This window comes from Hyalella azteca, unplaced genomic scaffold, assembly GCF_000764305.2.
Source record: "Hyalella azteca isolate HAZT.00-mixed unplaced genomic scaffold, Hazt_2.0.2 contig8602, whole genome shotgun sequence".
Lineage (NCBI taxonomy): Eukaryota > Metazoa > Arthropoda > Malacostraca > Amphipoda > Hyalellidae > Hyalella > Hyalella azteca.
Genome location: NW_025938691.1, coordinates 161,057 through 305,235, shown reverse-complemented (window position 1 = coordinate 305,235; position 144,179 = coordinate 161,057). Strand labels below are relative to the sequence as shown.

Genomic DNA, 144,179 nt, shown 5'->3' with positions numbered 1-144,179 from the left:
CTCTTCGTTTCGATTCTTCTTCCCCCATCAGTAATATATTCCTTCCCTCATCTTTACTATTTTCCTTCCCTCATCAATACTATTTCCCTTCCCTCATCAATACTATTTCCCTTCCCTTTTCAATAATATTTTCCTTCTCTCTTTCATGCTATCTTTCTTCCTTTTTCCTTACTATCTTCCTCCCCACTTACTTATTAGTTTCCTTCCCTCTTCTTTACTATTTTCATTCTCTGTCCCATGCTATTTTACTTTTATCTTCCACACTATTTTCCTTCCCACTTCCATGCTATTTATTCACAGGAATATATCACAGGATTATATCCATTCATTCATCCGCCTCTTAATCCGTTCGATGTTCCAGAAACGGAGCGGCGTCTTCGGATGAACGACGACGTTTACAACGCCGCTTTTAAATACGCGGTGAGTTAAGAACGTTGTGTGGATAGCGTGTACGTGACATATTACTAAATATTATTATCAATATGGTTATATTTTATTAAATACATGACGATATATATTATATATTAATAAGAACTTGGTTCATGCTCTTAAAAAGTCTTACGAATTAGTCTTCGTACTTCAACCAAATGTCACTGATTGGATAAATTCCGCTTTGGTTGATTTTTTTTTCTTGTTAATGTTGATAACAATTTTTTTCGACTAGGTACTAATTTCAGTAGATTAGTACACAAATGCTACATAAAAAATCTTATATATGTTTTTTATCACATGGATTAAAGTTTTTTTTTAACTTTGAGACTCAGTTTTACAGTTTTTTAATACTACGAATATACTCCGGAAGTGCACTTATCATATTTTTTCTCAGAATATACCTCACTAGTCCCTCAAATTGCAATTACCTGTACTGAATGTACGAGTAATAATAAAAAAAGCGATATCAATTTTAATCTATTGAATGATAACGAAATTTCTGATAAACTAAATTAACTGTCAAATTTTAAATGCAGCGCGTTTGATTTTAACGTCATTTGCAGAACAACTTCATCAAGACGTCGAAGTACAACATCGTGACGTTCCTACCCATCAACCTGTACGAGCAGTTCACGCGTCTTGCAAACTTCTACTTCCTGTGTCTGCTGATCCTGCAGCTCATTCCTGTGGTGTCCTCCCTCAACCCCATCACTACCATCCTACCCTTGCTCGGAGTCCTGTCTCTCTCGGCTCTCAAAGACGCTTATGATGACATCGTGAGTTATAAAATTTGAAACTTAAAATCGGTTAAAAACTAGGTTATCAAAGACGCTTATGATGACATCGTGAGTTATAATATTTGAAACTTAAAATCGGTTAAAAACTAGGTTATCAAAGACGCTTATGATGACATCGTGAGTTAAAAAATTTGAAACTTAAAATCGGTTAAAAACTAGGTTATCAAAGACGCTTATGATGACATCGTGAGTTATAATATTTGAATCTTAAGATATCGCCTAAAAATTTAATGCTGATTTCACTTAAAAATTAAATGCTGAATTTGCCACTTTAAACGACGNAATTATTTCGCATACCAACCACCCCAATTTCACGAAAAAATTCTTCAATGTCACCATTTCTACAATGGATTACAATATATCTTAGAAACGAGTCTTGCTAGTTGATAGTGATGTGAACTGTTGCAAGTAGAAGTTGGAAACTCATATTGCTACGTTAATACATTACACTGATCTGCGTCAATGTCATTCATTTTTTAAACCCTGTTCACAAATTGCGGTCAGTAGACCCTCGTTTAAGATCGTAATCGAATAGGTACATTGGAAATGAAAAATCTTAGGATGAGTATAACATTGAGAAATAATCTCAATTCCATGTTTTTCCGACATGAAATTATGTGAAAGAACAACTCTGGGAGAGTTTGAGTGCCGAATTTCATTTTACCGGGAACATCAGTTGGCAATTTTGGAGACATGCTAACTCAAATCGCATCCTAATGTAATTTGCCTTCCGTGGTGAATTGTTGACAATGCAAAAGATGCAAGCATTACAATACAGATCAATTTCAAGTAATATGCAATTTGGCCTTGTTTTTTACGAAACTGGTCGTACCGTTGGTACATAAAGCCTAAATGCATTTGATGTTGATTCTAAACGTGTGGAACTAAATAGTGTATATATTGCGAGTAATTATGCAGGAATTCTAGGAGCTTGAATTTAATTACAGGTTACTAATAATTTCTACAAACTTTTTTGCAGTTGGCGCAGTAACCTCAGTCCCCATTCAGTAGAGCTCCGACAGTAGAAGATGTTTTCGCAGGAGGCACAGGAAACCTTAACAATTGCGTTAAAATCATCTTACGGGAAAACAAATTTTAGTAAAACATTTTTCAATGCACTTTACTGTACTTATTACGATTTAGCTCTACTAAGTTATATTTTCAGTTTCTCCAATGGCTTCAAGCGTATGTGGGAACTTCATAATAGTTACTTTAGGACGATCTTCATAACGGAAACTTTAAATTATTTTGATTATAAAAGAATCGATAAAAAAATTGTTTATATTCCAAAAATCTGTCAAGCTGTGCCCAGCCATTCTTAACGAACTTTTCGTCAGGGAGAATCTTGTGGAGGAGATGAAGAGGTCGCTTCTTCCCCGTCTTCAAATCAAGTAGGGTTCCTTGAAGAATTTCGTAAAGACGTCGGGTAAAAACTGTTGCGCGTTTCAGTACTTTTCCACTGAGTTCCATGGTCCGAGTGTTGCTGTTCTCAAAGAATATGTCTACAACGGACACTTCTGATCATAGAAATCCTGAATGAGACTGATTTTAAGATCACCTCAGCTCAAACAAATTAAGAAAATAGAAAAAAATAGAAGAAAAAAACAAGGAAAATGAATGTATACTGTAATATTTTTCAAAAGAGTGATTTCAGTGCTGAATGCCACCGAAATTTTTTTTTCATTAATCAGATATATAAGCCAGTTTTCATATTTTTCTTATGTTTAAGATTAGCATGGGTAAGAAAGTCAGAAACAAAATCAATGCTATAGCTAGGTAGCCTCGCGAATTTCAAGCAGTTACAAATGATTCGCATTTATAAAGGCCAGTTACATTGCCGAATATTCTTTCTCTCGAAACTGAGAAGTAGGCCCCTAGAAAAGTTGAAAAGACTACGAAGATAACCCGTATCCGTCACGCATATAAATAAGATACATTAATCGGGAAGGATGGATGGACAGAAGGATAGATTGACGGAACGCTTGTTAGATAAGGGATTTTTTTGCAACGTATGCATGAATTTCTCAACTATATATTGTAAGAGCCGCAAAATAGCAAACACATTCAGGTGATCAATTCGCCCGGTCAGTGAGGAAATGAGAAAAATAATCTCAGCATTGAGATGTCGCTCAATGTACATGTTTATTGGCCGGTTGTTCGTCGCAAGTATGCTGGTGCAAAAGAAAACTTATAGGAGCTTCGTTAAATCTAATGACACTGAGAAATTATCACAGTTAGGCTGACTTATTTTAATGCAAGATTTCAATTCAAAGAAATCGAAGTTTAAAAATCACATATTCATAAAAATGTTAAAATAATATTTATGCTCACTGACATTAATTAATTAATGTTAGATCATTAATTCCTGTTAGATTAAATGAATGGCTGATGAATTCCCATCTAAATTTCTATGGATTTGGAAACAAAAAATAATCTGCAATAATCAATTTTCACCAACAATCAATTATTCTAAACCTCTATTTGAAACTTAAAATCGGTTAAAAACTAGGTTATCAAAGACGCTTATGATGACATCGTGAGTTATAATATTTGAATCTTAAGATATCGCCTAAAAATTTAATGCTGATTTCACTTAAAAATTAAATGCTGAATTTGCCACTTTAAACGACGACAGTTAACTTTGATTCTCATGTCTTTCATCACGATTTTTTCAATGATGGTCTAGTTTTTAGATTCCAATTAATAAAGTCCATTATTTAGACATCATATCAATTGCAAATTTAAGGACAGAATAAAAATATTTGTCATCTTTTAAAGCTATTGATGCTCGCATACTGTGCTGCAATAAATCTTTACAAACTATTTTATTGTAATATTACGAGACACATCCAATATTTTCATGTTTACGATCCGTCTTGCAAGTTATTTCGGTTTACCAGAGCTAAAAACACTATATATGTGACGTGAGTGAGTCAGGGATTTATTCAAATATTAAATTTAATATTTGAATATTAAATTCAAAGCTAAGCAGAGTTCCTGTTGAAAAAGATCAATAAATTATTTACTTCTGTACACTGAAAGGTTTTTTATGGGCCTCTAATTCCGTCAAGTTAATGCATTTTTTAGATACTTCTGTCCATGAATTGACCTGGATGAACCTATTGATTTGGAAACTGTAAATAAACGATAAGTATCGTTAATGTTCATTTCTGAATAAACTTTAGTTCCAGCGAAAAACTTATATATTGCTTCCTGTCCTTTAAAATTAGTGCTGAAATTAGCTCACTATTTTGTGATTCAAGTGTAACTATTGTTAGTATTCAACAAGAGTTTCTCAGATATCATGTTTGTATCAAATGTTCCTTGTTGTGCACGACATTTTAATTCATTAATTTGTTCAGACATTCTTTAAATTAAATATTTTCAATCACATGAGCAGTAGTAATTTTAAGGACATTTTAACTGGTGTAAATGAAAAAATATTCTAAGGTTTTCATACGACTATCTTTTAATAGTATTTTAGACAATTCAGTTTATTTTAGTTTTAGCCAGTCAAGTTTATTCTCGTTCGACGATAGCGTCACGCGTAGTCAAGTTTGCTTGTTCAAGTTTAGAATTTCAGGTAGCGTGTCATCGCGCTATTCTTCTTCCAGCAATGTTCAGAGCCTGATATTTTAAGTTTTTAACCAGGAAAATTTTAAGAAACTGTGCCTGGAAAGTAATGATAAAAACTTGTTGAACAGCTGATGGGAGTTTCTATCTAGACACAATCATTATTAAATGTTCTAAGTGTATATAGCTGAACATTGCCTAAATACCGAATTGAATGACATTGAAATTATCGAGACTTTGTGCTAGTTTGAAGCATATTTTGCGCGTAGTACTGACTCATATTAGAAACTAAGTCTATGCAATATATGAAAATTCCTTCTATCCGTGCCCACAACTTTTATCGAATACTTTTAAACTAAAACTCAAACCTCTGAATAGCCCCGAATCTCCGTCTAGAAAGTTGACATTTATCGGTTGGAGTTACTGATGGGTCAACTTAAGTTCACGAATTACCGACAGTTAATGAGTAATAAGGCACCAATTAATAAGGAAGTGTTTATATCTCGGCCAACAAGTGGCTGGTAAGTTTAATTTTTCTAATTTAGCTCTCGATTTATGGTTTTAGATGAATCATCAGTTAGTAGCAGTTATTTCGGGCTGTATGTTCGAGGTTGCAAGCACTGGACGCTTAGGGTCCAATTTCCGTAACTTGTATATTGTTTTAAAAAACATATTTTTAAAAGCATATTAAAAGTTTACATCGCAAACTTTTTAATAGAAATTACAAAAAATGCAAAATCAGAACGAAATAATTTTAAAATTGTTTTCACTCAATTTCAAATTTACGGCTATTGCCTCGGGTGATATTTTTATAGTTTATGATTATTTCCGCGATTGAGTCGAATTTTTTTGAAGTTTTTCTGTGCACACTTGCTTAACGGCAAAAAATGAATTTATTCATTCGTGCATTCTAAATATCGTTAAATTCTTCGACAGAGAAACCTGCATGATCTAAACATTTTTTTCATGGGGCTGATATTTTTCAACAATATCAGGAATAAAATTGAACCGAGGCATTTGCGCTGTTGTTAAGGACTGCTTTGCGTACTGACCTTTATCGTTGTGTATTGTTCATGGTAGCACAAAGTTAAAAATGTTTTTAGAGGGTACGAGAAAAGCATTGAGATTTTTTTCTTTCAGCAAAGACATCGCAGCGACAAACAAGTGAACAACCGAGTCTCGCAGGTGCTCAGGAATGGCGTCATGGAAGAAGTCTTATGGAAAAATGTAAATAATAAATTAAGTACCTCCAGGATTCGATTTAGAATGTAAAAATATCTCTTTGTAAGTTTAAAATGAGTGTAGTATTGATTTTGACTTTAATTATCGAAAAGTTTTTCTAAACTCCTTAGCAAACTACGTTGCTCTTGTTTTCGAATTTATAGAACTTTTTCATATAGTCTCTTACTTTATATTTTCTTTGAGGTTAATGTAAAGACAAGTCACGTCATGTCAAGATTCATAAATCCATATTGTTTTTTCGTTTGTGAAATTCATCTTACATCTTTTATATTTATTTAACTGCAAATTTTACGACATCTATGTATTATATGTATGTGTATACCGTATATATTTAAGGTTGTGGGTGGCGACATAATATTTCACTAAAAATTTATATTGTATTTTGCCGATTGCATCTATCTAGCCACTTCCAATTATATGTATATATATTTAAGGTTGTGGTGGGCGACACAATATTTCCCCACAAATTTTGAGTGCATCTATCTAGCCACTTACAATAATTATATGTATTTGTATTTAAGGTTGTGGTGGGCGACATAATACGTATGACGAGCAACGAGTTCGTGGCCGCAGACCTGCTACTCCTGAGCACGTCGGACGCTAACGGCCTCTGCTTTGTTGAGACGTCCGAGCTCGATGGGTGAGTCATGGGTTACCCGATGTCTAATTTTTGTGACATTGAAATTCACTTGCAACACGTAACGGCAAGTTTTGAATTTATCCCCCACTTAGGTGAACAAACCTAAAATATTGCAAAATATTTTTTCGAAATTCTAAAACAAACAAGCGACTTTAACTCATGTTATTTTTCTGGAAGTGTTTTCATAGGAATTTGAAAATTTTTATATTCTAAGGTAGCTAAGAAAAAACAGAATAATTCGATTCTATGAAAAATATATCTTTTCGCTTTTGGATTTTTCTCCCCTTTCGAAAAACATAAAAGTGCATTTTATCTCCTGACTTAACACCCATTATTCGTTATTAAACGTGTTAAATTATTACACAATTTTTGAACAAAAATTTTTTTGCCAGTGAGACAAACCTGAAGTGCAAGCAGTGTCAGCCTGACCTCACCGAGCTCCATGACAACGTGGAGCTCATCAGCGCTCTGGACGGGGAGGTTGTGTGTGAGCCTCCCAACAACAACCTGTCCAAGTTCCAAGGCACGCTTACATGGCGTGGAAAAAAGTGAGATATGATGCCAATGTCAATAATAATATAAACATGGACTTTATTGATCTCACTCTATCAATCTTACTAATATCTGCAATACTAACATTCAACACTACACACTCTCTGGATCTGAAGAAAATGATTTAACTTATTTCCAACTTGGCAATAATTTCAGCCGCGTAAATAATTTTGTTCCAACTTGTTCAAGTCGTGCTTCTATTATATTGCTTAGGCTAAAAGTATTAAAAGTATTGCATCTGTATTCAGGTACTCTTTAGACAATGAGAACGTGTTGCTTCGAGGTTGCATTTTACGCAACACGGAGTGGTGTTACTGCGTCGTGCTTTTCGCTGGAGCTGAAACCAAGCTCATGCAGAACGCTGGAGAATCTTTCTTCAAACGCACCAGCATGGACAGACTTCTGAACACCATCATTCTCGGGGTATGTCTTGCTTACAGACAAATGCTTTGAAAGCGTTTACGCTTTCTGACACCCAAGCTAGTTGCGCGCTAGTTCATATTTTTCATTTACTCGTTCAAATTGATTTTGAGTACACTCATTCTTGAGTGTTTGATACATATGATCATCGTTACATCAAGGGAAATAATTTTTGCCCCAAATTTTGAGAGATCTCGTGCTTGAAGCTTTCGATTCTTCATGTCTGCTATTGAATTCAATCTAATTTCGTTACATTCTGAAGCCATGCCAATGTTAAGTAATGGAATGCTAATATTAATAACTCGGAACCATTATACTGTTTTAAATAACTGTTTTCTGCTTTTTACCGATACCTGTAGGGAAAATGTAAGTTTATTTTTGTCGGCTTTCATAGGTAGTAATAATGACAAGCGTTCAAGTAGCCTGAAATGTAAGTAGCCATTTTTTTAAGAAATTAAATATATTCAATAGCTTCGCGCAAATAATGGGAAATTGATCGCTTGTGTCTTTCGTGCAAATTGTGTAGCATATATACGTACGAATGGAATGTAACGAAGTAAAGTGGAAAGCTAGGGACGAAGAATTTTGCGCTTACGCCTGTCTGCTTCTTACGGTAAGTTTAGATCAAACGTAAACTATCGGGGTTTGCGAGAGGCAAGTCAGAAAGAGTCTATTAGACGTACCTATAAAATCTTCACCTTGGCCTCTGAATACTGTTATTTTGCTTCTATTAATTCGAATTACAAAAAACTGTTGGTTTAGATCTCTTTCCTTCGAGAGCGCTTTAAACGAACGGTTAAAATATATAATCAACTTCTTCTAAAACGCAAATAAATTCATCACGCAATCGTCGATTCACGTGACATTATCAATGATGAAATGGTGATTTTATTTGGCGTTTTATTGCTTATAAATTATTATTAGGTAACTTAGGATGTGAGTAGACCAATGAATCAAGTATTTATATGCCTAATTGGCTCCCGTTTCCTGGCAATGACTATAAACTGAAGAAAATGTTAATTTTTACGGACCGTCAATTTAAAAGCAAAGAAAATACTTTATTAGGTATTTGTATTAAAAATAGGTACTTTATACTTTATTATTTTAAATACTTTATTGGTGTTTTCTTTGCTTTTAAATTCCTGGTTAACTTGCGATTCAAGTAAACAAGTGATTTTAATATTTACGGACCGTGTTTCATTCTTAAATCGAACTCGCTACACCAGATCCTGCTGTTCCTTCTGGTGATGTGTCTCTTCTGTGCCCTCGGCAGTGGCATATGGGAAAGCATTGTTGGTGAGATATTTTCTATCGGTAAACTTATTTAATTAAAAACTCTCATGAAAATGTGAAATACAAAAATTAATTTTGGGTGCCCGAATTTTAACTTGGTATGACTAATTGTTGTAAGTAATTTTGGTCCATATGAGAATTTTCAGTGGTCACCCGTCAAATAAGCCTGAAGATAATGAAAATTTTCCCAGCGATACGAAATTATTTGTTTTCTCAAAGATGCACAAACTTGTAAAGTCCTACAAAAATTTCATTATCTGCAAAATCAGCCCAAATTGAATCTAAATAATATTATTTTCTCTCGCACCAGGCTTTAAGTTTCAAGTATTCCTGCCATGGACTGATGTTATTCCTCAAGAGAAGAATCGGGGAGCCGCAGTCACGGCATCGCTGGTCTTCTTCTCGTACATCATTTTGCTCAACACCTTCGTGCCTATCTCGCTCTATGTCAGGTACGTCGTCTTGCTCCATATTTAAATAAATATAACTCAGTACTCACTGCAGTGAGTTACAGAGAGCGCATTTTCTCGTCGACGAAAACTTGAAGTCACGGACGGACAGACAGACAGACGGACATGGAGAGCACAATAGTGCATTTTTCCCATAAATGAGAAAATGCGCAAATGCGCTAAAAATAATAAAATGAGCTTAAAATTTTAAATAATAAAATAAAATGCGCGGTAAAATTGTACAAAAACGTACAAAAAGCTCCCGGAGAAAGACTTTTTTTTTTTTAAATACAAACTATCAACCTGATCATAAATCTAAATCTATGTCAGGTACGTCATCGTGTCTTGCTTTATATTTAATGTAAAATTACTGTACACTATAATTCCCAATGAACACTTTTGTGTACAATAATAATAATTAAAAAGCATTGAGAATGCCACGAAAATTCATGGCACTTTCATAGAATGGGAATATCGAGGATTTCGTGGCCTTTTCTCTGCTTGTGAATTCATGCTTACTTTTCCATGAAAGCTTATTAATGATATGAATACATGTGTACATCAATAAGGGCATATGGCTACTAATTCGTCGATTTGCGTTGTCAGAGTTTTCCATACTCTCTGTGTATTCCATTCAAACTCATTAATACCTAACATTTTTTTTGCTGCTAAATCTTGACAATATCCATTTGCATCACTTGAATAACTTTTGAGATCAACTGTGAAATTTATGTGTGATTTATAGACCGACTGTGATATTTATTTAAGATTTAATGACTAACTGCGATATTTATGTATCATTTAGAGACAAACGTCGGTATTTATACATGATTTAAAAACTGAATGCGATATTTACATTTGATTAATACCGTTATTTAATCCCGATATTACTATTATTATGGCATTCATATTTACATATGATATAAAGATCAACCGTTATTATTTGGATTTAGCGTGGAGATGATCCGTCTCTTCCAAAGTCTGCTCATTAACTGGGATTTAAATTTGATTTAATACCGTTATTTAATCCCGATATTACTATATTATGGCATTTAGCGTGGAGATGATCCGTCTCTTCCAAAGTCTGCTCATTAACTGGGATAAGAAGATGTGTTATTTGCCTTCAAAAACTTACGCCAAAGCCCTTATTCCATTCAATCTCATTAATACCTAAAATTTTTTTGCTGCGAAATTTGCATCACTTGAATAACCTCTAAGATCAACTGCGATATTTATGTGTGATTTAAAGACCGACTGTGATATTTATTTCTATGATTTAATGACTAAATGCGATATTTATGTATCATTTGCAGACAAACATCGGTATTTATACATGATTTAAAACTAAATGCGATATTTTAATTTGATTTAATACCGTTATTTAATCCCGATACTACTATTATTATGGCATTCTTATTTACATATGATATAAAGATCAACCGTTATTATTTGGATTTAGCGTGGAGATGATCCGTCTCTTCCAAAGTCTGCTCATTAACTGGGATAAGAAGATGTGTTATATGCCTTCAAAAACCTACGCCAAAGCCCGCACCACAACACTGAACGAGGAACTCGGACAAGTTCAGTACATATTCTCTGATAAAACTGGTACTCTAACACAGGTGAGACATCAACATTATTCGCGTCAATATTTAGTATGTTTTTTTTTTAATTTCTATTTGATGAAAATAAGCAATTGCTTGAAAGAATGCATATGTGTTTCCTAATTTGTAACGTTATTCAAAATATTTAAAAATCTTTTAAGTCAAAAAATTTACTTTTTTACTCATTATTTCTAGTTGCTTTTGTGTCTCTGAATCGATAATGAAAATTCACCACCTCTTTAATGCTTATAAATACAAATAAATGATTGTTTCTTATTCTAATATTTTATTATTATTCGTTACATATTATCATGTATGATAGTTTTTCATCCGAAATAATATCCCGCAGAACGTGATGACATTCAACAAATGCTCCATCAACGGAGTGTCCTATGGCGACGTGGACGACGATCTCGAGGTTTGGGGCAGCGAAATTTTAATTTTCTTTTAAGTTTTTAAGTAAAATTTTATTTCCATATTATTTTAATTATTCTATATTATGCCTTCATTATACAGAATGAAAAATATTTGGTTACTTTTGATGCTCTGATGAGATTTTTTAGCTACAAATTTCTTTCGTAATTCTTAAGCTGTGGCATTTTCCCATCCCATATCTACTTTTACGCTTGATCAAAATTACGAAAAGTTCAGTGTTCATCGTTGATCGCTTAAAATTTCAACCCCAATCTTAAATTATTTTGCGATCCTTTATAGGAAATTTTGCGTTCAGGGTTATGACTAACCCATTGATTTTTTTACAACGTTTATGGTGGATTTTGTATTCAGGGTTACGGCCAACCCTATGACTTTTAATGATTTTTTTTTGACGACGTTTACGGTGAAATTTGTATGCAAGGTTACTACTAACCAATTGATTTTTTAAAAAACAAGTATTCTGGCTTATGTGTTCAGGGGTACGACCAGCCCATTGACTTCTAAGGTTTTTTTTTTGACGACTTTTACAGTAAATTTTGTACGCGCGGTTACTACTAACCCATTGATTTTCAAAAACATTTATTTCGGCTTATGTATTCAGGGTTATGACCAGCCCAATAACTTCTAAGGGTTTTTTTGTAGACTTTTACAGTGAATTATGTAGGCAGGGTTACTACTATCCCATTGATTTTTTAAAAACATTTATGATGGATTTTGTATACAGGGTTACGACGAACCCAATGACTTCTATTTTTTTGACGACTTTTACAGTAAATTATGTATGCAGGGTTACGATAACCCATTGATAATTTAAAACATTTATTCTGGCTTATGTATTCAGGGTTACGACGAACCCAATGACTTCTAAGGGTTTTTTGACGCCTTTTACAGTGAATTATGTATGCAGAGTTACGACTAACCGATTCGTTTAAAAAAACTTTTATTCTGCCTTATGTATTCAGGGTTACGACCAGCCCATTGACTTCTCCGGCAACCCATACTCGGAACCATCGTTCGTGTTCTACGACCGCAAACTCACCGTGGACCTGCGCACTCACGACCCGCACGTCGAGACGTTCTTCCTGCTACTGGCGCTCTGCCATACCGTCATGCCGCAGGAGGAGGACGGTCTGTTCTCAGCAGAAAAAAATAATAAATTGCATATGTTTTCTGTTTAATAATTTTATTGATGAATATCTTGTTTTGATTGGGATTAACCTCTACCTGAATTTATGGTTCACTCTGACTTTCATTTGTGTAAATGGCTCATGATGCAGTTGCTTTCGAAGTTTTTTTTTTTTGCTGTAAAATTTTTCATCGGAGCTTATCTCTTGGAAAGAGATTGGTTACTGCCTTTCCTTAATTTTTGATCATAACTTAATTCAAGAATTATTATCTGGTTTCGGTATGCAATAGATTTTTTTCGTTCTTTGTTTCGTGATTTGTTTTCTGTCACTTTCGTTGTCTGACGCGTTCGATTACGTGGTTCAGGTAAGCTGGTGTATCAAGCGCAGTCGCCGGACGAGAGCGCTCTTGTTTCCGCGGCCAGGAACTTCGGCTTCGTTTTCAAGTCCCGGACTCCTAACAGCATCACTGCTGTGGTGAATACGACTAGTTCAAATTGAATTTACAGTGAAAATACGCAGTGCAATATGCTCGCTCTAAGTGTTAATGAATAAAATCATTAGTATTCATTTTATGATATTAATGATATTAATATGATGATATTATCAGTACTTGCGAAAATAATCGAGCTCTTTTCTTAATTTCAACTCAATTACCTACAATGCTATTTTTGCGCTGTACATCGATATCGGATAATTTTAATGCGAAAATCAAGTCTAATACATAATTCCCTTTCGATGATTTTTTTTCTCGATGATTTTTTGATTGAACATTTCTTTAAGATCAACGGCGAAGAACAGACTCACGAGTTGCTGTGCATCCTTGACTTCAACAACGTTCGCAAAAGAATGTCCGTGGTGATCCGGTATGACGGAAAGCTTCGTCTTTTCTGCAAAGGCGCCGACTCGATCATCTTTGAGCGCCTGAGAGCTGACCAAGAAGAGATCAAGAGTATTACTTGCGAGCATATTGATGTGAGTTTGTTTAGCGTTGCGAGCATATTGATGTGAGTTTGTTTAGCGTTGCGAGCATATTGATGTGAGTTTGTTTAGCGTTGCGAGCATATTGATGTGAGTTTGTTCAGCGTTGCGAGCATATTGATGTGAGTTTGTTTAGCGAGCCGACATTTTATTTGCTCCATCTGATGGTCCAAGCATTCGCCTTGTTTATTCAGTATAAAAATTTGCTCGTAATGTTTTTAAAATTATAGTGGCTTCAATTTCATACTTTTTATAATTTGAAACATGCGGGTGAGACTTAATATCGTACTTATTCGATTGTTTGGTGTTGTTAGTTTGTTAGTTAGCTGATTTATTGGGTGTGTACGTCTGACTGCAATAAAAAATAATTTGCATGACTTACGCTTAAACGTATATTTTTTTCCATATCAGAGTTACGCAGGCGAAGGTCTGCGCACGCTCTGCCTCGCTTATAAGGATCTCAGCGAGCAATATTACGCGGTAAGTATGAGTTTTTTTAAGCATGCTCAATTATGTATGTATTTATTTTTCCGCACGGTAGCCGGAATGATGTTGCCTGAGAAACTTGTGAAGGCTCCGTTTCAACATCACATCTGATCTGGATAATTTTTATATTTTTTTGACCACACTGTTTAAATTTTTTAAAATAAAAATGTACGTTCTACTTGTTATTTAATTTTTTTGAGCCATACATACAATTTCTATTTATCAATTGGAAGCAGATGCAGATTGGAAACAGATATTAATCAAATTAACAACACCTCCAATTAAAAAAAAACATTTTATTTAAATTTCAGGACTGGTGGAACAGATACCAAGATGCTGCCACATCTCTCGAAAACCGTGAAGAAAAAGTAGACGCAATCTTTGAGGAAATCGTTATCAGAGTTACGCAGGCGAAGGTCTGCGCACGCTCTGTCTCGCTTATAAGGATCTCAGCGAGCAGTATTACGCGGTAAGTATGATATTTTTTGAAGCATGCTCAATTATGTTTGTATTTATTTTTCCGCACTGTAGCCGGAATGATGATGCCAAAGATACTTGTGAAGACACCGTTTCAACATCACATCTGAAAATTTTTATATTTTTTGACTTCATTGTTTAAATTTTATAAATAAAATTTTACGGTCTACTTGTTATACAATCTTTTGAGCCATACATACAATTTCTATTTATCAATTGGAAGCAGATGCAGATTGGAAACAGATATTAATCAAATTAATTAACAACTACTCCAATTTAAAAAAAAACATTTCATTTAAATTTCAGGACTGGTGGAACAGATACCAGGATGCTGCCACATCTCTCGAAAACCGTGAAGAAAAAGTAGACGCAATCTTTGAGGAAATCGAGAAGGATCTCATTCTGATAGGTAATTTTTAATCGTTTGATATCTATGAAATTTTTCCCTTTTTTGACTGCTTTGATTGTTTTTGAAATGAAAAACGAGTCAACGAATTTCATTTACTAAATGAAATAAAGTTAGAAGGTTTTTCTTTGAACAAGCTCGATAACTATGATAGTTAATCAGTAAGTAAAATGATTGCGATTGTGATATTCACACAATTTCACCGATACACTTAGTTATTGTGTTTTTTTGCTTAATTATTGGTTGAGATAACGATGGTCATAGTAAGCTTGATTATTTACGACAGTGGCATACTAAAAATTTAAAAGCAACGAACAGTCCACAAAAATTCATATCTTTATAGAAAACGTTTCGGAGTCCAGCTCCATCGTCAATTCTTAGAATCTAGAATTTACATAGAAAGTCACATGTAAATAAAACTGAAAGCATACAATTACATGCAATTGAGAGCCTACAATACAATTGCTTTCAATTGTATTAACATGTGACGTTCTATGTAAATTCAAGATTCTACGAACTGATAATGGAGCAGGACTCCGAAACGTCTTCTATAAAGGTATGAATTTTTGTGGACTGTTCTTTGCTTTTAAATTTTTAGGTAACTTGCGATTTAAGCAAATAAGTGACTGTAATCTTTAATATCTTTAATACTATTAAATTGTAATTATTGTAATCTTTAATATTATTGTAATATTTAATAATTTTTAATATAATCTGTTCTCTTTATTACGACTGTAGCATAATTGAAGAATTTTGATTATTCCAGGAGCTTCAGCCATCGAAGACAAGCTCCAGGAAGGTGTGCCTGAAGCCATCGCTAATTTGTCTCTTGCTGGCATCAAAATTTGGGTCCTGACCGGAGACAAGCAAGAGACCGCCATCAACATCGGCTACTCCTGCCATGTGATAAATTATATAATATTGCTATACTTTGTTGCTTTTTTTCTTATTCGAATACGTATTTGAATTTTAAAACTGTTGGACAATTTTTGCTGGTTTTAAAACAGGCGGATTTATTTTCACGTTAGCTATTCAAACAACGATATTTGATCATAATCATGTTCCAACCGTTGTGAATATGATTGTGATTGCACACTTTAATTTAACTGTGCGAAACAATAATTTTCCTAGAGAAAATTGGATTTTTTCTCACTGATAGAAATGACAACAAAATCAAAATCATTTGATTCTGGTGAAAAATTCTGGATTTCACGTGGATCCACGATACATCCTGACAAATGAACGGCACACCTTGTCCAAATGGTGACTCCTGCATCGCTATTTGGACAATAACTCTCATTTCTCTGAGTGTATGGACACGATATCACTATTTGGACAATAATTTCTCTGAGTGTATAGGCACGATATAAAATAAACAATCCTTGTTATTCGTCAGCTGCTGACGGATGAGATGCACGAGCCGATCATCGTGGACGGCGAGACGGAGGAAGACCTGTCTCTTATACACATCTAGATGTGTATAAGAGACACGCCCTGCCCTCTCCCTCGCCCTGCCCTCTCCCTCGCCGTGCCCTCTCCCCCGCCGTGCCCACTCCCTCGCCCTGCCCTCTCCCTCGCCGTGCCCACTCCCTCACCATGCCCTCTCCCTCGTCGTGCCCTCTCCCTCGCCCTGCCCTCTCCCTCGCCGTGCCCACTCCCTCACCATGCCCTCTCCCTCGCCGTGCCCTCTCCTTCGCCCCTGCCCTCTCCCTCGCCCTGCCCTCTCCCTCGCCCTGCCCTCTCCCTCGCCGTGCCCTCTCTCTCGCCCTGCCCACTCTCTCACCGTGCCCACTCCCCACAGAGAGGGAGAGACCGGCCACTCGCTGGTAGTGAACGGCCACTCGCTGGTCTTCGCGCTGCAAGACGACATGGAGGAACTGCTGCTAGCCGTCGCCTCGCAGTGTTAGTTGGTCTTGGAAATTTATTATGTTTTCCTACAAATAATGTTTTTAGGTGAATTATATTCTATTATGAATACTCCATTCTCATTGTATGCATTATATTCATTGTGGTTTAATTTTTGAATAATTGTGGCTACACATTGCGGCTGAATGATTTTGAATCAATTGGTGTATGATTTGCGTTTGTACGTTTAAATTTTTTAGGTAGAAAGGTGATGTAAATGAGTTCGAAATTATAACATGATTTCATGTTTTTCATGGCCGAGTTCTATAAATTTACGACCAAAATTAAATAACGGAAAGAGAAGCATGAAAATTAAATGCAGGATTTCTATTATGAGGTAGTTTTTTCGTTCACTTCGAACATTCTAACAATTATGCACAATCTAATTATTTAATTAGGTATATCGATTTATAATGTTCTGTGGATCCCTCATGATGAATATTGAAAGGAAACTACAACTTAGTTTAGATTGTAAAGTCATTATTTCCCGTAAATTTATCGCTCCTAATTTAAGATATCGTAGTCTTTTTTTGAAAATCTGAAAAACTTTTGAAATTTTCTCTACGAACGCAAGATTACGATGACCATTGAATTATTATCATCTTCATTTTTTCCACTAAAAACATAACTTAATGTCATATTATAAGTTTGTGATTGGCACGATAAGTCCATGGATGAAAATGACTGCATTTTCAAAACGATAAGTTGCGCAGTAACGATCGTTTATTATCTAGTCTTCGTCACGTGACATAATAACAATCGTGACCGTTGCACCGGTTGGTCTGTGTCTCCATCACATATGTCCGATAATACAACTAGATACGATACAGCAACTAGTCATGAAATACGGCAACCAGATGTAGTTCTTGTAACTAGTAACGAAATAGAAATTGGTTGCGATATGGCAACTATATGCGGTTTTATAACTAGTTGCGATGTTGAAACTACTTGCGATTTTTGTACTTAGTTAGGATTTGGAAATTAGTAGTGATTTTTGTACTTAGTTACGATTCGGAAACTAGTTGCGTTATTTGTTATTAGCTACGATATGGAAACTATTTGCGGTTTTTGTACTAGGTTACGGCATTGAAATTTATTGCGATTTTTGGACTAGGTTACAGTATGGAAACTAGTTACGATTTTTGTCGTGAGTTACGATATGGAAATTAGTTACGATTTTTTACTAAGTTACAGAATGGAAACTAGTTACTATTATTGTACTGCGTTACGGTATGGAAATTAGTTGCGATTATTGTACGTAGTTACGACATGGAAACTAGTTGCCATTTTTGTAGTTGGTCACGACATGAATGCTAGTTGCCATTTTTGTAGTTGGTCACGACATGAAAGCTAGTTGCGTTATTTATATATAGTTGCGACATGGAAACTAGCTTCGATCGTTTATGTTGGGCCAGGTCGCGCCGTGATCTGTTGCCGGGTGACGCCTCTACAGAAGGCCAAGGTGGTCGACCTCGTCAAGCGCTACAAGAAGGCAGTGACGCTCTCCATCGGCGACGGAGCCAACGACGTCTCCATGATTAAAAGTAATTAAGAATAATTAAGTTAACGTTAATAAAAATAGTACGCGGGAATATTTAACGTGGCGTTACAACGCGATGAATGACAGGCACGTTTTCGGCTTAAATTATTTTAGAAGAAATCATTGTCTCCCTTACACTTACGAAAATAATCTTCGAAATGAAGTTTTTTAGCACAATCGACCGATAGTGATTTTATTCAAACTCCTAATAAATATTGATTACTTTGGGACATGATAATAATTGTATATTCCGAGGTGTATATTGAAGAATAAAATACTTTAGTTTGTTGAGCTCATGTGATTATTATTTTGTGCCATTTTTACTTATTCTAAATTTCTATAATGAATTTTGAAAGTGTATAACTCATAATATACCTAATAAATAAACCGATCTCAACATCAGCAATAAAATTAAATCGTTGATACACATTAAAATATACATTAATAATAAAAATGTCACTCACATATATTTCAGTTGCCCACATCGGCGTAGGCATCTCAGGCCACGAAGGCATGCAAGCCGTGCTTGCGTCGGACTTCGCTGTAGCGCAGTTCAAGTACTTGGAACGACTGCTGCTGGTGCATGGACGCTGGTCTTACTACCGCATGTGCAAGTTCCTTACGTGAGTTCAGTGAAAATTTTAAGGCACTCTTCTTTTAATTAACGCTCTCTTCTTTTAATTAACGCTCTTAATTAATAAAAAGAATATTAACGCTCTTTTAACGCTTTAAAGTTTTATAAGCTTAGTCGTTTCTGAATTATGTGACTAATCGATAACTGCCGCAAATGATTTTGGATCTCCACCAAAGTTGAGATATATGTATATGTTACATTCGCACCTGCGCAGTGACTAATAATTTCCGGCATGTGGGTTTCGCCTTTTTAGCGCATTTTATCATTTATTGAAAAAATGTCCTATTGTGCTCGTCATGTCCGTCTGTCCGTCCGTCCGTGACTTCACGTTTTCGTTGACGAGAAAATGCGCTCTCTGTCACTCACTGAAGTGATTACTGAGTTATATTTTTGAATTAGGTTTTAACAGATGATTATCGCTAATATACGTGGGTCTCTGCCCAAATCGAGGAATATTGTCAACTTCACACCCGCGCAGTAGCTGAGACTATCCCTATGTGTTGGTTCACTCAGAAAAAATGTATCCCTATATGTTGGTATTCCAAAAAAATACTTAAATTATTACAAACAGATAATTAAAATTATACGTTTTTCTGAAAAAATGTGCTTCTTTTTTCAGGTATTTCTTCTACAAAAACTTCGCCTTCGCATTCTGTCACTTCTGGTATGCCTTCTTCGTGGGGTTCTCGGCGCAGGTAAGTTGAGCATTTTTTCAGCAATTAACTGAAACTAGTTAACAACTACGTTCTTTTAATTGATGCCCTGTTATTTCAAGTCGAGTAACAAAGCCAGTGATCTTTAAAATCAAACTTGTCGTTTGCCAATCTCCATACTACTGAATGCGCTTGTCCAACTGTCAGTGTTCGACACGCTGTTCATCTTCATATAACGCGATGCAATTGTTCAACATACAGTGTTCGATACGCTGTTCATCCCCATATAACTCAATGCAATTGTTCAACAGACTGTGTTCGATACGCTGTTCATCCCCATATAACTCAATATAATTGTTCAACAGACAGTGTTCGACTCACTGTTCATATCCATATAACTCAATGCAATTGTTCAACAGACAGTGTTCGACTCACTACTGTTCATGTCCATATAACTCTATGCAATTGTTCAGCAGACAGTGTTCGACTCACTGTTCATATCCATATAACTCAATGCAATTTTTCAACAGACTGTGTTCGACACGCTGTTCATCTCAGCGTACAATTTGTTCTACACTGCGTTACCGGTTCTCGCACTCGGCAGCTTCGATCAAGACGTCAACGAGGACTACAGTCTGCGGTTCCCAAAGCTGTATACGCCAGGCCTCGAGAATCGCTGGTTCAACAAGAAAATTTTCGTTCGCTCTGCGGGTCACGGTGTTTTGACATCTGGCGTCCTTTTCTTTGTAGTTTATGGTGAGTGTTGTCGTATTGAAACGTTTGCATTTTTATTAACAGCAAAAAAAATATTTAATTTTAAAAAACGTTGGCTTGTGTTGGATTGATTCTGTATTTCATTCACTTGTTCAATGTCGATATTTTCGGTTAGAAGTCATGTGAATCACTGCGATATTTTTTCGTGGGTTTAGTACCTGTCAAAAATTTGCATTTGTTTAAATGAAATGTGCTGAAGATGTTGACTATTAAAATTTAAAAGTTGAGTTTACTAATGATGGTTTAAAATTCGTATATTTAGGGTAGAGCCCTTAATTTCGACAAGTTTGGTTTGAACGAATGTTATTTTCATCTAAAACTTCTTTAGAGTTTTATTTATCTAGCAGTCCAATCAAGGGTCCGATAGTAGGGTTATGAAGTCTTACAATTTCTCCAAATGAAAGGTTTTGAGAAGTTTTAAGACTTGTTGACCCTTCTATCGGACCTATTATTAGATAGTCAGTGAAACTAAACTCTAAAGAAGTTCAAGATACAAATGGTATTCGTTCTAACCAAACTTGTCTAGTGATGATAGTTATACATCCAATCAATTGTAGTAAATGAATCATTCTATAAAATATAGAAGGATATTTCTTTATAATATAAAAAGAAATTATGCAATTCCAGCAAAATTCGCAATTTCTTCAATTTTAAATTTATGAAATTTAATAACGGATAGACATGCAAATATATTAATTTTAGCTGGTATTAAATAAAAAATCCTTCGCCTTTTCGCGGTCAAGCATAGAAATGTGTAGAAATTTGAATTTCTGGAGCCACTATGAAAAAGTATGTAGTCATAAGATAGATTTACTAGTATGGATTTTCCAAAATTTTGCATCATTTTGGAGAAAATCGCAGATGAAAATTTTATATTAACGCGATCACTATGGTAAAAGGAATAGAATTTTTTAAATTTATTAAATCTGATGTAAAGGAAACTATCAAGCTGCAATTTGATTTACTTTTATCGAGCTACTTTTAATTAATTAAATTAATATTGCTTCTTTCGACTTCCTAAAAAATGCGGAAAGAGCATCAAATTCACTGTCCGAGTCAAAACTTTCATTTAAACGCTCATATTTTAATTCCTGGGCATTGCAGCGGGTAAAGTATATGTATGGATAGATGGGCAGATGATTAGAGATTGACGGATGCATGATAACGTAGCCTCAAACATAAACAAGGGGTCGAGCTGGGCTTTTTGGAAACGCATTTTTAGTGACCATTTATGGTAACTAGTCCGCGAAAAGGTTAACCATGCTACGCCTCTGCGCAGGCCACTTCTACAACTCGATCACGCCTGAAGGGCTGACGCTCTCTGATTTCTACTCCTTCGGCAGCGTCTTGTCCTCCATCCTCGTCATCGTGTCACTTCTACAACTCGATCACGCCGGAAGGGCTGACGCTCTCTGATTTCTACTCCTTCGGCAGCGTCTTGTCCTCCATCCTCGTCATCGTGGTCACCGCACAGGTCAGGATTTATCTTCAAATTTTTATTTTTTCATCTCGATGGATAGATCAATTGTATTGTTAAAAGAATTTCAGTCGGATTAACATAAATAATCGGTTGATCGTAAATCGTTACTTGTATTTAAAAATTCAAGAGGATAAAAATATAACGAACGATGACTACACTGATAGGGAACCTAATGATAGACTTGCGTAAATATGGATATCACAGAATATATTAGTGTTCAATGAACTTCAACGTGTTATTACTATGACGTGCAAGGAAACATTGATTTAAAACACAGAATAAAATTAAAATATATGAATGATTTTGACTTAATGGACGCACTTACATAAATAATTTCCTCTATTCTTCTTTAGATCTGCCTGGACACCGGCTACTGGACTATATTCAATCACATCACGATCTGGGGCTCGCTGATTTTCACTTACCTGCTTCAGTATGCGGTGAACCACGGCTTCAAGGGCGCCTACGTTAATTCTCTTGCGATGGTGAGAAAACTAAGCAGAATGAGCTGCTCATAATCTGCATTGAGAGATGAATAAGATTCGTTATAATAAATTTGGAAGTAAATTTTACGCGTACATTTCATCTATTATATAAGTTCTTTGTTCATAAATGAGATGTATTAAATAATGAAATGTATTAGTGTTTTTATTTAAACATGTTATTAGTTAATTTAAAATTTAAAAATATAAATAATGTCTAAAATTTGAGTTCGTAGCTCATTTCTTTGTACGACTTGAACGTAATAATCTGCCAATGATGGAGATAAGTTAATTGAATCTTGGGTTCAAAGTCCGTAGACTAATATCTCACGTTGTAAGTCACATGCGTGTATTAAGTTCCATAGACTTTCGTAACACTCTTCACCACTCGTTCCTAAATCTACACGAGTCTTATTATAATGAAGAGTCTTATTATAATGAATTTATTATTATTATTAAAGAGCCTTACTATAATGAAAACTCTTTCAGTTTACTGCGATCAGTTCAAAAATTAATGATACCCATGTTCACATGGTTATATTATGAAGTTTAATGAACTAACATTTGAATGGTAATAACATTTTTCCTCTCATCAGCCAATGGGCGAACCGGGATATTACTTGTGTTCGCTGCTGGTAGTCGTCATGGTCATCTTGCCAGTGCTAGCTTGGCGGTTCTGGAATGCGGACGTGCACCCGACTCTCTCCGACAAAGTGCGCTACAAGCAGCAATATGAGAAGAAAGGCGTTAAACCTGCCAAACCTCGACCCATGCCTCGACTCTTCCGGCGACAATCAACCATGCGCAGACGAGCGTATGTTTCAGAGTTTTGTTTGTATTCATTTATGTTTCCTGTATAATTCTTGCTTTGTTAATGTTTTTTTTATGGTTTTAAAGTTGTGAAAATAGGTTTGAATCTCATACATGAGTTTCAGAAGTTTGGAAAGCGACTGAAAATCTTTAAGCTGTGCAGTTCCATAATTTTGCTGCTTAGTGTCATTGTTTTCAGTTGTTCAAGTTTTGAGCTAAGCATTTGTTTAACACTTATCAGAGAATTTTTATAAAAAATAATTTTATATATCTATCGTCAATGTTTATCAAGATTACTTCACAAGAATTTTCAGTATTTCTCCTCTAATTGTAGCGTCAGTAATATCTGTGCTGCGAATCGTTAAAATTGGGTATTCATTTTGATTTCTGAATTAGTGCAACACCGATGACTCGTCTTTATATAAAATAATAATATAAAATAATGGTGCCAGCTTTCAATTAGGCCATGTTGGCCTGCCGAGTCTTAACCACCCGGCCACCTTGCCAATCTCGACCAGAATTTTACAACTAGTTGAGTTTCCGAACCCCCAACTCGCTACTCCAATCTTGCCATTTTCAACTAGTCGTCCGTCTCTAGCTCAGGCCACCCATTAATTTTACAACTAGTTGCCGTTTCCGAACCCACAACTCACTATTCCAATCTTGCTGTTTTGAACTAGTCGCCAGTTTCTAGCTCAGGCCACCCATTATTAAAGCGTTGCATCATCGCTTGTGTTGCATTACAGGCTGGGCAAGTCAATGCGGTCGGGCTACGCTTTCTCCCACCAAGAAGGTTACGGCCGCCTCATCACGGAGGGAAAACTGCTTGGTGTGCGACGCTTGTGATTCTGGCCACTGCTTCTCTACACGAGGTCACTTCTACTGGCATTTATAACATCTTGTTGACATTGATAATTCATCTCTTGAGATTGAAGTATTCGGATTATTGCCGTGAACATAATTCATGTGCATGAAAGGAAATTTTTAAACATGACAACGAAAGTACTGTTGGGGAACATATTTTAGGAAAGATGTGATGATGCCGAATGCCATTAGAAATAATTATTCAAAATAGTGAAAGTCATCGATTAGGATGTGGTTGTAGCTCATTGTTAAAGCCGATTGAATAGAGTTCGAGAAATGTTGTTAGCTGATAGTCATGTTTGAAGTTTGAGGTCCTATTAGTATTTTTATCTGAAAAAACGAAAATTAGCAATTTAATGTGATACTTGTTGGAGAAAACTCTTACAAATGAAGTTATGAAATGAAATACTTCTGCCAAGATAAAGTTATTACTGAACAAAGTGCGCAAGTTTTACCAATACAAGACTTACGGATAGCGTCTTCTGCTAAGTGTATTAGTGTGAAACTTTAACAGCGTTTAATCGTACAATCTTTGCTTATCATATAGATAAGCCTTTTCTGTGCCTTTTATAGCGTAAGTTTCCATTAAAGTATCCAATATTTGTTTACCTATTTATCTAGAAACATAACGATAAGAGTTATTTAAAACGTGAATTAATTTGTGACGTGATTTTGTGAATATCCCTCCAGGTGTTAGAATGACTTAATTAAGAGCAAATCAATCTAGTGGCGCAACTTGATGCTGTATAAGCGTTTAAAGAACATTATTTTATATACTAATAGAAAATTTCAAACTAATATTTTTCAAGCTGGATAATATTTTTATACATTCTTCACTTAAATTCGAGAGTTTATACCACGATTTGCCTGTGACTAGATGTATATTTCAATGTGAATGGGAAGATTGTGTGGTAGTTTTGTCGTTATAAGTCTATTTAATTATGCGTAGTTGGAAGCATAGGTTAGTGCTTTATTGCTTGAGGAATTATTTGCCTAGTATTATTTCGCGATTTTATATTTTTAACAACCAATCTATGCATATAAATACAATTGTATAGTTTTTTCCTAGTCAAATGTTAATTGCTCTACAATTTTAGATGAAACGATTGAAAATCAAGAAAACTGCCAATGTACGAGACAAATGTGTTATTTTAATTCGTCATGTAATAGTCTTATCAATTAATCATTACAACTGGTCTCTAATTTGAAGTATGCAAAATAGGAATGTACGGTAAACCAAATAGAAATTATACGGATACTGATCAAGTTGAAATACAGTGGTTGGAAATTTATCTTATTTACTCACTTCTATTTCTTCCTCGCAACACACAAGACGTTAACGTCAGAATGAAGTATTCCATTTAGTCCATGCATTCTCCTGGGTTGAAATGTCAATTTTTGATAGGGCAATGACGAAGACCGAGAAAACAATCATAGATATTATTTATGTCACTCATCAGTAATGACAAAATAAGACTCGCAGACAAGACTTTCTCGGACAGAGGTGACCGCATGAAGTAATTGTCGCAAGCCTTACATACAGAGAGCATTTCAGGAAGTAGTAGTACACGAGGTGTGCATTCACATATACAGGAAAATTACTCCGAATAGCGCGCTCCCACCGGAGTTTTAACGCTGGTACTTCAAATAACTAGAATATGCAATAATTTAATTTATTCTGTGCTGGATTGAAATATAACGGGTGAAAGTTATTTTTTGGTCAAAACAGAAATTTTTCATGTTCAAGTCATATAGTCCGTCTCCATAATGGTTGAATTCAAATGCTGAAGTATGGACGTGTTCTTAATGTATGGACGTATGTGTTCCTGAATAACAGAATATAAGCGTTATTTTCAATGGATTTAATAATGTGATTAGCAGCATATCCTGCTTACATGTAGAAGAAATAGGAAATTTTATATTTTTTCAGAGCCTCCTCAAAAGCTAAAAGAGATGTACATCACTTGTTTTATGAAACATGAAATGGTGACACTAAATGTACACAAATTGATACATTAAATTGTTAAGGTTTGCTAATGTGAGGAAAAATAGCGTTTCGAAAACGTTACTGTAGTAAATTGAAAGTTTACATGCTGCGGTATACGAGTCGGCAAAGAAAACGTTCAAGTATACAGATAGCCGAAGAGGTTCGTTCCTACTTCAACCTGTTTAAGTCATTCAGCGTCTGGGGGAAAAAGTTTCCAAATGTGCTGAATTAAATATAAAAATTGTAAGTATAATTTGAGTGAATCCTCTTCTTATATAAAATAGAACTTACGGCCTTTCCGATGATGCATTATGATGTTAATGTTGTCGGTAGGAGTACTACTTTTGAGATACGCATCAAAGACAGCCTAAAACGGGTAAAATGTTCAATGCAAATTAATACATAAGTGAAATTTATAAATTAAAAAATTCACCTTTAAAAATTCACAATTTTATATATTAGAAAAAATCTTACAGCCTGATCATATCCTAAACATGGTAAAAACTTTCTATTCGGGAATTTTTAATTTTAATTCAACTTAATTGGTGGAAATGAGTATAAACCAATACTTGTCACACGTTGGTAAACAAAACCCTTATTCAACTCTGACCTCTCGTTGGCAGTGAGGTAAAAAGATATAAACATGAGTGATCGTAATTTGAAAGTTTAAATTGCGCCCCAAAATGTATGATACATGCATTACATATAATTTGATAAATATTGTCACACAAATTACGATGTAAGAAATAATCAACAAGTAGTGTAAAATTAACGAGGGAATACTTTTCAATTACCTACTTACCTGTTAAATATTATAACAAAATTCGGCAACATTACTTTGTCTTCACAGCTCTCGAGCGGCAACTAAATGAACATTTCCTCTCCGGATGCATTAACAATCATAAATTAATATTTAAATTTTGTAATGGCTCTAGACAATATTCCAAAAAAGTTGTTGTTTGTCTGTTTTCTGTTAGTTTTGAAAAATATATAGGTAGGTTGAGCGAGAGGGAAGCAGAGAACCAGACTGAGGGTAAAGACACTTTTTAACTCGATAAATAACCCACCCTCGGAAAGTTTTAGCCGACTTGTCGTCTGCAAATTCTCTGCAGAAATCCGGTCAACCATAATTAGTTAATACATTCAACACAATAGGTTGCTGAAGAACACACCATTTGTAGAAGGCTGAAGAATGTTGATGCAGGATCTTCTACGTACCAGACCAGCTTGCTCTACGTAGATATTCTACTGCTACACTGCTGAGAGGGCCCACAAATGCTACACCAGCTACACAGATTCTAAATGAGAATATTGATACATGGAACGTGCTCTCGAATATATATATATATTCAATTTAAAAACGGCTCCGTTTTAGAATCGCAATCTAATAGATCGCACACGGGAGATTTGGAGCGAAGATAAAGTAAATTTAGTAAGTTAGTTCACGTTAGTTTTTTAACCCACAATGTAAGAAGGTATACCAATAAGTTAGTTAGTTTAGTGGCCAAATGTTTACTAGCGCTTCAGCTATTTAGCTATCTCGCACCGAAAGTCAAGATGAACANAGGGAATTTTATTATTATTCATAGGACGAATGCGTGTACTAAACCAAGCGTTTCCGATAGTTTTATTCGGTCCCATCGTATGCCTGTGATGGGGGTCGTATAATATATATATGATTATTTATATTTTAACATTAATTTGATGGTAAAAACAAACATAAATCTTTAAAATCTATATGTATTCTCTTATGAAAAACCTTTCGAACATGCGTCAGTAACGCCAGCTCGAAATTATCTATAAATGTCAACTTTTCCTTAAATTGAGATAGAATTTGCATTCGACACAACATAGTATATATCTGAAGTGAAATTTCCGAAGATAACATGCAAATATAGAATCTAATTAGGGAAATTCGCCTTTAATTATCAACTGTTAAATAGTAATTAATTCATAAAGAATACAATAATAGTTTTCCAGGTAAATGGCAGGCGGGCATGCAAAATTACAGCAACAACTTCCCTCTCTGCCCAACACGGTGCTGGTCCGATTGCGTGCAAGTGCATTTCAAACCCGAATTTGTTTCATAATTTTCAAGAAAGAATACAAAGCTCTAAAATCAATTTATAAATGTCATCATTGTAATAAAAGGCAACTAATTGTATACCGGTACTCTAGAATTAAATTTAAATTAAATGCTACATTTACCAACGTTCACCAATCAGTCCGCAACAAATTGAATAAATTAATGTTTTTTTTTCAGAGATTTGCACTCAGCTTCCATTTTCCTACTTAGTAAATGAAATTATATAAATATTGTTTATTCTTTTCAGACTTTTCTTTGCCATAACAACTTCCCAACTCGCATCGAAGAGAAGATGAACATTTTATTATACTTACATATAATTCACCAGTTTAATCCTAATATACTTTTCTTAACCTGACCACTGAAAAGCTCATTGGAAAATTGACGATAGGTGCGGCCATGAGGGTAGCAGCACAAGCGCAGGTTTTAGAAGCTCTAAACATTGATGGTGAATGTGCAGAGGGGATGTGAGCTACAGGATTGGTCGTGTCAGGCGCTGTTATGGCACATTCATCACAAAGTAACTTTTATTAACTGCAATAATCTGGAGCAAATCAGTTAGGGCCTTATTTTTTCATAACCACGATGATAGATATAATCTGTGTGCACTTTCTAGATAGATATAGTCCGTGTACACTTTGTATTGAACACTTTCATTTTATACTGCTGATTTTACAAGAATGACAGATAAACACCAAAGTATTTCTCATAAAACTGTCATTGAGTAAAGGTACTATAATGCAACAGATAGGGAGTTAAATGTATGAAAATGAAAATGCATTTTTCAAAGAAAGAAGGTGCGCATACATGCCTTCTCGCACAACCAAGCCGGAGCTCACGGTGCTCACACGACAATGACATACAACAACCAACCTCTCCAACTTGGCTCGAATCCTATTCCATGTTCCATGTACGTTTTACATACGCACGTGCAGCTCATCGTCATCCTTTTTCTAGCATTACTACATGCATGGTACGATGAACAGTTGCGTGTGATGGTATTTAGCCTGCGAATCCTATTCCTATTCCATGTTCCATGTACNCTCTTATACACATCTAGATGTGTATAAGAGACAGCCCACGTGCAGCTCCATCCTTTTCTAGCATTACTACATGCATGGTACGATGAACAGTTGCGTGTGATGGTATTTAGCCTGCATGTTGCGGCAGTCTAAGTAGCATTGTTTGCAGCAGGCACAGAAGCTTCAGGAAGCATCGTTCCATGAATGGTGATATGCTCAAGATGATATCATTCGATACAAGGAACTATTCTAATAATGACATCATTCTGCTAGTGGTACCTTTCTTTTGACTGGTTTATCAAGATAACAAATTCTTCTTACCGAAAATTCCACGATAACATACGGCTTTTTAATACACGATAATAACCCTACATAGTAAGTAATTCATGAATAGATTATTTCCTTTAGTGCCTCCAAGTTCAATGCTAACATTAATTGACTGACAATAATTTGCCTGAACTGCATTAGCTTTCCCATAGAACGAAGTTTCACACATAAATCTCATTGTTACTGCGTTTACTTTCAGCATTAAAATCAAACCAAATAAATTGAATCATTTATACCTGTGCTTTTCTACACAGGAATTTGAAAATCCTCCAGGAATAACAATTCTAGGTGTGCAAAATGTAATTCATCGTTAAAACTCATTCTAAATCGATATGTTTCTCTCAGCTAAACTGATATCCATTTTTAACATTTCCGATGCATCGTTAGCTTTTCCTTACGCTTAAAGATAACCTTACCACATGCCAACTCTGCCTGACAAGTCAAAGAAATAGATTACGATTAACATCATTAGATGAAAGTATCACACTCATGAGACAGCATAGGACAATAATTACTAGATTATTAATATTATATCTACATGCTGGCCGATTATGCAGAGATAAATTACCGCTACGTATAATATTAAACTTTTATGAAAGCCGTCTCAGAAACGCAAAGAGTTTCTACTGACTCGACCTAAAACTTAATGCTGACATCTTCCTACTGAAAATTTTACCGAGTTTCCCTGAAATTCCCGATTAATATTCAAATTTTTGTATGGTAAAAATCGCAAAACTTTTCGATTAATCAGACTTGTAAAATTTATTTTATTATATGTAATAATTAAGTTAGATAATATACGGTAAGCGCGAACTTTACCTCGCATCTCAAGAGAAGCGATCCAAGCACGGATAAAATACAATGGCACAGAAAAGTAAAGTGATCACATATAAAAATAAATATAGTAAATCATGGTATCCTTCACTCGTATTAAGAGATATAAACATTTTTAGGATAGAAGAGGCTAATGTATGTACAGACAATACTTATACGTAGTACGATTTTAAGTCTACACAATATTTTCTTAAAGTAATACTAAACTTAAAATAAGCATACATTGGTTTTATTTTTATCACTTTCTCCGAATGTCACGTCCGATTCCAACAAGATTTTTTAATTTCATAATGGCAATATTTACAGTCAATTTGCCTGCACTCTAGTACAATAAGCAAAATAAATTGCCACTTAAACCCTTACGTTTTATCAGCAGCACATAAATGAAAAAAATCAATATCTATTCATTTTCTATAAGAACAATACAAAGGTACAATGTAAATGCCTGTATGGTTTCCCAAGTACAATCTGTATTTTGGTATTTCCCTGCTAACTCATAAAATTCATTGATGAAGTATAAAATTCCCATTATTTTCAAAGCGGAAAAGAAATATTAAATTTTCCCCCGAAAAAGACCCTTTTAGATTTTCAGCACCAGGATACTTAAAAGTATTACTAGAATTTTATGCTAGACATTTTCTTGGTAAGTTTTTTGCCTGCGCTTGAGAGCCAAGGAGCCATATTTAAACAATTGGTTGGGGTACACAAGTTTCTTATACACGCTTCGCAGTCACGTAGAGAGCCCACAGCTCTCATGCACCATATCATCGTCTTTTAACACTCGACTAATGACGTTGCAACAGCGTCGATTGCGATCAGATTTGTTGAAATAAGCATTAATCAACGTTGATTCAACGTCAGATGCCTCGTGGCTCTTGCCTATCATTACTTGTGCGCGATTGGAAAAAAATCTATTCAGAACCGCAACTCATTCCAAAAAACACTGATCATACAAGTCTTCAAAATTTTATGTTACTAGGAATTGGTACAATAAAAGTTCCAAGGGATGCAGTTTTATCAAACGATTGTGTACTAAATATTCAAACTTAAATACCAACTTTATTAGGAAAAATTTAACAGAAAAAAACAATGAACAAAGGAAAATAGAGGCCAAGAGAATTTTTTCCAATCAGTAAAGAGATGCTATCACGCAAAAAAGCCATGTTAGATTTCATTTTGAATTCAAAATTAAATCAGTTAAGTGCAATTCATAGCAGATTTTATGAAACAGCAAATGCGAATGCATCCGATTTCCAAACGAAAAAGACTGCGTGACGAGCTAATATAGCCTGCGATTTAGATAAGACCAGCCGTAAATGCCGCGCGTCACATCAAGTCTTCACATGAAGAAGCCGGCGTCAGCGTGCGACACAGCCCATGACCAGTAAAGACTGGCAGAGACTGGCACGGTTGCGATGGCGGTGATAATGGCACCTGTCATGGCCGCCATGCGGACAGTGAAGGACAGACCCGAGGCATGCGCCTCTGATATATTAACGTGGACTTCGGCCAGGATGAACATCGACAAGTAGGCTTCTGGGTGCAGGTTGTCGTTGCGTGGCTGCTCGTTGATCCACTTAGCGAGCTCCTCTAGCGGCCGCGTGCATTCGTCCTGAACACAAATGTATTTTTTATAATATACAAAATATTTTTGTATATTTTAATATATATTTAATAATATTTTGTATAATTTTGTATAATGTAATAAAATTTTGTATTTTATATAATTTGTATATAATTTTGCATAATGAATATACAAATGCATTTTGTATAATATTATTCATTATAATTTACAACCTTTTCACTGGTGTCCCATGGACAAGTAGTCTTTGGGCAAAGGCAATACGATAATATTTGTTAATTGTGTGTTTATAAAATATTTACTAATGTCCGCCTTCACGGACATTAATTAGTTTGTAAGGAAAATTCTATCAAGACTCGGATCACTCGTCAAAAAATTAAATTGGATTTCTTGTACAAGTTTCAATTATAAAATGCACGTGTGTTGTTATCACCACAACTTTGACAATTGAAATATTTAATGAAAAAGCATTCGCTACGAAATATTGCTGGGAAAAAGATACTCAGCCTTGACACCAGTAAAACCGAAATTAATCGAGTTCAATACATTTAAATTTCTCCATGCAAGGTCTGTCCCTAGATTTAGTATTAATGTTCATTGATCTTCACTGAATCACATTAAAAAACTACTAATAAATGCGTTACCAGTTCTCGTCGGTGCTTCTGGTAGGAGTCGGAATATTCTTCCTGATCATCGTCCTCCAGTTCTGGCATCAGGATCAGGTTCTGGTCGATCTGTTTCTTCAGGGTCAGTTTGCACTGCAGGAAAAAAAACATGTAAATTGCAAAAAAATATAACTCAGTACTCACTGCAGTGAGTGACAGAGAGCGCATTTTCTCGTCGACAAAAAACTTGAGGTCACGGACAGACGGACGGACAGACGGACAGACAGACAGACGGACATGGCGAGCACATTAGGGCATTTTTTCCATAAATGAGAAAATGCACTAAAAAGAGATAAATAACAAATTGCATGCATGTAAGTGAACTTTAACGAAGTGATTCGGTGCATTATTGTCTTGAATTACTAATAAAGAACAAATAACTACACGCGCTAAGCAAGGTTATACGATTATTTAGCGTTACTTGGACTAAAATACATAATTTATGTAGGTAAGCAAGAGAAATTTGTTTTATGAAGTGACGTACTTCTTATTTAATGTTTCATACAAAATTTATACAATTCCACAAGCGTTCATGACAATGGATAAGTTGTGCACTTTAAACTAATATCAAAGATTTAAATTTATTTTCTTTCCAAACCATACGTTTATACGGTCATCTGTACACAATCCACACATCCATGAAATCCTCCGTTGAAATTTCCATCTTTACAAATCTGTATATTACTACATTTAAATTATCTTCTTCACATATCCAGAAAAATCCTACATTCACATTATTAAAATGATAGTGGAAGTCTGAAAGACTTTATCTCAATCATACGTAGCTATCAAGTTCATCCATGCACTATCTTCGTTTTTGAAAATAACATAAGAAATATTCCCGTGCAATGGTTTGCATTTACCTTAAAGCCATACTTCCTTTTGAGGAGTTTCTCGATCTCGTGTATCGCCTCTAGCTCATTCAATAAAGTGTATGGTTTCAGGATGTCCATTTCGTCTCGACTGTACCCCAAGAAGAGGTACACTCCCAGGCCGGGCTTGAACTGGTCTGAAGAGTCAACGAGAATATGAGTTTCTGTTAAATTTTACACTCACCAAGATCACGTGTAGAGCAAAATGATTTGGTAAATATCATCTAAATACTATAATTTTAGATCGTCGGGTCTCGGTCACAGCAAGGGGAAAAACTTTCAGATAAAACACATCATTTTTGCTGCCACGGTTGAATAATCAAATTTCCTGGCACGTTCGAATTGATGCATTTTTTTAGAATAAAGTTTCATCCCGTACAACAAGAACCTGGAACAGAACTTCTATCAGTGAGTTTACATAATTAGAAGAAAATTTCTAGCTATGACAGAAAATCCTGCAACGGTATCATAAGTTTAAATGATGTATCAAGGTTAAATATATTTTATAAATCAATTCATGCTGTCATTAATCGAATTGCGTACAATGATAGTAAATGTTTTCATTTTGTATACGAACTCGAAGCGTCGCAGAGACGCTGGGTTCGCACGTGTATTAAATAGCGAAGAAGGTCAAACAATTCGATGGTCTAGCATGCCCGCTCTCTCTCTCTCTCTCTCTCTCTCTCTCTCTCTCTCAGATAAGTAAAAATAAACTCAAATACATTTTAAACTATGGAAACATAATTTCTGCTTAGCATTTACTGTGTCCAAAAACAAAAATCAGGGAATGGGCAAGTGCTGTAAGGGAGCGCTTCAGCGTACATTTCATACTAATATTTTAAAGCCAGAGCTAGTTAATAATACAGGTAAGGAAAGAATTGCTTTGAAGTATCTTTTAAGCGTTTAAGGGTTGAAAAGAATGAGGTTATGAGAGCAGGACCAAAAAATGTGCACATTCACTATAGGAAATAATAACGTGATTATTACCTGGGGCGGGTCGCTGGCAGATGAATTTTCCAGAATAGCAGACGCAATTGCCTCTGAATGCTTGAATGTAGGGAGCCTTGTGGTGGTACACCGCCGAGGTCGTGTTGCAGCCTGTTTAAAAAAATATTTTTTGGCCCACTTTTGCGCTCATACCGGAAAAAAAATCAAGAAAATGTCGGATATTTTGGACTACTTCACTGTACTACCGAATGGAATGAAAAATTGCAAAAATCGTCCCATTTGTTGAATTTTTGTACGACAATATAAGTAATCAAATACTTCATTAGAACGGCTTCTTTGATCTTCATGCTGAAATCGAATAAAAAATAAGAGATTACATCGCCTGGTTGCTTTTTTCACACACATTGCAAATAAAATGTTTAAATCATCCTATAACATTTTATTAATCCGGCCGTACTAAAAAATTTGAAACTTACGATCGTTTTTCCTACGATTGTTTTTCTTGCGATTGTTTTTTCAGGAATGCTCATGCATTCATGCTATATTCAATAGACGAGCCTTTAACGAACTTAAACCTGTTTCTCATAAATAAAGCAAAAAGAAGCTAGCCGATGGTTCGAAACCAGTAACTGTAGGAAAAATTTCCAGCCAATTATTTTCCCTTCTGTTATTATTTTCATCATCGGCTTGCACTTAACCTGGGGTCCGGAAAGATAAAATTAATTCATTAAACCCATTATTTCACTAAATTCAACAATTTATTGCATTCATTAATTCTTTGAATTATTACATTAATTCATCCAGCTGCTCCGACCGAGAAAAGACCGAAATCTAAAAATATACTGAGATTCAAAATGATATTATACAAGGAGCTTCAAAATTTAACATAGGATTTTACAGAAATAGAGTTTCTGTATAATTCCACCATAAAAACTCAATTCCTCAAAACTCCTGAATATTCCGACTTCCAAAATTGGTTTCTGCACGATCTCAGTATGATTCTAGTAATTCTACAAATTTAAACAATTTAGCTTCACACTGTTTGCAAAACGGTCCCACTGGCGTTCTAGTGGCCGGTCGCTCCGTCAAATAAACTGTTTCGCCGTTTTTATCAGATGTTTTACGGATTTCTAGTGTTAATAAAAACGGTGACACGGTGTTTCTTGTCGCGTACCGACCGGCCACTGAAACGCCGGTAATACCGTTAACGTTAATTTTTCTAACAGTGCAGCATAATCCCAAGATACAAAAAATTTCGGAGTCTCAATCATTACTAAATTGACGATTGTAGTTCTCGTAGCTCCCTCAATTCTCGACACACGACTGACAGGAGTATTTACAATTACCATGCATGTGTACAAGTGCGTCTAGGGCATGCGGGAGCATAGGTACAAAAGTGTACTAAATATTTTTTGACCCAAGTGCATTTTAGTAGAAAAATTCGATGAGTCATCGACTTGATTCAACGATCTGAGAAGATCGAAAACTATTGTGAACTTTTGATCATTAGACAATGAAAAGAAGATTTATAAACAAATCTGACAAAAATTTCGTACTTCGAAATTTTTGAAGTTTATTTAAGTTGTTCAATTCGTTGGAAAGTTTACGATATTTGATTCCGTGATTAGTAGAGTATAGGTTAACACTTTCGAAATGAGGAAGCAGAGTAAGATTAAGTGATGAGAAGCATAGGGCAGTATATACAGCAAAGAAGGATACAACAAAATATAAAATGTATAGATCTATATGGCCCCTTCTACAATTGAATTCTCTATGAGCCATTTCATGATTCGGCGGATTTATGAATTTTATTCAAGACACCTTCCAATTGTTTGACCTTCTTTGAACCTCCAAACCGAGTGTAGAAAACTATTAAAGAATGAAACAAGATTTTTAATATACACGAAATCAGTTACGTCACGAATCGAACTTTGGCTAAGAAATAAAAAAAAAACAGGTGCATCATTTAGCATAAACACGATAATAAAATTCTGAGTATTTGATATACTTTTTTGTGACGATTCAGATCTTATGGGAATGTCGTATTTGCTGTGTTTTGTTTTTTTACATGCCAAGTAGGTTTTATGACAGAGATTGCAGCTATTAATATTGCAATGACAAGATGTATGAAAACTTGCTCGTTTCACTAATAATAACAACAATAATAATAACGATGTATTAAAAATTACTCGTTTCACTAATAATTAACTCGAGTTATATATTTTCATGATAATGGTTACTGAAGATAGTGTGGTTTAATGCTTGCTATTAATAATGCAGAATATTTTTAAATTAACATCCACGGTCGCTCTAGCAATTTTGTAAGGGATACGTAACGACATACGTAACGACTCATTTCGATAGAGCTTATATAACCTCCTCCTGACATTAATAGATTACGCCAGTATAGCAAAATTAAAGGCTGTGGTCTCACTATCATTACAGGGCACGCGCAGGATTGGAATTAATATCAGATCAACCGTTTGATGCTCATTTTAGCAAATTCAAATATTATTAAAAGAGATAAATTGCGAGCAAAAAATAATTAGGCCATTAGACGTTTCATTTTACACTAGGGCCAAAAGACGTTTCATTTCAGAAAGGACTATTAGACGTTTAATATATGTAAGTCTTCTATTCCGCAGTAAACTTTTCAGTACATTTCTAGGTTTTCAAACCAACGGATCAATTCAAGTTCAGAGTGAAAATAAACATTCTCATTCAGAGAAACACCGCCTCCTCACTCTATGACACTTTTCGCCTCATCGCTACGCAGGGAACAGTAGAAATTACATGGGGGAAAAAATTACCGCACACAGTTACTGAACCTCATAGCAATGAAAGATTTTAAAAGGGAAAATAATATTCTAATTTGAATTCAGCTTCCAGTTTTTTTTCATATTGAAATAATATTAGCATTAGCAACGCTGGACGTGATAATTATACATGCATATGCTCACACAACTATTTATATGATCCTTGTCAGTCTGCTTATTTTGAACGATACCTATACAGTCCAGTGATTGAAAAAACCAAGTCATAATTATACTGATCTAATTATACTACAATACTCTAATTTTACACATAACACATCTATCTACTCACTCTTCGGGATGTGTTGACAGGAATTACGAAGGTCTTGCCAGGTTTACCCCCATCTTCTTCCATGTAGCAGCTTTCCACTGTAACATATACCGTTATTAAATGTTGCTCAGGGACTCCATTAAACACGTTAATGTCGACAGTGGGACTTTATTGTGAACTCCGTAAGCCTTCAATGGCATAACTTGGAACGGCGCAGCCCTCAAACGAGCTCTAGTGCTGAGGCGGGTGAAACTCGAGTCTCATTGACATATGCGCGAAAATAGGGCAGTACCATAATCTTTTTATCTCCTAACGAATAGCAACAGCAGCACGGGCATCAGCAGCACGGGCATCAGCAGTACGGGCATTAGCAGTACGGGCATCAGCAGTCAGCAGCAGCAGCAGCACCAGCAGCAGCGTTGGCTAGCGAGGCACCTTTAAGGGTTGCACGGTGCGGCCGCAATTTCTGTCGTCGCGGCAGCTAATTACTTGTGTAGCAGGTGCAGCTGATTTGTACCATGATGATGCATTTGTGTTACAGCTAACATAAACATAAGGTACGTACTGCTGTGCAGTACCATACAGATGCAGTACATGCTAAACTGGCATACGCGCTGCTATAAAAAAAAAACAAATGAAGAAAAAAATGAACAATGATATAAGAGTAGACTACAATAAGGCAAATTGGTCTAAATTTATTAAATTTAATCACGAAATAATAGTTTCCTCATGTACGTATAGAATGTTTATATTTTTTTTAGGCATAGGAACACATAACTCGCAACAATAGGATAAATCAACCATTCCATTAAAGACATAAGAAAATACATTGGTGGCGTACAGGTAGAAAGACGCAGAAATAGAATGGATACAATGAGGATTGGTGTCGTTAATCCACAGAAGAGAAGCAGTGGCTTTCATCCCAATCCATACATCACAATCTCATCATCATCCAGACCATAGTTATATCGTTATATGTTACATCGTTATATAATTATAACGTTATATAATTATAATTATATACCATAGTTACATCGTTATATAATTATAACGTTATATGACAAACCTTGGGCCAAATCTGACAGGTTGCCGCCAGGTCCCAGGAGGTCGTCGCCACCGTTGCCATTAAGTCGGTCGTAGATGGGCACATTGGGTGCGGTGTCGATTGCTCCAAGAGAAGGGTTCATGCGTCGTGGGTCTCCTGCAATGTCAGCCCCGGGCTTCAAAATACCATTCTGTCGACGGCCGTGTTCCCTGCGGGAAGGTCCATGGTTTCCCAAAGGCTTCCCATCGGCTGGAGGAACGATGAGGCCTCCTGTTCCTGTACGTCCAAAAATCTGACCGGGACCGACGTGCCTGTAGCCTCCGCTGCTACCGCCGACACCAACTACGGTCCCGCCTCCCGGGAGCCTTCCAGCCGGGGACATGTCTAATCCCGGAGCTCGGTTCCGATTCCCCACGACTCCAACTCCTCGGCCTAAAGGAATTCATTCAGGTTAAAGAATATTAAATCGCAAAGTTAGCTTCATGAACCACTACTGACTAATCTTAATGAGGTTAAAAATTCCATAGAGATTGAAAACGAGTTATAGATTAATTAACTGCTCGAGGAACCTCGATATGGGTCCATGCCCATTGGATCCGGGCCTCCAGGGTACATGTAGCCATTTTCAACGTAGCCGCTGTCCATCTCGGCGGCCATGGTGGAGGTGGACGTGGAGTAAGGAGTGGACGTGGTCTGTGGAGCACGCGTGAACACTTCGTCCAAGTCTTCTCCATTTCTGATCTCCTCCCTCAACTTCAGATGAGACTCGACTGTAGGTAGAGTAACGTTGTTGTTGAATAATTTATATCAGGCACTTCACTCAAACAAACAATTTTTCATCAAAATAAATTTCCGAACAGATCTTAATGGCACGATTCCATTTCTTCTCTCGGAAATGCAAACGGAATTGTAGTGCTACATCATGCCTTAATGATTTCTGATAATGATATCAGTGCAGTGTATATTAGAGTCCAGTGTTTCAGTTGATTTCTCTTCACCCGATTCTCTTATAGCCAAGCCAGAGTTGTCAAAGTGATGAATATAAAAATTAAAGAAACGTGGATGGCAAATCAAGTCTTATTTTAAAAATTGTATTAAAATACTTAGATTAAACGAAAAAATGGAGATTTTACAAAGTTTTTATAACTAGCTAGTCAAAAAATTAGTTCCATCATTTGTGACCAGCCTAAGAGCCTTTCGTCCTCTTGTCACCCAATGCGCAAAGTTAACGCGGCCGTCACTTACTGACACACGGGTTGGACCAAAGAAGTTTATGCCAAGTAACGCTGCCGTCACTTACTGACACACGGGTTGGACCAAAGAAGTTTATGCCAAGCAACGCTGCCGTCACTTACTGACACACGGGTTGGACCAAAGAAGTTTATGCCAAGAGTCGCAGTCTTGTTGCTGCTGCAGAAAGTCGGTGCCTTTACAGACACACGAAGCATGAAGTTCCGTGCCGAGGATTTTGATGACGGCGTGTTGGCAGTCGCGGAGAGATCCCGCACACTGGCCTGTGATAGCGTCCACTGCGCAGTCCCGTTCGTACGTCTCAAGTTTATGCCTGAAATAAACACAGATGCAGCGTCTCAAGTTTGTGCCTGGAATGAAACAAAGATGGAGCGTCTCTATTGTGTGCCTGGAATAAAACACAGATGGAGTGTCTCAAGTTTATGTCTGGAATAAACACAGATGGAGTGTCTCATGTGTGTGCCTGGAATAAAACACAGATGGAGTGTCTCGAGTTTGCGCCTGGAATGAAACAAAGATGGAGCGTCTCAAGTTTGTGCCTGGAATGAAACAAAGATGGAGCGTCTCTTGTGTGTGCCTGGAATAAAACACAGATGGAGTGTTTCAAGTTTATGTCTGAAATAAACACAGATGAAGCGTCTCGTGTTTGCATGGTTATTATTATATAGGCAAGTAAGGCCATCTTGAGCATTAAAACAAAAAAGAATTAATAAAATTTTGACTAATTACTAATACTGTGATGTTAGCTTGTCTTCGCGAAAACATGAAAATCTGATACCGATTTGTGAATTCAGCTTCAATCGTCTTTTTGTAATTATTTAATATTCTATGGCAATTCCACACCCAGTGCTGTATATACTATGATGCCGGTTGACAACCATATTTCTCATACGGGACCTCTTTTTCAAAGCAGAACAATAGACAAGCAAGAAGGTCAATGGGCCAATAAATTATCCACAAGGAGGATAACAAAGAAATCAAATTGCGCTCAATAGCCACCGATTTGTGGAGATACAAAGAGAAATCTACGATCTTATTGGCACAGTTAGTTTCTGTGAACTGAATAAGAACGAACACGATGGCAAAAAATTGAATTATTTGAAGTTCACATACTGCAAAGAAGTCACTAACTATATTTGATTAGAAAATCTATAGAATAATGGCAGACATTAGAGTACGTTTCATTTGATGTGAATTATCAATTTAAGTCGGATGGTTTTCTTGTTTATACATGCCTAACTTACGGTCGGAGGCAATATAAGATTTGTTTCCATCTCACTTAAATTTCGATCATGAGAGTTGTAAACTGATTTTTGTTGACATTGCATGATTTATGCGTTTCTGATCATGAATGATGACCGATTGTTGTAGTACACGCGTTAATTGTTCAAAAATTGTGAAATTCGATTGTATTAAAAGTTCAAGTTCCCAGGGTTACAATAGACGTTTATTAATTAATACGATACGTGAGTTTTTCGTGAGCCAAGAGAATGGAAGCTCATAGCGTGGTGTGCTGGAGGCGTCAGTGGAACACGACCGCTTGGCAAGCTTATGGATACATGACGAAGAAAATACCATTGTTATATACCATTTAATATTAAATGATTTGTAACTGTTATTAAAGTGAAATTCATCTATAATATTTGCAATAATTTTACCTGCAAGTGTCACTGGTGCGACACTGCTTGGCAATCTCATGGCACTGCTGAGGGTCGGTGCCAGTGTGACGCTCAGCGCAGCTCGGGTGCAGCTTACGCATCGCAGTCAAGCACTGGCCATCGTTGTCGCTCTTCCTGTTCAAGAAATAATTTTGTTGATGCGTTAATTTTGTGACTTGAATAATGTGAGAGGCGAGTTAGATAATTATATTTTTGAATCATATTCGTGTAAGGAATGAGTTGAAAATTGTTTTTGTGTAGAGCATTTGAGTTATTAATCGGTACATGACCAGAGAGATCATATTTTTTTGTGTGAAATTTAGAACACATCTGCAATTCAGAGTGTCTGTTTTCATTTTTATGAATATTTTATGTTCAAAGGATGTTATGACAAAGAAGTTTTTTGAGAAAATGTTGCACAGCCCGTGCAAACCCCAGCGAAGGACCCGCACTCTAAAAATCTTGAATGTTGAAAAAAAAAAATTATTCTGTTCTTCTTTCCAAAAAATTCGTCTTTTCCTTGCTCACGGTATACAAAGATTTCTTTTAAACATTTGTTCTACATTATAAATCGTCGCTGGCTCACTTCGAGCACAAGATTGACACCACCAAAGAGTAGAAAGAGTGTTGTCCTCTTTTGTTCCTCTCAGAGTTCCATTTCAAAAAATCCCCCAGCCCAGGCAGCGGTAATTTTGAGAAATTCCCAAGACTTCCGCCTTGCGAATATCCGCGGAACCGGAAGCCAAAGTGGGTCACGTATCGAGCAAACTAAACTCAAGTGATTTCCGCCAGAAATTTTGCCTCACAAAAACAATTTCGGCGAGTAACAGGAAATATACAGAGTACACGAAAGTAAGTTGATTCTGCTCAGTCATTTAATTTTTCAAGCTTCTATTATATCGTCTTGAGTCTTGATTGTTATTTCTCTCCAGTTGGGCAATAGAAATGTTTCAAACCGGCACGAAGGAACTGAAGGAACGTAACTATAGCAGGAGTCCAAATTATGGCGTTGTAAATAATAAAGTCAAATCCCGAAAAATAACTGCTAATGCCTATTGTTTTACCCGGATTTTTTCAGTTCATCATTGATCATCATCACTCATTGCTAGGGAGACAGATACGATTCCGAATGGAAACTATAATGTCGTGAAAATATTGGTGGAAAATTCCACCATAAACCTGTATAATATCCCCGAAGTCGATAAAATTTCCCAAACAATTATCACCAATCTGAACACCACAAGTATAATAGGTAATTTTTTATAATAGCGGAACTTTAGCAAAAAAAAATTATTTAGGCTAGAGAGGCAACCTTTCATGACCAGGAAGTGCTTCGCGACTACCGCATCAATTCACGTCCAGGAAAAATTGCTGGGGAAAGCTTCGACGGGAAGAATAATACGGTAACCTCGCTACGCAGACGACAAGCATGAGAGAAAAACTCCCATGAAGAGAAACCTTGGGTGTAGAACAATCGTTTGAAGGAGTCATTTTGATTATTTTTAGATTTAGATAATTTGCAAAAAAAATTAAAAATTACCAGAAAAAATTAAGACTAGATTGATCGAATTTGCCACCACGTATTTTCATAATATTTGCTTAAGATCGAATTCGAAGCTTTTGAAAATTCTTCAACCCGATAATATGATTACTAGATTTTTCATCGGAACAAGCCAATGAGGTTCTTGCGTCATATGATGGTCCTTTAATGTAGAGTTGTAGACGTTCGATACTTTTTCACTGCTAGATTCAAGAAGTTATGCGTCATCTACCGGACCTTCAGGGTAGATATCATATACTTTTTTCGTCGTAGGTTCAACAATTCTCACCTCATCCACTAATCTTCAAGGTGGACGTTCGATATTTTGATATTTTTCCGTGTTAAGGTTCAAGAAGTCTCGCGTCATCTAATCGGAGCGCTATCTCAATCAATCGTCAGCTATGGAAAGATCGGGTTCCAAAGGCCGGATCCCTTGTGAATCAAGTCACGAAAAGTTCAAGAATCGGCAACAGGCCATGGGCCTAGTTCTTCAACGCCGACACTTCTATTCTATTCTACTAGACCTCCACGGTAGGCATCCGTTACTCTGGCCATCGGGCAACGTGCCCTGCGTCGTCTCTCACTAGCTACGTGTCTTATCGTAAATCGATAAGGGGGCTCAGCAAAGGGGGGCCCAACCTTTGCAGACCACAACACCTGTTGCGCGCATCCCTGCCATACACTGACTAGGCTACGCCTCTCATTATCCATAAACCAAAGACTATTTATTCTATAGTGAAAGATTTTTATGTACATTTCTCTCAGTGATGCCAACAATTAATAACAAAAAAATCATGCGCACATTGCAAATAAATGAAAAATTGCTCTGCTGGGACACACTGGAGCAAGTACTCTTGAGATGGGTGAGGTTCCCTAATTTAGGACACAAGTAGCGATTTTGATTTTATTTGTTCACTAAAACGATCGATGCGTCTTGAGTTTGTTGAATCTACAACGTCGATAAATGATGAAGTAAGGACTTACGCAGGAAAATTTAAAATAAGAGTAATAAAGTTTAGTTTTAGGAAACAAACGCAGTTCCTGAGAAATCGCTAAAATAATAATATTTTGGAGCCGAAGTAAGAGACATTAACGGCAGAAAACAAGATAAGGAATACGCATAGCTGTACCATGTTGATAAATTCAAGCTCAAGAATTTCATTTCCAAATAGAATTTCAGTTTCCAATAACGTGTGAGACGCGCCCTGCCACTTTTTACCGGCACAGCTCTCGGTGGGAAGGATTTTGATTTGTAGGATAACTTCGGAACTTAGAAAGCCACCAAAGCCTTGGAATTTCGATGCTTAAATGGCATTGGAAAACCAATTCAAGTAGTAGTAGAACCAAACCACCTGTAGTTGGAAAACCAATTCAAGTGCTACGTCAAATCTATTCTGCGGCAGTTATGCAACCTATTCAACCGCAGTTAAAAATCTTTTAACTGCAGCTTAAAATCAATTAAACTAAAACGAACTAATCTTTTCAACAGCAGTTAGGAAACTGATTAACTGCAGCTAGCAAACTGATTAACTGCAGCTAGGAAACTTATTTACCTGCAGCTAGGAAACCTATTTAACTGCAGTTAGGAAACTTATAAACTGCAGCTAGGAAACTGATTAACTGCAGCTAGGAAATTTATAAACTGCAGCTAGGATACTTATTAACTGCAACTAGGAAACTCAATAACTGCAGCACTAAAACTTTTTAGCTGCAGCTGGGAAACTTATTAACTGCAGCAAGGATCCAAATTCTGCAGCGGCTATTAAACCAAGAAAATGAAATCTTACATTAAAGAAAATGAAATCTTACCCGACAGGTTATCTAAACTCAACATCAATTTGTTGAGTGTTGTTTGCTGTACGTGCGCCGACTGCGCGAGGTTGGATGACGGCAGCCAATGGTGACCGCTCATCACAAACTGTCGCGCCGAATATATGCAAGCAGTCCAATTTCACTCCTAACGCAATAATGTACAAAAGAGACGGTAAGTTCATACCCACAAATACGATTTCGCATTCCATTGTCACACACACACACACACACGCAAAAGAATAAAATACGCTTTGCACAGATTTGTTCGAAATTCGAACAAACTACATGAATATATAAATTAGAAACATATGCGAGCAAGCGATCAATGTTAGCAGGAATGATCCTGAAAGTTAATTAGAATTTAACTTAAAATTTAATCAATCTGATAAGTTCGTAGTTTTGGACGCATCAAGAGTTTATGTAGTTAATGCACCGGAGCAAAATTTCTAAAGAGTTAGACGAAGTCAGATGGGAGTAAACAATGACACAAAATGAGTTCCATAAAGTAAAAATCTCAGAGAAAGTTATAAAAGAGGTAGCTTCATATTGAATTGAGATTAAATATAAATTAATTGAAATTTTTTGAGTATTCAATCGCATGTCATCGCTCAGACGTCAATAAGAATCGTTCCTTTATTTCTAAACATGTTCACTTTAGTGATGAGGTCTAATAATTCTCATCGCTTTGCCTCAAGTTAGCGTCGTGTTGGGCTTGAAACGAAGTGCAAAGCAGCATTCCGAGGCCTCTTTTCTCTTCTCCGTGCAAGTGTTTGCTCAAGGCAAACTTTTCCTTCTTCAAAGAAAAGAAATAAGCACCAAAGCAACGCTTTTAAATAAGTTGCTTTCAAGAGCCTGCCCCGCAGTCCCACGCGTATGGGAAATAAATATTGAAACATTCTTCTACAACTGACGAATTCTGAAACAAGCCTTGCAGGGAGCGCCAACGCAACCGCATTTAATGAAATTTGCGGTTAACTTGTTGAAAATTATCAAGTCAATTCAGACCAAACATAATTAATATTTATTAATTTTAATCAAAAACTTAATAGTCCTGTAATAAAGTTACCCAAGTAATTCAAAGAATCAATTAAAATTCCATGCAATGAAAATCAAAAATTTTCACACCCACTGAAAGCCTCCACATGCCGAATAACGCAAGGCTTTGCAAAAAATCCTGAAAGCGCCAAGCTCCGTTTGTCTGCCACGAAAAACAGATTGCAGGTTTCCTAGCGCGTCGTTTAATTACGGCAGGGAATGCCCCGTAAAATCTTGCAAGAAAAAACAGGCGCCGTAAATCGAGGCAAGGAGATGGACGTCATTAGAAGGCCTCAGTGAAGGGATCAGAATTGCCTTCTGAAATGAGGACGCCTCAGGGCGGTGGACAAAGTTTTATTGAAGGAAAAGCGAGTTTCAATTGTTATGGTAATGTATATCAAGTATTTTGTATTTTCGTCTTGCGGGTTTTCAGTTAGGAACTGTGGAACTGAGAGCTGTTAATTTCCCAACCAATATATGCTTTACTGCTTGTGAACTTACATTTTCAAGGTGCGTTTCAATTCAACTTGATCAAGGTTTGTTCCTTGTGATTGTCATTTTTAGGAGGTTTGTTTGTTGAACTTATTAATTATCTGCGTTATATTCTCAAATTGAATTACGTTACTTAAGACAGTATACTTTATTCATGCTTCAACTTTTTAAATAATTCGCTCTTTTAGGATATGTATTCACTGTTGTACTCTTTTTAGGAGAATTTGGATACCGAATGAGGATTCGATAGTGCAGAGAAAAACTAAAACGACTTTTTTCCTTTTGTATAAGTTCAAGTAAGTTTACTTGGAGGACGCCAGCACCATGAAGAAAGAGGGAGCTTCAGTGAAATGAAGTCAAGTTTTAGTGAAGAAATTGGTCGAGCTGCTTCAAAGTAAAGCACAACATTCATTGCAAAAACTTAAGGAGAAGATCTAGCTCGGAAAATGGACGGGAAATAACTTCACGTGAGTAGGGTGCGCGCCATGTAAAGAAGGGGTCAAATTTACATATGGACGAGCTTTACTCAAGGGAATTGCGTAAAAACTATTTATAAATAGTTTCTGAATTATTTATTAATTATTATTATTATAAATTAATTAACAATTTTTAAAATTATTTATTCCTCAATCGAGCAATTGACACCAGAGAAACTACGTTGAAGTAGTTTTTGAAGAAAAGATTGAAGCTGAAGTCTGTCAGAAATTTTAGAGATCGTATCATAGATAATTGCTTTATAAATTGTATACGAAAATAAATCTTACAAATCGTCGAATTTCTTAATGGAGCGTTTTCATCCTGCCTCGTCTCAAAACAAAGCTTATGTGCTTTCTCACGAAAATCTCATTAAAAACACTTTAGCTCAGTTATGCAACCTATTCAACCGCAGTTAAAAATCTTTTAACTGCAGCTTAAAATCAATTAAACTAAAACGAACTAATCTTTTCAACAGCAGTTAAGAAACTGATTAACTGCAGCTAGCAAACTGATTTAACTGCAGCTAGGAAACTGATTAACTGCAGCTAGGAAACCTATTTAACTGCAGCTAGGAAATTTATAAACTGCAGCTAGGATACTTATTAACTGCAGCACTAAAACTTTTTAGCTGCAGCTGGGAAACTTATTAACTGCAGCAAGGAAACTCAATAACTGCAGCACTAAAACTTTTTAGCTGCAGCTGGGAAACTTATTAACTGCAGCAAGGATCCAAATTCTGCAGCGGCTATTAAACCAAGAAAATGAAATCTTACATTAAAGAAAATGAAATCTTACCCGACAGGTTATCTAAACTCAACACTAAACACACTATTCGAATTTGACGTAATGTCATCAGGCGACACAACAGGCGATGGAACAGGCGATACAACAGACACAACAGGTGACACAAAAGGCGACGCAACAGGCGATGCAACAGGCGATGCAACAGGCGATGCAACAGGCGATGCAACAGGCGATGCAACAGGCGATGCAACAGGCGATGCAACAGGCGATACAACAGGCGATACAACAGGCGACACAACAGGCGACACAACAGGCGACACAACAGACGACACAACAGANCACGCGTACGGGAAATAAATATTGAAACATTCTTCTACAACTGATGAATTCTGAAACAAACCTTGCAGGGAAAGCCGACGTAACCGCACTTGATGAAATTTGCGGTTAACTTGTAAAAAATTATGAAGTCAATTCAGACCAAACATAATTAATATTTATTAATTTTAATCAAAAACTTAATAGTCCTGTAATAAAGTTACCCAAGTAATTCAAAGAATCAATTAAAATTCCATGCAATGAAAATCCAAAATTTTGACACCCACTGAAAGCCTCCGCATGCCGATCAATTGAAATTCCATGCAATGAAAATCCAAAATTTTGACACCCACTGAAAGCCTCCACATGCCGAATAACGCAAGGCTTTGCAAAAAATCCTGAAAGCGCCAAGCTCCGTTTGTCTGCCACGAAAAACAGATTGCAGGTTTCCTAGCGCGTCGTTTAATTACGGCAGGGAATGCCCCGTAAAATCTTGCAAGAAAAAACAGGCGCCGTAAATCGAGGCAAGGAGATGGACGTCATTAGAAGGCCTCAGTGAAGGGATCAGAATTGCCTTCTGAAATGAGGACGCCTCAGGGCGGTGGACAAAGTTTTATTGAAGGAAAAGCGAGTTTCAATTGTTATGGTAATGTATATCAAGTATTTTGTATTTTCGTCTTGCGGGTTTTCAGTTAGGAACTGTGGAACTGAGAGCTGTTAATTTCCCAACCAATATATGCTTTACTGCTTGTGAACTTACATTTTCAAGGTGCGTTTCAATTCAACTTGATCAAGGTTTGTTCCTTGTGATTGTCATTTTTAGGAGGTTTGTTTGTTGAACTTATTAATTATCTGCGTTATATTCTCAAATTGAATTACGTTACTTAAGACAGTATACTTTATTCATGCTTCAACTTTTTAAATAATTCGCTCTTTTAGGATATGTATTCACTGTTGTACTCTTTTTAGGAGAATTTGGATACCGAATGAGGATTCGATAGTGCAGAGAAAAACTAAAACGACTTTTTTCCTTTTGTATAAGTTCAAGTAAGTTTACTTGGAGGACGCCAGCACCATGAAGAAAGAGGGAGCTTCAGTGAAATGAAGTCAAGTTTTAGTGAAGAAATTGGTCGAGCTGCTTCAAAGTAAAGCACAACATTCATTGCAAAAACTTAAGGAGAAGATCTAGCTCGGAAAATGGACGGGAAATAACTTCACGTGAGTAGGGTGCGCGCCATGTAAAGAAGGGGTCAAATTTAGATATGAACGAGCTTTACTCAAGGGAATTGCGTAAAACCTATTTCTAAATAATTTTTGAAATATTTATTAATTATTATTATTATTAATTAAATAATAATTTCTTAATTATTTATCCATCAATCGAGCAATAACACCAAGCAAGAAAAGATTGAAGTTGAAGTCTGTCAGAAATTTTGAAGATCGCATCCTAGATAAATGCTATATAAATCGGTACAAGAGAAATAAATCTTACATATCGTCGAATTTCTTAATGGAGCGTTTTCATCCTGCCTCGTCTCAAAACAAAGCTTATGTGCTTTCTCACGAAAATCTCATTAAAAACACTTTAGCTGTACAGTGGGTATACTATACAGTAGGTGTTAGTTTGCATCTTATTGACTTTGGAAAAAATAGGTTGAACTAAATACTTCAATTACAGATAGCAGAGGTCTTCACCAGTCATCAGCTGCATCAGGTTACCAACACACCAATTCAGCACGAGTCTTCAGGTGCACCAGCCATCAGCTGCACCATTTCAGCACCAGTCATAAGGTGCACCATGCAGCCATCAGCTGCACCAGCCATCAGCTGCACCAGCCATCAGGTGCACCAGCCATCAGCTGCACCATTTCAGCACCAGTATTATTCAGGTGCATCAGCCATCAGTTGAACCATTTCAGCACCAGTATTATTCAGCTGCACCAGCCATCAGCTGCACCAGCCATCAGCTGCACCAGTCGTCAGGCAGGCAAACAATCAACAAGGACAACGCCGGCCAATATCAGTCAATAACAAAGAGACTGCAGCGGCGAGCTCGAGTTGAGGATTGCAAGTCAATTAATTCTGGCAAATCTCGTGCCTCGAATGATGGCGGCTGCGTCAATCCGACCGAATACAGGACCAAATATCTCAGGCTTTTGCAATAACTTCATCAGATTTAATATCTTGGAGACTTGATAAACTTCTTTGCATGTATTGAAGTCAAGGAGGTAATGTCAAGGCTACATAATAATGCTTTTTAGCAACATACTAGATTAACAAACTTTTAACAATAAAAACTAACTAGTTTATTGTCAAACAATAAACTATATTTTAATATAATTATGATGATCGATCACCCGACATCGAACGAACCAATATTTTATTTTATTGCGCATGAATGTAGGATTGTAGTTTGCTCTTTCCGTCATTTCAATTACATTTCGTCTTTTCCTTTACAGTACGATTCCAGTTAGTCCTTTCCTTAACAGTTTGATTCCATGCAGTTTGTCCTTTACTTACCAGTTCGAGTTTATTTTGTCCAGTCTTTTACCATTCGAATTCAATTTTTCCTTTCTTTTACAGTTCGGTTCCAGTTCGTTCTTTACAATTAATTCGAGTTCAGTTCGCCCCTACCCTTTACAGTTTGTCCTCTCAATGATCTTTCATCTCTGGTTTACTCAACGCGCAAAAAAAAACAGCTAATCCCAAGAAAAAAAACAGTAGCGCCAGATATGGCACACATTTTCTTGACGGTGATCAAGCTTCACCTTAAACTATTTTCGGAATCTTTTAGAATTTTTCACAGAAATGATATCATACAAAGCTCATAGTTAATTGAATGAATAGATTTCGGTTCCTTTACATTATATAAGGCTCGGTGTCGCCGGTTGCGACTATTGCATGTTTTGCCTAGCATTGCTATGCAGAAGAATTCACAACTTTACCACAAATTTGTCGCGTGAAACGGGATTTTAAGAAGAAGTGGAATTAAAAGCTATGCCAAAATAGATCGAGACTCGTTAGGGAAATTTTTTATAGGAAAAAATGGTTATTAACTTCACTCGTCAGTGAGAATACGTAGCTAAATTGAATTCTTGTCTGTACGAAAAATACTGACATTGTAATTTCATTAAACGAAACTTGCGTCAGTCTGGACCAAATTTTATAAATAAATCACACTGTAAATAAAGGTAAAAGACAAAATTCGGACCCAGATCTGCACACCCCACGTGCTACTCAGCAAAAATGACTAAATATATGGCAGGCTATTCGGCAAAATCACAAAAGATTCTAAAAATACGTCTTTCAACACAGAACGCACCAAGCAACGATTATAAAAATAAATCCTTTGTATCTAATTTGGAGGACATAAACACTCGGAATTGAACGGATCATTTTTGTGCGAGCCAAAACAACACCAGAAGCTCGGAAAATAGAGAATCGCCCGTCATTTCAGCTCCACGGAAGGTCAAATTTCGCCAAGAATACGTGTTCTTTAATCCGAATGCTTATAAATTATAGCCGGAAAGCGCGTAATGCATGATTGCTGGGTTTTTTATTTGCATTTTCAAATTTTTCATCTATAACTGGCATGTTCACAGGCAAGTTATAGCTGATGGTGTTATAATTAAATAATTAAATAATAAGATTAAAATTTCATAATATTTCACTCGAAATCACTCAAGGATAAATGAACTAAAATAACAATTTTAGTAACTTGCAGACACGTAAAAACGCAAGTTTGACTGTTCTATTTTCTACGACATGGCTGTCGTAGTAACTGACACTATAATTACTATAGAAACTATAATTACTATAGAAACTTTAATTACTGTAGAAACTATAATTACTATAGAAACTATAATTACTATAGAAACATTATCATCATTACAGACCTGCAGACACAGAAGGCCACCTCGAGACGTCTCTGGATGTGCACGCTCTGATAGAAGTTCTGCAGAGCGCCCCTGCATCGGTCAGGCTCGCAGTGTGAGTGTTCACACCACATCATCACCTTAGACAGCAGAGGTGCGCATTCTGCATCACGCTGACACGCGTTCAGTGAGTGATGACACAGCTCTTGCTTCGTCTCCACTGACGCAGTCGTCACCTTGTCGCGACCTGAGCGTGAAAAATGTACATTTTTTCATTTCCATATTTTGAAAATTCCAGGCAATGAAATAATTTTTGTAACATATTCTTGAATGCAGAAGTAAAGGTTTGAAAATTTACGTTTTTGTTTCCGTATCTTGGAAATTTCAGGCAGTGAATTAATTTTTGAAATGTATTTTTGAATGCAGAAATAGAAGGTTATGACAAATTAATTAATTCCGGGCGCTGAATGTTAAGATTATTGGCAAATTAACTTGTTTCAAGGTCAGTAAAACATTTTTTATAGAAGAAATTCTCAAAAAAGTTAATGAAGAAGTCAGTTTGCAGGACTAGCAAGCAATTGGGTTGGCGGTAAAATTAGAGGCCAATCTGCAATACAATCAATCGAAACCAATCGAAAAATGAATAACACGTGTCAATTACTGGCTACAATCTAAAGCTTTAATTTGATTAAGTACTGGCTACAATCTACAAGAACCATTGTTAAGTAAATCACTTTTTGCTTCACTGCATGTTGTGGTACGATCATTTGCAAGCGACTTAAAAATAAACATTTTAAATTTAAAACTGCCAGAAAATTGTCTTCACGAGCATTTTCCAGTCATTTAGACAGCTTATAATAATATTACCAATGATAGCAAAAGAAATGTTACTCCTACGTGAGAGCATCTAATATTTTTCCATGGCATGAAAAAGTATTCTCAAAGTACACAAAACGCTTTATCCAGGGCATGAAAAAGTATCCTCTAAGTACACACAACGCTTTATCTAAGAGCAATAGAGCGATTACAACTAATGTTCACGCGAGCCAAGAATACCTCATACAAGTCGAAAGGAAGCCATAATAATTTTCAAATAAGTCATAAATTAGCCATAATAAAGTTCACACAAGTCACGAAGAATCCATAATAAAGTTCATACCAGTCAAGAGAGCCATAATAATGCTTACACAAGTCAAGAGAGCCTTAATATTGTTCATACATGTCAAGAATAACCCATAATAACGTTCATACAAGTCAAAAACTAGCCATAATAATGTTCATGCTATAACCATTACATTAGTAACGATGTTTGCAGCCAATTTAAGGCCAGGGCAGTGGCCCAGTAGGCGCGGTTGTCCACTAAGCCGTTGCTTGCGATGGCCTTTGTGGCCTTTAAAAGGCGCTGAGTGACAATCGAACTTGCCGCATCCTTGGTAGTGTGATTGATTTATCATAACCTAAATGCTATTGCTCATAATGTTGCTGACATGGGTTATGATTCTCCACGAAGACTTAGGGGAATGCAATTGATGTGTGGTAACCCTGTACAAGTATTTACATCTTCCAAGTCAACAATGTTTTGTCCAATTTCCGATTCAGATAATTTGAGTCATAGTAACCCATGCGTTACGGTCAAGCACCAATTGAAAGAGACAGTATAGGATGGTCTATTGTGATGCGGATCCATTATGGTTCAAGGACGTAATAAGAAATAAATAAGCAGGTAAGAAGGTGTAGCAGGTAAGAAGATGTAGCAGGTAAGAAGGTGTAGCAGGTAAGAAGGTGTAGCAGGTAAGAAGGTGTAGCAGGTAAGAAGGTGTAGCAGGTAAGAAGGTGTAGCAGGTGTAGCAGATGCATCAGGTGTAGCAGGTGTAGCAGGTGTAGCAGATGCATCAGGTGTAGCAGGTGTAGCAGATGCATCAGGTGTAGCAGATGCATCAGGTGTAGCAGGTGTAGCAGGTGTAGCAGGNAATGTTCGGTCAGCTGACAATGTTCGGTCAGCTGACAATGTTCGGTCAGCTGCCAATGTTCGGTCAGCTGACAATGTTCGGTCAGCTGCCAATGTTCCCTAAGCTGTCTGTTCGCGTCGCTATTATTTTATTTGCGCACTCAGCTTAACATCTCCCTAAGCAAACAATTCTCCCTTAGATACCGCGGCTCTTATAGATCGTTCCCGCGGCTCCCTAACTTCCCGTAGCTCCCTCAGTTCCCATAGCTCCCCCAGTTCCCACTGCCCCCTCCCACACCCATCCAGCTACTATTTCTTCAGGGAGATAGGATCTACAGACTGAAATATACTACAGACGAGCATTCACCTCATGGAGCTGCTTTATTGAGCGATCATAATTACAAACAAATAAATCCAAGCATAAAAATCGAGTAGAGATGAATGCTATACATTGCGATTAGAAGGGAATCTTCTACGCAATGGCAAGATTATGCAACTGAGAGAAAATAACACCTTCATTACTCAACAATCAAGCCGATCAAAAACTGCTGATATACGAACTTAAATTCAATCAGAATTATGTGGCAGTTCTAGGTAAGAGGAGCTCACGACATGCGGTTTCATTTATGTACTAAGCAGAAAGCGTTGGCAATAACATTCTATTAAATTAGATTTTATAGCGTGATTAAATTATTATAAAATGAAAACTGTTCGTATAATTAAATTAATCAACGTCTACAGGCAATACTTCAATACTTCTAGTATATGTGGGAGCTTCCTTCTCGGATCTATCTTCATACGTACGTGTTCCAAGATTAATCCAAGAACGAGTTTCAGTTGAAAGTTGAGGTTCTTCCGGTCCCTCACTGAAAATTTCGGACGTGCGCCCGTATGTTTCCCGGAGATTGAAAGCGATAGCGTAAGGTTCCGAAGACCGGTATAAAGGACTATGAGCTTCCTTCTCGGATCTATCTTCATACGTACGTGTTCCAAGATTAATCCAAGAACGAGTTTCAGATGAAAGTTGAGGTTCTGCCGGTCCCTCACTGAAAATTTCGGACGTGCGCCCGTATGTTTCCCGGAGATTGAAAGCGATAGCGTAAGGTTCCGAAGACCGGTATAAAGGACTAAGTATTACGACTTCCGGGGCGGGAAAAGAATCGACTGCGATCGATGGCGAAACAAAAAAATCGATCGCGGGTATTTGGGAACCTGTCGGATTTATTGGGGAATTGGTTGGAAAACTTTGGATTGCAGTTGAAAGGATACCTATGTCGGTCACAGGGATTTTAAGACCTGTCTGTGGGGCGGGAAAATCGATTAGAGAATCTTTAAAATCTGTTAAAAATGCTGGGGAATTCGTTGGATTACTTTCTGCATCGGAATTGAAAGAAAATGCATCTAGTTCTGCAAAATTTTTGACGCTGGAAGGTTCAAATTGATCAGAACCGAATTGATTTCCCGAAGATCCAAAATTTGAACGGTCCGTAATGGTCGAGACTTTTGGTGTACCCAGTATAAACTTTCCGTGTGAATCCATTGTTGAACCTGCGTTAACACAACGAAATTAAATCAAGCGTTTGAATTGCAAAAAAAAGGTTGCAGAAAAATCCACGAAACAAATAAAAAAATTGTACTGAATGCATGCAAATGGTTTATAAGTAATGACACCCTGAAAAAATTACATTGTAATTAAAAATCTGGGATGCAAGAAATTTTTCACGCTTGAGGAATGATTAATAAACAATGAACTTCATCATGGTGCAAGAAAAATTAATTTTTGCCTAGGATGTGTCATGAGAAAATAATAATTTCTGTGTGTTTTTGAAACCTGAAAAGCAGCGTGACAGTATACAAACATGACAAAAAATATAATAAATCAACAGAAAACTAAAGACCAAATAACAAATTTTAAACAGAGAATCAAAATCTCAATAAAAGACGTCTATAACAATTCGACCTACTAAATCAGTTTAATATAAATTCATGCAAAAATATCCGTGATGCCTGCAGGACTAAAGGTAGAGTTTAGCATAGATAAGGTAGAACCTAATGTTCACTACATTTTGGGTATACGAACAGGAATATTGTAGTTTCTTATTGACACATGCATCCAATTTATTTCATCACTAATGTTCTCGAACGTTTCGAAGTGATAGCACTTATTTAATTTCATTATAACGGTTAAAAGTTATGTATCACTGTGGGACTGACTCCAGCGCATTTCTGAGTTCCACGCCCGCCCTCCAAATTACAGAGATTTTCCGCTCACAAGATTGGAGCAAATTTCCATGGATGCAAATTTAACGAACGGCGCTGCAAAAGGCCCAATCTTCGATGAACTCGGTTCGAGCGCCGCTTTAACATCCATGAGTTACAAAATGAAACTCATTTGCTTGAAAAATGGCGCTAGTTTCTATGCAAACTACGGCATGAGAGCGCCCAAGGCAGGCAATGCCGCACTCGCCACCAGATTTAGACCTACGGAAAAGAAGAAAGTGAACTTTTGAGCCTCGTATTTTACAGCGGGAATAATCCGAGAAAATAACGCTTCCTCCGAGACGAATTATAAGATGCAACTCTTGTATTTATCGCTGTTGTTCAAGAGCTGGAAGATATATTTACATATTTTACAACAGAGAACCGTAGTTATGACCTCATTTTCCATTCAGGCACGTGAGAAAAGATTAGTCGCTTTCAAATTGAAGTCACTCTAAACATCGTTTTTAAATTAACTAAATGATCTATTTCCAAGATTAGTGAAAATATCAAAGTATGATCAGCTAAAAATATTTAAGCTCTACAAAGAGGCATCAAACTTTTTCGCATAACACTTGTGTAATGTGTATGCACTCTGATGAACGTGAATAGGTAATAGCAATAACCGGTAATAAAAGTGACCGGTAATAGCAATAACCGGTAATAAAAATGACCGGTAATAGCAATAACCGGTAATAAAAATGGCCGGCTAAAAGAATTCATGTTAGTATAAACGTATTGCTAATCTTATGGGACAGTTACCTAAATTGTAATATTTTGACAGGTCCCCTCTCGAAGGAATGAAAAATTGTTTTCAAAGTTAAATTGCACACAATTTTCTACTCTATACGGTATCAGAACTTAAAATATCTCTAACTAGGAGGTTTACTTCCTGTTTTCTATTTCCATGCATGCGTAACTATTTATTCCTAAAGTAATATTTATTTTTATATCTACGTTAGAGTCGCACTCGAGCTAATAGGATGAAAACAGCTTGGCTAAGAGAGAGGCATCGATCGCCAGCTCAAGCTTTATTGTCGTATTTTAGTAGCAGAAAAGAAGAAACCTTCTCTGGGTTTTATGGGACATAAGGAAACTCTCGCTCAAATTGCATCGGAAATATGGGCCGCGGAATGGTGATGAAAGTCTACGGTAGTCGCATACCATGAATGCTTGTTCTCTCCGATCAGCTCAGTAAACTAGGAAAAAGTTATGTGATTAGGATTGAGAAAACATTCTTGTCTTATAATAATGTCTTATATTTGAGTGGTCTACTTGAATTACAGACATGATACTTGAGAACAAGGAGCGTAAAAAGCGGAACATGAGCCGTTGCGGATGGCGCTGTATCATTTTACTCTAAAAGAATAAAGTATAAAGAATTTTACACTCATCGCTGCACGAGCATAGCACTATGAACCAACAACTGCTATGCAAATACCGTTAGAAATGTGGAAGTAAGTAACTGGGTAAGCAAATTGATTGAAGATATTTGGGTAATGAATTATATTTTGATGAAATCTAGTGTAATTTATAACGGTGAGTGAAATTGACCTCTATAAATCACATATATTTCAGATGTTATTTGAAAGCCAAGCCACAAAAAAAGGCACAAATTGTCTTACAATCAGAGAAGCAGAGAAGTATTTGATAAAAATTAATTATACTTGTAACATGAAGAACCCACGTCGTGAAAAAAGATTCTAATTTATACGGAACGGCGGAAAATTTCGTGCAGCAACAGAATAAATGTGTGTGAAATAAAGTTCTCGGTTTTCGTCTAGCCGTAGAATTGTTTTCTGTGCTCATTTAAAACTAAATTTTGGCAGAGTTTCCCACTTCGCCTTGAGCTCCAGGAGTTCAGGACAGCATTTTACTGAGCTCAACTGGAGTGCCTTTAAAGGATAATAAACTGGCAACCTTAAATTTGCAGAGCTTAACCTGATCTAGAGCTCTAGTGGGCTAAAACTGTTATATATATGCTCCTTTATACTCTTATTTCTCGCAATGCAATTACCGTTGAAGAATTTTATAAAAAATATTTTACGAGTCATGAAATACGAGGCCTGATTGTTTCAAGAAATAAATTTATTTTTGTTTACAAAATTATGAATAATTCATCCTTATTTGTACCTGTTACAAGTATCCTGTAAGGAAAATTGTTGCGTCGAGATAAGAAGGTACTAATTCGACTGGTACAGAAATGCAAATGATATCCAGCCCAGTTTTTGACTAATTTGCCGCGTACTGAAATGCACTTTAGGATAATTCAAATATGATAATAGAGTAAAGAATGAAAAATGGCTTAGAGAATTGATTATGATTAACAATTCCGGTATACAGTATATCTTAAATTTACATATTGAGAGCCAGGCGCATGCAATTGGCACTATATCAAAATATAAGGTGAAAAGTATAATTTAAATAATGTTACATGAATATATCGAGTAAATAACAGGCAAGACAGAAACCAGACCGAGACTACCAAGTGTTACTTTTACTCTAATAATGCCTCCTCGACAGATGCAGGGTGGTCCGCATTGGTCATGGAAGTGAGCAACAGGTTGGCACAGTTCTGCGAATTTGGTGCCACGGATCGGGGAGATCCTCAGAATTGAAAAATTTTTTTAGACCGACACAGGGAAAATATTTTCCCAGCGTTAAATTGGAGCCTACGCGCAGAATTGTTTTCTTACGAGAAAAGGCTCCTTTGTACAATAACTTGGAAACTCCCCAAATACATTCTTCTCCGATGGTACCTAATGCATTACATGCGTTACAAGAAAAATAGAGGTATAAAGTAATTATGTGCTGAAAAGTGCTTTAAGAGTACCTATATGCAATATATTTTGTTTGAAAAAAAAAAACTGTCAAAATGAGAGGAAAAGTGGGGTAAGAAATTCACCATCCTCCAGGTTTCCGTCACACAGTTGCAGCAGAAGTAGAGTGTGCCGAGCGCTGACACCGCACTAGACGGAGCTCTAATAATAGCCTCGGTATTAAACAGATAGATCGAGACAAGCGCTGCGCAACAGGCAATCCACTAACCGCTTGTGCGTCCGTTACATGAGCGATCATAACTGGTCAGAGGAAAATAATAATCTTGATTGGATTAAGTAAAGTCTGATTTGACTGAATGCACAGATAATTGCAATGCAAGGCAATTTAATGATAATGAACGAAAAATGGCAGTTATATAAATTTTGTATTGATCTTGCGTACAGTCCTTTCGTTATGAATTTGCATTGTTTATAATAAGTTTCAAATTTTCTAGACAGACTGGCTACAGTATATGGTTGACGGAGAACGATTCCAGGTAACGGATTAAAAAATTTTTTTTTTGACATTTGTAATCAACAACTTCTCTCGTTTCTAAAAATTTTCAGCAATATCACGGCTTCTACTGATGAATACGGCAACTCACAAGTATATCTACAAGGAGTACTCTTTTATTTTGCAAGGCTACAAAAAATAACTCATCTGCATGCTTACGCAAAGGTAAAAATACAGTACTTACATGTTTCATGCCTATTTTTTGCAGGATTAGTTTATGCTAATGCAATTTTTTAGGCCTGGGCGATTTTTTTCAATATTCCCGCCCAAGTAAAGCTCAGATTGAGTAGCGATACTCAGCCCTGGAACACTAGAAGTCCTTGGAGTATTTCTAGGCTTGACGATGCCTTATATTCCACCTGCAGCTTTTCAAAAGCAATAAAAGTAGAGATCATATAAAATAGTTTATTTCTGGCCAGAATTTTTCCTATGAGTATGGCTAGAGCGTTAGTGTAGGAATTCTTCGATACAAGATATACGAGCCATATGAGCCAAGAGAACGCTTTCCACGAGAGGATTTTTAGCTTAGGTATAAAGTTGTTCAAAACTACCAAGAAACGTGAAACTCTATGAGCTCGTATTTGCAAATGACAATAGATTTAAAAAATATAACTCGGTACTCACTGCAGTGAGTGACAGGGAGCGCATTTTCTCGTCGACGAAAACGTGAAATCACGGACAGACGGACGGACGGACGGACGGACATGACGAGCACAATAGCGCCTTTTTTCCATAAATGAGAAAATGCGATAAAAACGCACTGGTTTCGGCGTCTTCGTAATAATTATATAAGATTAGTCATCATTTTCTTCACTCAAACAACTCCGTAGTAGCAGGTAGCCCACCAGGCGAGATAATAAGCAAAAAAATTTCTCGGAAAAACAATATCTATCAGGGTCCCCATCACATTTATTTTATCGAGAGCATGGCTCGAGTATGAGGCTCGCTACACTATATAGTATGGGGGCGGTGATGACAGAGCAAAGAAGCCTGGACATGCCGCTAAGTGGTCGTCTCTATGCATCCGCTTACCGAGACTTCTAGGCTGACACATTTCTTCCCGCCATCTGGCCGCATATTATTTTTAATACAGAATAACAACAAGAATAATAATAACAATAGCCCTAATAATTGCATTGCTAAGAGATTAATAAATTTGTTGTAAGGTGGTGAACATGTTAGAACTAGGTAATTATAGCGCAATGTGTTGTTCTAATAAATATATCGATTTAATATGCATGTAAACACTGTAATTATTAAATTTGTGGAAAGATAAAAATAAACAGTGTAGCAACCTTGATTAGACATTGACTGATTTACAAGAAAACGAATGAAGGAATTGATTTGAGAAACGTTATCGATCCAGCAGTTAGTACAGCGCATAGTTGGAAATTGCGAGTCATTTCTAAATAAATTCAAAATAAATGGTCATTAGTAATCACTAGCTAAGAATAACGGAATAAAAGATTTCTCAGCTTTAAAATTATGTTCGAATTTGAAAGAAAGAAAACGCCGAGACCAACTAAGGCTTGTCTACAGAACCGTTGCATTTTTAGTCAATCGACCGGAATTCTAGAAAGAATTCATTTCTAAAACATTTCTAAAAATTTTATCGACAACTGTTGCTGGCAATTACAATCAAATTTGTGTACGACAGAATTACCCACTTAGGCCGCCCAGTAATTTGGTTTAAAAAAATCGCTATAAAAATTAAAATTTTGGTATTTTAAGAACAGTTCCCAAGTCTGACCCAACATTGAATCGTGCGCTACGGCATCTTGGTTGGCAGGGGATGCAAGTTTCTACTAATTTTTATTGCATGAAAATAAAATGCTAATTTCTGCACTTGGCTAAGTTCAACGCTTGCAGTAAGCAAAATAATCGAGTTATTTGACCTGCTGGAAGTGATTGAAACATTTGCCTCAAAACAGGTCACGAATTTTCTTTCACAATTGATAAGCAATTAAAGAGTTACGATAACAAACATGGAGCGGAAATTTTTAAGCAATGAAACTATGCACTAAATTGCGTTTTATTTTATTCAGGTGTTCACTGTTGAAAGTTCACTTATCAATATCAGCCAATATTCACGGAAGTAAATTGATTCTTTTATAGCTCATTTTGAAGCACGCTATCTTTCTGTATATCCCATCGGCATTTTTCACTATGGTTATTAGCATCAAACAAAGAAATATCAAATAGCCAAACAATAATTTTATTTAATATTAGGTTTATTAATTTTTTGCAGTCTTTCCTAAAATACATAACTGAAATTTATTATCTGCAGTTTCCATGTCAAAAGTCTAACCAATTAAAAATTGAGGAGCTGGCGATCAAAGCTCATTGGCTTGTAACTTTTCCCTGTGTAAAGATCTCGGTGTAAAAATGTATTCCAAAAAATCTGTTGCAGAAAAATTAATTAAATTTTTGAAGTGATGACAGATTGCAGATTAAAATTGTAAAGTGAAATGTTATAAATGCAGAACAGTTTCATCTAATTTAATATTGTTGTCATGTGATACGAAAACTACCTTGATTTAGTGACTTTACTGAACCGAGGTAAAAATCTTGGTATATTCTGTGTTCAAAAAATTATGCAATCGGCATAAACTTTTGGTAATTTGGAGCAACCTTCAAAATTGGAATATTAATGCATTTAATGCACAAAAATGTATTAAGTTTTTACGCTTTTTCACAACGTACCAGCCATAATTCAATTCCATGTGCAAATAGCTCTCAAGTCCTGAATGCGGAAACCAATTCAAATTTACACAACCGCTGCACTAGAAACTTGAGTGCGCCACCGGAAGTGGAGATGCTCAGCCGCTGCTCAGTCCCCGAGGACTTTTCCTGTCGAAGCCTCAGAATTCGATGGCGAGCCTTGCCTTCAAAATCAGAGCGATAAAAAACAGGGTTTTTGCAGGCGAAATCATTGGAGAACTGAAACTACCGATTTTTTAGGCCTTTGTGTGTAGCTCAGCTAGCGCGGCCGCCGTTTCTTGGTTGCCGTCGGAAATGCGATAAATGTTGGCAGTTTTATCTCGAGAAAGCTGCTTTAGACATTAAAACTTTGCAATATTTGCCTGAAGAAATCCATGCACAGAATATACTTCGCGAAATAAGAGCGGCAACAATTTAATGAAGGCGTATAAAATGCTCTGAAATTGTGTCTCAACAGTAAAGGATTTGGAATAAATCAATTAAGATTTAGAAATTCTCACAATTTATCTTAGTGCCAAAGCTGAGACTATGTCAAACAAGTGCAATTTCTTCCTTGAAGTAAAATATCAAAAATCAAGAACCAATGGTGAGAACTCATACCACTTGATTGTTTGTTGAAAATTAAACATTACTTTTTTTCAATAGTAAATTTAGTTCCAGAACAATTATTAAGTACATAATAATGAAATCAAATCAACAATAATAACATAATAAAGAAACCAAAAATAAACTAATAATAAAATAACATGCAGTTTCGAACCTCAAAGGGAACGTGGAATTGTTTTCAACCCGGATCCTGCACAAGATGTTTAATTGTACAACAAAATTGAATCGATGTCATAGCCTTTCAACTGAACGAAAAGAAAGTACTTCTGATTCACAGCTTGGATTCAATCGATTCGTTGGCATTTAATCGGCCACCACAACTTCACCTAAAATATATAATCGGATCCCGCCAGTTCGGATCCTGCCAGTTCGGATCCATTGTCCAGCGCTCGCACTTCACGTCATTGGATGACTGAACCAATTTATTCAGACGCGCTATTTTAATGAACTTCTGACGCGAGTGTCGCAGTGGTGTGCCATGCCCGCAGTAATTATTATTTGGATGAGAGCTTCATGTGGTAACTCCGCAAATCGATGTTTTTCAGCATTTTACATGAAATTAATTATTAGGTGTCGTAATATTAGGACAGACGAGAATTAATTTTTTTGACTAATGGTATGATTTTTATTAATTTGGTATAATGTTTTAGATTGATGCAAAGACTGGATGTGATTTTTGCATTGATGCTACCGAGAAAAAAATTTGAATAATTTGTTTCACCGAAATCCTTTCATCTACGTTACCATTAACATTGCACAAATAGCTAAAGCTTCATTACACAGCCAAGAATCGTACCATGATCATGAAGTGTGCAAGTAAATCGTCAATGTTTGTTCAACGCAGCCATAAGGCGCTATTTGATGGTTATTAATCATAATTTATCGTTCACTGGACGTTTTTTGTTGCTGCCTAAGTAAAATTTTCCGTGAAATTAAAATTTTATTTAAAAAAAATTGCTGGAAAATATTGAAGTGCTGCACCTCAAAGGTAGTGCAAGTTGAAACGGTTGTTTGGATCTTTAAAAAAAAATGAATTTTGTTAACTCATGAAGTCGGAAACAAGTAGAAAAAATTACCGCTTCAATTGGATCTTTCTAACTCAGAAATTTATTTTTATTTGGTCGGATGCTTCTGCTGAAAAATACAGGTGAGTTAATTGCATTATTTTATAATAAAAAAATCCGGGTTAAATCTTTCCGTCAAGATGGATCTACAGTCAATCTGGGAACAATTAAGTGGAAGTAAATCTTAACCTGCAAATCCACTCCCCGTAATACCTTTAACGTAAATTATTTATTGTAACAACAAACATAAGAAGAAAAATCCGTAAAATGTAATAGAAAAGAACGAGCTCTATAGCTTTGAAGTAAAATAAACAAGCGGGAATTTGGTCGGACATTTAGTTTGCTTTGCATTCTAAATAAATTAATGACCGTGGCAATGAACCTGAAAACCGAGTGGTTCAGATAATTACTCACACAGGTGCTAAAAACTAACCGCACATAAAACTGTTTAAAATAACGCAACAGAGGCTAAAATATTCATGATTAATTATCATGCACTGGAGCTCACATTTAGCAACGACTGCCAGGCGCCATGCACGCGGGGAACAAGCCTTTTGTCTGAATGTTTTATCAGAGTTAATATAAATTAATTCCTAATAAAATTAATTCCTTTTTGTTGGAATGGTGAGTGTGGGAGACCTTTAAAAAAAAAAAACTTTTAACAGACGAACCAAGGTGCCTGATGCGTGGGGCTTGATGCAATGAAGCTTCTAGGTTACGTAACGCATTAACATCATTGCCCAATCTTCTAGTCTTTCCTTAATGATAATATATGGCAAAAAAGAGTGGTCATGCTACTCAGTTAATATACTAGGTTCAATCGTGACCCTGGGCTTGAAGGTCACAGGTGCAAATGTTGATGGTATGCGGCACACTTCAATAGCTTCACTGTCTTTTGAGATTCTTTTCCATGTTTGATCAACAGTTCATATTTTCATAATGGCTATAAACTATATCAATTCTGGGTTAGAAAACCTTGATTGTTCTTTGATGAAATTTCTGCATTTTCGTCACACACTTAGAACTAGTAGTGTATCCCTCAGTGATAAAGTCACTTTCGACTTTAATGATAATAGACTGTACTGATGTACATTTTTTTTGTTTTGTTACTGAATTTTTATTCATGCATTTTTTTTATTTATAACACATGCATTTACTCACGGAGACATGGGTTGTTATGGGTGAGTTCGTAGACCTCCATGCAGTTGTCCTCGTGGTGCGACTCTTGGTTGAGTTCGTAGATGGCGGTGCGTCGTATTTGTTCGGGGGCTTGGCGGGCCAGGGAACCGTACTGGGAGACCGAGTGCAGCGTCTGGGGCTCATCCACACACGTGCACCCGAACACCGGCGACTGGCGAATCTTGGTCCATGCTTCGTAGCACTCCTCACTGTCAGAATTAAATGGTCAGGAAAGAAATAGGATTAGTGAAATCGTGAAATAACGAAACGTTTTAGCAATTTATATTTTATATATGGAGGTGAAAAATAAATAATGAAAATAAATCGTGAAATCGCCAAAAAACGCAGTGTTTCTTTGGATAATTTTTCTTTCATATGCGGAGTTAAAAATTCAGTGAAATTTCTTTATTAATTCCAGTTTTTCGGGACATAATGGATGCAACTAAGACACAAGTCTCTAAATTTCTCACCGGTTACACGAGCCTGCGGACATCTTGCACTGGATCTTGAAGTTCATGAGATTCTTGAAGCAAGTTTGTGTATCCGAGTTGCATTCGTTCCGCGCATCGTCACACATCGGCAATATTCGCTTGGCGTCCAAGTCTCCTGTGCACAAAAATGGAACAAACATCATCAAGAATATTGTCCCATATCCAGAATATCATCATCAAGAATCTCCCTTGCCAGAGAGGAAGCAAGAAATAAGCAAGTATATAATATTCAAACATGCGAGAAAAAAATTTCAGTGTTAGGTTGAAAGGAAAATTCGATCCAATTTGACCTGCTCGTTAAGATAAATGATCAGTTCAATTAGAGGTGCAAATTTTGTCGACCAGCGAACACGAGTTGCGGAACATCGAACATTGATTGCCGAATGCAGTCGATCAGCGAATAGTGTCGGGCAACGAATAGTGTCGGGCAAAGAAGAGTGTCGTGCAAAGAACAGTGTCAGGCAATGAACAGTGTAGAGCAAAGAACAGTGTAGAGCAAAGAACAGTGTCAGGCAAAGAATAGTGTCAGGCAAAGAACAGTGTCAGGCAAAGAACAGTGTCGGGCAAAGAACAGTGTCGTGCAAAGAACAGTGTCAGGCAAAGAATAGTGTCAGGCAAAAAACAGTGTCAGGCAAAGAACAGTGTCGGGCAAAGAACAGTGTCAGGCAAAGAACAGTGTCAGGCAAAGAACAGTGTCAGGCAAAGAACAGTGTCGTGCAAGGAATATTGCCCACATCGGAAACTGTCGAGCAGCGATAATTGATCGATCTCACGCTTGACTTAACTCTATTATGACCTTACAGTCCGAAAACAAAAATTTTCTTGCTAAACTTGGGTTCCAACGATGTCTTCCTTGTCGAGGAAGTTTTTCTTCAAACTTGTTGATAACTCAACTTGAGAAGTTCTGAGGTATATTGACACAAGCTTGGAAGTTGGTTTTTCAACTCGGTTGACTAAAATATTTTCCAACGGCTTTTGAAGTGTAAATTTTTTCTATTGAATTAATTTATTTAATCCTGAACAAAGATAGCATTGGCAATATCGAGTTATTCAATTGTGCAACTTAATAAAATGGATAACTTTATAACATAATTTCTACAAAATTATTTATAATATAATTAGCAGACAATTTTGTACACTTTATATGACAAATATAAATTTTGGCAGCTGTAAAGCTTGATCTAGCTGAAAAAATTCATTTACACAATTTTAGAATTGACATTTTTCACAATGCAAAATGCTTGATTAAATTCCTAGAATTTTCGTCATGGAAACATTTATCGTTTCTGCCTCGACTCTTTCTCAATTCTAACGAGTTGAATTGAATTTCTTTTTCCCAAACACGTTCGTCTTTTGTCCAATTTGGGCTGCAAAGTTTTCTTCACAATAAACTCGGGAGCGGCGAGAGGCTGCCGTTGGAGGCATCACCAGCTCAGCTTTAAAACTGTCATCTAGTTTTGAAAAGGCGCAGAAAACCTGGCTATCGTCCGAAGAAATTAGCATCACTCCACACTTTTGCCTCGAGTTTGTAAAGTCTACTGCGGTTAGGGTAATTTCATTAAAATGAGAGCTGATGCACGGACACGGCATTAGGCATACGATAGGGATGAGTAATGGGAACTAGTTAAAACTAGTGTTCGAACTAGTGTTCGTTCTTGTTGAAATAGTCACAAAATAGAGATCATACTATAAGTTAGCATTATAAATTGACAAATTTCATATGTTATTTTTTAATTCAAAACGGAGATTGCTCCTTAATCAAAACAAGAGCTATATGCATTAAAAATTCTGATGAAATTTGGCCTACAGAGTACATTTTTAATGGAAACGCCAAAGGTAATTTCCTTAAAACACAAGGTCTCTCTACGATCAATTTATCGATATAGATTAAATTTACCTCTGCTTCTGGATAAGGCGGTGCCGGAAGAGGTGAAATTAATGAGCAAGCATGGATTTTCAAAGATGGTCTGGCGGAAGGTATAGCACGTGTAGTCGATGTGAGTCTCCGCGCACTGACATCGCATGAAGAAACTGAAGCTCTGCAGGGACCTCAGCAGTCTCTGGCACTTGACCGGCGTGGCTGTTATAGAATAGAATAGAATAGAATAGAATAGAATAGAATAGAATAGAATAGAATAGAATAGAATAGAAGTGTCGGCACTGAAGAAATAGGCCCATGGCCTGTTGCCGATTCTTGTTCATAGAATATAATAGAAGTGTCGGCACTGAAGAAATAGGCCCATGGCCTGTTGCCGATTCTTGAATTTTTCGTGACTTGATTCACAAAGGATCCGGCCTTTGGAACCCGATCTTTCCAAGATCGGGTTCCAATAGATCATAGTGAGACGAGGAAGTTAGAACAAATAATGGATTTTTCTGAATACTTGACACGGTTTTATATTATTATTCAATATAGCTTACATTCCTGTAATTTTCATTTCTAACACGAGAGTTTTTTTTTATCTCCATTTGGTCAAAGGTAAACCCGATTGCGACATTTAATCGCAAAATGATCTAATCTTCCCAACACGCAGCAAAAATTCTTCTTGTCAACTACATTCAAGCTAATATTTCATCAAGAAATCTGGATGATTTGGTGTTCGTAAATAAAACCAAACAAGTTTGATCTCAGCCAATAAATGATTAGCAGCTAAAATATCATCCAATAATCATCGGTATCATTCATTCATTCATTCAAATATCATTCCTTCACAAATATTTGAGTGATTCAAATTTATTTGCACTCTTATTATTGTTATATCTTATATACTGGTGCCTCTTAAATATCTTGTATGTTATATATCTCATGTATTAATAAACAACTTAATTGGGTTGTAGTATGAATACTGTACTCCTACATTAAAAATCCCTAGAATTCAATTCAATAACTAAACTAATTAAAATAAAAATACGTCCACATTTTCGCTACAATTATTTCACGATACACAATTTTGAAAGAAAGGAGGATATTTTTTTGGCGCACGAGATCTATATCGATCCAATCCAAAACATTAAACTTTAATTATTTTAAAATATTTCCACTACTTTTTATCTTATCTAATTCAATTTATCCTATTCATGAATTTTTTAATGATATGGCATTTATCCTATTCACTAAAATGCAACTTTATACTATTGCATTCATCACATTCTTGAAATATTTTCAGATCCTATATACGTATATGGTACAGTTGCAATATTCACCGATTCTATGCAATTTATCCTATTCTTGAAATATTTTCAGATACTGTACGTTTCATATCTTCCTGGCCATTTTTATAATATTATACAACATATCCAGAGCTGGGCAGCGCTACTTTGAACTGTAGCGCCGCTACCGCTACCACTACATGCTCTAAATGTAGCGGGCGCTACCGCTACCGCTACACCCACTATATAGATTGTAGCGAGCGCTACCGCTACCGTTACAATAAAATGTAGCGCCGCTACATTAGCCGCTACAATGGCCAAAATTATTGTAAATCTCTAAATATTTATTGTTCTGCTATTGGGATTTACTTATAAACAATTAAACATATCTGATTTTATAAATGCAAGATCAACGAATGCGAGGACAGCAGTAGACGAAGCATCCAATACAACACGTCTCATTAGCTCTTGGTCCACTTAAAATAACTGAAGTTACCAGGCCTTTAAAACAGGCGATAGTAAAGCTAGGCGGCGTGCAGCTACGAGATAGCAGCGAGCTAATCAAGCTCTTTGTATTTAAATGCCATCAAAACTGAGGGCCAGAGCGAGGCCACTATCTTCTGCCACCTACTCGTATATCTAAATGATATATAATTTAGCACGAGCTTGTAATTAATTGTCAACTCATTTAAAATGAAAACTCAGTAATGCAACAAGTAGTTGCAAGGCACAACTTTCTTAGCATTCAATCTCATGGGTGAAAGAATAAAAATACATTCATTGCACTGTTATTCAGTAGGCAAGCTAAAACGAACTCGTAATTTCAGCGTTAACTTAATTAGTGTGCGTGGGCGTGATGCGATGGAGGAGGTCTACACGAGTAAGAAAAATTTACGTGCTTGTGTCTAGACATCTAATTTTAGACAAGAAGTCTCATTCTCAGTTTTATCGAAAGGTATTAATAAACGTGCATTGTTATGCCGCTCCGAACATAAATAGCGATGCCGAGAGACACAAAAAAATTACCTATATCAAATATTTTTGCCTCCCAATAACTATTTTGATTCAAATATATAACAAAGGATGTGTCATAATTTCGACCCGCTTTCACTTGTTCATCTCTCGCTTGTTAGAGTTGAATTTTAATTTTTCTAATAAGAGAAGCAAGCAATTTATTTAACATATTAAACATTAACACTGTTTATGTTCAACATATTAAACATAAACATATACGTATCATATCAAATATTTCCATTTGATATCATACCGGCGCCATATGTCATATACCGGTACTAAGCTAGCAGTTTTCCTTTGAAAAACTTCCTATTCTGCCAAAAAAAATTCACGATGTCAGACGTGACCGCAGCGACAAAAACGGTATGAAATCGAAAGGTAGAAGATTTCCAGGAAAATTGTTCTACTTTAATTAAAATATAATAATAAAATGCATCCCTGACATTGGACTTGCCATTCGATACGGCTTCACTAACTCAGAAGCTTTCTTCAACTATTTTATCAACTGAATTATTTAAAACATTTTATGTCATTAAAATTATTGGTCAGTGGTTTCAGTCAAGATGAAAACCCAATAATAGCTTTCTTTGTTGAAATATTTGAATTGTCCAATAATCTTCATAATTTTACTGCAATTTATCCCATATTGAAAAATTCTGACTCTTACATCGTGAAACCCCGAGACTTCTTTAAATTTAGCGATGCACGATAAAACTTCAAGAATGAGGGACGGCAAACATAAATTTCTTTAAAATGTTTCAAGAGTTTTTTTATACATGAGATCAAGTCTATACGAAATCAAGCTCTTGCAACTTCGACGATTTCCAACCGGTATTTCAGCTGAATGGTTGTCTAAATTTTACCCTGGTCTTGCTGGTGACTCAAGGGGTTAAGCGCGTTCGTTCGGATATCGTCTAGTATAGTGCGGTGGAGGAGGACGTGTGTTCTAGAGCTTTGACAGGACCTGATATTGATATAATTTTCTGATAATTTTATAATATACTCAAGTATATTGCGATTGGCTCGCACAAAAAGCCAGCTAAGACCAGGCATTAGCATGATCATCCACGGCCAGTGACGGTCCTTGAAAACTCCAATTCCATTCAAAGGGTGGAGATAGATGAGATGGGATTCCAGGGCAAGAAGAAAAATCTACTGTAGTTAAAATTCCCTGATCGACTTTCAGGCTTCAAGTTCAAGCTTTGTGTTCTAAATTCTAGGTTCTATTTCAAGCTTTAGTTCTTGTGCCTTCCTGTATATGAGAAAGAAACAAATCGAAAAAATGCCTTGGAAAATGACTCGGTCAATTTCAAACAATATTACAATATAAAATCAAATACATGAATATTATATTTAAACTGGCATAAGGATTAAAACCATTTTCAATTATATTTACACATGACTGGAAACGCGTGAAAATTCTACACCAGCATCATTCAACACGCACCGTAGACAAGGTTCTATGCGACATACGGATTAGTTAAAGGTCGTTGCTTACCAGCGTAAGCAACGACCAAAATTTTCTCTGAACCTAAAATTAACGAATTAACCAACTTTTATTTAAAGGCATATCAATGTTTGCGTGCTTGTTTAAGTTTTAAATTCTTGCAGTTTTGTTGATCTTCGGGTTGCCTCACAAGTTTTCTGTTCGACTTTTAGCAATTATCTCGCTATCGAGGTTTGGAATACACGAGTAGAAGGATTCTAGTTTTTCTGTATGTGTGTGTGGTTGCGAATGCACACATGCGTTCCATGTTGCATGATTAAGCCAAAGTTGACTTTCCCTCAACATTTGAATTTTTTGCCATAGAAAATGGCATGAAATGTTGCTTTACACTTGGTTTAGGAATTGGTGCAACGCAGGTTCGTTAGCATTTTCAGGTTTTGCAGAATATTTCATGTTCACTTGTGATCCACCAAGCCATATCGACAACTAAAAATTAAAATGTAGGAAGAACAAAATATGTAGGAAGACCAAGTTGAGGTGACGGAAATTATGAAACCCGCCAACAAAGGGAAAACGAGGATGGTTAAAATGGATAGTGGAAAGAACTAGAGATATTAGGAAAATCTCTACTTCTTTCAATTTTATCCCACTGGCTAAGCTACGATACCCAGTTTGATAAAGTCTAATTTGGTTAGCGGCTAATTTGTCGTATTTGGTTAAGATATAATTATAGGCATCAAGACCTAGATATGTTAGACGAATAATTCGTTCACTAGAATCCATCGCAAACGTTGAGAGGGAATCATTCTGGAAGGCAATTGGAAAGGAAGGACAATAATTAAGCTGGTAAAATCAGAGGTCACAGCTCTGTTAAAAAATCTGTTTGAAGAAGTCTCCCTCGACGTCGTTAGATCGCTAACAGTTGATACCTACTAGGGATCCGACCATCAGTAAAATCGCCTGCCGACTATCAGTAAAATCGGCTCCCGACCATCAGCAAAATCGGCTGCCGACCGTCAGCAAAATCGGCTGCCGACCATCAGTAAAATAGTCTCCCGACCATCAGCAAAATATGCTGCCGACCATCAACAAAATCGGCTGCCGACCATCAGTAAAATAGTCTGCCGACCATCAGTAAAATCGGCTGCCGACCGACCATCAGTAAAATCGGCTACCGACCGACCATCAGTAAAATCGGCTGCCGACCGACCATCAGTAAAATCGGCTGCCGACCGACCATCAGTAAAATCGGCTGCCGACCGACCATCAGTGAAATCGGCTGCCGACCGACCATCAGTAAAATCGGCTGCCGACCATCAGTAAAATCGCCTGCCAATCATCCGCCGGATTATCATCAAACGGCCATGGCTCCACAGTCGCCAGTAGACCATAAATCACATAATCGACCACAAGGCGACTCGGTCTCGTGATCAACGAAGAACTGCCACTAAAAAGGCGACTAACTTAGGAATTTTCAATAGTTGCTGTAGCCTGGTCGTTACTCACCGAGCTCCGGGCCACAGATCTTGTGCTGAAGCTTGAGGAGGTTGCCACAGCGTGGGTCGTTGTAGCATTGCTGTCGGGCTTCAAGGCAGCTCATTACGCCGTCGATGGGCTGGCTTCCTGCACGTCGAAAAAATGCCATCGTTAATAAAATTGACTAGCTAACTAGGTCCCGAAATTTGTGACTAGAATTAAGTCGGAAAATGGAATTTTTCGGCTTTCCAATGTCACGTTCGGCTTTCCAATGTTCGGCTTCCTGCACTTGAAAAGAACACACATTATAATACCAGCAAAAATAACAATTATTCACGCTAAATATTAATAATTTTATTTATTAATATTGATTTTATTTCAGTTAATTTTAAGACAAGTAAAAGTATGCCTAATTATAATAGAATTTTCAGTGGGTCTTCATGAGTTGGAATTTCAGTTTTTCTAAAATGATGAAATCATGGAGGATCAAGTGATAGCGACTTATTAATAATTACTACATAGACAATTGAGTTAATGCTACACTTTAGCTCCTCAAAGTTTTTGAGCAGACGCAGCCTAACTGGATTGTCTCGAAAGCAGCTGCCGATCTCAGCCTAGTTGTCGGTAGATCTCCTTTTTCTGGCTGCGTCGCTGAGAGCACATTTTAATTAGGACGTGACCTAACGATGCCTAACTGAGTTGTAGTCCGTCACAAGGTTCAGTGTGCCAAGTTTTAGTGAACCTCGACGCTGTTCCTCTGAGTAATTTTCAACTTCCAGACTCTTCATAAGCAAGACACGGCTTCGCTGCGGTCGTTTCAAACGACGACTTTGAAGTTCGACAAGAAAAGTTGCTGAAGCTATTATGAAACGCAACTTTTTGTGCAAGTCCATGCTTCATCATTGTAATGTTTTCTCTATGACCAAGCCCGGATAAACAGAAGCTACTTAGCTGTAGACAAAAGGGCAGAAAATGATGATGCTCGGTTTTCCTCATTGATAATTGCGGTAGAACCTAATTAACTTCAAATTAAATAACACAGTTCTCGGATAACTAATTATTGTCTAAAAGGAGTTTAATCAACATGGAATAAATTATTTATATGCCGATACGATTCCTATAGAGTATAGATCGTCATAAGTTCTCTATTCGTAATAAAGATATGCACCCGAAATTCTCTTAGTAATCCATATTAAGTTCTCATCAGACTTGTGCGTTTAAATTTGTTCGTTTGAATAAATCGCAGTAACAGCAGAATTGACTAATTTTAGTTTTGTCTTTCAAATGCAGACTTGAGGCGAAATCGAGGGCGCTTGACGTCTTTTGGATTATGCCGTCGTCTCCGAGCCAGATTAGGCCAGAAGTTTAGTGAAAGATTTATGCCCAGAATTTGGCAAGAAACTGGAACATTTCAAGCTTCTGCAGATAACGATTTGAAGGCCTAAAGACTACGATATGAAAGTTTAAATACTATGATTTGAACGCTTAAAGATTACGATATGAAAGTTTAAATACTACGATTTGAAGGCTTAAAGACTACGATATGAAAGTTTAAATACTACGATTTGAAGGCTTACAAGACTACGATGTGAAAGTTTAAATAGAACGATTTGAAGGCCTAAAGACTACGATATGAAAGTTTAAATACTATTTTGAAGGCTGCCATGAACATGACTTCGACATCTCACAAGCTTTACGTTTTTTCAGTGACGCTGCAAGACTTGGCTTTGAATAACAATTTAGAGAGCGGTAAGCCATTATAAGCAGCGACTGCTGATTAATTAGTTGCACAGAAAAGCGTAGACGGTCAAGCGATAATATCTCTTGTTGCTAATGTGACTTTAATGGAGCAAAAATTTTCCAGTGCTTGGAATTTTATAGACGTAAAGAAAGGAACACACGAATATTTCTGCTTGATTTAACACAGACAATTAGAAAAATTTTAAGGAAGACGCACTTTTTTAATGAAGTTTTTCTCAAATAAAATTTTAAATTTTAAGGGGGAAAATATTATTGATAATTAAAATTAATTACCTTCCAAGTAACACATTTGTACGTTTTTTGACTATTGAAATATGGATAAAAGTTACACGCACGAGCAGAATGACTGTAATCTAATCCTCGTTATCATCAATTTTTAGCTCAGCGATGAATAGATCGAAAAGAAAGCTTACGTTATGATGAAAAATTTTCCACGGCAATAGTTTACTCATGTACTGAATATTTTTAAATATGTCTAATTTACGTAGTCTTAATTATGCTCGTTATTTCTCACTTAATAATAATAAGTAATTTCATCAACACTGTGTATATTTTTCTGTTAATAAAACTGGAATGTGTGTAGTGGGTGAGCTTAAATAAAGCTAAATTATTTTCTTCAAAACTTGCTGCAGGTTCTATTCCCGATAAATTTCATCTTTGACGCAACGGTGACAACAAACAAGATTACACTACAACAAAAAGGAAAAACGTTTTCAAAAATATTATAAAAAACATGCGATATCTTCCTTCATAAATAATTATGGTTTTGTAGCACACTTTAGTTGTTCTTACGCAGAAAAATATCTACGAATAAAGCATAGAGAAATTCGAGTGTGCAATAATTACCAAACGTTCTAACGAAATAAGCAAGCTAAACTTCTCAACTGCAAAATCGGCTGCAACCAAAAAATCACATTTGGTTACAGCTATGATGAAGAGTATTCATAATACCTTATAGAGAACGGCCCGTGTACATTATTCTAGCAAGAGACAATGTTGAAACTCATAGAATTTCATGATACGAGTAATGGTCTCGTCTCTCGAGTCAGTGGCAATCACGAAGCATTGAAATATGGTCGAAAATTGGTTGAAACTAGCTTTTTACGACACACTTTAATATCACGAGAGCCAGACATTTACGTCGCCATTGAGCTGTCGTGCACTCACTTATATTCACTCGAAGAATAAGCAATTCATAACCATAATGCTGGTAAAGCACTTTCTGGCTCACGTGGGGCTTGCTACATTATCTGTATCATTACTTTGGTCATTGGATGAGCATATTTGAGATTAGCTAGTATTTAAATTTACTGGAACTGAAATTAAAGGCTGATTGTGAAAAAATTTAATCCTAACTAGAACTAATCAGTTAGGTAATGTAGAGCACCACTGATTTCTTCTGAGGTGGTCAGTAAATTTTTCTTCTCTCTAATTCTTGAAGAAAGAATTCAAAGAATTCAACGTAGAACTAGAAATTATAGTTACAAGTATTAAATGATACTTTTACTAATGAATTTCAAGCTGCACCAATTTGCTCACTGCTTATTTGGAAGGGGAAAATACAGAGTTCAGCCCCGTCATCGTAAAACGTCAAATAAAATAACAAACAGAATTCCCTTTAAAATAAAGTTGACATCGTTCAACACAAGCCCTAGCAAAAATTCACTCTCACGGGACCGAACATCCTTTGTAAGTCGTCGAAGCGAGATCTCACTGTAACCTTTAACATTTCTAGGATAGACGTAAGTGACGTTTGCATGACGCAGAATGACGCACTTGTCAGTTTTATGAGCTAAGCCTGGGTTATTGAATGGCTTTTCAGTCTCCTACAATACAAAACTCGCTATTTTGAAAATATATTTAAGAAATTTACCTGGTAAACAGATTGAATATGTACATACTTTAGCATAATTTAACAGTAACTATGATCGCGAACTTTCCTGTATCTTGGAAATTTAGCGATTTCATTACGATTCGTTTGACGAATCTTGAGAAAACTCAGTTTTAGTTAGCATGTGAAAAAGGGATAACCTCCCCTAGTAATATGCCCTCAACGAAAACCAAATTGAACATTACGCAGAGTGCTGGAGCCTCGATTCTTAACAAGTAATTGCTGATTTTAGTTTCTACCTCAGTTCCAAGATTTACAGATGGGACCCTAAGTTACCGAGTTTACAAAAAGCAAAATTTATTTTTTACAAAAATCATTTGCTTATGTAATAAATTGAAGTTAGCGTCTCACAAATTATTCACGTGCATCTGACACATGTACGTCTTCCATAGCCCAACACACTTTCATACACAGCGGTATCCCGATGTCTATATAATGCACTGAACAATTATACTGTGACAGTATCATGATCACGACTCTCATCAGAATTTAGGAGCAGTCAAGATTTCTCGTACATGCACTGGCAGGATAATTAAAGCTGAATTTTCTTAGCTACATCTGCGCGGTAGCGAGCTCGCCAGCAGCAAGGCTCAATTCAATGGCACTCCAAAGACCTGTTGGTTTGAATTTGCAGTATGGAACCACACAATGTACTGCAAAGTGCCACCTTTTGGAAGCTACGTCACTGGAATCTAGAAACTGTACCCGGTGTATCCCGAGACTCTTGCCTTCTGAAAGAGAGTTACAGTCGTGTAGAGAGGAAAAAAATTAAAAAATTCAATTTCATGAAAAATGATTTCATCAATTTCATCACAACATTTTTAAAACTTAAATATCATTACAAAATTATAGATATATAAATTTTCGGTACCTTTGCCGGAATAAAGGAAGTATTTACAATCTCGCGGAGTAATTTATTTTATACCCTTGAGAATTATCCTCTCAAAGCACAGGCCTTACAATGCCAATAAATATGGCGAACAAAATTTTATGTTCGCCATTCATTGCATGCCATTCAATGTATTATTTTCAGCGGAAATATTTCATAAAATTTTAGCAGGCAGATCAAACGCTTGCAGTTCCGTGGCCTGTTATTTTCCTCAAGTCAAATACGGGGGGATTCAAACTGATGAACTGATGATCGTTGGAGAAAATCAACAGTGTAGATTTGGAGCGTTGCGTGTTCAAGGAGGTCACTAGAGCAACCAACGCAACAAACACCAAATCAATACCTGATTGCCGTCTTTTCTCTCTTTTTCTTGGACACATTAATTGTTATACACCAGTTTATTGACACTACAGAGCCAATCCATGACCGGCAAATACTACACATCCCGCACTGTGTCACAGCGCACAAGTGTAATGTTCACCTAAGAAGATCTCATAGCAAAAGAAACATGATTGGATGTAAAAAAGTAAATGAATACATATACTGTACAAGCAAAAATTCAAGTTTATCACGAAATAAAACAAAAACGTAATATACGTCAAAGATCAATCGGTCAATGACCAAAAGCTGGAAGTGGTCTTCACTGCGTTGGAAGGCAAAGGAGCTTCTGACACGAGAGAACATGACGGGCGACTACAAGACGTATAATTGGAGTGATCAATGGAACTTGATTGAACTGAAAACACAGGCATGAAACTTTCCCTATTTTTCTCCGTAAATGAGGAAATCGTTATTCATTTATATATATATAATTTCAAGCAAAATAAAGGCAACAGAGAAATGTTTACGTGTTTTAAACTGTATTTACACGTTTAAAGACACATTAAATTCATCTAACGAGCTAAAGGACTATTAATTTTTTATCTGTCTTATTTCATGCAAAAGTTTAGTAAGATAATATCAACAGAACTGAGAAAATTTAAATTATTGCCATCTTTTAAAGAAGGCACTGCAAAGTTCAATGCACCGCAGCTCCGGCCAATTGACTAAATTGAAAATTAATGGACAAGCGACGGATCTCTTGTTGATTACTCCACAGAACACGTATAGTTAACCTGAACAGTAAACCTTTATTAAGATTACAGGAAAATATCAATTGTTCATTCGAGGCCATGGTGAAATTTGCCATATTTTTTATTGCCGTTGAAACCGGGAATGATGAAATGAAAGTAAAACATTGATAATTTCATTTGAATTAACATGACGATTTTCATGAAGTTTCAACATAAAATATGTACACGAGTGAACGGTTGTTAAGTAAGTCCAAAGGTCAAAACTGTAGTCACGAGGCGTAATGTCCACAGGGGGGCGTCCAATGAAGTATTTTATAGGCCATCTCTGAGGCCACCGTGGCCACTGCGGTCGTCCATCAAGTGGCCTCTTACTTTTTTATTCCTTGCTTGCACTGCTGCAAATTCCTTCAATCAGTTAGCTCGCACGAACATAAATAAGAGTATCATTGACAGATGAGGGGCGCAGTTGGATATTGAAATAATTTCAGGCATTAGACGCTGTGTTGGTTATGTTAAAGATAGTAATATAAGATAGAAAATATTTTCTCAATGGTAAAATTACTTTATTGTGATTTTGCCCAAATTTATCAGCTTTGGATAAACTTTGAAATTCATTTGAAATTTCGACGCTCATTCCTCACATTTTGCTCCAATCACTATTGGAGTATTCTTGCACTATTTATAACTATCCTGCTATCAAATATACGAAATCGGAAATTTTCTCCGTAACTCTGACCAATTCTTATCGACAAAAATATCTTGTAACGCGTCGCAAACATCAAGCCGTCCTCAAGACTCTAACTTGACAGGAATATCAGAAAATGTTGCTTTTGCAGCACTCAGCTCAGAAGGCGGAGATCTCATTCAATTCTGACGTTGGTGACAGCTTGTCGATAAGAATTCACCGATAAAAGATCTATTACACTTCAGAAGAATTCTCCCTGTAAAATATGCTGAAACATCGACTTCCAATGAAAGGCCGACGGTAAACCAACCGAAATCGTGCTTGTTTTTTTTAGTTATGTTTGCTGAGACCGAGCAACTTGAGTCAATATGGCGTCATGCACTATGGATACTATGGATGGGCACGAGCGTAGCGATCTGTCACGAAACTTCTTCATGAGCAGAGTTTAGTACTGCAAGCATTGTATATTGGAGTCTAGACGATTTAATGCACAAAAAATTTGTTTCGCTGAAAAAATTTTTATTTATAATAATTTTTTATTCAATCGTATCCATGTGGCTAGAGTAGAACCTCTATTAGTCTTAACGCATTTTAGTAACTTGTGAATTTTCTTTGCCAATTTATCGAAAAAATTTTGTTATATCTCTTTAATCTTCAGTAATGGAATTTTTACTCAAACAATGAATCACTCATAATCATAATGAAGAGAAAAATTGAAATAATCATAAGTTTTCAGAGCAAGCATCCAATTAACATAATCAATACGTTACAAAAAAAAAACGATTTCTTCTCAAATGGAACTGCAACATATTAAATGATACATTTATATTTATGGTATTATAGCTTTAATGTAAATCAGATATATATTACCAATCAGTTGAAAATAATTGTTATTTCAATAATTTCATCGATAACGCACAGCTACAATAATTATTAAACTAGAACTTTAACTTTACCATCTTTCTGTTATATGTAATATAATATGATATATTGTATTATTAATATTATGATATAATACAGTGATGTCAGCGAAAATGATTAGTCCATGTCTAACTGCATGGTTGTAGATTCTAAACATAGCAAAATTTAACAGCTAACTTGGTCCCGATCCCGCAACTCACTACCCCAAACTAGAGTTTAATCCCTCGGCCCCCTCGCTGAACTTGATAAAACGTTTGTTAGATTATACTAATTGCTGAGACAATTTCGTTGGCAATCTAGGACGTAGAGCCTTAAATTTACGGTCGTTAACGACGCTGAGATCATAACAATAATATTTTATTATTAATGCTGCTAATTTATTAATGCTATCGCCGAATATTATGTTGCAGACGCAGAATGCAGTGTAGCCATGATAAGACAGGCTTCAAAGTGGTCACTGGCAGTGGCCAGCAGTCCGGTGAAAAACAGCCGCCCTGCTAGGCCTTTCCATCAGTCCCTGTATAATGGCCGAGGTCTCACGCTGAGAAATCCTCGTAGAAAATACCACCTGATGTTCCAATCTTCAATGTTTCCCTTCTTGAAAAGTATTCATAGAATGCCCGAAGCAGAGCGGCAGGTTAAGGGATATATTAAAAAAATTGTCATGGAAATAGTAAATGTAGTTGAAAAGTGGAAAATTTTGTTTTACAAATTCTTGTGCACAATGCGAGTTAAAATTATTTTATATTTGAGGGGGATAGTTTTAAATCAAACATTTTGAATTTAGTCGGAAACGTAGTTTATGTTCGGATATTCAGTATGACCTACTTTTAAAACCACATTTAAAAAAAAATTTCATTTAAATAAGAGTCGTCAGGACTTTTCACAAGTTTCATCCGTGATGATGATATAACAAAAAGAGTTAACTATAGTGTTAATCAAATTATGTTCATGAAATGTTTCCGCCATATCCGCTCAGCTCCGATTGACTCTTGTGATTCCGATCGAAATACATGAATATTGAATTAATGTAATGAAATAAATGCAGTAAGCCAGCTAATGTTTGCACGGCAAAAAGTGTTGATTGGAAAAATCACTGAAACTTTTCAAAAATAAGAAATTTCGTTAAAGCATATTTCTATAAAATTATCTTTTTTTATTCACGATATTAAACCCGAATAAAAAATGAAGAGCGGTTGCGAAGGCATTTTATTGCTTTTGCAAATAATGAACAAGGCAAATTGTCCTCAGATTGATAATACAAAATTCCAGACTAAGACTGCGTCGAATGACGGAGTTCTTTTCGAATCTATATAGAGGAAAGAAATAAGTAGATGAATAAGGATGAGTGATGAGGAATAATGATGATTAATGAGAGAAGAAATGAGAAGAGCATTTATAAGTAAATGAACATAAATGAAAATTGAAGAGCAAAAATAGGATATATAACTAAAGAAAAAATTGAATCACGGCTATTATCATAGAGGCAGTTTTTCATTTCATAAGGTTAATCGTGAACAATTTGCGATTTTGAAATTTTATATATTGCTTTTTAACCACTCATTCTGACCGACGTGAAGTATTGACACAACTGCACATCACGCTAACCAACCCGCACTTTCTGACCGACGTGAAGTATTGACACAACTGCACATCACGCTATAACCAACCCACACTTTCTGCCGACGTGAAGTATTGACACAACTGCACATCACGCTAATCAACCCGCACTTTCTGACCGACGTGAAGCTGTCGCGGGATTTCAAGGGTAACTCTTATCACCCGAGGCACCCTCGGCCAATACCAACGGACAAGTTTTGCTGCAACTTCACAGCCGCGAATGCAAACCAATATCGCGCACGACTCAATTTCTAAACGGTGCAGTCTCATAAGTTTTGCTGCAATCCTTCTCTCCCTTTCCTCTAATCCTTTCCTATTCTCTCATCAAGCCTGAATTTGCAGGTTCAGGGGCCATACTTTCAAAACTCGCTAATTAAGTGAACGTAAGTATTTACGCTCTATTTTCTTGTCAATGATTGGTGGATTTTGCTTGAATGGCCGTCAATGATTGGCTGATGAACTTACGATCTCTTAATTTTTTTTGTAAGTATAGGCCCTGGTATTTTTCCGGCACCATATGTATTCAGGATACAGCTCCTATGACTTTGTTGTGCCAGGTTTCGAACACACACCTTTAAACACAATATTTGCAAAATATATTTCAGATTGATAATAATACCTCGTCCAGTTGCGACTATAACATGATAAACGCATCATAATACATTCCAGTAAAAGCATAATTATTGTAATGTGTTAAAACACAATTTTAATTGAACTTGAAAATGGTACTTAAATAAACATTCGAATTGCTGTATCATTTTGATCTATAATTGTTTACAATAATCCTCTTGATTGAGTGAGTGAGTGAGGTTAAGAATAGTATGACCTTATAGATATATAACAATTTTAAGAGGTCACTGCGAGGGGACTCTCCCTCGTGCTGTAAAATGGATACGAGGGAACGTGCGTGGTGAAGAACGAGCGTCAGGCACACAATATATACGCGGTTAAAAGTAAATGCGCGCTGAACTTTAACCTTTTGACTCCGAATATATTGACCGTAGTCAATGCTATTCGGAATTGAATGCCTGGGGCCATACTTTCAAAAAAAGTTAAGAGATCGTAAGTTCATTAGCCAATCATTGACGGCCTTCAAGCAAACTCCACCAATCACAGACAAGAAAATAGAGCGTAAGTACTTACGTTGACTTAGCGAGTTTTGAAAGTATGGCCCCTGGTAACTAGAGTTGATATTAGATGACAAACGTGTGAAGTTTCATCAGAAGTAGATTTAAATCATAGCGTTCAAAACAAAATCAAATTTGTTAATCAAATTATGTTCATGAAATGTTTCCGCCATATCCGCTCAGCTCCGATTGACTCTTGTGATTCCGATCGAAATACATGAATATTGAATTAATGTAATGAAATAAATGCAGTAAGCCAGCTAATGTTTGCACGGCAAAAAGTGTTGATTGGAAAAATCACTGAAACTTTTCAAAAATAAGAAATTTCGTTAAAGCATATTTCTATAAAATTATCTTTTTTTATTCACGATATTAAACCCGAATAAAAAATGAAGAGCGGTTGCGAAGGCATTTTATTGCTTTTGCAAATAATGAACAAGGCAAATTGTCCTCAGATTGATAATACAAAATTCCAGACTAAGACTGCGTCGAATGACGGAGTTCTTTTCGAATCTATATAGAGGAAAGAAATAAGTAGATGAATAAGGATGAGTGATGAGGAATAATGATGATTAATGAGAGAAGAAATGAGAAGAGCATTTATAAGTAAATGAACATAAATGAAAATTGAAGAGCAAAAATAGGATATATAACTAAAGAAAAAATTGAATCACGGCTATTATCATAGAGGCAGTTTTTCATTTCATAAGGTTAATCGTGAACAATTTGCGATTTTGAAATTTTATATATTGCTTTTTAACCACTCATTCTGACCGACGTGAAGTATTGACACAACTGCACATCACGCTAACCAACCCGCACTTTCTGACCGACGTGAAGTATTGACACAACTGCACATCACGCTATAACCAACCCACACTTTCTGCCGACGTGAAGTATTGACACAACTGCACATCACGCTAATCAACCCGCACTTTCTGACCGACGTGAAGCTGTCGCGGGATTTCAAGGGTAACTCTTATCACCCGAGGCACCCTCGGCCAATACCAACGGACAAGTTTTGCTGCAACTTCACAGCCGCGAATGCAAACCAATATCGCGCACGACTCAATTTCTAAACGGTGCAGTCTCAAAAAAAGAGAGAATTTTTATTACGACATATCCCTTCTCATTCCGAGTTTTCTGCTATGAGACGAGCAGAGTTATTTTTATAACGAAGAGGCAGCTGGCGCAGTAGGATACGATTTCGATACAAGATTGAAACGAGCAAGATGCAAAACATACCAAGCAGTTTACAAGTTAATACGTCTGAAACTCAATCACAAATAGTTGATGTTGCTCTATCAATTGATGATGATATTATTTGGGTTAATTTATCAAATATATTTAATATTTGATATTAATATTATTAATATCAAATATATTTAATAATATATTTGCCCTACAATTTTTTTTAAATATAGTTGAGACGCAGTAAACTAACGAGCTCGTGCTTTACCGTGTACCGTAGATAACTAGAGAACTGCATGATGCTAACTAGAAATATAAAGCAGTGCCCGTGCATGCATAAAACTGTGCGGTGAATGAGAAAACTAACAAATTAATCTGACAACAGAAGGAACAACAGAGACGAATGAAGCAATCGCGAGGAAAAGACAAAACCCGAGCTTTAAAAAATGTCACCCGGTCCGCAAGAGAGATTTCTTCGATCTAGTCCAAATGGCCTCAAAATTCAATCTCGGATCGAAGACACAGTATCATGAGGCTCACTCTGACAAAGACACTACAATTTTACAGGTGATATTTCATTGCATTTACAGCAGCAGTTTTAGAGTCTTTTTTTATGGGTCACCTTACGACGAAACCATCGGCCGGCCTGCAAGTCTGGAGAGCTCATCAAGTTTGATGGCTTCATCCAGCATAGCACCTTCAGTTCATCGATCTGAAAACCCCATGTATCACCAAACTTTTACTTCCGTATAGATTTTTGATGGAGCTGCAATATATCTCCTAACATTAACTTACATATATTTTTAGTGTAGCCCCATATATCTCTGAACTTCTACTTACATATATTGTTGGGTCAGTCCCATGTTTATCCTTCATTGTACTTCCATACATTATTGGCGCAGTCTCATGGATATATAAAATTTTCTTCCGTACTTTATTGCTGCATTCCACCAATATAATCCAACCTTAATATCCCAGTTTTCGTATGCTTGTTCATTTTCAACGGCATTAATTTGACCTATTTAGTATTCAAGTATTTGTTTGACCTATTTAATATTTAGGTATTTGTTTGACCTATTTAATATTTAGGTATTTGTTTGACCTATTTAATATTTAAGTATTTGTTTGACCTATTTAATATTTAAGTATTTTATTTTAATGATATTCTGGGAAAATTAAATTTATTAACGTCAGCAATGATAGATTCCAAGGCTTTATCTGCAAGATTAATTATGACCAAATATATTGTTATTCCCAGCATCATGCAAAATTATTTTGCGTCTATGTTGATTTGCCTTATACCACTCTTAATTTAGGTAAATATAGCACATGCTTTTTGTGCACAAATTAATGAGGCCGCTAATTAAACACCGCCCACGCCTGGTTTTCTTGTCTAAAATTGCCGCACAAAAAAGCTACACGTGCATAATCGTTAATTTAAATCTTTACTTTTTTTCGCATTGTAATAGATTCTCGATTGTTTGTCAATAACTAGCAAGTTAGCTTGGCGTTGCCAGGTGTAGATTTAAATCATAGCGTTCAAAACAAAATCAAATTCTGAATCGTGATAATAAATAAAAGGAATTAGAAAGTTTGATAAATCTTCACGACAAAAATCTGCAAAAATTTGAAATAACGAAACATGTGTAAATATTTATACATTCGAAGTATATTATTATATTTTGATAAACTTGATCCAGGCTTTCCTAAATTTAATTCTTGTGCTCCTCGAAAAATTCGAGCTCAGCAATAGGTTTACAATAAGAAATAAGTTTATCGCAGAATAAAAAGTATAATTTGACAAGCGCATCTGCCGTGCGATTGTTAAAGTTGGCCGTAGGTTAGCGCGCGTATTTTTTATACCTCTCACCAGATCCTCCCTAGTTCATACCAATTCATCCTGGCAAAATAATGGACAAACTTCGCAGCTCCTCGCAGAAAAAGAATCGTGTCAGCTGTCCAGAGATTTATCTTCTCCAGAAAACACAGGTCGCCGGATGCAGTTGAACAATTCGTGTAGCACACTTTCGTACAGTTTCCTATCGTAATAAATCAAAGAGCAGTGCAAGGGTATAACTTTATTGATTTACATACAAACTATTGATTTTGCATCATAAATTAGAGACAAACAATAGAATTCGAATATGAAAATGCAATGAAGTTATCAATTTGAGAGACCATTATGATACAGTGAAACACTTTCTTACGCCGTTGTAGTATCTCGGAGCTCTGAAACACACCAAATCTGTTGTAATTCCCTTTAACTTTAATGGAAAGATGTTAAACAAGTCATAAACGAGCGTCAAATTGGCCGACAGTTTCTTAGCACCATTACTTCTACGAGGCTCTCGTAATTGGCACTAACAAGAGCACGACTTACATCAACTTAATTAGAGCGAAGCCTGTGGCCCCAACGCAACTAGAGTGTGTGAGCCTGAAACAAGTTAAGCTCTCCTTGGAGAAAAGTCACGTCTTACAGTAATAGTTCGTCGGTAATTTTATCCAACTGCAATACTCAATTATACAAGTATTTAGTCAAATATAAATGTTTATTTAAGCTATACTCATTGCAATTAGAATTGATTCAATGTAACTGGTTGTTCGTAATTTGAAGTTTGCGTTCAATTTGAGAATGAATCTACATATTATATTGAATTTTTTAAATTTTCGAAAGACAACTAATAATTATAAATATTATATTATGGAGCATCTCTTCTAAACAGCTAATTCAAAATAATCAAGTAAATAAAAATATTTATTTCTTATCATTAACAAAGTAAGGAAGAATCGTACCTGTATGGGAAACGTTATATAAGCTGGACTTTACTGGACCAACAGCCTGAGAGAGTGTTAATATAACGAAACTTCAATTCTTACAGTTTTCTTTTCGATTGAAATCAGCATACAAATAAGTATTTATAATGAATTGTATAAACAAATATTTGAAATTCGAGAAAAGACAGAGGAAATTTATTTTTACTCATTAATTCTTCTTTTCAAATCGAGCAGTTAAATTAAAATCAACAATAATAATGTGAGCCATTTTTTATAAAAAAATTATTCAAAACTCAACAACATAATTTTAAATATTACCAATGAAAGTGTGTTCGCTGTCTTGCTGTTTTGTACTACGTTTTTTTCAGCAAGGTTTTAATTTTTTGCTATTTTTTAAGCCGTGTTTTCCATCTCAGTCTCGACGGGGCCAGGGAATAAAGCATGGCATTTAATTAACGCTGCTCGGCCCTTGCAAACCTAAAATAAAAAAACGGGCGCTGCAAATTTAACCTCGGCAGGAAATGAGCCCAGCTTGAATAATAACATTTAGATCGAACATAAATCATCGTACAGATTTGAACCTTATTAAACATGGATGAACACTTTAACTTTGCCTTACTGTAAAAAATGAACCTTTACCCTAATCTATTAAATGATAAAAATTTGTGCAATTTTTTGGTAACACTTTCGCGTTGCAGTTTTATTTTATTCATAGAAGAATCCTAGAAGATGGATTCTCTAGTCTATAAATAAGTACTTGAATTTTTACAATGGCTGAACTCATATTAAAATCCCGATTAAATTCATATGCTTTGTGTGATATTACATAAGAAATTTTCGTGTAAAAAAGTCATCGACACAAATGGCTTATAGCTTATAATGTACGTTGTTTTGAACAGTTATATTGGAGAAGATAAGAAGGTCATATTTAGTTCATTTCACAGACCGTCACTTTGTGCTTGAGCGAGCATTTGTCCAGAATTTTGAGCTTCAAAGCAAGGGATGCTTTGAAATGAAAGCGACTCTTAATGAGACGTGAACGGTCGCAATGTCAGGCCTCTCTCATGCCTCAATACCAGAAGTCTATCAGCATTTCCTGAAAAATAACACCATCTGGTTGATCCAAAGCGTTCGTGATCACTTGATTGGAAATGAGCCGGGCAAAGAGGCCAGTCAGGCAAAAGTAGTTTATGCTTAAGTCAGCAAGCCGGATTCAGGGCAGGAAATTATACGCGGCAATCCATCGCTGGAAATTTCCTGGAAATGATCAAGCAGGGCCCTGTGGGCTCCGCAATTTGGTCCTGACTTACCATCACGAAGAATTTATCGGCGTTGTTTTCCTTTGAATTACTTACGTGACGCTGAATAATTTTGAATTGAAAAATTTAAATTAAACCGAGGTTACCAGTACGAAGGGATTTTTTGAAATAAAAGTTTAACATCGTCGTTGTAAAAAGCTTCTTGTAATAAACTAATTCGCCAGCTCTAAAAGTACTGTAACTACGAGTATGTAGACGTGTATTCAATTGCAAGCAATCCCGGATAATTCACCTCTATTTTAGTCTAAATACCTCTCATACAAAATTTATACATTTCTAGCCGTGTAGTCATTCACTCTATTTTTATAATAAAATTATATTTGCAATGAAACAGGGAATCATTCAGTTAACGCACTTTATGGGGACGCACGTTTCAATTTCACATAATAACTAAAAAACTATTGCTTTCAAATAGATCATCTCAAATTCGAAGTTCAAAACGAACAATTTTGCTCCCACTTTATTTCTTTGTATTAAAGACCCAATATGATTTCTCCCCACAAATGTTCAATTGTCGGTATTCACCACCCACACGCAATAAATATTGCAGCTTTTGAAATAAGATATGAAAATTATTAGCATGCTGCATTTTAACTCTCTGAAATTCGTACAATTTTAGTTCGAACTTAAAAAATACTACTAGTTTTTATTCAAAAAATTGCGTCGTCATAGACTTCTCGTGGGAGTAACGCTTAGGATTTAAAGCGTGGAGGCCATGGTATTGTCGGTCTGCGAATTTACCGCTTTAAAATTTGCCAGTTTAAAAATTTCTTATCATGACGAACACTTCCATGTACCACGCGTTCATTGAACTGTGTTTGTTACGTAGCTGGATGACGTCAATCTAATAAAAAATTGTAGACGAAAACAAAGTTATTAGGCACTAAAGCCTTGAAAAATTCTGTTTAATTTTAGTTGCTTAAAAGAATACAAAAGACTTCCACGTGTAAAGTTACCTAACAAACTCCTTCTATATGATTACCGAGTAAACTTAATTAAAATTCTTCTCTTGCGTTAAGAAATGAATCTTAGATAAAAGGATCGATACATGAATGCTTAAATAGCGGCCAGCTGTGAGGAATGGGCTATAACTCACCGTATGCACTAATGTTTATAACTCTACTAGTACATTTATTATTTTACTCTGTATGCAACACGTCTATAGCGCAATTACGTAATAGACTTGAAATTTTTTTTTCACACAGGAAAGTCACATCGTTAATGGTGTATAACAAGTCTAAACGTAGTGACTTATAATATTTATTCTTACGAATAAAATATATTAACTATAGCCTAATATTAGCACTACAAGATCAAATTTTAATTCGAATTTTTTAATCATTATTATCAATCACTAACTAGCAAACGAGAGTTTCGTAGTAAGTATTTTTAAAAAGTCATATCATGTTGCATCCAGGAATATATTTGAGAAAAATTACGACGAAAAATCCTTATTAAACACAAGACGACATCATCTTCTTCCCGTACCTAAGAAATAAATTGAAGCTCAATGAACACAGTGCAGCGCTCGCTGACATCCGAGAGCAGTTTTCTTAGTTACCGCAATTATACTGAAGCTTAGGAGTATAGCAGAGTGAAAAGTAGTCGTCTAACGCCGGCTTGTCATAATTACTGTTCTGCATTAATTAAACATGAAAGTTTAAGTAAGTAAACGCGTCCGCGATGGCCTTCCAAACAAAAAAAATTTTCATTTGTGCAGCCACAGTTTTTGTCTTAAAGAAAATTTAGTCTCAATGGCTAAAATAGAGAGCGCTCTCAACTCATTAGCGATTTACAGTTTTCGCGAATGTAATTTAGAAAATTGTACGTCATCGCTCATTCTGAAACTTTTACGACGTCGGTAGTTTCCTAATATTTACATATATAGAGAAGTATGATTTTCTCTAAAATAATATTGTGTTAGACACTACAACACTTGAATTAAAAATTTAACTCTTTTTAGCGCATTTTCTCATTTATGGAAAAAATGTACTATTGTGCGCGCCATGTCCGTCTGTCTGTGTCCGTCCGTGCCCACGTTTTCGTCGACGAGGAAATGCGCTCTCTGTCACTCACTGCAGTGAGTACTGAGTTATATTTTTTCTCATTTTATGCGCATTGGATTAAGAAACTCCCAAATAAACTCAAACATGAAACATTAGGTGTAACTTTTCAATGCCAGCGCAAGGCATACTTGTCAGCACGATGACTGACGATGAAATTGCTGTCGTCAATCAATTTAAATGAAAAACCTGCAGCATAATTCAATTCCCGAAGGCGGTGATTAGTAAGTCTGTTGGCATAGGCAGCTATTAGAATTTAGTTCAGAAACAGTGCTATAGTTGACCAATCTCGAAAATGAAGTTAATCTATTTGTGATATGACTGTCAGTCAAATTATGTTACAATTCATGTGCTGTAATCTGTAACGATGATCCATTAAAAAACTGTTGGTTGGACGTTAATTTAAAAAATTAAATACTGTGGCTAAAATATCTCATATGAAAAACAGTAGTAAATCATTGCAAAAAAGGTTGGACTTTTGAAGATGAGTTAGGTGAGTTAATGATGGAATGTCATGTTTTTAAAGCGGCTTTTGGCATTGAATTTTAAATTATGAAGAACGATCAGCAGCTTCGCCCTAAAGAAAACGATCGTACTCCGTCATCTTCCGAATCGCTTGATTATGAAGAGAATTACATCATTCACCAAAGTCAATTTAAAAACTTGCAGAGACGTGTATACTTACACACACGAGTTTAATTATACTATACCATTTACAGATTACAGTCTGGTGGACATTGAAAGACGTTTGCGGTTTGACAAGGTCTATAATTTTGCATAGCGAGAACATTATTTTGTTCATAGTCTAGCACTAGATACAATATTATATAGCGGTCTAGATCCCCGGAAGTTCATTAGTTGTGAGAAGATACCTAAGTTGCTGTAATAGCTCCACAAAGTGCGTATATGGGCAGCGTTGGTGGGGAGGTTATAGCCTAGAGCTCACCTAAACTAACGCTAGATGAACGTTCGACGAGCCTCTCAAGGCCAGCACAGACGATTTAACTCACGCTTAACTCACTTAATCCTTCAGTGCTTGGAAAATACTCACCGTTCTGGGAGACGTGACCTAATGGACGAGAGGAAAAATAGGGCAGAATAGACATATAAATGGTTTGCCACTAACTATTTTCCGCTCACAAAACTTTGACTTTAGCTACAAATAATATTGAGAAAGTGATAAAAATTATAAAAACCGGGAGATAAACGGGCGATTAAAAGGAGTACAATTTAGTTTAAATTTCAGACGAAGAATATTACAAAGCACTTGCACAGCAAATGATTCATATAATTAATACAAAATATCATCATACTCAAGCCCATTTACACACCTATTATAGTTCAGTAACCTAAATCTCACCAAATAATTCCAGCCGCATTATAAATAATGGAGAGCTTAGGATGTAAGTTTAAATCGGTAATACATCGTCTCAGAACACGGAGATAAATGAAGACGAATATTCAAATATTTATACTGAAAAAGCATTTTAAATCCTTGCAGCGCTCATTGCTATCACATCAAAGCAAGTGTTCGTAGTTTGGGAGGTTCATGAATTAAGGATTTCGTAGACGTGTATTACAGGTGTTTTATTTGGGGACACATAGCATCCCCAGTAATAAACTAGGCTTCCAAGGATATTCGATACATTAAATGACTTAAATAAATGACACTAAATTGACTGGCCGCACTCTTAAACACTCAAACTACTCAGTTAACTTAAAAAATTCAACAAGAATCGCTCACACAATTCAACTCACTCATACAACTGAACCCGCATATACAACACAATTAACTGATTCTAGCATTAACGTGCCATTGCGTGAACATCAATCAATTTAGAAAGCAATCTAGGATTAAAATTAATCGTAATTTAGTTCATTCATATTTATTTCCTGTCAGTGCCCTTAATGCCTAGCAAAAAATGCGGGTATATTTGTTTCAGAAATCACTGAAATCATATTTTCTTTCCTCACAAAAATGTATAGAGAACTTGTGCTCACAAGGCTGTTCGGTACCTTCAACTGTACATGTAAAAATTGTGTTGTCTGTGTTGCCTTCATTCACTATAGTGAATTTTCTTGCAAAGATTGCAAGTCTCTGCCCCGGGAAAATGCAGCATCAGCACTGGATTATTTTCAGGAAGACAGGTTCAATCAATGTACAAATGCCAGGTCAGCTAAGTAACCTTCGTCCGCTGACCTTTTCTGGGCGGCCCTGGCTGAAAGAACGATGATGAAATGTAAAGCTTCATTTAAAACGAATTAGTAAAAATGTAGTTTAAACTTAAAATAAGTTTGAAGGTTTGGTTGAAACTTTTTTGGTAATAATTTACATGCGCATTGCATGTAAACAACTATATTAAAATATAAATCATTAATTAAATGAAAGTTATGCATTAACATGCCAAATTTTTCCGGAGTCAGGATTTCGTTAAGCACACATGCATCGGAACGTTAATACAATTCTCTCAGTATAATAATCTTTCAGTATACTGTACAATTAAGCTCTTTGCTGGTCTGTTATTGTAACACTTCTCTTTAACTTCACCTCTTGCTTGTTTGTTTGTCTGATACAAATCTTATAATCAATATTTAATACACTTCTACCCGTCCAACCGATCTGAAATTTTGCACACTTGCGTAAAGTCGGAAACAATCCTGGAATAAATTGACAGAATAAATAATTTAAAAAAATTAAAAATAAATAAATATATGTATTGTACATTAGTAACATCGGAGACACTGTACTTTTTAGAAGTGTTGTCTTTAAAAAGTAATTTTTAAACGCATATTATTAGTTTTTAAGTTTTTTTATCCCTAGATATACGAGTTTGATACCCGTCAAGCCCTCCCAAATCCTCATATACTCAAGCTTCCAGGTGAACAGCAAAATAAAATCATAGAACGAAATTATTATTATTCCAAATATCATAAAATGAATTGCTCCCTAATTTATCTGGTCTTTACTCGTCATGAAGAAAGGTCGTAGACGTGGTATTTGGACAGAGACGCCGCCAGTTCGTCTCCTCAACTTTTCCAGGTCTTTAATGGACTCCGTGCCGTTGAAAAGCTTTCTAAACTTTTTCTCAACTTCTCAGCACGATTACCGTCTTTAAGCGCGCATTGTCCGCCAAGTCCAAACTTTCATGGCCTTTTTTAAGACCAAAGATAAAATATTATAGAAACGATTACGGGCATTTAAGATGGATGCAATTTGGAGGTGAACTGAATATACGTCTCGACCAATTTCCGAACTTCGTCCAGTGAATAAGTGACACATTTATCATCTCATGCCGTAGTGAAATGCATGAAATGTACTAATTGATCGAATTTTGAAGTCTCTTTACAGCGGAAAAATATAAATTTGTGCTCGAGTTTCAACATACTTTTCGACTGCATAACAGATATGAAACCTGACAATAAAGTATTTTCATAATTTTTCAATTTAGCAAATTTGTCAATATAATTATATAGTAAGATTAGATCATCTATAATTGAGACGTAATATTCAGTAGACGTGGTAGATATCGAAGGAAAAGTACTAGACCTGAGTCAGCATGGACAACATCATGTGACAGATCATTCGATCAAGATCACAGAAGTGGGCGGAAGTCATAGGTCTATAAAATGGCTTGGAACCTTCGTAAGGCTCTCCAGTACTGACAAGTACGCCGCCATGTAACTCCCGTTAGAACTAGATAAGTTCTCAAGACAGATGGTGTCATACTACATAATCCCTCATGCACATAGTCAACGAATCCTTTTCCTCAAGTAGAAATATGCAATCAGTCAGATGGCTTTTGATCTCACCGCCTGACACGACTCTTTGTTAATCTAACAAATATAATTTTGCAATCTTGGCTTGGAACCTTCGTAAGGCTCTCCAGTACTGACAAGTACGCCGCCATGTAACTCCCGTTAGAACTACTCGACGTCTTAGCCTTGTATCTCTGATATAACTCTCATGTATCCACCCCATATCAAGATAAGTTCTCAAGACAGATGGTGTCTTACTAATCCCTCAAGCACTTAGTCAACGAATCCTTCTCAAGTAGAAATATGCAATCAGTCAGGTGGCGCTTAATCTCGCCGCCTGACACAACTCTTTGTTTGTTAATCTAACAAATATAATTTTGCAATCATGCTTCAATATTTATAGAATTGTTTCAATATAATTGATTTGACACATCTGCAACCGCATTTTGTCAAATCAATTATAATAATTTTTTTACAACCGCGTGATGTTAGTGCCAGAGGTTCCAGAGGATTGAAGCAAAGGGGGCTTATCACCCTACGGACCTGTGGGTAAAAGTCAGTAGCTGCGAACAAGTCACGAAAATTACACGAATCGTTGACAAACCAAACTGGCCTATTCTTCATCGCCGACACAAATATATTATAATAGTGAGAGCCTTCTTCACGTCATTTGAAATGGAACGAGTAATTTGGTGCAGGCCGTTAGACTTGTGTCAGTAGGACAGTCGTAGTGCGGCTCATTTCATTACGCTCTAACTAAGTCAATTCTCTCAAGTGTCGTAATCCTACAACTTTGTCCTCATAAGACTGTGATGGCCTGACGTTGACTTAACTTGTAGGCACGGCCTTTGCGACGACAGGGATTGCTGGCTTAACTTCTACTTTAATGGGCGAACCCTCTACAGGGAAGAGGCGATGCTCTTATCTACGTTATTTTAGGTTATAGGGTATACAGTATCGGTAACAAATACTCCTCTTAAGGTTTGGTATTCAGAGACAAGTGATATTTTTTGGCCTAAAATCGTCAATAAGTAAGCGTTTGAGTGAAAAATTACTTCCATTACAGTTAACCCACTGCGAGAAAGCTAAAATTTGACACAAATTCGCTTAAAATCAAATGCAATATATCTTGATTGAACTAAGCCTAAGCTTGCTAATAGTTCACGTATCCGTGAATAACTTCAAGACAAATACATGACAAAATAAAGCCCCAAAAATAAATTTCACAATGACAGACGGGATTTCTCAAATTCCAGAGAGATTCCCGTGAGCAGGTCCCGAATGGTTCTCGAGCAGCGCCATCCATTGCAGGGAGCCTAATAAGAATGGGACGGAGTCTCTTTACACTGGCTTGACAATCGCGGTCGATGTCTAGAGGGTTTACCTTCATTAGGAGGCACGGCGCTCCCTGCCTTAGACTGGCCACCAGCTCTTCGGCAAGCTCGCTAATGGCTTTGTGTCCATAACATCCGAGAATTATATTTTCTTAGCCCGATTATCGAAATGGAGATAAACCATATTTATTCACAAATGTACAATTATTTGTTTTTGTTTTACTTAATCAAATTTGTTATGAAAAAGCTTTAAGCTAAATGAGCTTCTGCAATTCTCGCGTACCCCATGATAATAATTATTTAAATACTAAATGACAAAATATAGAATACGTTTCAACTTAGAGGGAGCTATATGTAAGAATAGCAAGCACAAGGCGCAAATTTTCAACATTGGAAAGATTTTTTTTTTTTGTGTGTGCGTAGAAATTTTTTGTGTGTAGAAGGGAAATTAAACGAATAATAAACTGTGGCCGGGTTAATAAAAATGAGATGGAACACAAATATTTAACCTGTGGCAAATATCGGGTTGGTTTTCAACTGAAAGAAAATTTTCCAGTGTAAATTTACGCATAGTCTACGGAAGATAATCTGAAAAAATACTCAAATCCTGCTTGAACCATGAAAGAAACATTGAAGAACTGGAATCTACGTTGATAGGGTAATCCTCACAAAATTGAAATCAAAATATTAGACTCACCCAGCTGGCTACCAAGCGATGAATTGATCCTGAAGTGATGAAAGGGAGCGGTGGTGGTAGTGGTGGTTGAGGTGACGCTGTGGTAGTTAGGTGCCGGAGGAGGAACACTGTCGCAACACTCTCTGTCAGGGAACTCGCTGGCGTGGGTGGACGCCACCAAGAAAAGCAACAGGGGCAGCAGAGTTGCCATTGCAGGCTTGAATTTCTTGAAGCCGTTCGCAGTCCCTTTGACGAGTCTCGAGGGACTACCGTCAGGTCGCATGATGGAGTCTTTTTCCGAGGAGGAATGAAGAAAGCCAGCGTTTTGGAGGCTTTTACAGCTAATCGGCTGACATGAGGCTCCTCGTGTTCTGAGAAGACGATGGAAGAACCACAGTACAAGCCGAAGTGCGGTCACGAAAATGAAGAACCTGCTTGCATTACGCTGTGATGAACAGACATCTTTTTCTTGAGTCGCTGAACTTTTGGCTCGGCACGAGTGACCCGAATTTTCTTCGGAATCATTGCTTGTGTTCACAGGCACTTCCACAGGCTGTTCTGTGCCGTTATTACCTGCTTCCATATTGAGGAATGACGAAAGTTTACTCATATTCGTGTATACACTTCGAAATATACTGGTATTGGTGCTTTTAAAACTCTTGCGATCTACAAATTGTACAGTCCTATTATCCAGTAGGGATTGATGTGGTTGGTCAGGAAGTCTAAGTAAGTCTTTGGCTTTATTATCTAAGGATGATAGGGCGTCTAGTTGTATAGGAAAAATAAATTTATTTTCTATATTAGTGGACTCATGTGTTTGGAATTGAGCATAATTTGTGGTACGTTTAAATACTGAGGTATCTTCATGATAGAAGAAAGCATTATCCTTATAGCCTGTGGCAGTCAGGAACAGCGTTCTTGGCTTTGACGACAAGCGTAGCTTTACCGTGCAAGGTCCGTCGATCTTATTGCTGGGAGCTTGCATCGACCGCCGCACGAATTCCTTTCGTTGGACTCCTGCTGCTGCCGCTGAAGCTTTTTCTTGAACGATGCAGGACGAGCAGTCGATATCCTTGCGACTATACCGTATAGTCGATGCTAGATCGCCTGCTTTGTATGAATGTACCCGTTGGCGATAAAGCAAAACGCGGTTCTTCAGCCGACTTCTACGATGATATTTTGCAGAAATCGACCTCAGCATCAACAAAGAATGTTGACAGCAGCGTCTCGATGTCAAAACACTAACTTTTTTCTTAGACTTGATGCCACTTTTTCTCGTAGCATGAAAAGAAAAGTTTTTTATTCTCGAAGTGGCAACGGAACGATTACTTCCAATACACATACTACCTTCCTCAAATAAAATTGGGCCAGGGCAGGCACCTCAAAACCGACAAATAGGAGGAGAAAATCTAACGGAAGAATAGATTACACACTCACTCGAAAAAATAACAGTTTTATCAACGAAATTTTTCTGTTTATTCTGTCAAATATTTCTGGTACAATCACGATGATGGCTGTAAAACACGATGGAAATTACACGTATGTAATGTACATGTTTTATTTGCATGAATTACTGAAATAGCTTGCGTAAATTTAAAGTCCTTGTAAACAAGTTAGACACGTAAATAAAATAAATTATTCAAACCATGCCATAAATCTATCTCAAGGTTGCGTTGCGTAGAAAAATCCAATGCAAAATAAGTTACTCGCACAAATATTTGTTCGCACAAGCGTCGAATATGATAGCCTTATCAATATCTAGTGAATTATCTTGATTTTGAAGCAAGTATTCAAAATGTTGAAAATGTACACAAATCTCTTAAAAGATTCCAAAATGTTTAAAATTAATTTTCGTTATGTAGTAGATTTTAGTACCAAAAGTTAAACAAGATGAGCCTCATGCAAAATTGCCATCAAATCGGAAAATTTCGAACCTTACATCACACTGAAACATTTCAAGGATCTTGAACTGAATTTCATTACTTTAAAGGGTTACTTAGGCACTTGGCTTTAGAAATAAATTATATTATTTACTTCTCTCTACCAGTGCCAGAAAAAACAACACGACTTCTTCCTCTTTGCAGACTTATGCGCTGGAGCCACGCAAGGATTGTTGTCTGCTTGCGGCCGTCACGCGAACTCTGTTGCTTCTAAATATTGGTCGACGGTATTGGGTTATCTTCTACGTTAATGAAATGGAGTCATTTACAGAAATTACACTTTGAAATCCAACAAGCAGTTTGAAAAAATATAAACTGTAACGTAGAAATATTGTTACAATTCGTTACGAATCGTGAAATCGATTCATTTGACAAATTTGGACCATGAAATCTAACACAAATTGCCAAAAAATAATAACTTGTAATGCAGCAGTATCATAACAATTCGTTACGAATAAGCACGCAAGAGCATTGCTGGCATATTTGAAAGTAAAAAATTCGTAGATGATGACATATCGAAATGAATTAGTTTTAGTGGTTCACATATTGTCTAACTTATTTCAAACTATAATTCACCACACGAATGCGTTGTTTGAATAATTCAACAAAAAATTGAAGACCGGCATGCATCAGCTGTGCCCTTACAATCACTTAAACAAATCAGTGAGACGTTCACTATATCGCTATGCACCTTTTGCCATTGTGTGGGTAATCCTGACTCATTTTGGCCCGGCATGAGCGAACATCAGTGCTACGTCCGCCCAATGAGTCCGCTATAAGGAAGTGTATTAATATTTAGATAATATTCCAGGACATTTTTATGTGTGTTCGATACAGGTGCATAAATCAGCTATTAATTCAAGCGTTTTGAGTTTGCGGCGAGCAGCATTTGCAGATGATCAAGGCTTGCGACTATTTGCCTTTACCCTGCAGACCAATTACAGGAGTTGTTTGGTCTCCTTTATCGGCTTCAGTGAGGACTAAATGCTTCTTGAGGCCTCAACTGCAGGCCTACATGCGACTGCCGTCCTTACAGCCACCCGAAAACTAGATGTTTATTGCTTTTTATTGCAATTGATTATAAGTTATAGCTTCCCTATATCATGGGCATAATGTTCAGACGATGGAATTCCAACGTTAGAAGTATGTAAAATAATTAAATATTAGAGTATGTGGTTCCTAATTTTAGATGCTGGGAAAATTAAGGTGTAGGGTGGTTTGAATTAATGCTCAACTGTGGAAACCGCGTTCGTATGGCTAACAAGATAAATACATCGCGCTAATGTGGTTTAAGAAATGTGCTATAAGTGAAATTACAATATGAACGAATATCCAGTAAACGAATAAAAAATCTCACAAACAACGACATGGCAAGACAAAAACCATTGTTTATTGATGAGGACTGAAGGGTGCCTTTGTGACGCACAATACGTCATATCCGGTTAAGTTAGCACAACATAAATCGTGGAAGCAGCCAGCCGTCAGGCATGTGTAGTCTTCTGATATTTCCAGATCGATGCGAGAGTAATTGAAGTCTGGTAGCCATGATAAGATTGTCAGTCGCTCGCCGCTTAAGTTCAATGTAATCTTCTTTATGGACGAGTTTGTACATCAAAGATAAGAACTCGAAAGGGTTTCATTGGAAATGTTTGTTCAGCGAGGCCGGCTATTTGGGAGTCACAGCAGGGTTAATTGACCAATTAATTAATCAACACGAACCCACTGACCGAAAAAAAGCTGACACCAACAATGCAACGGTAACGCGGAATGCAGAAGTGGCTGATAATTATTCTGATGATCAAAAGTTCGACGAAGATCATAAATTCGTTAATTGTGTTTGTGGTCAATACGATCAGCCAACAGTTACACGGCAGTTGATAGCGCAGAGATCAAAGGGGTGTCACAGTTTTCAAATACCAACGAAACCTTCAGAGTTCATTTGCAAATGTTAGCTGGTGCCTTGTCACTCCTGGAGAAATGACAAACAAGTAAAAATTACTTTGCCCAACTTAGAAACTTTTTATTTTTAATTTTCTTTGAACAAAAAAAAAATTTGCAATCATTTCCGTGGCAAAGATTGCCCTCACAATGGCGATGTCTCTGGCTCGCGCAGATTTGGTGGCCGTTTCACTGCACTTTAAGAATTGGTTTCCGCTTCAGAGAAGCTTTATTTACGGACTCGGGAAATCCGGTGAATTTAATGACCTTGGTACCGCGGACTTTACTTGGAATTACAAAATAGCTCCAGATGAAACTTCAGGGTTGGATTAATGTTGGCTAACCCAAGCAGGCGATTAAAATACTTACTGTAATTAACTAGAAGTTAAAGAATGCTTAGAAATGAGACTATAATGCTGAAAGTTTCTCACGTGGCCTTTCACTCGAAACTTAGCTATATAAACTGGTAAACTCTACATAAAAAATACCTATATTATTTTGCGATGCAAGATCAACCCTCATACGCAATAAACGCTGAAGCCTGAGCAATGCTTGCTGACGCATGACCTTCACTTGGGCTGACGGGATTAGAAGGCTTCGGCGCCCATACGACAACAGAACCAAGATTGCATTGCTTTTGAAAGTAGCAACTTCATTCAATGGATCGACTTTAAAGCACCTGAACCGTTTTATCACTTCAATATAGACTTAAGGTGCTTCGTCAACACAGGAATCGTTAAAATATTAAGAAAGTTAACAAAAAAAGATCAAAATTGGCTCAATATCAACCTTATTCTACGAATTGGAAAAATAACATTTTTTAACCATTTGCAAAAAATATAGAATAGAATGTTTGGTGCGCCACCTTTCGTTTCATTATATAAGCACGATTGAAAAAATTTCCACATCAAGATAATTTTATAGTCAAACAGAAAATGCAAAACGTCTCCGATTCCAAAAATATCGAATCAAATATAAGGATATTTTAGCCAGATAAAATATACAGCAAACATAGTGATAAAATTTCGGTTTATTTGGGTCATTGGGTGCTCGTATTATTTGTTAAGAAGCGATTATTTAAATTTTACATGCTGATCCAGAGAACTCGTAGCCACAGCCCAGGTAGAAAGTGAAGACGACTCGTGTCGAGCCAGGCAAATCAGAGTCACTATATACAGAATATTCATGTACATACGACTTGTTTAATTGTGTCGTGGCAGGTGAAGCCTTTAAATATGTCCGCGTGGCAACTGGGTTCACCTTCGTGGGTTTACTAAATTCATGATGTAATATTTATTTATTTTGTGCTTACTATTTACCGTACCCTGCGTAACTGCACGATTCGTCGACTGCGTACTTCAAGGCTACAGTGTAATGTATAACATACTGTATTCACTCAATCCTGCCAGCAATATTTCGAGCTTCAGACATTATACAAGTACATAAAATTCTCGAGGCTACGTGGGTATTAATTAGGAAGTATATAATGAACTAGAATAAGCGTGAATTATCAGGATCAAAATTCTAGTTTAATAAATTGGGATAAACATTTATATACAAATCATTAAATACTTGTTGAAGGCGCGCTGCATTCTATACTCTTTTGCAGTAATCATATTCTCATTTCCAAATTAACATTCACATTAAAAACGGTATTGTTTGAACTTTGAACAGCGAGTTCATTAATCCTTTGAAGAAAATTTTCTAAGAAATTTTTCGTACGAGTTCGTTTCTTTCCCTAGTTTTTTTATAAATCAAAAATTAATGAATTTCCTCAGGATTTATAATTTAGGGATTAACACACTCTTTAAGCGAGCTTAACGACTGCTGGCACGGAGCTTTTTGCAGAATGGACACCGACCATGGACTTGCAAGTCGTACTCTGAATTATTCTGAAAACCTATCTCGTTAAACGTACCCAAAAATGAAATAAAATTCTGTCATGACAAATATTCCTTCCAAAAGCTTTGTTGCTCAGGATTCCTCTCTTTTATGTATGACAATTTGTTGAATCTGAAAAAATGTTGTAAAATATTTATCTCACCCACTTAATCCTCCAATTATTTATGATTATTTTCATAGACTCGACATATGAATTTTAAGAACACAAGACTTTCTTGATTTTCATTGACGATTTAAATGCTTCATGCTCCCAAAACCAAAGCTTCTTCTAGAAATTATCGCCTCACTTCCTGAAACTCGAACAAAAAGCAGGAAGTGCTGTGATGTCGCCTATACCCAGCATTATGTGTCGCAGTCGTCACTCAATGCAACAGCATAAACAGGAAACTATATATGCATCCTACTTGCACACGCGCTAAAGCCTCACAAAGTGACGCTTGCGCGCATTTCTGATAGATCTCTGGGATTTGGGGCGCGTGTTTCCAGGCTACACTATCACGGGAAATATGGAGTCAAGTGTGAATGCATAAATGAAGTTGTGAACTACCACATTTGCGTGCACCAACCACATTGTCCGGTAAAGGGCTTTTCAACCTGTGAATTCAAATTTTGTTAGAAGCAGCATCGTGAAATTCGGAGTTCGTGTTTAAAATACCCCGCATTTCATTATCAAAGGCTTGATGCAACACATATATCACACAATTGTGCTATATCTGTTGTTTTATGTTGACAATTTTCTATTGTTTAAAATTTGAAGGCAGTAATGGCACAATAAGGTGCCCGAACGTGCCGGTCATGCGCTCAACCAGTGCATCGTTAAAGGTTTGATGAACGAGAGCAGAGCTTGCTATTAGTAATTAGTATCCTCGCCAACATGCGAATAATGTCTCACGAAAAGGTCAGAGGCTCATTATGCCATTTATGGATGAAACCCTGCCACGCTGTACATTATCTGGTACAACGTTTAATTAGATTAAGATCGCAGTCATGCGTATTATGAAATGGCAATTGCATGATTATTCCAACTAACTAGTTGAAAAAATAAATTAAACCAATAATTATAATAGGTATTTAGGTTGAATGTTTTACTGAGGTTTGATAAATCACCCTAAAAATTCGGGTTAACATACGTTCAAAATAAAAGGCGGAACCATAAAAATGTTTCAGCTGCATGGTTACAATTCACGAATATGAGATTAACGTATTCTTTAAATACGAGTGCACAGCATTGACGCTCGCGTCTAGTATTTAAACTGCTTCCAGTATCAGGGTGAGAAGCGGCGAATGTGATTTATTGGAAGCGGACTTGTGAAAGAAGAGCCATATTGAGACCGTGATGGTATAATTAGAGACCATAAAACACACACAAGCCTTTATAAATTTGAGGATACACAATGTTCTTCAGACGCGATCAAACAATGAACGGCTGATCATAAAGTCAACCTCTGACACAACTCTTTTTGCTTTTACCTGATTGGTCCGCAGAACCATGAACCTGCAGCAGGTTTAATGATTGGTCCACAGAACCATGAACCTGCAGCAGGTTTAATAAGTCTGAGAGGAGGTTCTCGTCTGCACTTTGCTGTCGATCAATAGCGGAACGGTTAGTTGCCATATATCAGAAGCAGTGACAGTCGTGCAGTTATTTCGTTATAACTGGCTTCGTTCCGAAGCTCTTTGAGTAGACTATGAACATTTTCCCTAATCCCCTTTAATGACCAAGGCAGCGCACTTGATTTAGATGGCATTGTTCCGTTGCAATCATTTGCATTTGTGCCTCGTAACCATTATGTGTGAAGTGTCGTGAATGCGTTTGCCACTTCATGGCTTCACATTTGCCATCGACATGAAAATCACCAATCTTCTTAATTTAATGAAGATTCAAATAATTTATATAATGAAGGATTTCTTTGATTTTTAATAAATTGGGTTTAAACATTTTTAATTGCAGGAAATATTTCGTTGATACAAGTGCTACCCAATTTCTCAAAATAAACAAATCCTTGAGTCACAAAAAAAAAACACAATTCAAATTTGCTTGTACGAAAATGACTTCTATCTTTCGTACGAACAATGTCATCTATTAAAATCGCCATGCAAACATTCAAATTTATCTAGCAATTCAGAAATTTTTATTATGCTTTTTGCCGTCCGAATAATAAAGATGAAATTACGTTTTAAGAATACGTTCAATAAATGCTGGTCGCCAGCGACACGTTCTAGAAGCTCGAGACGATCGTTCATCACGGCACAATCGGTCCACATTGCATGGAACCAAAAGACTGGTATTACAATGAAGATGAGCCATTTGTCATACTCGTAATGGCGCTATGAGCGTTACAAGGCCAGCGTAACTTCGGCAATTGTGGTGCCATGACAGTTCTAGCCAGCTTGATCTCCTGACCTCGATATAAGTAAAAAAATATAACTCAGTACTCACTGCAGTGAGTGACAGAGAGCGCATTTTCTCGTCGACGAAAACATGAAGTCACGGCGGACAGACAGACGGACGGACGGACATGGCGAGCACAATAGTGCATTTTTTTCATAATTGAGAAAATACGCTAAAAATGAAGAACTCTTATGAATAAGAATATTCACGGTGAGTTAAAACCTTACACATTTGCTATGGCGAGCACAATAGTGCATTTTTTTCATAATTGAGAAAATGCGCTAAAAGGGCGACCAAAAAGTCTGTCGTGCCCAGTTAGCGTAAATGTAGAGAAATGGTAGAGGAAATGAACTTTTCTGAATTTATTAATCAATTATTGCAACCATTTTTTAAGCAAATCCAAGAAAAAACACAATAATTGATTACTGATTCTACAGCAAAATCGTTCCTGACTGGGATCGTCATATCAGTGTTACGCGTCCATGAATTCTGAACACTTCCAAGTCATTCCTGCTAGAGCTTCCAGTTCAGTTCATGACGATGAAAAAAATAATAAGAAATTAGGGGAAAATTTAACACCACCCTTCACGATGATCTGTCCACAAGACCTATTAAGCTGAACATTTTATTGCTGTTCTCTAATTCATATAGTGATTTCAGAAACTCAATCATAAATCAAGTATCACTTTACGAACTCCATGATACAGCGCTCTAATTTGGTGCGCCCTCTGGTGCGAGATCGGACAAGTGATCTGACATGCTCTGCATGGTAATGCATACCGGAAGTGCTCAATAGATTGCCATGCCCATGATTTCGGGACGCCAAACCTGCCATTATCGACCATGGATCGTCTGAGGTCGGACAGCTCCTCTTGTATTGATGGGCTGGAGTTCAAGGCTGAAAGACCGGACCTCCAATAAGATATGCAAGGCATGGCATCAATTTAATGCATTGCCAGCAAAAAGAGGATTAAAGCGGCATTAGTCCATATCCAGGCCTTTCGGAAATGCCTACGGATGTGACACTGAAGATACTCGTTCGTCAAGACGGTGCTTATGTTTATAGGGTACTTTCCAACTGACTTGTTTGATCTCATTTATTTATAATTCCAAGTAATTTGCGGTATCAAATGTTGTCCAACGTGATCAATTAATTATTATTCAGTAAAGAAATATTTTGTCTCTTAATATTTCATAAAATCTGTATATTTTCGCATTAAAATGAACCTTAATCCCGACTTAAAGACGCACGACTAAAGTCATATATGACCCGTACCTTTTGTCATATGATCTTACAATTTATGGTTTTGAAATTACACATTCTACATCAAAATCACCATTTATTTCAACCAACATCAAATCTAGATTAATTTTTCTTTGTGGCTCGAGAGCAACAAATCCTCGGCACATCGTTGTTGAGATAAAACAGAGCCATATAAAATCTCTGAAAAAGAGGTGGATCTACAACGGAGTCGAAGATAGCAGACTTCTGGAGACTGGCGTGCTCCATCATCTTTGAGTACCGTCAACTTTGATGAAAACAGCGGAAAATTCACGAGAGTTTTGTTCTCCGGAACCTAAACCAGATGGTGCGTCCTCGGCAGGGAAGAACTAAAAATGGGATTCTAAATTCGAATTCAAACGTCGTTTTCTGGGTTAAGTTAAAAAGGGAGCAAAAAGATCGATGATATAAAAGAAACGCTACTGCATATCTCATCAATAGAAGCTGACAGATATTGGTTACTTTCACGTTCACGATCGCTCGGGGAAAGATATTCTTATCATCCAGTATCCGTGAAAAATACTGGGAGCAAACATGCATGAAATGTCTGGAAACATCCAATGATTTCTAATACAGCTATTTTAGAAAATTTTCCCGTTTCAATACTTCATTCTGGAACATAATATTTGTCGTCCTAACAAGAAGTGCATTAATCTTAGCTGCATACTTATTCAGCATATAAAAGGAAACACCCCTATCACCCTGGGTGTCTGGAAAAAGTTTCGCTTGAATATCTTATTCGACATAAAACTAGGAGAGCGATTTTGCATGGAATCAAGATATAATATTTCATTGCATAACAGCAGCAATCTGGACAGTCAGCGTGATATTCATTTCTTTACGAAATCGTAATTTTATTTTCGATACAAAGGAAGTGCTTCTGGTCTTAATTAAATAAAGACGACAAATTTTCACAGCTGTAGTATTCATGGCTGAAGCAAGCTTTTGTTGCATTGTAGCGTTATCCAATAACGCTCTAAAAATATTGTTCTTAACAATGCCGACAGATCTGCAACAACAGACTGCCCTTCCAAGCAGTTTCACAACGATCCGGAAGCTCTTTGCTAGCTTTTATCAGTATTTATTTGGAAAACATAATAAAATTCGATTCAATTACGGATATTGTTCGGAAATACGTACGGACTTGGACAATGTGCTTTCGATGTCAGAAAATGACTCGCGAAGAATACTATAGTTGTTATTTTAGCATGACCAAAACGGATCGCGCGCGAATTCATTCAGAAGTTTCATCACAATTCCAGAAATTTTCATGGCATTACAAGGGTTATATAAAAAGAGCTCACCGAACCGAAACCTGCGAATCGAAACCTGTTATTGTCATTCGAAGTTCATTAAGAGAATCGTTACGCAACCTTGATGAATAAATAAACAAGAAAAATAATCACAGCGTAACTAAGCGCGTTTTGGATGTATAGCTGTGATGAAAATAGCTTCCTTTACTTTCATCTTCTCCTGTCAATAGTTTTCTTGTCAAAATACGATTAATAAAAAGCGGAAGTCAATTTATCATCCAAGCTCAACAGATGATATCAATTCAATACGGACAATTAATCTCGTTTTGCGCTAAAACGGGAAAGGTTTTTACCCCCTTTATAACTTCCAGATGATCAAAGCTCGCAATGCTCCGGATATTATTCACTGGCGATCAAACAAAAAATTTTAATTTTCATTGGAGCATGGAAATAGAACAAAAATATGTTATTTCAGTAAATGCAGTCACTTGCATGGCTAATATTTTTGAGGAGCGAGCAGAATTTTGCCGAAATTATGCCTGCCATTTTTTGTTATACATGGCAGAGTTTGCCTCGTTTGTTTACCCAGCGTATAAGTTACGGCGTTTTGATGGATTTTATAGACTCTGTACGCAAGCAGAAGGAACTACTGCATTGCGTGCAGCAGCAAGTTTGTCATCCAAAATATATTCTCACTTTTACTCTATATCCGCCCAGTTGATAATGACAATAAATCATTTTAAACTAATTACTTTTAGATGAGCATTTATTATGAATGAAAATATACTATTATCAATTGTTTTGCAAAAATTGTATGGTTAATATTAGCAGCTATCGGCTTTCACAACCCTTTGTAACCAACGAATTGAATGCAACAGAAACCTTATAACCACATGTCTGATGTTATTCTACTTTAAAATTTTATAATAATTTTCATAATATGCTCATTAGTAGCAAATTTTGTAATCATACAATTGAAGGTTAACGAAACATTCTAACGTATTTAATGAAGCAACATGGAACACCTCACTTGGAAACGTCTTTTATTCATGTTTTGAATGACCACACACACAGGAACGCAGGCTTCCCTTGACAAGCAATTAACGTTGCGCGCGTGCAGGGACATCACAATTGCAGAAGGTCTCATCCCTGTGCATCCTTGCCATCTTCAAGTCATCCTCAGACGCTAAAATTGAATTGCACTTCAGATCAAGTTTCAGATTAAATGTGTTATAGAGTTCTATGTGAAAGTCTATGCTTAGTCCATGTAGTAATGTGTGCTTAGAATTATTCCCTTTTCATTTTATATTTATTTAAAATGATGCTTAAGGTTATTTATGCTTTGATGCTTAGAATTGTATGGATGCTTCGAATTATTTATTTTTATTTATTTAACTATATATTGTTTGCATGGTCATTCAACATACGCTTTTGATTCAAATGATAATTAATTGTCTTCAAATTTATAATCAATAATTGCGCTTTAACGCATGAAGAAACAAAGAAGAGAAAAAATGTCATTTGCCGGAAGAAATACAAACGAATGCCAAAGTGAATGAAAACTTCTGGTTTAGTATTCAATAAGACTCAAAAGTCGTTCGCTACTATTGTGATGGATGGCAATAGAGTGTGTGTGAGTGTAGTTCTTATCGACCTGGCCATCGATCATATCAAAGCTGCCTTCCTAATCTTTGGAAATGAATTTTATTTCAATACGTCTCACTGATTTTGGTTGTTTCAATTGGCAACAGCTCTTGTAAATTATGAACAGTTTTTATTATGGAGGATGAATGCCGATCTAAAGAGAAGTTAAATTAATATTGCACTCAAGATTTGCGAGGAAATGAGGCACTTGAGACCGAACCAGTAAAGTAGGTAAGCTTGCTCGAGCAGAAATCGATGAAGCGAACATACAAACAAACAATCATGAATGTGCTTGGCTAGTGGATTGTTAAAATTTCAGATAACACACATCCCTTGAAGCGTTTAGTGAAGACATTGGCTACCACTGCAATAACAACATAATTTCAAGCTTAAAACCCGCTTTCTATCACGAACATGAACTTGGTACGACAGCGCAAAAGCCACCAATATACTCGTATCACCCCGAAAAAACTAAATTCTGATATATAAATAATGTTTTTCTACGGAATTTTTGTATAATACTGACATAAAAAGAAAATATTCAGCTTGGAATCGCGCGTGAGGGCATCCTATAATACTGACATAAAAAGAAAATATTCAACTTGGAATCGCGCGTGAGGGCATCCTATAATACTGAAGATTTAAGATTGTACTAAATTTCATATTGTACTCAGTGATGTACTGAATCTCATTCTCATTCCTGGCTCGTGAAGAATGGATGCTGGATTACACTATAATTTTCCAGACTTCAAAGTATATGGCGGAAGACGAGTGCCATGACTGCAGACATGCTTCTTTTGTCATTGAACTCCCAAGCGCAAGCTTCTGCATGGTCGTCAACAACAGATTTTTGAGCAAATTATAGCAAGGCTTTCCCAGGAACAGATTTTCGATTTCGGTTAATAAGATTAGTATGTGCTCCTAGAAAAGTGAAACCAAAACCAAAAACTCGTTCACTAGAGATTCAAACTTAAAGTTTCGTGTCTATATTCGGAAAAGTAAAACTTAATGAATATACGTGTATAGTCATCGATATATAATTTTATAGTTACATCTAAATCTCTAAATTTAATCCCTGAAACATGCCATACGACAGTTTATTGCAATAACGGCTAAGAATGACGGATCCATGAGAAAGGAACGAATATCTTAGCGACCGACTGAACAAAACTCCGTAATTCCTTTATCAACCACACGTGCAAAATCCTCAAAGTATTGCAAGTATTTGAAATAACTTATAAATTTCAATTCCTACTCCTTTGAAATCTACGTTGCAAATTCCTTATCTGCCTTAGCCGTACTTGCATAAGTTTGGCCACGATTGAGTAAGGGTCGTTGTCAGTAAGGGTCCTATAAGGGATAGATAATGGCCCTTACGAATAAGGGTCCTAAGGGTTGAGTAAGGGCCTTTGCTGAATAAGGGTCCCACTGATTGAGTAAGGGCTCTTGTTGAGTAACGGTCCTACGGGTTGAGTAAAGGCCCTTGTTGATTATGAGTCCCAAGAGTTAAGCAAGAGCCCTTGTGAGTAAAGTTCCTAAATATTGAGTAAAGGTCCTTGCTGAGTAAGGGTCCCAAAAGGGTATGGAGGGCACTTGATGAGTAAGTGTCCTAGGGGTTGAGTGAGGACCTTAGCTGAGTCAAGGTTCGGAAAAATTAGTAATTACCTTGTTGTTCCTATAACTTGAGTAAGGGTTCGGAAAGCATAGCAATTCATGTATAAATTGTAATTTTAATTTAGATTTGCCCAACAAAAATTTTAACATAATCAAAACACAGTGTGAACAATCAAACTTCTAGTGAATGATTAACATCGACTAATTAATAAGTAGCTGTATTTCATTAGGAATTTCGGGAGCATTTAGATGACCTTCACACAGTGTACTTTTCGTCAGAAAAAAAACATATATTTTTTAATCCTGAGCCTAATGGAGCTGATAACGAATGATTAAGGGGACCGATTGATAATTTTGATAACTTCTATAGTTATTATCCGATTGACATGAAACTTCACATACATACGTAAAATGTAAAAAGAAAAACATTTTGCTCCTGTGAATTTTTCGAAAAAATTGATAGAAAACGTGATATTCATAGAAAACGGACAAATAACGGGTACTTCAGAAAATCTATCTCCTCCTACAAATATCATCCTACAACATCGAGACNCGATCTCCGTGACAGGCGTGGGGAGGGGTGCCGTGACAGGTGTGGGGAGTGGTGCCGTGACAGGCTCGTAATTAACAGTGAATAATAAATATCCTTAAGGGCACTGCCATTCTTTCTTCGAAAATATTCAACCTTATAAGATTACAACTATCTTCAGAATTGACTGTTTGATAAAACTTGAACAATAGTGAATATGCATTCATAAATGTGCAACAATATCTTAAGATTTTCAAACATGTTCTTGAGATTTTAAAAATGGAAAACAAAGGAAGGTCGTGAACAATATTAAACTTAAGAACCCCAACCACAATTCTCAAACGAAGATTCATCCTAATTGTAGTCTCACCCTCCCGGTTACTTATAACTAAAAATCTATGACATCGACACTGCATAATTTGATTTGTGATGCCAATTATATTATGTTTATAAAATTAGGACATGGATTTTTCATTTCTTACATAGATCATGATGTAAATTTTTTATTTTTATTTTTCCGGTGATCATAGCGGCAATTTTTCAGAAATTTTTTACGAAGAAAATAACAGAAATTTTCTTAATGGTTCTGGATCATTTCTCATAAAAATTATTATTATTCCATTCCATTCTTCCTCTCCCAATGCATTTACGTTGCACTGCCGTGAGCAAGATTTTTTAATATAGCTATTTTTCAACTCAAAATAATCGAGAACGTGCAGAAAATTATAAAAAATTGCACCCCGGAATAATTGTGTCACATCTAATTAACTTTCACATTTAGGCAGCCTTATTCTCTGGAAACAAACTGTAACATACATACGGTAAAATTGTGTGAATATATTCATTGATACCTACATCTTAAAATTGAACAATGAACCACTAAGATGTTTCAATTTTACATGAAATTTGTATATTCTTCCGCTGCATCCGAAATGAAGAAGATGACTGGAGATTATTTCGAAATCGCACATCACGATAAGCGTTATCGTAGCCATGCTGCTTCCATGCTGGCGATGCGAGGTTCTCACTGACATTTGTCCATGTTCACAATCACGTACATTTTGGGGAGAAAAACGTTTGAAAGTTAAATAAGCCAACGTTTTCAGTGAAGATATAAATTAAATCAGTACTTAAATATTGCTTGAAATGTTTTCATTCAAATTAATGATGTATTTGTTGGTTATTGGTTCTCCACGTATTCTTACCGCACAAAAACAATACAGGGACCATGAATCTCTAAATCCTGACTATTATCCCACGAATTATTACCCATTACTTTTAAGAGTGAAACATTCTGAGTGAATTCTGTGAAAATTTCCACGTGTAAATTTCCATAAATAAAAATTTATAAGTAATCTCCTCCAAACTGATACAGCGAATCAGAAAGCACGTCCAAGTTATCAAGTTAAATTTTGAGTAAATAAATAAATTGACACGTCACTGAATTAGAATGCTAGTCAGAGCCCTCAAATTTTATTTTAAGCGAAGTAATTAATTTCCAAGCGCTTGTCACTAAATTAGGATGTTATTCCAAGCCCTGAAGTTTATTCGAAGTTAAATAACAAATTGCCTGGTGCATGTGTGACAATTAGTNGCGCTTGTCACAAAATTAGGATGTTATTCCAAGCCCTGAAGTTTATTCGAAGTTAAATAGTGAATTGCCTGGTGCATGTGTGACAATTAGTATGCTAATCCAAGCCCTCAAGTTGTATCCTTGAAAACTTGTGTCCCGAGCTGAACAGTGCAACACGCAGCCATGCTAATCAAGGTGTTCGGCGCCTCGCATGCAACACTTCAACGCCTGTGCTTCTTTTAATTAGTGTGCTAATCCAAGCCCACAAGTTGTATCCTTTAAAACTTGTGTCCCGAGCTGAGCAGTGCAACACGCAGCCATGCTAATCAAGGTGTTCGGCGCCTCGCATGCAACACTTCAACGCCTGTNAGCTAAGGATGTTACTAGTTTTACCTGGAATACTTGATTAGAAAGATTCTATAGATGAAATATCTAGGGACTACAGGTACTATGACGCTCCACGGCCGGGACATTGAAACTATGAAAGATTTTATACCGTAGATCAAGGTATTTTATCTAATAGCTAAGGATGTTACTAGTTTTACCTGGAATACTTGATTAGAAAGATTCTATAGATGAAATATCTAGGGACTACAGGTACTATGACGCTCCACGGCCGGGACATTGAAACTATGAAAGATTTTATACCGTAGATCAAGGTATTTTATCTAATAGCTAAGGATGTTACTAGTTTTACCTGGAATACTTGATTAGAAAGATTCTATAGATGAAATATCTAGGGACTACAGGTACTATGACGCTCCACGGCCGGGACATTGAAACTATGAAAGATTTTATACCGTAGATCAAGGTATTTTATCTAATAGCTAAGGATGTTACTAGTTTTACCTGGAATACTTGATTAGAAAGATTCTATAGATGAAATATCTAGGGACTACAGGTACTATGACGCTCCACGGCCGGGACATTGAAACTATGAAAGATTTTATACCGTAGATCAAGGTATTTTATCTAATAGCTAAGGATGTTACTAGTTTTACCTGGAATACTTGATTAGAAAGATTCTATAGATGAAATATCTAGGGACTACAGGTACTATGACGCTCCACGGCCGGGACATTGAAACTATGAAAGATTTTATACCGTAGATCAAGGTATTTTATCTAATAGCTAAGGATGTTACTAGTTTTACCTGGAATACTTGATTAGAAAGATTCTATAGATGAAATATCTAGGGACTACAGGTACTATGACGCTCCACGGCCGGGACATTGAAACTATGAAAGATTTTATACCGTAGATCAAGGTATTTTATCTAATAGCTAAGGATGTTACTAGTTTTACCTGGAATACTTGATTAGAAAGATTCTATAGATGAAATATCTAGGGACTACAGGTACTATGACGCTCCACGGCCGGGACATTGAAACTATGAAAGATTTTATACCGTAGATCAAGGTATTTTATCTAATAGCTAAGGATGTTACTAGTTTTACCTGGAATACTTGATTAGAAAGATTCTATAGATGAAATATCTAGGGACTACAGGTATTATAACGCTCAACGGCCGGGACATTGAAACTATGTCAGATTTTATAAAGTAGATCAAAATATTTTATCTAATAGCTAAGGGTCTTCCTAGTTTTATCTGGTTGATACTTGATTAGGATGATTCTATAGATGAAATATCTGACGAAGGCTATTGAAAATATAATTTCAAGAGGGAATAAATTTCGTCGGGCAGTTATTCACTGTCTTAAATACCTAAAATTATTTTAAACAAAATTTACCAGATGAGATTATGTAAATATAAATTTAAGCCCACACGATCATTCATAGTCAATAAATTATTATTTTTTTCCTAAATCTAAGCCAATAGTCTATGGTCTTGCAAAAGAACAATAGTTATATTTTAACTCTAAACTGAGAATTTTAAATTTAAACTATTTATAGATCGATTGTTTAACAGATATAAAATTTTCCCTAACATATAATAGATATCTAATAAAAATTTATACCTGCAATGAATAGTACGAGTATAAATGTCCAGCCAAAACAGAACTTATCCAAATTCATCATTTAGGGAAACTACAAGTAATTCTAGACAAGAAATTCTGTACAAGAAAGTTAAAATAAAATAAAGTACGTTCAAATATACTCACTATTACTCATGTATGGAATAAAAATATTGAACGCACAAAATGAATGCGTAGATTTATCGCGATAATACTGCAGCACGCAAGTAACGATAATGAATCTAGGTAAAAGTAAGTTAAACTCACATATTATAATCCGTAGACTTTTGAGAGAAAAAAGAATTATTTTCAAGTGCAGGCTATCTTTACGGGCTATCTTTACGGCGGAAACAAACTTAAAAATACATCTAAGCCTGAATTTCGCGCTTTTAGGAGCATAAGACAACAATTGCATAATTTTCCCCAATAGAGAAGCCATCGTTACTCTTAGTAAGAAAACATTTGTGGAGCAGGTAGTGTTCGGTGGATACTAGACAACCTTACTCGTAATCACATGTTCTTTTACTTTAAACCACAAAGTTCAGTAGTATTTAGACAAGTAAATAAAGCGGGAGTTTTTCAAAATTATTCCTCATATCATCATTATTTAGTTCGATTGCGAAAAATACACTAGACTATATATCCTAACATAACTCACGTATTTATGTTGCATGCTATTGTGTCCTTACACATCCACCCACTAAAATAGTAAATTTGAAGATTGCTTTTTGACAATTCCGCCGCATTTTTTTGCTGAGGCTCAAAAAATCATTTATGAGCGGGTTGAGAAAACATTTAGAATTTATTTAGGAGTCTTAAAGATACATTTAGGAATCTCAGCGGGTGGCATCTCGCTGAGATTGACGCTTGTGGGCAAAAATCAATTATTAGTCATTTATTATTATTAATTCATTAAAGATATTTACTAACACCTAAATTTTGTCAAGTAATACGGATCCCATATTAGAGCATAGACAATGCAAGGCGTGAAAATATACATCATGAAGGAAACAATCATACAGATAGAGCGTTACATCTTCTACAAACGCAACAACTATTCAAGCAGAATTTATTCATTAACGTCGCTTAATCATTTTCCGAAATCTACTCTAGCAAAATTAACTCATTAACATCGCTTATTCATTTTCCGAATTTGGAGGAGGAAAAAATGGCTTAAATTTGCCGCTCTTGCAGGATGCAAGCGCTACACGCTCTTTTGACATACGAAGAAAATGTAAACAAATTTCCTAGTTACTCGGCAACCTAACGACCTTATTTTAAAGTGCATTCGAGCTTATGTGGCTCTATTTTAAACCACTAGTTTTTTCTTTTACTAGGAAAATATTCAAAGTATTGAAGGATTTTTTTAAATTTTAAGATCCTCTTAAAAGGATCCATGCAATTTTCCCGAGCTCCAAAAATTTGATTGCGTGCCTTTATCTCAGAAAGCAAAACGTTCTTTAGATTTTTTCTATGCATGACTTTGGCGCTATAGTTTTGGGGTAATCTAGATAATTTTTCACTTGTTTTAAATCAAAAGGCACTATTCACCACAAAATATATTCGGAATGTAAATAGCATCTATAAACATCATAAGGCACAAAATTACGCATGTTATTCAGTGAAATTGAAGCACAAATTAAAAAGAAATGATTAGCGTCAATTTTTTATTCATCAATTTGATAAATATAATTGACAAACAATTTCAATAATAATAGTCCAGCTGTAAATGAAAATTTTCTATTATTAACAATGGCATACACCTGCTTCTATTGATCCTACTGTTTGCTTTCAACACATCTTAATTTATAACACAAATATGGAATCGCAATTTTTGCAAACCAGATATCATCATTAGAAAATCTTATGAATAAGTTTCTAAAATAAAAAACCGCTGAAACTGGAGACAAATGGAGAATTTTTTGACTTTTATTACAAATGGAAACTTTTTGAATTTTATCAAACGTAAGTTAAGTTTTTGTGAAGTGATTGCACCACCCCAGATTTTCAGGAAGTGAACAGAGGAAAAGAAGAGAGGAAGAGGAGAGAGGAAGAGGAGAGGGAAAGAGGAGAGGGTAAAGAGGAGAGGGGAAGAGAAGAGGGTAAAGAGGAGAGGGAAAGAGGAGAGGGGAAAAGGAGAGGGGAAAAGGAGAGGGGAAAGAGGAGAGGGTAAAGAGGAGAGGGGAGTAGGGGCTGGGTGGGCAATACGGAAGTGCAGTCTAGTCTCACCTCTTTAGAAATTAATTCGTTTTATATTTCTAGCTCAAATGTTTGGCTTTTAATAGAAAAAAATGCATCCCGCTGAGAGCAAGACAGTCGTCATTAATGCAAGTACATTCTTCTTCCTTAAGAGAAAATTTATAAAGAATTGTGATAAAAAAAAGTCTAGACTTTAATTTTACAAATTACTAACATTAGGTCGATAGGGCAAAATAAACCGTTTTGAAATTAGAATTAATCATGTCATGCATCCACTTTCAAGTTGATTGCTTATAAATAATTATAAACAATGATTTTTTAAACGTATGTGGTCATTAACTAAATTTTCCCCGTGAATCATTGAAAGTGAAGCTCATCATTGAAATTTTCCCCGTGAAGCTTTGAATCATTAAAATAAAAAAAATTATATTCTCCGAACATAAAAGGCGGTAAAAAACAAGCCTTAATTTACTGTAAGGTTAGGAGAAGCCAATCAGAAATCAAATTCGGTGAGCAAGAGACTTTGAATTAAGGCGTCTCGGCGAGCCAGAGACGTTGAGTTAAGGCGTCTTGGTGAGCCAGAGACTTTGAGTTAAGGCGTCTCGGTGAGCCAGAGACTTTGAGTTAAGGCGTCTCGGTGAGCCAGAGACGCTGAGTTAAGGCGTCTCGGCGAGCCAGAGACGCTGAGTTAAGGCGTTTCGATGAGCCAGAGACGCTGAGTTAAGGCGTTTCGGTGAGCCAGAGATGCTGAGTTAAGGCGACCCGGCGAGCCAGAGACGCTGAGGTAGGACGTCTCTGCACGCAAGAGACGCTGAGTTGAGGCGTCTAGGCGAGCCAGAGACGCTGAGTTAAGGCGTCTCGGTGAGCCAGAGACGCTGAGTTAAGGCGTCTCAGTGAGCCAGAGACGCTGAGGTAGGACGTCTCTGCACGCCAGAGACGCTGAGTTAAGGCGTCTCGGCAAGCCAGGGACGCTCATTGTCATGCAAACTCTCATCCGCGCGCCATCACAGAGATGTCGGCTCGCGGCTTTTGCCTTCAGTTCGCTGATTTCGCAAGCGCAAGTGAAGATAATAATGCGAGCAGAGGTTCTGATTATGAAGTGAACAGGCACTGATAACGCTGACATTATCACCTTAATGCTAAAATTGTTAGCATTTCGCCGTGCCGACGACAACTGATGCTCGTAGCACCGAGAGCATCAATAAGGAACAGGTGAACTACATTCACAGTTATTGTTTATTTAAATTCGAAGACGTTTCTGAAGATTTCCAGCTAGTTATAGCCAAAACAAGATGTATTAGAACTTACTCAACCCAGTGACTGTACGGAGGTTGGGCATTCAGCAGTACCGAGCAACTGTACCGAGCGTGCGTCGCTGCAGCACTGAGCGACTGTACCGAGCGTGCGTCGCTTCAGCATTGAGCGACTGTACCGAGCGTGCGTCGCTTCAGCATTGAGCGACTGTACCGAGTAGCGTGCGTCGCAGCAGCATTGAGCGACTGTACCGAGCGTGCGTCGCTGCAGCATTGAGCGACTGTACCGAGCGTGCGTCGCTGCAGCATTAAGCGACTGTACCGAGCGTGCGTCGCTGCAGCATTAAGCGACTGTACCGAGCGTGCGTCGCTGCAGCGTTAAGCGACTGTACCGAGCGTGCGTCGCTGCAGCGTTAAGCGACTGTACCGAGCGTGCGCCGCTGCAGAATCGAGCGACTGTACCCGGAAGTAGCGGAGGCTTGAACGCCTCATCGGGGGCAGAATTTTACGGGCTCGAGATGAGCCTGAAAATGAACGCCGCATTAGAGAATAATGCACTGTCAATTATCCCAGACTTCCATGCTAATGCCGGTGATCGGGCAGCCACAGTACGCTGTAATACTCAACAGAATTACTCATCCAAAAACAATTCATTTGGTTAATTCTTGACGCCTTCCACATAAAACTTTTAACAAACAGACAATATTACTTTATCTCGGTATCATAATAATGTTATAAAACTATGCGTTCTAACAAGGGTTGAAATCTAATGGAAAAAAAAGAGCAAAACTTGCGTGTACTTTCACATGGAGAAACAGAAGCTTTAATAAAGTGTTTTATTCTGAAAGTCGTGAAAAATTTGTTTCCTTTATCAATTTTACTTCAAAAAATACAAAAAAAGTTATTTAGACTCTCAAATACGTCTGAAAACAAATGTAACAGATAAATTCATATATCAATCTTGTTCAGAGAAATAATGAGTAAAGTACTGGCGAGAGAAACCTCAATAAGAAATGTATTTTCTAGAGCCGAATGCATGTCTACGAATCAATGATCGTTGCTTCTATAATTTGCTGCTAGAATAATTGTCTGAAGCAATTAAATTATTTTTAGAAAGTATTGCAAATTATTAAAGCAAAAATTGGTTTCACTGTTGTTCTGCATTTGTTTAGGCTTACAAGATTTCAATGTAAATAAAAAAAAGTACTACAACAAACTAAGAACAAGTGTATTTTGTGTTTTGCATGCCATTTTTATGCACTAAAAGTACGAAACATAGCGTCTTACCATATTTAATTCGTATCATATATAAAGCTGGTTGATATATGAAAATCAGAAAAAATATTTTCATATTAAAAAATAAGTAAGACTAGAGCAAACGTATAGTCATATTGTGAATATTTGAAGTTTTCTTAGATCTTCTGAAGAATAACTAGTAAGTAAAAGTAACTAACAAATTTACAATTTCGTTACACCTAACATTGATATCGAAAAGGCTCAAATACAAGAACTTAAAAAGCTTAATTGAAATCGATGGAAAATGCTGCAACTTTTTTTATGTAAAGTGTGCACTGATTTTTTGCCTCTACATACCTCCAATATTCAGTCTGTCTAAAATGAAGCTCTCAACTGAGCAACAAATTCAAATGTCATAGCAGAAAAGCCGGTAGCTGAATAATGCCACGTTGTTTTCAAGCCTAAAGTTGACATGCGAACAAACTTGCCTTTAGCTTTGGCAATAAGAAGGCTGACGAAGTTCGTTAATGAAGCAGTGGACATCATAGCACTCTAGCCTGTCGAGACGGCCGCGTAAGTCTGTTCTACTTCCTTGAAGCCTTCTTTGCAACGCTAGGTAAATATTAAAGCTAGGTAAGAAGACTCGTGCTTGTGGTGCTTGTTTCCATGGTAACAAATTAGAGAAGTGTTTTAAAGCAAATACTGCTAGGCAACATGTATTATTAACGCAACAGGAGGCACACTGTGAAATCGTTTTTTTACATCAAATGAAGGCGAATATATTTAACTCCAGCGAAATTAGCTCGAGTCGTCATTTGAGAAGCTATTGTTATGTGTATGTGGATGTTGGCTGTCTCCATTTTCATATGCCCTAAGAACTTTTCAACAAGAAGTTTGTTTTAGCGAATAAATTCATTCTATTTATTCAAAATTTGGATGGAAGTTTGTTTAACTTCATTTTATACAAATATATTATTCATTCAATTATCTGTATTCATTATATACAATTTATTTATAATTCATGACTCTAAATCCTGACTATTATCCCACGAATTATTACCCATTACTTTTAAGAGTGAAACATTCTGAGTGAATNTAGCTAAGGATGTTACTAGTTTTACCTGGAATACTTGATTAGAAAGATTCTATAGATGAAATATCTAGGGACTACAGGTACTATGACGCTCCACGGCCGGGACATTGAAACTATGAAAGATTTTATACCGTAGATCAAGGTATTTTATCTAATAGCTAAGGATGTTACTAGTTTTACCTGGAATACTTGATTAGAAAGATTCTATAGATGAAATATCTAGGGACTACAGGTACTATGACGCTCCACGGCCGGGACATTGAAACTATGAAAGATTTTATACCGTAGATCAAGGTATTTTATCTAATAGCTAAGGATGTTACTAGTTTTACCTGGAATACTTGATTAGAAAGATTCTATAGATGAAATATCTAGGGACTACAGGTACTATGACGCTCCACGGCCGGGACATTGAAACTATGAAAGATTTTATACCGTAGATCAAGGTATTTTATCTAATAGCTAAGGATGTTACTAGTTTTACCTGGAATACTTGATTAGAAAGATTCTATAGATGAAATATCTAGGGACTACAGGTACTATGACGCTCCACGGCCGGGACATTGAAACTATGAAAGATTTTATACCGTAGATCAAGGTATTTTATCTAATAGCTAAGGATGTTACTAGTTTTACCTGGAATACTTGATTAGAAAGATTCTATAGATGAAATATCTAGGGACTACAGGTACTATGACGCTCCACGGCCGGGACATTGAAACTATGAAAGATTTTATACCGTAGATCAAGGTATTTTATCTAATAGCTAAGGATGTTACTAGTTTTACCTGGAATACTTGATTAGAAAGATTCTATAGATGAAATATCTAGGGACTACAGGTACTATGACGCTCCACGGCCGGGACATTGAAACTATGAAAGATTTTATACCGTAGATCAAGGTATTTTATCTAATAGCTAAGGATGTTACTAGTTTTACCTGGAATACTTGATTAGAAAGATTCTATAGATGAAATATCTAGGGACTACAGGTACTATGACGCTCCACGGCCGGGACATTGAAACTATGAAAGATTTTATACCGTAGATCAAGGTATTTTATCTAATAGCTAAGGATGTTACTAGTTTTACCTGGAATACTTGATTAGAAAGATTCTATAGATGAAATATCTAGGGACTACAGGTACTATGACGCTCCACGGCCGGGACATTGAAACTATGAAAGATTTTATACCGTAGATCAAGGTATTTTATCTAATAGCTAAGGATGTTACTAGTTTTACCTGGAATACTTGATTAGAAAGATTCTATAGATGAAATATCTAGGGACTACAGGTACTATGACGCTCCACGGCCGGGACATTGAAACTATGAAAGATTTTATACCGTAGATCAAGGTATTTTATCTAATAGCTAAGGATGTTACTAGTTTTACCTGGAATACTTGATTAGAAAGATTCTATAGATGAAATATCTAGGGACTACAGGTATTATAACGCTCAACGGCCGGGACATTGAAACTATGTCAGATTTTATAAAGTAGATCAAAATATTTTATCTAATAGCTAAGGGTCTTCCTAGTTTTATCTGGTTGATACTTGATTAGGATGATTCTATAGATGAAATATCTGACGAAGGCTATTGAAAATCTAATTTCAAGAGGGAATAAATTTCGTCGGGCAGTTATTCACTGTCTTAAATACCTAAAATTATTTTAAACAAAATTTACCAGATGAGATTATGTAAATATAAATTTAAGCCCACACGATCATTCATAGTCAATAAATTATTATTTTTTTCCTAAATCTAAGCCAATAGTCTATCATGCTAATCAAGGTGTTCGGCGCCTCGCATGCAACACTTCAACGCCTGTGCATCTTTTTTGTGGCGAGGAGCCCACAGGGCAGAGAGTATAGCCTCACCTTGCTGCAATCGATAGACCAGGGCCTTCTCTCTCACCTTCTCCTGTTCTACCCTACTGTCCCCTCTCTCTCTTTATTCTCTCTATTGAGCGACGCTCTCTACTACAATGCCCCAAAGAGCCACAGCTGAGAGCAGTTCCTCTTCAGCTCTCACTCACAATTTTTGCTTTCCTCTCTAAAAAAATTTTGGCGACGCGGAGCAGCTTTAAGCAGTTTCGTATTTCGCAATGATGTGAATATATTTTTACGCCAGTAATTTTTTGAACGCTGACGGCAAGTAAATACGGCAGTTCTAGGGAAATCCTATCTACTTTTGAACAAATATAAATATAAGTAACTGTGATACAACCTAGCAGTGAATTCATGAAATAACTAAACTAAAAATTACTAACTTGTAAACTATTCCTCACTACTCCACCCAACTGCCCAGCCCTCACTACTCCACCCAACTGCCCTGCCCTCACTACTCCACCCAACTGCCCTACCTTCACTACTCCACCCAACTGCCATGCCTCTCACTACTCCACCCAACACAGTTTTCCTCGCAAACAGGTTTTTACTTCCTGTAATTGATTACCTGATCGCAATGTGCAGCTCTTTAATTTAAGTTTGGGTCATTTTTTCTAGGTTTGTCTGTGCCGCGTATCACGATTTTCTTCCTGACTTAAATTTGTTTGACTTCTTTAACCTCGTAGAAATTTATAACTTAGTTCTGAACTCAGTGCTTAAATTTCTCTCAGTTCAACAAGGTGCTCTTTTCCCCCGAATGGTGCCAGGACTGTTGGCCGTTGCCAGAGGATCCCTTTAAGGAGCTCTCAAGCCTTACCTGCTCTCAGGCACAACACTCACAAACAACCAAATCCGCGCTACATTGTTTGTCAGGACCTTGTTTTGATCGACGCCATGCGCAGTCTGTTGTATTCTAACAACCCTTGGCATGCATTCCTATCAAAATGGTAATGAAATCATCTTTTAATTAAAAAATTACTTGAAGTAATATTTTTCGCATAGTGAAAATTTTTTTTACAAAATCGATTACGTCAAACAATTACGTGAAATTATCAACATCTTAACATCTCAACGCAGAGAAATGATTTCAACTGAGAATTACATGAACTTTGAGTTATGAATTAATGCAATGCTGATGTTTCTGCGGGAATTTTTGCTATAGTTTCTTTTCGTCTTTCTCATTTACCGTCAATTGCATAGTCGTTAATTGGCTACATATTTGAACGTACGAATTTGTATTTGAATTTGTCCATTTAATTCACCGACACTAGACTCTTTAATTGATCGATAGGAATTCCAGCAACGAAGTTTTAGGTTGATGTTTACGACGTAGAAAAGATCTGTTTATTTAATATTACAATAATAGTAATTATTATTAATTACTATCGTTTATTATTACTTAGTAATATTTAAACTAGAAACAAAAAACTAGCAGATTTTTTTCTTCGGAAACAAAAAATTACTCCAATTTACTATTACATAATATACTATTTACAAAATTCTAGCATCATAAATCCACCGACGTCAGTTTTACTGATAGTTTTCTCAAAGTGCGACTCGATAATTACCAAATAACCAATCAACACGGGAAGTCCTTTCTCCGCATTATTTGGGAAATTAAATACATTTCATATTGAATTGAAAAATATTGATTTCTCCCCAAGAGATGTACTGTAATTATAACAATCATAATCACAGACTAATTGCCATGTATAGACGCGCAATTATGTTCTTCACACGACAAAATTTATAAAAAAATTTATTTGATTCAAGAAGTGTTAGCCAAATTATTTGTAAGCATCAAGCAGGCAGCTTAGCAATCTCCAAGCAGATCGGAACAACTTAATTAACCTGCGACGGTTATCTTACTTAAAAAGTATGTAATAAAAACTGAGACTCCAACCGGATATTGTATTGCCCATGCATTTACTTCAATAACTTATAATGCTTTTTTTGCAAATTATCTGCTTAATTATAATGATTAGATAAAGAATGGCGTTGAAGGTAGAATTATTTATTTTTCGATGTTAGTTAAAACCTTTTTCATTATTTGTATTCCTGAGTGAAATGCCTAACACTGCAACAACAACAGTTTATGACTAAAGCTGCAGTAAAAGTCTGAAATTATAATTTCCAAGCCAAATGAAATTACAAAAGTTCCACATAAAACTTTTAACAAACAGGCAATGTCATAACTATCTATATGGAAATGAAGTGCAAAATTTATAATTAAAGAAGTGAGAGCGGCGGTGAGACGGGAGCGATGAGCTCTCACTTCAGATGCATTCTCCACATGCAAGTATTATTTTATTATTTAAATGCAAAAGTTGTGTTTAATGTTCAGGCATGAGAGCGTGGACTGAGGAACTTCTGCTAAAAATATCACAGTTTCTGAAGATTAAATTTTTTTATTTAGTTTTAGTTTTTATGGTTTAGAAGCATGCTTTAACCAAATGCTTCAAATTCTGAATATTTTTGGATCTCTTTCTATTCCGCTGCATCATTCTGGTAAAAAAATAGATTTTTGGTCACTAATCACTATAATGGCAGTAAATTTATTAATGCATCCTCAAATTTCGTCGTTAAGTTCAAAAAGTTTTAAAACAAATTAAAAATGTTAACATTATTTAACTTGTTAGGATTCAACGAAACTGTTGATACTGATACATGCTTGCGGTCGAAGTTTGTTGACATCGCGGCAAATTCTTTTTGTCATATTTCTTTTCTTATCCGATCAATGAAAAATTTCTAAACATATAATTCCTGTACGAACTGAGACAATAAAAAATTAAATTGCTGAGCTAGAATGATGGTAAAAATGGAGAAATTTTCGCGCAATATTCCGTGATACGGCAAGAGTAACTTCGCAAAAAATGAATTCGATGTTATTCGCGACACAGGAAATTTGCTGTCAAAATTATAATTCAACAATAATGCTTTTCACCAGAGATAAAATAATTGTAAATTAAAATGTAAATAACCTTCTAATAGTTTCAAGCAAAAGTAAAATAAGTGTGAGGTTACGAGGTAAATATGGCACCCCAGCGATAAAAATGTGCGTAGAGAAATCAAACAGACATCACCCGAGAATTCACCGCTATCAAAAATTTCATTAAGGCACAAAACGTGGAACCTATGCTTCAGTATTCACATTTATTTTTTCTCATCGTGATCCCCAGTTAAAAATTTTCGGTAACTCTTTCAACACAATGGAACTTATCGATACACATTGTGCGAGTACTGATTCAATTCAATGCAAGCACATCTTTAGCAAGTTTCAATTTTCTTTCATCCCGCTGAGCTGCTGAGTTTTAAATTTTACGATGTTCATAATGAACTTTTTCTCCCCAGAATACCAGACAAATATTCAGTCTCCCCTGCCCCAGTGGGACCATTGTGGTCTCTTCTTTTATGTGCTCGCGTCTCGTAATGAAAGCCGGAGACCTTGAACGCTCTCATCCGACCACCTGTTGCGGCGCTGGCTGCACTGCTGCACCATCTGCTAGGCTGGGCCAGCAACAAGTTTATGCCACCTTTAATCCAGAGGTAAATCGCTTAGAACCATAAATGATAAAGATAATCAATCTCTAATTGGTTCTAAATCGTTAATGATAATTCAGACGTAGACGGCCATGAATAAACGGATGACAATTTATCAGCCCATTTAGTAAAAATCCCTAATAATAAAATATTTAATCAATATATTTGTTGGCTTTGTCGTTTTTCTTTGCTCTGCCCACATTATAAGGGTTTAGTGGTGCTGCAACTTAGTCACCAAAATTATTATATTTCTTTCATACACGCCAAAATGTCTACACGTACGAGTACATTTTTTGGACATAATTTAAGATTTTTTCTTGCACGGCCCACTTTTGCAAACGACGAATTTAGTTGCCGAACGATCCAGATGCCGGAAGATCCATAGTTTATTAATGAAGTATTTATTCACTAGCAGACACTCACGCCAAAATGTCTACACGTACGAGTACATTTTTTGGACATGATTTAAGATTTTTTGTTGCACGGCCCACTTTTGCAAACGACGAATTTAGCTGCCGAACGATCCAGATGCCGGAAGATCCATAGTTTATTAATGAAGTATTTATTCACTAGCAGACACTCACTTAATGACTGGAACGAAAGCTACGACACCATGTATATTGCAGGCTCATGAATATATGTACAATAACTATCATGGCTATATAGACGCCGCTGTATGACACCATGTATATTGTGCCCACATGAATAGACAATGAATATCATGGCTATAAAGACACCGCTGTATGACACCATGTATATTGTGCCCTCATGAATATACAATGAATATCATGGCTATAAAGAAGCCGCTCTGTATGACACCATGTATATCGTGCCCTCATGAATATACAATGAATATCATGGCTATAAAGACGCCGCTGTATGACACCATGTATATCGTGCCCTCATGAATATACAATAAATATCACGGCTATAAAGACGCCGCTGTATGACACCATGTATATTGTACCCTAATGAATATACAATGAATATCATGCGTATAAGACGCCGCTGTATGACACCATATATATTCTACCCTCATAGCTATACAATGAATATCATGCGCAGCAAGTCACGGCTATCTGCGTTTTCTGGACTCATTACTCAGGAATTTTATTGAGTCATATTAGTGAAATAGTGACACACTTTCTCCTCCGCAGTCAAGCGGAGAGCGGTCGTTGCACTGATGCGCCCTATTGCATGGCCAAACTAGGTCAGTATGAAATTGTCTAGGGATGGGCAATAAATATTGCAATTTAGACATAGCCTCGTTCATTTCTTTGAGTGATGACTTCAAACGAATGACGAGGGCAACGTCCGAGAAAGGAGCTTTGATCTTCTCAGCGAGCGCAAAAGATGTTGGTCATGTAAATTTATTAATTAATAACCCAGTTTTTTTACTTTAATATAAATTCAAGATAAAAATTCATCCAATACTTACAAAAAAATCTATTAANCTCTATAGGCGTCTAATTCACATCATACATTCCTCATTAGTTGTACCTTTAAACAAAACAAAGAACCACCAGGTATCAATTAAAACTTCATCAAAAATTTAGTTTAAAAAAAAGGGGAGGGGGCGCGCTGCCCCATGTTGCCCTATAATGCAGGCATAGAAATCTTAATGCACATGAGGTAAACACATAAAATACTTTATTTTAAATACGAACAGAGAGTAGGACTAATTATCACCGGTAAGTCTTCACTAAAACCCGTACGAAATATTTATTTCCAAAAGCCAGCGCCGAACCAAAATTATCTACAGAGATTTAAAACGAATATCAATAAATTTCGTATGACATAGACGCTCCAATTAAGTGGGTGATTCATTCAAAATAAGTACTATTAAGAACCTGAAATTCAAAACATTGAAATAGGTAATTTACAAGAACGTTCATTAACTAATTTATAATAACCAAATTCTTGAGTTGCCTTAAGGATTCATTTCGGTACTTTTCATTCAGTGTTAGGAGAATAAATCTCACTATGATTAGAATAATTGAAGGCATTTATAATTTGTAGCACATAAAAAACTGCATTGTGTACAATTGGAGCAATGTCATCGCAACTCTCGACGTTGACCATTTGCCATTGCAATGTGCTATCAAAAAATACAAATAATGCTATAAAAATAAACAATAATAATAAAAATAATAAATAATGCATAATAAAAATAATCATTAATCAATGTATAATATCAAAAATAAATGATTTGATAATATTAATGCTTTTAAAAGAACACCTCGGCGCATAATTTGGCGTACATTAAAAACTACAAATTTTTCAATAGATTTTGTACAGAAATTATCTAATTAAGGTACATATAAAATTTCGTCACTGGGAACCAGGACTATAGAAAAGCAACATCATTGAGGCTGATTAACATTGAATATATTTATAAATATATTTTTTTCTGTTCAAGCCGCATTGCAATAACTCACAATAACTCCAACATAAATACATATTTCGTATCTCAGAGTATTGATGATTTACAAAATAATATCGAATAATAATTCCAGTTCCATGGATTAAATTAATATGTTGAATAAATATCTATTGCTATAGGGAGCTGGCTTTGAGGTCCCTATATCAACAAGCAAGGATATATTGCAAGGTGATAATCAATATTTTCAATCAAACACGTAAGAAGATTCAAATTAACCAATTTGAAGCTGTTGGAGTTAGCTTTAAGGAATATTATCACCTTGCTTATAATTATACCAATAACTTCAGTTATTATGGAAACAATGTATTGAAATCGATCGCTAATACGAAGCATTACCACATCAACATTTATGCAACATAGATGAAAGCATTGCTTGCTCAAAATTCATCTATTTTACCAGCAGCAACGTCGTATCATCATTGCTAATGTTGCCGAAATAATCACATTAGTGTCATTGGTAACGAGAGGTAGGGACTCGTCAGCCTCCCTCCATTCCTCACGATATATTTGTCTAGTTTACCCCTCTTCCCTCTTTTCACCTTCCCATTTCCAAGACCCTCCCGTCCCCATCGTAAGGAGAGTGGGCTTGGCCCCTCTAACTGCGTGGGCGAGACGCTGCGTGGGAGTGCAGCTGCGGTGCGCAGCCTCCGATCAGGAAAATTCCTTTCCGACGTCAGATATTCAATTTCCTGTGTTATTTAAACCTACTGAAAAATTGGTCTTTTGGTGACCAATTTGTCTTTTTGGTGTCTTTTGGTGTCCTCAAAAATATTTGGTCTTTTTGGTGTCTTCTAAGAAAATTTTAGATTATTTTTTGGTTAGACATTTTAACTGAATTATGAGATGAGATATTATCACAATAAAGTGTGTTTTGCAGCTAGCAGAAAGCAATATGCTTACATTCGAGAAAATTTAGTTTTTTTATATGTTACACATGACCTGAATTTTAGCTCTTTTATATCACAGAGTTACAGCATATTAAAGCAATGAGTTACTTGCAATTGTGAAAACTTAAAGACTTCGTACTACTGAGTATTATATAAATGAATTTTTAATTTTTAATTTGTTTGTGGTTTCGTTCTTATCAATAATTCGCATTGAGTTGAACTTTGCGATGATAAAATTTGAAGAGTTATAACATGAAGTCTTGAACTTCCAAACAAAAGCTGCAAATTAAATTCAGAAGAAATTCATTGAATCTAAATAGCTGAACTCGATTAAAAGTTTTAATATATCCAGCTGTATCTCGATGCTTAGTATTTAATGTTTCATACTCGAAGATCCTTTCGGTAATATCCAAAGTAGCTTTGTGTTAATCATTCCTTAGGCATGACGTAATCTCTTCGAGGTTGACTAATAAAATCGTTAATATTAATTATAATCTGTGATAATAATGAAAATCTTTAATAATAATAATAATAATAAAAATAATAATAATAATAGGTAGTTTGATTGAAGCGTAGCTTGCTTATTGCCATAACTATCACAAGAAATGTTTTTATAACAAATTTCTGGATCGCAATACAAGATTCTTCAGTAATATAATATAATTAAATAATATTTCCTGAAATATTAAGCAATAGTAAATCTTTCATACGTATCCGGTCGCACTACGTATTTCTAGCCATTTCATTAACATAAATCGCTAAATCTAGATCAGCAAACTTTATCAATACTTTAAATTATTACTTAATTGAATTGAAATTAATACTTAATACGGGATCATAGTTCACAAACAGTTATATCAAGCATTGAACTTTCAGATGCTGAAAGCCTGCGTGGTTTAAACAACAATTGACCTTAAATTAGATAATATTTTCATTTAAGAAATTTATTTAATTTTTAATATTGATTTATGTTTTTTAAGTAATTTATGAGCTCACATATATAAACATAGATAATTAAGAAATCGTCTTCTTTAATTATTTGAATACACTTCGTGGTCATTCTAGAAAAAAATGAATGAAGTTTCGATGAAAATGGAGAAAAAAACCTGCAAGTCATATTATATAAGCCTACATGTCATATAAAATGAACCTAAATAAAAAATAATTTCAATTTAAATAATTATAAAAATTAAAAATTTCATTGTATAACGCTGCTGTTTAATTCTGACATTGATGTCCTCAGTTGGAAAAAACGAAGTCAAAATACTTCTATGTTCTCTTGAAAAAGCATGTCTTAAATAATCAGCCATTTTTATTTTTAGACAAAGCTTGATCAAGTTACCGACGTGATTTTATTATTTCTAGAACACATAAAATGGGTCGCTGAACACTTGGCCTGATCTAGAAAACAAGTCGTGGGAGAAACTCGATACGAACCTCCCACACGCTCACGAACCTCCCACACGCGCACGACCCGCCCACACGCTAGATATAAAATAATAAGATTAAGGAATACTCTGAAGTTCGCTTCAAATGCAGAAGAGAAGCAAGTTTTCTCCTTAAAAAACTCTCATGAACGTATGTCTGATTTTTCACACGTCACTAAAAATAGAAATAAGAAATATACATATATATTTTTTCAAAAATATAACATACATTAAAATATTAGGTAACAATTTTTGAAAAATACATGAATAATAAAATTCCGACATATTTCCCCTGGTTGACGTTAAGTGACGCAGGCTGTCGACCATTTGTGATAACATTAGTTAGGGAATATCCTCTTAGAATGTGACGCACGCTCACCGTCTACGTCATACCTTCGTAAATGATTCAAGGCAGAACCTAATGCTTCTTTACATATGCAAAAAATACTGCTTCAGTAAATCATTCATGCATGGAAAATAAATTAATATGACTGGAATAGATCGATTTGATTTGAGACAAATTTCTAATACCGATCACGCAAATAAATAGCTAACTTGTTTTCACTAATTTACAAGATGAATATTCGGAGCCGAACACAATCTCATTGTCTTGAATAATGTAAGCAAAATGTGCATTTCACTGCCGCTGCATGACATTATATTATATTATATTATATTATATTATATTATATTATATTATGTTATATTATATTATATTATATTATATTATACTATATTGTGCTATTTTATCTTGCATAACGCTCATAAACATCTATTGGAACTGCCAAGACTATTTAGATATGCTGCATCTACGCATTGAATTTAAAGTTCAGGAATGCAGTAATATGTAAAATCGTTGTCAGTTGCAGGGAGCGACTAAAATTTTTTTGCAAAATTTCTTACCTGAATTGCAATACATTGAACCAAGGAAAAATGAGTTACAAAAAATTTTGAATGAGAGGGGCGAAAATTTTGTATTGGTTAAATTTGTTTCGTCAACCAAATCAAAAACCAAGTAACATCGTTTTCATCTTATTATATTTGAGAAAATTTGAGTGCATGAGATCTCCGAGATTCATCTGAGAAGATGTAAGAAAATATACATTTAAAATATTGACGTTTTAAAAAATCACCCGCATTTCCTGATGCACATCTGCATTTTAAACAAAAAATCTGTTTGGGACACTAAATAAACTTTTAAATTTTTAAAGTTAGTTAATTTCACTAATGTGTTAGAAATTCATTCGGCATCATTTTCCAATTTAATAAAAAAATGGTACTTACGAAGCAGGAGAGCTGTACTGAAGAGAAGTACCGCTAGTCCCATTCTGGATCTGCAATACCATAAGAAAATATTATTGTCCATTTTATACAGAACAAGTAAAGTACTATTACAAGTATATATTATCATTATCCATTTTGTGCAAAACAAGCTTATAAATTAATCATCTCATTAAGTTATAATTCGTTTTATTATCATTGATTTTGCTGGTTGAAAATTAAAAAAAGGCTGATAACTCGTGTATAGTTTTCTATTTTCCATCAATTGTTTCAATACAAGTTTCGTGCCATAAGTGATAGAACTAAGAATGATTGAAATATGCCATAGAATACCTAATTAAAAGCAGTTTGTGTTGTGAATTTATTTCGACATCTTTCAACAATTGCAGCATCACAAGGACTCATTGATATTTGAGTTTATGAATTAGAAATTAACAATTACTCAGGAATATACGATAGAGCTTGTTTTCGAAAAGCAAATAAATCAATAGACGAGGTAATTTAAATTTCAAGATTAAAGTCCGTAGACTACCTGCATCAATTAATATAATTTTTATCGTGTTAAATCAAAGAAGTTGCATTTTTTTACGCCGAGTTTTCTTAACAAAAGCACATTCGATCCTGTTTCATATCCTAGTTTTCTCTAGTTACATTTCCAAGTAAAAGAGAAAACGAACATTAGGATGGTGCACTACACAAAGCTTGAATTTCGGTCCAGTATTGATTTTGAGCGAATGAAAACATGAAATTCCTTAGCGTGCAGCAAAATTCACATCAGATACATTTGATTTGCATCATATCTTATTCTCGGAATGGTTTTAGACACTGAAGATTTTATAAGGCATTTTGGTTTATTAATTTTTGTTGTAGTCCAACAGACCTTCGCCGGCGAAGAAACTTCTCGGAATCCCGCTTGTGTACAGAACTCAATTTGTGCTAGGTTTTTCAACGCCAATTTATAGAAGTACTTATTTGAGACTTAAATTAAATTCCAAAAATTAAAGTTGAAGTGGAAAAATTGCTCACTGAATTCAAAGAATTTGAACTGAAAAGTACAACATTTTCTAAGAGAGTTACGCTCATACTAATAAAAGAGTCCAGTAGTTCATTAATTGCGCATCCGGTTTCGGATATATAAAGATTTGGATAATCGCTTATTTGAAAAAAAATCGCTTCTAAAGGGAGTAACAGCTTTAATTATAAATTTTTCTCCGTTTTTTACGCGTATTTCGCATGTTATGATCGCAAAGAATCGGGAACGGTGGCAGGAGAATTTAAAAGTGTTGTGTGAGTAAAACAAGTAAACTCTGATATTTAGTGGAGCTCTGTTTCACTGAATATCAGTTCCATTAATGTGAATCAAGTACGACAGAAGTACGAAAAACAATGATGCAATCAAAATTTGGGCTAAAGGCAGGACCAATAAATATGACGAGTCCACTGACCGAACTTGAACTGCTCACCGGCTCGGAAAAATAATAGCACGGAGATTAACAAATTCAAGCTGGCGTCTGAAGCAGCAAGAATCTCAGCAGCAAAGAGCAAAATTACACTGCAAGCAGAAACAGGGAGAGTAACTGTGTAACTTATTGAAACTAGGAGGATGGACAAAACAAGTGCCATTGATCGCAGTAATCGGCATTGGTATCAATGGCAGAAGAGCCAATAATGGCATTGCCACGCGAGAAGCTACATAAACCACAGTATCAACGAAAATTTTCAACTGAAGACAGGAGCTCTGTGAACAACAATGAAGTGAACAATCGTTGCTTTGATGTCAGCTGCAGCAAGAATAACAAAGCTTAGAGGGTAGCTGCTCTTGGCATGGCCAGCACGCGCCTAAAATGACTCTCATGGCGATCGTCGCCCCGCCTTGGTGGCTGAGGAGCATTCAAGATGTGGCGGTGAACGTTCCTGAACCTAAAGTTATTATAATAAACGTAAGAATTACAGCGCAGGAGTAAAGATTTGAAAAACTAAACGTTTTTCATGCCGATACCTATACATTATGATGGCCTGGGTTATGAGAAATCTTATGTAAAAAATTGGAAATTTTGAGTATTTAAAAAAATGCTCCGCTTGACTTTCGCTTTCTCTTGAACACACATTGAGTGTAGATCGTTCTCTCTTCTTAAAGAGCCCAACGATATCTCGCGTTTCGTTTTCTATGACACTCTTCGTAACTTTATCCATCGCAGACGGCTATTGCTCGTGGTCGCCTTTAATGATAACTGCAACAATATAGACTTATTCTTTGCAGCTGTCAGTGAATACATTCTTTTTGTTGATAATACACTTTGGTTGATCGACGCAGAGTAAATGGAATTCTTTTTCTAAAGATTCATTCTCGCAACTAGAATCATCTTCTGTTTTGCGCGGTTAACGCATCCGTGCCTCCTAGTTACAAATTGAAACAATTGCTTTATATTCTTATATTCACTGCAGTGAGTGACAGAGAGCGCATTTTCTCGTCGACGAAAACTGTGAAGTCACGGACGGACAGACAGAAGATTGACAGACAGACAGACGGACGCACATGACGAGCACAATAGCGCCTTTTTCCATAAATGAGAAAATGCGCTAAAAAGTGAATTTTCAATTTCGTCGACTGGTCTGTCAAGCTCAGCTTTCAGGTGTCTTCAAATTCATTGAATACAACATTTCGTCTGTTAAACTCCTTATTTTTAAATGTCTTACAACCTTTATTCCTTTTTTGTCTATTCATCATCAAGCTTAGATGAAAGTTTTGGTTCAGAATGTATTTTTAAAGTATTTTTTTGCAATTTTTATATGTTAACTGCGCCCCCGCTTGTTTTCAACACCATTTTTAATTATAACGAGACACGCCTCATGTGGTGTCCCACCATCTTAAGGTACAGTAGGTATGAACCCTGTTTACAACATTAGTAGCGGTTGTGACTGAATCTACCTAGAATCGCTGTGTACATCATGCAGTAGAAAGAACTGGTCACGCTAATTCCTTTAGTGAAAGAATCTTCATCTCGGCTACTTTTTCTATGGAGTTTTTGGCACGGTTGTTTGATGCTGGATGCCATTCCCAGAAAGATACTCTGATATTCGTTAAAAGAATATTATCTTCCGATATCGTTGCAAAGAATCCCTGCATTCTTACCCGACAAATTCTCCACGTACTTTTTTCAGAGCATTATTTGTTGTAACGAAGAACTTTCATTAAATGGTGCGTCTTAGTGTACCGACTGGCGACGTCTTTATGGACTGAAGGAAACATTTTACATCCAACCTCGTGGTTTTGTGTTCAGCCGCAAAGATCGCTTTGTATAAGTTCGAGGACGTCTCGGCGCTTCTTTTCTCTTCGACGAATTTCCGTTTACAGACGTTTTCCGTTTTCCAGAATTAAGTTTTTCCTGGCATTAAATTTCAAGTAAACGACGTATTCTCCATTCCTATTTTTTTAAACTTTGAGAAAATCGCTTGTGCCATTTATTTCCATTTCAGTCACAGTTTACTTTCTCATGAAGTTTCATAGAAAATTGTTACGATAACACTCTAAATAAATCATCACACCGTTCAGCAAAGCAAATGGTGTCCTCAAAGCTTGTCATAAACTTTAAACGAATTATTTCAGATAAGGATTAATTAGTCCAATTTTGACACTCAGTGTTATTATTATTTAGACATTATTATGTTATTATTTTTTTGTTATGTTAATATTATTTAGATAAAAACTTTGAAAATTTTGACGCATGTTTTAAAATTAAAAGCAGTTTTCACAGGGTACACACGTTAATTTGGTTTCTATGCTGTCTTATTTTAGGCAGAGTGACGCCTGTTGCCATGACGTCAGCATCGTGGCCATCACCTAAAGCTACTTAGTAAGGTTTTTAGAAGCTTTCAATTTAGTAAAGTCTTTGTAGTCTCGGCCCGTTCCTCCCACGCCTACGATCTAGTGTTTGTTCTTCACATTAGTCAGCAAAGCCAAATAGCAATAAACCCAGCATTATAAGATGCAACGGTAATACGTAAACCAACGTTTTTCTGAGACTAAGAGTTACTTTTTTCCAGATTGTTATTTTTTTGCAAAAGCCGATCTTTTCGCATTGCAAACTTATACGGGATTAATTACAAATTTTATAATGTATTATTGCACTTTTTCTTCATTCATAACAGAATTTTCCATAAAAAGAAGTAGAAGATTTTAACATTTATTCGTCGTGAAGTACAGTAGAAGCTCCACCACAACTTCCATTAAAGCAATTTCAGCATTTGTGTGCAACGATATCACCAGCAAGCCATTTGATGGAGGTTGGAAATTTTGGCACGCAATTTCTAATCAAATCTTCACTATTCTTCTAATAAAGTTCACGTTTCAAGTTCTATTCACTAACTGAGTTATCTCCTAAAATTCGTCAACATTTTCACAAACAGTTGCAGGATGAACTGTGTCACTCTGAAGGGACAGATCCACTACAAAAGCGATCACAGCCAAAGCCTTGTCTCAACTCGTATCCACCTAAGCCCGCTTCTTGAGCTCCTCCACTCTCTCCAAAAGTTTCTCAGGCATCCAGCAGACACCTCAAGTTATCTTTACCGAGAAATTTAATTTAGTTACTTTTTAGCGCATTTTCTCATTTATGGAAAAAATTCACTATTGAGCTCGCCATGTCCGTCTGTCCGTCCGTCCGTGACCTCAAGTTTTCGTCGACGAGAAAATGCGCTCTCTGTCACTCACTGCAGTGAGTACNCATCAGATGCAGTGCTTGCAACACATCAGATGCAGTGCCTGCTACATATCAATTACCAGTTCAATTACCATCCCTCAGCAGCAAGGCTTTCCTTCTCGCAAAGTTTTATGTCATGTGAAGATATATTTTGGTTGATCCCAAATCGGGAATTTCTTTAAAATTCAATTCAATTATATCATACATGTAACTTTTAAATCTGTCATAAAAAATTATTTTCTTAATATTAAAAGCATTTTTTCAGTTCAACATTTTAAATCCTGAAGTCGTTTTTTTCTTACATTGAAGTGCAGTACAAAATTTGTTACAAGAAACCATTCTTTAATAAACTAACTAAACTAACTACCAAACTAAAACTAAACTAAACTAAACTAAATTAACTAAACTACACTAAAAACTTAATTAACAATATATTACCCTAAATAACCCACATGAACAAGAAATTACCCTAAATAAGCCTCAAGAATAAAAACATTACCCTCATCCTACCAAGATCCTGCCGACGACAAGGGCAATGGTCTGCTGGTGTAGCTGGAAATAATGGTGTCTATTTATACATATTCCTAATCTATGCATCGGAGACTAGCGTGTCATAACCCTGTATTTTTTCCATGGCCCGCGCACCTTAGATTATCGTTATTTTTTATCCTCCTTACATATCAAATTTAACAACAATAGATGTCGATGAGTAATACAAATCTTATTGTTTTGAATTTTATATTCACAAGTAGAAATCTTGATTTGGTTTTTATATATGATATGATTTCCTGCAGAGTAAAAAACACAGGAATTAGTGAGGAGATTATTTTCAGAAAAGTACAGGAATTAGTGACGAGATTACTTTCAGGAAAGTACAGGAATTAGTGACGAGATTACATTCGGGAAAGAACAGGAATTAGTGACGAGATTACTTTAAAAAAAGTACAGGAATTAGTGACGAGATTACATTCGGGAAAGAACAGGAATTAGTGATGAGATTTCATTCAGGAAAAACGTACAAATGATAAGTTGTCAATAAAAACTTGCTAATCATAACGTAGTATCACAAACCGCTTGTTAACAATAACTTAGTAGCAATTATCGCTAGGTAATCATTACATCATTGTGAGATAACACAGAAAAAATATAAATTTTAGTTAAATTTATAATCGTTATTTTGATTTCGTTAACATATTCGCGTACATTTAAATGCCCACAGTGATGTCGAAGTTACTTACGAGTGAAATTTCTGCACAAATTAAAAGGTCATCATGATTAAAAATTTTTCACAAATTAAAAGGTCGTCATGCTCTGGTATCTCATTGTCGCCATGAAAAAGTATCCAAATTGATGAGATTTTTTAATTTTACCTCCACAATTTGGCTTAATAATGTTCCTTGTTAACTGACGATAATAAATTTGCTTCAGCGCCAATATGTAACAAGGTGGCAAGATGTTAAATGATACAGTGATATTCCTATCAATTTCATTTATATTATTACTGTTGGCCTTCCATGGGAAGACTTCTTTTCAAGACATTTTTTCTTCATTTTCAAGGTTTACTAAAAAGAACATATAATTTAGATAGATTTCGAGCTGTAACAATAGTGCTTGCATAGCCTTTTTATTCAATTACACTGTTTTTGTTTTTTTATGATTAGATGTTGAAATCGAGTAATAGTTATATGGAACTTGTATTAATAGCAAAACTGCCAACTTCAATTTAGTTGGTAAATAAAAGGTCAATAATTTTACTTAACAGTGATATAATAAACCCAAAAATTTTAACAACCCTTCACTATTTATATTATGACAGCCCAATAATATCATGCACTTTCATTGAGGAGCCTAACGGTGTGTGTTCAATAAGCAAGAACTGCCTCAGATCTCGCATTGTCGGCAGCAATCTCCTGACCGAGATTGCTCGTTGTGCTATTGTCATAAGACGACAATTTCGAAACCAATTCAAAACAAGAATGCAAGATTTCCAACTGCTCAAACCACACATTTTTGTATGTATGAACCATATTTAATCGGTCAAAACTAAAATCTGTTCTGTAAATGCAGAATATTCTGAACAGCGAGCATCAAAAGTCTCGCAAGTTTCCATTTTTGACTTTCGTCCATGAGGTCAGTGAAACATTAGGTTTTATTGCGTATGACCATTTAATTGACGATCAACTACATTACCCTTAAACCATAAATTCTCTTTTATAAAATTTGGTAAAATGTCTCAGATATTGTATTTACACTCAATTAAATCATATGTTGCGAACGACACATGTAAAACCAGTCACATTTCATCGATTCATGGAGTCCCCGGAATTTCATCTTAGCTCGCAGGGGGGTTGACTCCAACATCACTCAAAGTTGTTCATCCAAGGGTTTGCTAATCGGCAGCATTATTGAAGACAATATCTTGCACAGTTTCATTATTCGAGCACTCAAACTGTTAATGACAGTCAGCGTCAACGCTATATTAACTGCAGTGTTGGCAATGCAGCTGCCTGTTGCCGAGGTCTAAGACACAATAATGACGGAGCTCCTAAGCATATATCATCAGCAATGAAAAAACAGGGGTTTTCTATGAGAACCAATCATTCGTTTACATTTTGCCTCGAATACTACTGTGACACCACGGAAGTCAACGTTGATACATTCCAAAAGAAATGAAATATTTGAATGAAAATGAATGAAAAATATTTCCCGCGCAAAAAAAGTAATTCCTTATAGAACACAGAACATTTCGGTCACGGGTTCTCTTGTCGCATGGGTCACGCCGACTTCCGCTTATGTAGACTTCCGAAGTCTCTCTGATTCTAATTGAGAAGAAAAGATGTGTAAAAACGTGCAAGAAAAATAATTTATATATGAAGATTTATCCCTTTCCACCATTACATTATGTAACTATATAATAAAAATCATGATATGCAAAATATATCGTATATCATTTTCATGAAAAATCATAAAAATCATGACCCGAGATATATTTCACGCCGTGTTGAGGTTAGTTATGTAAAGCAGCAAATCGGTTGCGGAGGCTGACAGACGTCAGGTATTCGGTCGATATGTTGCAGCAGCGCCCGCAGGTCAAGGCTGAGACTCGCTGACATCTGAGAAAACGACCGAATTCCTCAACATTTCCTTTGAAGGCAATACTAGGTCAGTAAAGGTCAAGTTTTCACAATGAAGAAAATTGAAATTTAAAAGGAAACTTCTATACTTTGTAAAAATGTATCTTAAAATTTCAGCAATATTTTGTTATCGATGGTTAACAAAACGGGCGAACATATACAAACAATTTTGTATGGCTTGAGTATGCAACAAATATTCTGAACCATAATCCGTATTCGTTTGATGAATATTAATCATTATTTGTAATCAGGAAAACAATCTTTAAGATAAAATTACCCCAAGAAACTATTCAAATCCTGCCCTAGAAAAAGATGGAGGGTGAAAATTTTCATTTTGATAGCAAGAACGAAAAAAATCTGAATTCTAAACTTTTCAATATTTGTTGTACATTCAAGCCCATACTGTTCCAGCAGCACTTTTCCAGTAAAGTTTATTCAGAACTCAAAGAGGTTTATTTTCAAGGAAGAAGTTTAAGAAACGCCTGAAATTTTGCGTCGTTTTCCAGACTCAAATATGCTGCTATAGAGTGAAAAGTTATACATCAAAACGCCCGCAGCATTTCGAATAATTCCAATTGAGAACTTCGAGTCCAACAAAAAAAACATATTTTTGTATTTCATCCAAGTTCGTTTAGATGAAAATTCATTTAATTTACATGAAATTTTACATTAGAGGGATTGTAAGGTTGGACACCGAAAGCTCGCATATGGCTCAATTTTGTAGTTTTTCAGAGAATATTACAAAGAGATGTCTGCACTTCCTGTAATTATTATAAGAATTGACAATTTCCGTAATAGAAGCTATTGATTTCTCAATTTAAATGAAGAGCAAAGTATTTCATAGCAATATTTTAGCGTCGTTCCTGGTCCACATGGAAGAAATTCCAATATAATCACAAGGGTCTATTGTGAAGCGCCAGATTTACGACCGACTGGCTTTAAGGAAGCAAATGGAAGAGCTTCGTGCTTAGCAGGTTTAGGTAGCGCACGCTTTTCCGTTCAGCTCAAGTTGTACATTATAAGCTTTAACCTAAGTCTGCATTAACCTCAATCTATCACTGCCTGAAATTCGTTCGAGTATTCCCTAGACTCAAACTTTTGCAGTACGAGCAAAGCCTGAGTAGGAGGCAAATAAGTTTTTCTCGTCAATTGTTCTAAAAAATAGGAAATGTTCTTGGAGCATAACAATGTTTAAGCGGATAAAATTGGATGGATATGACTTGATTACGTTTGAAATTTGAAGAATCACTTTTTATAAATATTTAGTTTGGCTCGTAAAACCTGTGAAATACATAATAAAAATTTTTAATACTGGCAGTGCAATAAGAAAATTAGAAGAAAATGAGTAAAAAATTCCTTCTCCCTTGCCTGACAAAATAAGAAATGAATAAGATGGAAAATTAGAACGAGCAAGAACGTGATAGGTTTGTGCTACAGCCGCCGGCCCATTTAGCGCAAACGCTTTATGAACTTAAAAAAAGAAGTCAAAGGATCCAATTAGATAGCGTGTTGCTCATGTTATTGTGCATCATCGTCTTCCATTTCTCAACGCCTAAAGTGATGCAACATTATAGATACAGCAGTTGCTGCAATTTACATCATGAAGGAGTTGGCGCCTACACAGATCTTCGAATGAGATGAATTGATATTGAATTGAATGTCTAACCTATTTAGCCATAATAACCCGATGTTGTGACTGCTAAGTTTACAGAGCTTAAAAGGATCTGCTTAGCATTAAAATTAAAATAATTTTATATCGCAGCAACTAAAGACTTTATCGTAGCAGGGAACAATAAACCTTTACAGAATAATTGAGAAAACATATTCACTTAAGCCCACGGAGCCCATTTCAATTTGCTTATACAGCAAGGAATTTTCAGATCACAAAAGAATTGAATCGGAATTTTTTATAAAAAAGAAAAAATACATATGAAACGCTGGGAGCTGACGAAAAGTTCAAGATCGTCATTTTATAAATTTTCTTTTCTTGTAGAGTAAATAAAAGTTCATGAGTGCGTACAGAGGACCTAAAAGATGCATCTAAACACTGGGAAGCTATAAAAAGCATCCACTGAACTTCTGTTGGACAGAAAAAATATATGTTGCGCCCTGAATAGGAGATCTCGAAACTTGTTGTGACTCGACCGTTGGTTTAGTTTACTATTACAACCACGCCAAATGCCAAGCGCTGGGCGTACGAGACGAGCATCAAGAGTCTTCGCAGGGGTGGTTAGAACGTGACAAGCCTTACGTATAACACGTACATATATGACCTAACGAATAACAAGGAAATGTCCTAAATTACAACACGTATAGGACCTCGCGTCAAACTCTTTTAAGACCTAACGTATAACACGTATAGGACCTAACGTATAATAAGGAAAGGTCCTAAATTACAACACGTATAGGACTTCACGTCAAACTCTTTTAAGACCTAACGTATAACACGTATAGGGCCTAACGTATAACATGTATAGGAGCTCTCATATAACACGTATAGGAGCTCTCATATAACACGTATAGAACCTACTTACCATATAGGTCCTTCTTGCGTATCACACATTAAGTGCAGTACAAACATCCCGTGTTGGGTCTTACGTTTACAGTCGCTGGAAGGTTTTTAAAGTTTAATTTTCAAGGCCCAAATGTAAATTTTATCTGTTGGTTAAGGTCACGTGTGATCTGCGACAGCTGCAAGATATTTACAGTTGACTACTTAGGAGGTAAAAATTATTGCAGATCGAACCCTTTGAGTCCACAAGAATTTGCAGCTCAGCAAAGACACGAACCCTTTGAGTCCACAAGAATTTGCAGCTCAGCAAAGACACGAACCCTTCGAGTCCACAAGAATTTGCAGCTCAGCAAAGACACGAACCTTTCGAGTCCACACGAATTTGCAGCTCAGCAAAGACACGAACGCTGCGAGTCCACACGAATTTGCAGCTCAGCACAGCAAAAACTTGAAATTAACTGCGACGGAATTTCCTAGACGGACGCTGAATGAGGAAAAGCTTCGATTCGATTGGAAGTTTTTTATGCCAGATGCAACTTGTTCTGATGGAAGCATTTTTTAGCGAAATGGGGAAAGCCTGCGACTCGAATGGAAGTTAGTTTTTTTCTAATCTCTGGTGTTGTTTGTTCCGAGATAAATATAATTTATTCTCAATGTATTTTTATTCAAATTGAAAAATGTACACGAACATATTAAAACTTTTTCAACAGTGATTCAATTGTTTGTGTTGAATATGTTGCATAGAGTTTCGAATGTTGAATGACAAAATCAAAATATATAATTGCAATAGGACACCCTAAACCTCCAGGGATCGAGGCAAATTTTACAAAGAAAGGTAATGCGATTACAACTATGATAGTTCTAACTCTTAGCAGATAAAATTAATAGAAAGCTTCATAAAGTTTTCAGGCATAATTAAAACAAAATTAGAGTAAATTATTGCCATCATAAGATTTATATTATAGGGCGATATACAGGCAAACGGTAGTGGTGCAAGAGAATTATCTAAAGAAAGCGAAGATGTAGAGAAGTGATATGAGATACAACGAAATGAGGAGTGATTAGGGGATCTCCAAAAAATTAAAATAGAAAGGGGATAAGAATCCAACGATACGAGGGGTCATAGCAGAATTACAACGAAGCGAATATAGAGAGCGGATATTGAGGCCCACGATATACGATATAAGAAGCGAGGGAAGGATCTCTAGAAAGCAAAGATGGTGAGAGGGACATTAAGGCCAATGATACGAAAGACGAGCGGAGAATCTCCAGAAGGCGAATATAGAGAGGGATATTAAGGCCAACGATACAAGAGAATCGCCAGAAGTCGAATATAGAGAGGGATATTGAGGCCAGCGATACGAGGGGCGAGGTGCGGGAGGAGCTGAAGGGATCGGAGCGTGAAATCGAGGGAGAGTGAGTTGGAGAGGGTGAAGACTGGAGAGAGGGTAGGAAAGAGGGTACACAGAGAGGCGTGGTCGTATAGATCAATACACGCTTGGCGCTGCTGCTGCAGCTGCAGCTGCGTTCGAACTGCTGCTACTACTTGTGCTGCAGCTGCAGATCTTCTTGTTCTTATCGCAGTTTTGGAGTTGATGCAGCGGTAGACGTGACGCGCCAAGTTGAACTTGAGCGTCCAACCGCAATCGAGCTCTAATGCCTTAACTTTACACGACCAAACTTCTCGTACACGTGGAAAAAATTTCTTCTTCATGCACCAAAGCTAAGATGTTTTAATAATATATGAGTACAGCTTTTTTTATTCAGGTGTTGCTGCTGGAGACTGAGTCAGTCAGCTGAACGATACAGATTAAAGACTGGGCCGTTGAATTAGATATTGCAAGCATTTGCAGGTAAGTGCGTTTATTGCGCTGCGGTCTTTTAATGCTCAGCCAATGTGGCAGTCTTGGACATGTAATGGGATGTGAGTCGCACCGCTAGCGGCCATATAGCGTTCCAAATCTCAAAATAAAAGTGCCAATCACGAAAGTTAAGCTCTAATTTAGACTCATCGTAGAACATACGATCGAGCTAGTGGCGGTCCATGAAATGTCCATTGACCGCAACGCGATACGTTACTTCCTGCCTCCTGAACGCCGTGTGAAAACACGTAAGTTACAACGCGCCACGTTACTTCCTGCCTCCTGAACGCCGCGTGAAGGACACGTAAGTTACAACGCGATACGTTACTTCCTGCCTCCTGAACGCCGCGTGAGAGACACGTAAGTTGCAACGCGTTACGTTACTTCCTGCCTCCTGAACGCCGCTGAAGGACCACTACGGTTGCATGTTCCGTCCACCTAATGACAGCAAGCCCTGGCCATCCATCAAATACATGGCTTTGATCCCGCAAAATCCTGCTTATCATCAAGTCAAGGGACCGATAACAGAACGCTTGCCACCACGAATTATTCACGCGAATTCCGAGCTCGACCACGCACGGCACATCGAATGTATTTGTACTGCTTCCGAGCAACGGAGACTTGATGATTACAAGGAACACGAATTGGTTTAATTAATCCTAACGATAATTAAAACTATAACCACTTAGGTGTTACGCGCATGATTAAAAAAAGATCAGTTAGTTTTTTAGACTCAAATATTGCTTGGGATTATAATTGTACTAGAGAAAATGCGCAACGATAAGAAAAGCTAAATACTTTATCATCTATCAATTTTTACTTTAGCTGATATAAATTCTAGCGTATATATTTCAAAAACTAAGATTTAAATATTAATACTGCATAAGAAAATAAAGCAAAGAGACTGCATTTTCAGAATTTACCTTGAAAGAAAATTGCTGCCTTTGCTACGCCACTGATCGCCTAGCTTGTGTAGTTCCACATGTGTTGTTAATTTTGTTGCTCAGCTGGAATATAAATGTGTTAGCATGCAGAATCTTGCAGCGGTATTTTCCTAAGCAACTGGAATAACAGAGAAACAACATGACGTAACATGAAAGAATGGCCGGGTTCTTAATGCTTGTGATCTCCAAGCTGAACGCAATACATTCTGTTAAAGCTGTTTTTTTCAAGAGGGGAGTAAACCTCAAACAAGAACAGAAAC

At 36.2% G+C, this 144,179-nt stretch overlaps 2 protein-coding genes across 2 annotated transcripts in view; one reads left to right on the top strand and one right to left on the bottom strand.

The window, feature by feature from the left end:
- LOC108673931 (phospholipid-transporting ATPase ID) overlaps positions 1-25,345 on the top strand; it is a 33,967-nt gene extending 8,622 nt beyond the window's left edge. Inside the window, exons 2-30 of the mRNA XM_047881691.1 lie at positions 362-420; positions 996-1,208; positions 5,943-6,029; positions 6,566-6,684; positions 7,077-7,232; positions 7,485-7,659; positions 8,883-8,952; positions 9,260-9,401; positions 10,352-10,402; positions 10,858-11,020; positions 11,352-11,420; positions 12,400-12,565; positions 12,929-13,038; positions 13,345-13,536; positions 13,954-14,022; positions 14,812-14,914; positions 15,678-15,814; positions 16,308-16,366; positions 16,397-16,675; positions 16,713-16,813; positions 18,232-18,360; positions 18,832-18,979; positions 19,610-19,685; positions 20,174-20,405; positions 20,908-20,930; positions 21,817-21,891; positions 22,251-22,382; positions 22,976-23,193; positions 23,936-25,345. Coding sequence (XP_047737647.1) covers positions 362-420; positions 996-1,208; positions 5,943-6,029; positions 6,566-6,684; positions 7,077-7,232; positions 7,485-7,659; positions 8,883-8,952; positions 9,260-9,401; positions 10,352-10,402; positions 10,858-11,020; positions 11,352-11,420; positions 12,400-12,565; positions 12,929-13,038; positions 13,345-13,536; positions 13,954-14,022; positions 14,812-14,914; positions 15,678-15,814; positions 16,308-16,366; positions 16,397-16,675; positions 16,713-16,813; positions 18,232-18,360; positions 18,832-18,979; positions 19,610-19,685; positions 20,174-20,405; positions 20,908-20,930; positions 21,817-21,891; positions 22,251-22,382; positions 22,976-23,193; positions 23,936-24,035 — 3,653 coding nt within the window. The 3' untranslated portion in view covers positions 24,036-25,345. The remainder of the gene's footprint in view (positions 1-361; positions 421-995; positions 1,209-5,942; positions 6,030-6,565; positions 6,685-7,076; positions 7,233-7,484; positions 7,660-8,882; positions 8,953-9,259; positions 9,402-10,351; positions 10,403-10,857; positions 11,021-11,351; positions 11,421-12,399; positions 12,566-12,928; positions 13,039-13,344; positions 13,537-13,953; positions 14,023-14,811; positions 14,915-15,677; positions 15,815-16,307; positions 16,367-16,396; positions 16,676-16,712; positions 16,814-18,231; positions 18,361-18,831; positions 18,980-19,609; positions 19,686-20,173; positions 20,406-20,907; positions 20,931-21,816; positions 21,892-22,250; positions 22,383-22,975; positions 23,194-23,935) is intronic.
- A 6,073-nt stretch (positions 25,346-31,418) lies between these two features.
- LOC108673930 lies at positions 31,419-96,056 on the bottom strand. Its single transcript, XM_047881690.1, has 16 exons — positions 95,495-96,056; positions 72,423-72,539; positions 67,203-67,385; positions 65,285-65,420; positions 64,797-65,023; positions 51,726-51,951; positions 41,415-41,549; positions 39,861-40,069; positions 39,075-39,275; positions 38,527-38,937; positions 37,482-37,558; positions 35,551-35,560; positions 34,416-34,526; positions 33,420-33,565; positions 32,536-32,649; positions 31,419-31,921 (listed from the first exon to the last, which is right to left on the bottom strand). Exons 1-16 carry the CDS (start codon positions 96,054-96,056, stop codon positions 31,649-31,651), a joined length of 3,138 nt encoding a protein of 1,045 aa, XP_047737646.1. The 3' UTR covers positions 31,419-31,648.
- Positions 96,057-144,179: the final 48,123 nt, after the last annotated feature.

Bases quoted from the DNA above. Each gene is read 5' to 3' on its own strand.
- LOC108673930 (XM_047881690.1), bottom strand. From the start codon at position 96,056: ATGGAAGCAGGTAATAACGGCACAGAACAGCCTGTGGAAGTGCCTGTG. The intron at 37,559-38,526 runs GTTTGTCATATA...TATATGTTACAG, and splicing joins CCTGTCAGATTTGGCCCAAG to TGGAAAGCTGCTACATGGAA. The intron at 31,922-32,535 runs GTAACGCATTTA...ATTTGTGTTCAG, and splicing joins AGAAGCACCGACGAGAACTG to GACGAATGCACGCGGCCGCT.